We start from the raw sequence: 144,179 nt of genomic DNA, 5'->3' as shown, positions 1-144,179 counted from the left end.
CTTTTATTGTACACACATCAGATATAATTAAATGAAGCAGGCATGCATTAACTCATTTGCAACTGCTGAAATGCCTCCACTGCTAATTTCTCACAATTACCAGTAACCTTCATAAAAGAGGAGCGTGAGCAATGATTTCCTTTCTACTTTGGTTAGCTGAAATGGAATTCAGTTACACATCAGTGGCACCGAAAGTTCATCTGCTCCTCTCTGCACATTTCAGGAGCCACTGAGCTTCACACAGCAGAATATTTCACCCCTGGGTAGACTCAGAGGAGCTGAGAGAGAGAGAGAGAGAGAGAGAGAGAGAGAGAGAGAGAGAGAGAGAGTTCCTGAGCAAATTGAAGATGACCACAGCACTGATCTGGCATCTGTATGCTACCTTGTAAGGGATTCTTGCTCCCCCCTATTCACTATCCTCTTACTACTCCTGTAAAATCAACTCTTCTTTGTGCTTGCAATGATATCATAACCTCTAGAATTTAATTAGGTGTTACTTTGAGTCCGTGAATTACAGTATGTAGAAATGGTTTGGCTTGGCTGGCAATGCCTTCTTCTATCCATTGTTTGCCCCTGCCTTTCTGAGATCAATTTATGTCATACTGAAATGGTAGCTTTCCTTGTTAGGTAAAACAGGAGGTTTCCTGCACCTTCCTGTTATTAAAGTCACTGATCTCATTGTGGGGTCCTTTTACTAAGACGCGCTGAAAAATGGCCTGCGGTAGTGTAGGCGCATGTTTTGGGTGCGCACAGAATCATGTTTTAGTGCACCTGCAAAAAAAATGCCTTTTTTAAATTGTTGCCTAAAATGGATGTGTGGCAAAATGAAAATTGCCACGCGTCCATATTGGGTCTGAGACCTTACCGCCAGCCATTGACATAGCGGTAAAGTCTCACGTGGTAACCGGGCGGTAATGACCTATGCGTGTTAAATGCTGCTTTGTGCGCGTCGGATATGTGCATCCGAAAATAAAAATTTTTTTGGACGTGTATCAGACGCGCCAAAAATGAAATTACCGCATGAGCCACGTGGTATCCGGGCGGTAACTCCATTTTGGCATGCGTTGGGTACGTGCAGACGCTTACGCAGCTTAGTAAAAGGGCCCCTGTATGTGCTGCATGCTGGACAGTGTATGTATCTGCAACTAACTTCCCAGACTCCAGGAGGCAGTGTAGGCAGAGAAGCAGGATAAGAATGAGGATGCTGAAGCGGGGGAAGGGTTAGATCACAGAAAATCTTAGACAGCTTCCACAGTATGGGTGGCAATATGTTAAGAGTTATGTGGTAGGTATAGAGATGTATGGTATCAGAGCTGCCAAGTTACCCATTCCAGGAGGGAGACTGGCCGGTCTTGGATTTCTGCCAACCTCATCCTGGTGCATTATGGTACCTGCAGCACTGATTTCAATGGATAGAATCATGGACTACAAGTCCTACACTGCTTTGGGATGTAAGTTTAAAACCAGGACCGGCCAAAGAGTCTCCCTCCTGGAATGGGTAACTTGGCAGCTCTGTGGTATGTAGGTGGTGTCATGAAACAGTAATAATAAAACCAAACAATATTACACAAAAATTTATAAAAAAACATACACAGATCAATATGGAAAGTGGAGGAGTAGCCTAATGATTAGCATAGTGGAATTAACATCCAGTATGCTAACCACTGTGCTCCTTGTGATCCTGAGCAAATTACTTAACCCTCCATTGCCTCAGGTACAAAATTATGTACTTATTTATTTACTTTAAACACTTCTAACCAGCCTATAAACTAGGCGGTTTCCATAAAAACATACATACCACCTTCATTTAACAAAAATATAACATAAAATGCTGCTGTCATAAGTTTCAAAACTGTACTACATGTAGATATAAAAAAAGGCATGAACAAAAAAACTGTGTTTTTAATTAGATTGTGAGCCCTCCATAGACAGGGAAATACCTAGTGTGCTTGAATATAATTCATCTCGAGCAACAGCTGAGGAATATGTGAACAAAATCCAAATAAATAAGCACTCATCCAGGTAGCAGGTGCTGTTACCCAAAAATGTAGTGCTTACTGTGAGTTAAAAATTAATATGGCACATTCTAGTGTCACTATGGGGCTTATTTTTGAAACAGAAAAAGGTCCAAAAAATGGTATAAGAGGCAGATATATGTTCTTCTCGTAGAAAAACATCTAAAGCATATATTCAAACAAACAAAAAAAAAATGTGTTCAAATCCTCTAGTTGCTTAAAAGAAAATGTTCCCAGAGGGGGAGTTCTGTGGATAGTGTTACATCATGAGCATTTTCTTCCCATAACAGATAGAAAAATGACTTCCTAGGTGCAGGGAAAAAAATGATCCAGAATTTGACCTGATTTAAAAGCACCTAGGGTAAGACCAAACATGTCTTTAGATCCATCTGGGATTTTGCTGAGTTGGAGAGTGGAGAGGTAGGTGGTAGTGGTCGTTTGTGAGAAATAGTGCTGAGTTGCTGAGTGCTTTGTTACCGTTGTATGATTCCCCAGTCTGAACCTTTTGACCCTTACATTTTCTGCCTTGCCTCCTCTATGTTTCACCTTCTCATCTTTGCCCACACCTGCTAGCCCCCCCAGCCACACCCATCCCTTCCTCTGTACCTCACTCCCTTCCCTCCTCCAAATCCTCACTGTCCCCAAATCTCCACATCTCTCATTTCATATCCTACTTGCTTGTCTTGTCTCTCAGTGTTTCTCTGTTTGTGCACTCCCAGTTTGTCACTGTGCAGTATGCTGCTGCTGTTTGTGTGAGGGCTGTGTGCTGTTCCTGGGAGAGTGAGTGTTTTGAGCAGCTGGTGTGTGTCTCATGACTGTATGCTGGTGCGGAGGCTGGTGCCAGATCTCATGAGGTGCAGTAGGTGGAGGAGTGCACAGTGGTGTTTCTGGGGTCAGTGGGTTCCACCTGTGGTGGTGGGACACCTGCATGCCAATCATGGATACGCTGAATGCTTTGGTGGCTCACGCCTTGCTAGAGGTGGATGAGAGTTTGGAGGGGAGGCCCCTCAGGAGATAACCCTATCACAGAGTCTTCAGTCAACACACCCACTTCCTGGAACAGGAATGCCTGACTAGGTTCTGCTTTGATGTCACAGGGCTGCCATATAACACCTCTTTAACCAGCTACAACCCCTCCTCCAGGTAAGGACACACATGAATAATCCTGTGCTAGTCCACCTGAAGGTCACTGCCTCCCTTGCCTTTCTGGTCACCGGTACTTTCCAGTCAGTGCTAGCAGTCAATGCAGGCCTCACCCAACCCATCATCTCCAACTGCCTTGCCCAGTTCCTCAATGCTTTCCTTACCCATTCCTATGCCTATTACCTTCCCCACTACCACCCAGGCATTTCAGAACAACATGGTTCAGTTCTACGCCATATACCGCTACCCCTTGGTCATAGGCATCACTGATTGCACACATGTCATACTCAGACCTCCCCCCCTCCCCGCCCAGAACACAATGGAGACCTATAGAAATAAGTACATAAGTATTGCCATACTGAGACAGACCAAAGGTCCATCAAGCCGAGCATACTGTTTCCAACAGTGGCCAATCCAGGTCACAAGTACCTGGCAAGATTCCAAATTGTAACAAGATTCATGCTACTGATCCAAAGGACAAGAAATGGTTTTTCCATGTCCAAACCTTTTTTAAACCCAGATATACCAAGTGTTGATACCACATTCTCTAGCAACAAATTCAAGAGCTTAACTATTCGTCCATTGAAAAAAATAATTTCCTTTTGTTCGTTTTAAAAGTATCACCATGTAACTTCTTAGAGTGTCACCTAATCGATTTATGTTTACCCAGTCTAAAACTGCTTTGGGAGATTTGTTTCCCATAGACCTGGTGGTTTATTTGGAGGAGTAGCCTAGTGGTTAGTGCAGTAGCCTTTGATCCTGGGGAACTGAGTTCAATTCCCACTGCAGCTCCTTGTGACTCTGGGTAAGTCACTTAACCCTCCATTGTCCCTGGTACAAAATAAGTACCATTTCCCTTTCCCTATTATAAAAAAAAAACTTTGACTCCAATGTTTCCTTTTTCTTTTTGGACTTCCCCTACTTCCTTTCCTTCTATATTTTTTTCATAGGGAACTTTTCCTCCATTTTGGTGTTTGCCCTAATTTATGTGCAACTTTATAGAACTGTCCCCTTAGACTACATAGTTGAAATAATCCTTGTAGTCATCTTTCTCTACTCATGAGTTTTCTGTTTTCTAGAATTGTTTTTTTTTTTTTTTTCAAATTAATCTAATCTCTCTATTTATATTCCACCAACTCCCTATAAAAAGGCCTAAAGTGTACTATAATTTTAAATTGGATCTAATATTTATTCCTAGATTTAGGGAAACATAGGTGTACTGTTTTTCATACAGGTTATAAAACAGGCCTCAGAAGAAAAAACGAATTGTCATACAAATTATCATTACGGATCATTTTGTTTGTAAAAATTGTTGCTGTATGAAGTGTCAGCTTTGTTGTTAAGAAAGATTAATTTGTTATATAAGTTGTAACTATTCCACTGAAATGGTCTGAAAAACCATACTGTTTTTTTTCAATAAAATTTGCTTCATTTTAAACAATGGTATTGTATTCTTAGAAGCAACTTCATCCAACCACAGCTTAAGTAGGTTGCCAAAAGGAGAAACAGACTGGTATCCTCTTGCTAACCCTAAGCCTGGGAGTCACCGATGTGTGGCGGATGCTCCTTCTTGTCCATGGAGAAAAACAGGTTGCTTATCTGTAATGGATATTCTCTGTGGAAGCAGGAAAAATCATCAACACAAACCCTACCTCCTTCCCCTTCCCATCTGAAGCTGCTATTAGCGAGCAGACTGAGGAAACTGTCACAGGAGCACAGTTGCACTTGCGGGAGAACCAATGCACATTCAGTACAAAATTCTAGTTTTTTTCTCACCTCTGGGAAAGCAGGGTTTTTTTTTTAACACCATCAGATGACATCACGAATGTGTGGCTGATTTATCCTGCTATTCATGGAGAACTTCTGTTACAGGAAAGCAGCTTTTTTTTTCCTTCTAGAGGTGCATTCTTTGTTGAATGTATAAATATAAGGCTATTATAGGCAACAAGATATAATACACTTAGAAAATTTTAGGAACTCTGCAAATTTTGTTTATCTTGCTATATATCCCAGATGTTGCAGTTTCAAACTTTTTTTGCTGTCTTTTTATAGTATGTTGTACATATAGCAGTGGTGACCCATCAAATGAGTTAATGTTACATTCACAAAATAGCAATTATATATACCAATTTTGTGTGAATTCAATAAAATTATATGAACATACATAAAGGTTTTTCTCCAGTAAATATGTTCTCTTTCAGAATGTGTGACTTTACCATGGAACAGACTAATTCACTGATCTTAAATAAGAACATTCTTTGATGGTAGTGAGCACCGAGTCAAGCAAGATTGTCTTCAAAATGCTTGTACTATATATTTTTTATTGCCTGCGAGGAGTGAGAACTAAGCGTTCAGAATGAGTCAATGATGAGGCCATGGCCTTGGCCATCTTACCATTCTTCATTTCCAGTGTACAATGGCGAAGGCAAAATTAGTTTGACCTTAAGGAAGAGCCTTAACATCATCTCTGAAACCCATATCCATAAGGAACTATTTCCTCATTTCTCTCTTGTTTTTTTTTAGTCTTTTTCTGTATTTTCAATGCCTACCTATAAAATAATATAACTGAAAGTTAGAATTTATATTTATTTGGTTCAGCTATAATAATAAATGAAGGGGTTAATATTTAAAACAATTTAACCAGGCAGTTGAGCCTCCTGTCTGGTTAAATAGCTTGTGCCTGTCTATCCACTAATATTCAGTAGCAATTATGTAAAGTGGAGGGGCATAATCGAACGTCGCCGGCCAAATAGATCGCCGGTGATCTATGTTGGTGGCGGCGCTACAACTGGCCGGAACCGTATTATCGAAAAAAAATGGCCGGCCATCTTTTTATTTGATAATACGGTTTAGCCCGGCTAAATGCCTTGGATATCGCCGGGTTGGAGATGGCCGGTTTTGTTTTTCAGCGATAATGGGAAAAAATGCCGGCCATCTCCAACCCGGCGACATCCAAGGCATTTGGTCATGGGAGGAGCCAGCATTTGTAGTGCACTGGTCCCCCTCACATGCCAGGACACCAACTGGGCACCCTAGGGGTCAGTGCGGTGGACTTCAGAAAAACCTTCCACTTGCATAGCTTCCTTACTTTGGGAGGTGAGCCCCCCCCCCCCAAACTCATTACCCACAAATGTACAACACTACTGTAGCTCTTAGGGGTGAAGGGGGCAACTACTTGTGGGTACAGTGGGTTTTGGAGGGCTCCCATTACCAGCACATATGTTACAGGTAGGGGGGGTAGGCCTGGGTCCGCCTGCCTTAAGTGCACTGCGGTACCCAGTAAAAGTGCTCCAGGGACCTGCATACATGCAGGCCTCTAGGACTTGTTGCTGCTGTATAACCTTGGCACAGCAGTTCACACCTGAAGACTAATCTCTTTGAAAAAGTCCTTTATTGGAATAAGCACGTTTACTCACAGTTAACTGCAGATCAGAGGTTGTGCCCCACTGGCAAAGAGTCTCCGTGGCACTGAGATTAGCAGTAGGTCAGAGCTGGTAGAATGGTGTACAATGCCCTCTTTCAGCCACATTCAAGGTAAGAACTAAGTTCTCTAACGTGAGTAACACATGAAAGGGATCTAAAACTGCCTTACAAAAATGGCCACTACCTCATGGACTACCGGAAACACAACAGGGCACACTCTGACCCAGTTAGCAGGGGGAAAAAGCACCACGGGAGTAGAGCCCACTACCCTACACCCACCACAATGCATTGCTGATGTGACTCTGCAGTGCACCTAACAGAAAAGGTGTCACACTCACCCGAGAGCCAAATCACAACCAGGGAAAGGCTGTCAGAGGATAGAACACATTCTGCTGTCATGGAGGTGGGTACGGCATTTGAGGCTGGCATACAGGCTGGCAAAAAAGGTTTTTATTTTAATTTTTTTAGTATGGGAGGGGTTTGGTGACCACTGGGGGCGTATGGGGAGGTCATCCCCCATTCCCTCCAGTGGTCATCTGGTGAGTTGGGGCACTTTTTTGAGGCTTGGTCAGGAAAATAAAAGGACCAAGTAAACCCGGCGAAATACTGCTTAACGCCGTTTTTTTTCCATTATCGGCGACACGCCCCTTTGAACTTTCGCCAGTGAGGCGACAGGAAAGCGGCGATGCCGTAAAAAAAAAGCAGCTTACGATTATACCGATTTCGCCGCTTTTCCGAGATCGCCGGCCATCTCCAGATTTGTGTTGGGAAATGGCCGACGATCACTTTTGATTATGAGCTGGATAGTAAATGACGGCAGATAAAGACCTGTACAGTCCATCCAATCTGCCCAACAAGATAAACTCATTTACATGGTATGTGATACTTTATATGTATACCCGAGTTTGATTTGTCCTAGCCTTTCTCAGGGCACAGACCGTAGAAGTCTACCCAGCAGTATTCTTGTATTAAGTTCTGAAGCTAATGTCAAAGCCCCTTAAAATTTACACTCCAGCCCATCCCTTTCTATTCAGTCACAATCAGGGCATAGACCGTAGAAGTCTGCCCAGCTCCCATTTTGTTTCCCAATTATCAGCGTCGCCACCCAATCTCCGCTAAGATTCCGCGGAACAATTCCTTCTAAACAGGATTCCTTTGTGTTTATCCCTTTCATGTTTGAATTCCATTACCGTTTTCATCTCCACCACCTCCCGTGGGAGGGCATTCCACATATCCACCACCCTCTCCGTTAAAAAATACTTCCTGACATTAGTCCTGAATCTGCCCCCCTTCAACCTCAATTCATGTCCTCTAGTTCTACCGCCTTCCCATCTCCGAAAAAGGATCATTTGTGGATTAATACCTTTCAAATATTTGAACGTCTGTATCACGTCACCCATTTCTCCTTTCCTCTAAGGTATACATGTTCAGGTCACTCCTCGTATGGTTTGCAACGCAAATCCCATACCATTTTTGTAGTTTTTCTTTGCACCGCTTCCAGTCTTTTTACATCTTTATCAAGATATGGCCTCCAAAACTGAACACAATACTCCAAGTGGTGCCTCACCAACGACTTGTAGAGGGGCATCAACACCTCCTTTCTTCTGCTGGTTATGCCCCTCTCTACACAGCCTAGCATGTGGCACTGAATAGCCCAATGGTGGCACTGAATAGCATTGCCACCTACCCCTACATTCTCCCGCTCGTGTGTCGCAGTCCATGGGCTGAGCTTGGGTAGAGCTAGTACTTAACCAATTAACGGCAATATTCAATTTGCTCACTGGCTAGGGGGTCTTTTGCTAAGCTGCGGTAGCATTTTTAGCTCTCAGTAGAAATCAGCTGGCAGTAAATGCCAAGAGGCCCATAGGTATATAATTGGCATCTCAGCGTTTACCGCCAGCTGATTTCTACCATGTGCTAAAAACGCTACTACGGCTTAGTAAAAAAAAACCCCTCAGTAAGCAGATTATGGGGTCCTTTTACTAAGGTGTCCTAACAGATTTAGTAGTGCACACTAACAGGCTTATTTTCAAAAGGAGAAGGGCGCCCATCTCCCGAGGGTGTTCAAATTGGTATAATCGAAAGCCGATTTTGGGCGCTTTCAACTGCACTCCGTCGCGGAGACGAACAAAGTTCACGGGGGGTGTCGACACAGTAGTGAAGGCGGGACAGGGGCGGGCATGGGAGTGGTTAACAGATGGGTGGCTTCAGGCCATAATGGAAACAAGAAGGGCGCCTGTAGCGAGAATTTAGGTCGCTTTTTTTGGACCCTTTTTTTTAGGTCCAAGTCCCAAAAAGATGCCCGAAATGCCCAGATGACCACCGGAGAGAATCAGGGATGACCACCCCTGACTCCCCCAGTGGTCACTAACTCCCTCCCACCAAAAAAAAAGTACTTTAAAAAATGTTTTTCCAGCCTTTAAGCTAGCCTCAAATGTCATACCCAGCTCCATGACAGTAGTATGCAGGTCCCTGGAGCAGTTTTTAGTGGGTGCAGTGCACTTCAGGCAGGTGGACCCAGGCCCATCCCCCACTACCTGTTACACTTGTGGTGATGTGAGCCCTCCAACCCCCCCCCAAACCCACTGTACCCATATGTAGGTGCCCCCCTTCACCCATAAGGGCTATGGTAATGGTGTAGAGTTGTGGGTAGTGGGTTTTGGGGGGAGGGATTTGGGGGGGCTCAGCACCCAAGGTAAGGGAGCTATGCACCTGGGAGGTATTTTAATGTTTTTAAAAAACTTTTAAAAGTGCCCCATAGGGTGCCCGGTTGGTGTCCTGGCATGTCAGGGGGACCAGTGCACTACGAATCCTAGCCCCTCCCACGACCAAATGCCTTGGAGTTGTTCGTTTTTGAGATGGCCGCCTTCGGTTTCCATTATCGCTGAAAACCGATGCCGACCATCTCAAACCTGCCCATCTCTGACATTTGGCCGGGCCCAACCGTATTATCGAAAGAAAAGATGGCCGCCCATCTTTTTCGATAATATGGTTGGGACTGCCCCTTCTTGTAGCTGTTCCCGGAGATGGGCGCCCTTAGAGATGGGCGGCCCCTTTCGATTATGTCCCTCTAAATGATAAGATGCCCATAGGAATGTAATACTGGATGCAATGCCCTTCTATTTGAATTATCTTGGTATAGCCCCATTACTACTGCAATGTTGTGTTTTGTCCAGTTGGATTTTGTATTTATCCTGTATATGTTTGATTGTAACCTACCTGTGATTTGGTGGGGTATAAATAACCTATTTGGTGATTTGGTGGGATATAAATTCATCCAATAAATAAATAACAACAGAATGGTTGCACTCAGAAAACAAAAATTGGTAGTTTTTATTTGAACACAAACATCAGGGGTATTAATTTGTATAGGATTGCTAATCTGTTCTTTCTGGGAAGAAATATCCCCTCCCTCCCTCCCTCCCCACCACCACACACACACACGTTGTTTGACTTTGATTTAGTCATGTTCCCATTTCTTGCTTTCACATTTTCCTTTCTCAATCAACTTTATGGAACGACTAGAACCTTTCTGTCTCCTTCCTCCCAAAATCTCTGCCAAGAGCTCTCACACTTCAGCAAGTGTACGTTTGCTCTTCTTGAAAGAGAGATGCCAAAATGAAAAGTCTATACTGCGAAATGCTGAATATTCAGAGAGAAACAATTAAATAGCTATTCCTGAGAAAATATATGAAAGAAGCAGCTAGCATTAGCCTGATATTGCTTGATTTTTTTATGTTCACAACAGGAAATGAAAGATGATTAGATGCCATTGAGCTAGCAGAATTTTATATAGATCTGTACACTGGTATCAGAGCAGCCCTCTACTTTATTTTCAGAAAGGGATACATGGATGAAACTAATCTTTTTTATCAGTAGTTCTTAATCTTTTCTTTGAGCTCTGTTGATTGCACTGCCTTTAGTGCCTTCCCTTTGAAAGCTTTCTCAAGCTCATTACCTTTCTTCTTTACAGAAATACTGTTTTACCTTGATTTTCCTTTTCCTCTTTCTTAGTCAGTTCTAATTGTTCAACTTCATACAATTATTAGGTATGATTGTTTTTGTTATTGTTGTTAATATTTGCTGCTCAGGATAGCAAATGCAATCCCCGATGTGTGTCTTCATGGCCCAAAGTACATGGCTGAAATGTCTTGACAAGGATGACCAGTCCATTGCAATGACTATAGCCATTGTATTTCGAAATGACCCAGTGTCAAGAAAAACAAGGAGTTGTTAAATACTGGGGGATTGTTCCCCCATTGCTAATTGCTGACCTATGTCTAGCTTAATATACTTATGATTCAAAAATAACAACAGGGTTAACTTGTACTATGGCACAAGTGTGTGTATATCTGGAAGAAAAAGCCTCAGGATCACAGACCAAGTTCACCGCAAGTAGGAGGGTCTCGTGACCATGACGTATGACGCTAAGAGCTTTATTAACCGGCCATTTTCCAAGATGGGCGTCTTTTTCGCGACCGCCGGCAAGATTGAGCGGAGGTAGGCACTGTGTGAGAGCGATGAGTTACACTGACTGCATTCACTGATATATAATCTATTTGATTTTCAGAAAACTTGGTCTGTGATCCTGATGCAGAGAGGATTTGAAATGCTGGCCGCCATAGATCACAGCCAACGCTCACACTCAATGTCTACAGCTAGATGCGGAGGTTAAGACCACTGAAGGACATTAAAAGCTAAGTTGAAAAGCTTATTGTTTAATCTGTAACACCTGGAGGTTTTTTCAGCCGATGATGAGGAAGTCCAACTCCGATTAAAGCATAGTTTGCATACAAGAGGAGTTTTCTCAAGGCTTTTTCTTCCAGATGTACACACACTTGTGCCATAGTACATATTAACCCTGTTGTTATTTTTGAATCATTTCAATTTGCACAGTGGTTGAACCCTGATCAGAATTTTGAATCTAGCTTAATATACTTAGCCAAGATAGTGGAATATCCAGTGTACCTGAATGTAACTCACCTTGAGCTACTACTGAAAAAGGTGAGAGCAAAATCAATAAATAATTACTAAGTGGCAAAAAGGTGCCAAACTGACTAGATGACCACTGGTGGGGATAAAGGCATGACCCCCCCCCCCTTAATCCTCCAGTGGTCACTAACTCCCTCCCATCCCACTAAGAGGTGAAAGTGACAGCTGCAGATAAAATGGTCACCTATTAGAGCAGCAAGCAGGTCCCTACATTGGTGGAAAGTGTGAGCACCACAAAATACCTACTGAATCCACATATAGGTGGCACCTGCAGGTATAAGGACAATTGTAGGGGTGTACATCTGGGTACAGTACATTTTTTGCTATTCCTAAAGGCTCGTCATACAATGTAAGAGGGTTATGATGAGATGTATACCTGCCTGTCCCACTGCTTTGCTGGGATGTCAATGTGGCCAGTCTCAGTGGCATAGCTAGGTGGGGTGCCAGGGGAGCGGCTGCTCCCCCAAACGGAGTTCTTCCGGCGCCTATTTGTTTCATCCTATTGCACTGAAAATGTGCGCCGCCACCAGCGGACGTCCACTCTCGCTCCCCCCACGCCGTCAACCTGCCTCATCCTGGCTCCGCTTCTGGCCAGTCTAGTAAGACTTCTAGACCCTAGGCATCCCTACTGCTTGTTTTCAAGCGTTTTTTCCTTAGACATTTTTATTTTGAAAATGGCCCTTTAAAAAAAAGATGCACTAAGCACAAAACCCTCTAAAATAGGGTACGTTTCAAATCAAAAAGATAAGATGTTTTTCTGGTTTCAAAATGACCACTCGGCAATGGATTTTGGAGGTTTTTGCAAAACAAATCGGATTTGGATGTCATATCAAAATGCTCCGCCACATGTATCTACATTTTCAAAAAGCTTTTAGCAGAGTCCTTCATGAGAAACTCCTGGAGGAGTAGCCTAATGGTTAGAGCAGTGGGTTGGAGAACTGGGTTCAATTCTTGCTGCTGCCTGACAGTTGGCTTTGGGTTGAGATCCTGGACAATCAGGTTCAATTTTCTCTGCAGCTCCATGTGACCCTTGGCAAGTCACTTAGCCCTCTATTGCCCCAGGTACAATAAATAACTTAGGGGTCCTTTTACTAAGGTGTGCTGAAAAATGGATGTGTTGGGCGTGTGCAGAATAATTTTTCAGCGCACCTGCAAAAAATGCCTTTTTTAATTTTTACCAAAAATGGACGTGCAGGAAAACGAAAATTGCCACGCGTCCATTTTGGGTCTGAGACCTTACCACCAGCCATTGACCTAGAGGTAAAGTCTCATGCAGTAACTGGGTGGTAATGTGCATCAAATGCCATTTGGCGCGTGTCCGATACGCGCATCTGAAAATAAAAAGTTTTTTCGGACGCACATATTGGACGCATGCCAAAAATGAAATTATCACAAGAGCCACGCGGTAGCCAGGTGGTTACTCCATTTTGGCATGCGTTGGGTGCACGTAGACGCTTACGCAGCTTAGTAAAGGGGACCCTTAGATTGTGAGCTCATTAGGGACAGTGCAGATTACCTGTAATAGAAATTGTAAGCTGCATAGTTGCCTCAGTGATCACTTGCGGTATATCAAGTGATGACAAAAATAAGGAAATTAAAAAGCTATGAGATAGGAGGCAATTTTCAGTTATGGACTGGGAACAGAGAGTAGGGTTGAATAGCCAGTTCTCTAAATGACAGAGTGTGTGTGGAGGAGTGGCCTAGTGGTTAGGGTGGTGGACTTTGGTCCTGAGAAACTGAGTTCGATTCCTGGCACAGGCAGCGCCTTGTGACTCTGGGCAAGTCACTTAACCCTCCATTGTCTGCCGCATTGAGCCTGCCATGAGTGGGAAAGCGTGGGGTACAAATGTAATAAAAATTGCCCAATGGATTTCTACTGGGACTGTGGTTTTTAACATTTATAAATGATCTGGAAAAGGGAAGTGAACAAATTTGCAGATGTCATAAAACTATTCAAAGTTGTTAAATTGTATGTAGACTGAGAGAAATTGCACAACTTTGGGAGGCTGGAAGACTGGACATCCCAATAGCAGATGAAATTTAATGTAGACAATAGAAAGCAGTGTCTATTGGGAAAAAAGATGCCAAATTATAGCTACATGATGGTAGGTTCCACATTAGGAGTCACCACCAAGGAAATCACTCAAATGAGGAAAGGCTAAACAGATTAAGATTCTTTAGCTTGGAGAAGAAAAGGCTGAGTGGAGATAAGAGACAGGTCTATAAAATCCTGAATGGAGTGGAAGGGGTAAATGTGAATCAATTGTTTATCCTTTCAAAAGAACGTGCCATGAAGATACACAGAAGCATATTTAAAACAAATAGCCAGAGCAGTTGGTAAAAGCAGTTAATGTAGCTATTTTTATAAAAGATTTTAGACAAATTGTTGGACGAAAAGTCCCATAAATCATTATTAAGGCATACCTGGTGAAAAACACTGTTTGTCCCTGGGATTAAGTACCATGGAATCTTCCTATTTTTTGGGACTCTACCAGGTTCATAAGTATTGCCACACTGGGACAGAACAAAGGTCCATCAAGCCCAGTATCTTGTTTCCAACAGTGGCTAATCTAGGTCACAAATACCTGGCAAAGATCCCAGAAAAGCTCAATACCATTAGATTGTAAGCTCTTTTGAGCAGGGACTGTCCTTTGTTGTTAAATTGTACAGGGCTGCGTAACCCTAGTAGCGCTCTAGAAATGTTAAGTAGTAGTAGTAGCAGTAGATTTTATGCTGCTTATCCCAGCAAATAAGCAGTGAATTTTCCCAAGACAATTTAATAATGGTCCATGGATTTTTCCTTTAGGAAACCAGACCCTTTTAAAACGCTGCTAAGCTAACCGCCTTTACCATATTCTCTGGCAACGAATTCCAGAGTTTAATTACACGTTGAGTGAAGAAATATTTTCTTGGATTCGTATTAAATGTACTACTTTGTAGCTTCATCGCATCCCCCCCTAGTCATATATATTCATTATGGAAATCCTGAAAAACAGGCTGGGTTGTGAACCTCGATGTCTAGTAGCGCTATAGAAATGATAAGTAGTAGTAGTAGTAGTAGTAGAGGCCTGCAATGGAGGATCTCTGGTATATTGGGTCCACCAGTCAGGAGCAATCACCAGTTCCTCCTGCCCTTTCCAGCAACGTCAGCCAATATTGCACCCCTAGCGGGCCATGGGCGATCAAGGTGTCCTTTGAGGGGTGGATCATCTGATCAGGAGATGGGGATGGGGATCAGGGTAGGAGTCTTGATTGGGAGGGGGTTGTGGTCTGAAGTTGAGGGACTTGATGTGGTGGATGGTGGTATGGTGATTGGGGGTCTTGAATGAGGAGGAGCTCTAACAGCCCCTTTAGGATGCGGCCAGGGAACACCGGGCTATGGTTTGAGGTCTGATGCTCCTGGGCTGCTGGAATAGCACTGCTTGTGAGATGGCTTGTAAGCGCATTATTCATTTAGCATGGGAGTTAATAACCTATGGTGTTGAGGTACCACAGGTTGGGGACTCCCATGGTAAATCAAGGTGTGGTAAAAGCCTGCCCTTGATAACGTCCTCCCTAAATATTGCCACTATCCACTTAAATTCTCAAATCACCCTGGCTCTGCCCATGTTCCATCCTGACACGATCCACATAGTGCAGAAGTGGTCTGTAAGGATATTCAGAGGCACTATGCAAACATCTTAGTCAACAGGATCTATCTGGATAGAAGGTGTTGTTACGGCTTTTGAATATTATAAGTACATAAGTAATGCCACACTGGTAAAAGACCAAGGGTCCATCGAGCCCAGCATCCTGTCCACGACAGCGGCCAATCCAGACCAAGGGCACCTGGCAAGCTTCCCAAACATACAAACATTCTATACGTTATTCCCGGAATTGTGGATTTTTCCCAAGTCCATTTAGTAGCGGTTTATGGACTTGTCCTTTAGGAAACCGTCTAACCCCCTTTTAAACTCTGCCAAGCTAACCGCCTTCACCACGTTCTCTGGCAACGAATTCCAGAGTTTAATTACGCGTTGAGTGAAGAAATATTTTCTCCGATTTGTTTTAAATTTACTACACTGTAGTTTCATCGCATGCCCCCTAGTCCTAGTATTTTTGGAAAGTGTGAACAGACACTTCACATCCACCTGTTCCACTCCACTCATTATTTTAAATACCTATATCATGTCTCCCCTCAGCCGTCTCTTCTCCAAGCTGAAAAGCCCTAGCCTCCTTAGTCTTTCTTCATAGGGAAGTCGTCCCATCCCCGCTATCATTTTAGTCGCCTTTCGCTGCACCTTTTCCAATTCTACTATATCTTTCTTGAGATGCGGCGACCAGAATTGGACACAATACTCAAGGTGCGGTCGCACCATGGAGCGAGATAACGGCATTATAACATCCTCACACCTGTTTTCCATACCTTTCCTAATAATACCCAACATTCTATTAACCTGATATATTTCAGATGTTATGATTAAAGAGGACAATTTTCAAATGACTTAACTTGGTTAAGTAAATAGTAATGTAGGTAAAATCCTTAGTTAAAAGTGCTCTCCTCCTCTGAGGGCTAAATACCCTTGCCCCCTAATCCAATAAACATGGCACACAATTTTGCAATTAACACACAAAATTGCATGCACAAATTACAGAACAGTATCTAACTTAATTAAGTAGAAGCTAATTAACTTTAACGGCCAATAATCACCCTTAAGAGGCACTAATTGGCACTAAATAGAACACATTTGCAGTTACACGCGTAACTGAGTTTAGACGCTATTCTATAAATTTAAGGGTAGATATTCAGCTGGCAGAAGCCTTTTTTTTTCAAAAGTCAACCGTTACTGGCTAAATTAGCCCTAAATATTCAGTGCCAGGCCATGTGTGGGCACTGGTATCGAGTATCCGGTACTAATGATGGGTGTCCTGGCCACTTATCTCATGCGGGCCCCGGCTGAATATTGGCTAGCACCCACATAACTTAAAAATCATCCAGTCCCAGTAGCAACTTCCACCTCATGTGAAACCCCAGCTTCAACACAGACTTCAGCCGGAAACAGTGATGGTAAGACTGCCAGGGGGGACACAGAGATGTCGGGTCACAGGAGCGCAGGTGCTCCCTCGCCTGCATCCTCAACAGGCCCACTCCCTCCGTTTCTAGTTTGGAGTCTTGTGACGAACCAATCGAGGGTTTGCTGTACAGGGGAGGAAGTTTGGGCTGCCGGAAATGTAGTCTTCAAACTCCCTTTCCGCTTCGTATGTGACATCTGGTTAAACTCTCCAGAGAACAGGATAAATAATTAATAATAGGAAAAAGCAGCACTCAGCCTCTCCGCAAACAGGTCACGCCAATAGCGTTCAGTCCGCCATCTTGCCATGCCCGTGATTAATTTTATAGGAGGATGCTTTTGTCCAAGTACCAAACAGGCAATATAGGTTCCCAGAACCAGCACCAATGGCATGTAAATGCCAAAGCATACATTTACACCTGCTTTGAAGTTGGTTTATATGAGTATTTGCACTTAAGTATTTTACAAAATATGTGCATATATTTCAGCTTCCCCTGTTCCACCCAAACTACACCACAAGGAATGCCATTGTGTGGCAGAAGTATAACTACATACCAGCTTGTCAGCACACGTACAGGTATAAACGGCTGCACAATTTTATTACAGGTATTTACCACGCTTAAAACCAGCTTAAAACCCTTTATTAAAAAATTATCTCCATAATACATACGTGTTTTTTAATTATTCTTATCTAAATTCAATTCCCCTTCACTTTTTGGTCCTGTGTAATTTGGGAAAGACTATAATTCTGTAAACAAACATTAATAATTCTGCTTCTAAATGAAAATGGGCAATATTTTCTTCTTTTCCTGAGTCAGCAGACAGTACTATGGTTGCAGTTCTGAAGTTCATACTCTCAATGTGGTTTTGATGATTTGATGTAATTGCACTTCAATTGTCTGAAAACATAACTGTATCACTTAAGCTTTGTTCATACAGTGCAGTCAATAGCAGAATCACATCAAGCAATTATTAGCCTATTATAGTAAGATTCGATCCACTGCCTTCTATGTTGAGTATAATAGGAGGTTGAATGGTTTTCTGTCAGTTATATGTTTCAGTGATTCAAATGCCATTTCAGGTGAGAATCTGAAACTTATCAGAATATTTTCCAACTGTACCTCAATGACTGGAGTTGTTGCTTAGATATACCGCTGCATGCAAAAGGCATAGAACTGTGGAAATATTTCTGAGCTGTTATGAAGTAAAGAAATATGTCTCCTGAATTAAATCTAAACTAGTTTTAATTATTTCATTTATTATGCTTATATGTATATATATGTAACGCCTCTCCGGTAATATGTAAGCCACATTGAGCCTTCAAATAGGTGGGAAAATGTAGGATACAAATGTAACAAATAAATAAATAAATAAATATTGCACATCATTAATAGCTCTATAGCTGAGATGTTAAAAATATTCTTTATAGCCAAATTTTCTATTACTACTTATCATTTCTATAGCGCTACTAGACGTACGCAGCGCTGTACACTTGAACATGAAGAGGCAGTCCCTGCTTGGCAGAGCTTACAATCTAATTGTTAAAAGCAGCATCAAAAGGGTGGGCTTTTAGCTTAGATTTGAAGACGGCCAGAGATGGAGCTTGACGTACCGGCTCAGGAAGTCTATTCCAGGCATATGGTGCAGCAAGATAAAAGGAACGGAGTCTGGAGTTAGCAGTGGAGGAGAAGGGTGCAGATAAGAGAGATTTACCCAGTGAACGGAGTTCCCGGGGAGGAATGTAGGGAGAGATGAGAGTGGAGAGGTACTGAGGAGCTGCAGAGTGAATGCACTTATAGGTTAATAAGAGGAGTTTGAACTGTATGTGGAAACAGATAGGAATCCAGTGAAGTGACTTGAGGAGAGGGCTAATATGAGCTTAATGACTCTGGTGGAATATTAGTCGTGCAGCAGAATTTTGAACAGATTGAAGAGGAGAGAAATGGCTAAGTGGGAGACCTGTGAGAAGCAAGTTGCAATAGTCTAAGCGAGAGGTGATAAGAGTGTGGATGAGGGTTCTGGTAGTGTGCTCAGAAAGGAAAGGGCGACTTTTGGTGATATTATAGAGAAAGAAATGACAGGTTTTAGCAGTCTGCTGAATATGTGCAGAGAAGGTAACCCCAAGGTTATGAGCTGATGAGGGTGTTATCCACAGAAATAGAGAATGGGAGAAGAAGAGAGGTTGGTTTAGGGGGAAAGATAAGAAGCTCAGTTTAGTTTCAGACGGTGCTGAGACATCCAGGTAGTAATGTCAGACAGGCAGGCTGATACTTTGGCCTGGATTTCAGCTGAGATTTGTGGTGTGGAGAGGTAGATCTGATAGTCATCAGCGTAAAGATTATACTGAAAACCATGATGAGATCAGAGTACCAAGGGAAGAAGTATATATAGATGGAGAAAAGAAGAGGTCCCAGGACAGATCCCTGAGGTATACCAACTGATAATGGGATAGAAGTAGCGAAGGATCCACTAGAGTATACACTAAAGGTACGCTGGGAGAGATAAGAAGAAAACCAGGAAAGAACAGAGCCCTGAAATCCAAGTGAGGACAGCGTATCAAGGAGTAGGCTGTGATCAACAGTGTCAAAAGCAGCAGATAGATCGAGAAGGATGAGAATAGAATAGAGACCTTTGGATCTGGCCAGATCATTGGAGACTTTAGCAAGCACTGTTTCAGTTGAATGAAGGGGCGAAAGTCAGATTGAAGTGAATCAAGAATAGCTTGAGATGAAAGAAAGTCAAGGCAATGGCGGTGAACAGCACGATCAAGTATCTTGGATAGGAAAGGGAGGAGGGAGATGGGGCAATAGTTGGAAGGACAGGTAGGGTCCAATGAAGGTTTTTTAAGGCATGGTGTGACTACGGCATGTTTGAAGGCTTCAGGAACAGTCGCAGTGGAAAGTGAAAGATTGAGGATATGACAGATAAAAGGAATGACAGCAGGAGAGGTAGTGTTAAGTAGATGGGTGGGAATAAGATCAGAGGAACAGATAGTTAGTTTCGAGGAGGAAAGAAGATGTGTAGTTTCCTCTTCAAATTTTCTATTCTTTTTTTTTTACTTTTGTTTTTCTGCCTTTATGTTTGAGGCTTTGGCCATTTTGATCCCTGGTTGGCTACTCTGTCTCAGCCAACTACAAAGCTTTGACATCCTCTCTTCTAAATTGCCTTCCAGCTACAGGCTTCTCTTTTTGAGCTGAAGACACAGCGTGCAGGCGTTGGGGCGATGACCCGCTCCAAAACACTGAAGACAAGAAACGTGTCTGTCAGTCAGCGAGATGGTCCGGTTGCACCGCGTGCACTTCTTGAAGCTGCTGGTAGGCTTCGAGGACATGGGAGGAAAAATCGCGCCGGTGAGGTCAAAGTCCGCGCTGATGCCGAAAAGCACCAAAAAAAAGGGACAAAACCCGTACAGGCGGCCAAAATGGTCGCTACCGAAAAAGAAAGGAAACTTACAGGAAAAAAACCTGAAAAACTACTAGAAAACAAACTTTTTCTTTTTTAAAACAAAGAAAAGACGAGCGAACTCGTCGAGAATACCGACAAGCGGCGAAAAAACTCAGCGGGGGCCTCTCTGGGGCGCAGACCGACCGTAAAACTGCCGATTCGAGCCGCAGAAAAAAGAGACTGAGGGGCACGCTCGCGCTGCAGGCGGGAATACGGTCGCGCATGTGGGGAGCGCATCTACATGCGGGGGCTAGCAAAACTTGTTGCTAAGAAGATCTTCCGATCCTGGGGCTGCCATCGGACGTCACCCAATCGTGAGAACAAGCAGCCTGCTTGTCCTCGGAGAAATATTTTTTCACTGAATGAATAGTTATGCTCTGGAACTCTTTGACGGAGGATGTGGACAAATTCCTGGAAGAAAAGTCCATAGTCTGCTACTGAGACAGACATGGGAAGCTTGCCATGGAATTTGTAGTATGGAGTGTTGCCACAATTGGGTATCTGCCAGGTACTTGTGACCTGGCTTGGCCACTGTTTGAAAAACATGATACTGGGCTAGATGGACCATTGGTCTGATCCATTATATGGCCACTCTTATGTTCTTATGTTAAATAGGATAGTCAAGTACTGGACTAGTGCTTAAGCCTCCTGCCACCTTTCCCCACTCATTGCCAAGCTGTGGAAACCTTCATTGAAAACATTCACAGGGACTTTAACAAGGTCCACATTCTGTAGAGTGGTCACTCCTACAATATCAGATAATTGGAATAGCAAGATGGCAGCTTCCACTGAGGCCACAAATTTCCATTGGCCCTGAAGCTTAATACTTAGCACTTGAGGAAACTGCTATTTATACAAGACGCTTTCTTCTCGCAGCTTAGATGTCACAGGCCCAAACTCTCTTCTCTGCCGCAAAATACCTGGTAACACATCCACAAATACTTCTATTAAATTTTTGTCTCATTTAAGTGAACTATGCCTTCTGGTGGCTCACAATAAGGCTTCTTATTCCTGGTAGTGCAAACAAGAAGCCAAGGCATCTTTAGGTCTGTTAGTATCTCTAGGGCCCAGAGCTCTATGAACCGGATTAAATTAATGAGGCGGTAAACTAGTATCAGTTTTCAAAGAGCCTTCCGTTCTCAAGAGGAGCCCAGAGACCTCCTGAATGAACTGGTCACAGGATTTATCATTCACAGCTTCAGGGATTCCCCTAAAACAGTGATTACATCTCCTTACTCTATTTTGTAAATCTTCCATCTTATGTTATATTATCAGGCTTATTTTCGAAAGTGATTGCCGGCCATTTCCCGACATAAATCGGGAGATGGCCGGTGATTTCTTAAAAGTGGTGAAAACAGTATAATCGAAAGCTGCTTTTTTGTCAGCATCGCTGTTTTCCCGTTGCCTCGCCAACGAAAGTTCAAGGGGGCGTGTTGGCGGCTTAGCGAAGGCGGGACATGGGTGGGCATGGGCATGGCTACCAGATGGCCAGCTTTCGCAGATAATGGAACAAAAAAAGCGACGTTAAGCAGTATTTCGCCGGGTTTACTTGGTCCTTTTATTTTCACGACCAAGCCTCAAAAAGGTGCCCCAACTCACCAGATGACCACCGGAAGGAATCGGGGATGAGCTCCCCGTACTCCCCCAGTGGTCACTAACCCCCTCCCACACTAAAAAACACAATTATAAACATATTTTGCCAGCCTCTATGCCAGCCTCAAATGCCGTACCCACCTCCATGACAGCAGAATATGTTCTATCCTCTGACAGCCTTTCCCTGGTTGTGATGTGGCTCTCGAGTGAGTGTGATACCTTTTCTGTAAGGTGCACTGCAGAGTCACATCAGCAATGCATTGTGGTGGGTGTAGGGTAGTGGGCTCTACTCCCATGGTGCTTTTCCCCCTGCTAATTGGGTCAGAGTGTGCCCTGTTTTGTTTCCGGTAGTCCATGAGGTAGTGGCCATTTTTGTAAGCCAGTTTTAGATCCTTTTCATGTGTTACGCACGTTAGAGATCTTAGTTATTACCTTGAATGTTGCTGAAAGAGGGCATTGTACACCATTCTGCTAGCTCTGACCTACTGCTAATCTCAGTACCAGGGAGACTCTTTGCCAGTGGGGCACAACCTCTGATCTGCAGTTAACTGTGAGTAAATGTGCTTATTCCAATAAAGGACGTTTTCAAAGAGATTAGTCTTCAGGTGTCAACTGGTGTGCCAAGGTTATACAGCAGCAACAAGTCCTAGAGGCCTGTGTGTATGCAGGTCCCTGGAGCACCTTTAGTGGGTACCGCGGTGCACTTAAGGCAGGCGGACCCATGCCCACCCCCCCACCTGTAACACTTATGCTGGTAATGGGAGCCCTCCAAAATCCACTGCACCCACATGTAGTTGCCCCCTTCACCCCTAAGAGCTACGGTAGTGTTTTATATTTGTGGGTAGTGGGTTTTGGGGGGGGGGATTGGGGGGCTCAGTACCCAAAGTAAGGGAGCTATGCATGTGGGAGCTTTTTCTGAAGTCCACCGCACTGACCCCTAGGGTGCCTAGTTGGTGTCCTGGCATGTCAGGGGGGCCAGTGAACTACGAATGCTGGCTCCTCCCATTACCAAATGCCTTGCATTTCGCCGGGTTTGAGATGGCCAGCAGTTTTTTCCATTATCGCTGAAAAAGAAAACCAGCGATCTCAACCCCAGCGAACTCTGGCATTTGGCCGGGCTAAACCGTATTATCGGAAAAAAAAGATGGCCGGCCATCTTTTTAGAAAATACGGTTCCGGCCAGCTGTTGCGCCGCCGCCCAAATAGATCGCCGGCGATGTTCGATTATGCCCCTCTATGTTATACTTGCTTCTATTCCACAAAACACCCCAAAGAGTTCTATGTCAAATCATATTTTTACTGCTGTAATTGTCCATTGCTTATGTTTGACTTATTCTTGCTGTACACCACCTTGAGTGAATTCCTTCAAAAAGGCAGTAAATAAATAAACAAACAAACAAATAAATAAATAAAATAAAATATGTGGATTACATTGACAAGAGAAAGGCCAATACACTGCCAGGAATCATAATACACAAAGCTAGTTTACAATTCTTCATTCTAGCCAAAAGGAAAGTCTAATCAGATGACAAAAACTTATTAAATAACCATGTTTTTAAATTCTTATGGAACTTTAGATAGTCTGAAGAAAACTTAATGGAAGTTGGCAGAGAATTCCAAATCAAAGGAACCTGATAGTATAATAAAGAGTTAAACATATTTTTATATTTAATCTTTTTAACTGAAGAAAAGCATAAAAATATCTGATTTGGGGTTTTATTTATAAAATAGTGATGTAAAAGATTAACCCAGTCGCATAAGTAGCAGGTGCCAGACCATACGGTATTTTAAAAATCATTGTGCAGAGCTTAAACTGAGATCAGGCACCTACAGAAAGCCAATTCAGCTTTAACAACAATGGTATCACTGATTCAAACTTACATGATGAAAAGATCAACCTCGCCGCAGAGTTCTCTACTCGTTGAAGTCTCTTGATCAGGATTTTATAACAACCAATATAAACAAGATTGCAATAATCCAGTCTAGATAAAACCAAAGTCTGAACTAGTAGATTAAAATGGTGAGAGTCAAAGTACTTAGCTTTTTCAACATATAAAAAGATTTCTGAAGAATGGTCTTAACATGAGGTAGAAAAAGTAAACTGTCGACCTCAACACCTAGAATTCTAGAAGTAGATTCAAATGTAAATACGTGAGGGGCATAATCGAACGGGGTGCCCAGGTTTTCCTGAGGGCATCCTCGCAGGACGTCCCCGAGAAGGGGCAGAAAAACCCGTATTATCAAAACAAGATGGGCGTCCATCTTTCGTTTCGATAATACGGTTGGGGACGCCCAAATCTCAACATTTAGGTCGACCTTAGAGATGGTCGTCCCCGGTTTTCAGCGATAATGGAAACTGAGGACGCCCATCTCAGAAACGACCAAATCCAAGCCATTTGGTCATGGGAGGAGCCAGCATTTGTAGTGCACTGGTCCCCCTGACATGCCAGGACACCAACTGGGCACCCTAGGGGGCACTGCAGTGGACCAGAAAAAGCTCCCAGGTGCATAGCTCCCTTACCTTGTGTGCTGAGCCCCCCAACCCCCCCCCCCCCACAACTGTACACCACTACTACTTAACATTTCTAGAGCGCTACTAGGGTTACGATGAAGGGGGGCACCTAGATGTGGGTACAGTGGGTTTCTGGTGGGTTTTGGAGGGCTCACATTTACCACCACAAGTGTAACAGGTGTGTGGGGGGGGGGTGGTCCTGGGTCCGCCTACCTGAAGTGCACTGCACCCACTAAAACTGCTCCAGGGACCTGCATACTGCTGTCATGGAGCTGGGTATGACATTTCAGGCTGGCATAGAGGCTGTCAAAAAATATTTGTAAAGTTTTTTTTAGGGTGGGAGGAGGTTAGTGACCACTGGGAATGTAAGGGGAGGTCATCCCCGATTCCCTCCGGTGGTCATCTGGTCAGTTCGGGCAGCTTTTTGAGGCTTGGTCGTAAAAAGAAAAGGATCAAGTAAAGACGCCGAAGTGTTCGTCAGGGACGCCCTTCTTTTTTCCACTATCGGCCAAGGACGCCCATGTGTTAAGCACGCCCCAGTCCCGCCTTCGCTATGCTTCCGACATGCCCCCGTGAACTTTGGTCATCCCCACAATGGAAAGCAATTGAGGACGCCCAAAATCGGCTTTTGATTATGCCGATGTGGGCGACCCTGAGAGGACACCCATCTCCCGATTTGTATCGGAAGATGGGTGCCCTTCTGTTTCAAAAATAAGCCTGATAGTAACATTTTTCCTTGCCATTCTCAGGACACAGACCGTAGAAGTCTGCATCTTAGGGCCCTGTTTACTAAGCCACGCTAGAGACGTGTTAGTGCGTTCAGCATGCACGCTAACTGTGTAGGTGCCCACAATATTCCTATGGGTTCCTAATCAGTTAGTGTGCGCTAATTTTGTACACGTCCTAAAAATGCTAGTGCACCTTAGTAAACAGGGCCCTTAGATTGCCAGTTCTATCTTAATTCTTCCAAGAGAGATTAATGCTAAATTCTCTCTGTCTACACTCCTGTTTCAAACCATTTTTATGATTTCCTAAAATTTTTTTCATCTAATTTTTAGTGGTGCTACATTGTCCAGAATTTCTAAGATGTGGGAATTCCAATTAGAAAACAGATCTAAAGTTCAACACTGATTACCCAATTCATTGACCTTTTCCCAAGATAATGACGAATCAATTTTTCCTCTAGTTTGAACTGAGGCTCTTTTTCCTTTTATTAGCAATGGCATCTTGCCATATAATAGAGAAATCAAATTTTAAAAATGGTCTGAACAGGGCAACTTTAAACAAGCATTAAAATTCAAACTACAGCTCAAGGAATCCAAACAGAACATTGCTAAAATGTCCAATAAATCTCCTTTTTCATGAGAATGTTGAATGTTTGGCCAGAAAACCTAACAAGTCTAAACATTCTTTTACATTGTCATCTAACTGATTTTCCAAGCGTAAATTTAAATCTCTTATTAATAATGTAGCTTAGTGTTGTATAATTGTCTTGGTGACAAATTCCTCTTAAGCCAGATGGTGTCACTGTCCTTTTCCAGCTATAATATCTTCAGCAATATCATCCACTCTGCTTTTGAGCTGTTCCATGATATCCTTTAGCTTTGATTTGAGCTCCCCCAAACCATTCTGGACTTCTCCTCTCATTCTGGGAATCTTTGTTGTTATTTTACCCAAAGAGAGCTGCAGTTCCATTCTTAAGGCTCCTTGGCTCTCACTGCACTCAGAGCGCGAATCTCCATGGCATGTGGACGAGGAATCCTCTGGCTGCTTACTCAGCCTGTCCACCATCTTAGGGTAGGGTTTCACGGCACACTACTCACTAGTGAAACCAACATTTTTAAGATCTGGAATGTGCTTTTATAAAGTAATCATATGTAGCAGTAAGCTACAATCCTTTAGATGTACTAAGCAGGGTTATGAGCTGAAGGTGCTGTTTTTGCCTTATAAATGTGGGTACAGAAGTGTATAAATGCGGGTAGGGAAGCTGAGAATGTTGATCATATCCATAGGAGCCGACTCTGTGGGTGCTGTGGGTGCTTGAGCACCGGCAATATTGAGAAAATTCCATGCATGTGTCCAGGGAGGGGTTATTTCCACTGGGCTTAGCACCCCCAATAATTTTGAAAAGTTGGCTCCTATGATTATACCACCATCTCTGTTGGTGATGCCCTCTCCCACCATATGTTTAAACTATAGAGGCGATTCTATAAAGTGGTGCCAAGATTCCATTATAGAATACTAGCATGTCAGCCTAGCGTGCCATAATTTATAGTTTTCTGAGAGAAATACCTGTGGCTAGCCTATGCTCCACTCACACACAAGCCCCTCTTGCTTAGGTGCTACCTTAAAGAATAACATCTAGTGCATATAGGGATGATCCTGGAAAAAAGTCAGCAACATTTCTGGAAGTGTTGTTAAATTCCCATGAATAACACAGTTTACAAAGTCTATAATGCAAGCTGTATTATATTACCTATTTTGTATCATAATAACTTGCTTTGCATGCATTTCTGTGTGGCACAGTTGTTGTTTTTTTAATGCATGTTTAATCAGATATGTGCATGATATGATGAAAAACACACATTAGGCATAATTAATGATTGTTATAGGGTTCTAGCATGTGCTAATGCTATTTAAATCATATTATTGCTGTAACATGGCATAGGAAATAGACCCTTTAGCATTTGCTCATTTCAAGTTATCATTAAAAAAGTATCTCTTTCAGGCAGTCAGCTTCAGGTATGTTAAAATTACAGTACGATCATCTCATAAGAAAAATATCAGTTACATATTGTAGATTCAAATTATACTGTATTTTAATTCAAAACCATGTAGTACAAAGAACCATGCTTTAGTATTTGTCAAGAAAAGTCATAAAGATAGAGAATTCTTGACTACCTACCTATACTTCTTTAGAATTTTTATAGAAAATATTGATATTTTACATTCTATTCAATCTGGGTTTCAGAAAGGCTTTAGTACAGAGACTGTAGTAGGTTCTCTAATAACTTGCTATAAATCACTATCAAGCTTGGGCCAATGATCAGTACTTATTCATTTCAATCTCTCAAGTGCATTTCATCTTGTGGACCACGAGATTCAATTGCACATTTTAGGAGACTTTGACATCTTGGGATATGTCCTTGAGTGGTTCAGGGTATTTTTTATTTTTAAATCTCATAGATCATATAGAGTAAAGATGAAGGGCAGTGGCGTTCCTAGCTTGGATTGCACCTGGGGCGGATCGTCGATGCGCCACCCCCCCCCCCCCGGGTGCAGCACCCCCCCGCCTGCGAAATTACACCTCCCCCCCCAGCAAAATGACACCCCCCTGGGTGCACGCCGCTGGGGGGGGGGGGGTGCTGCGGCGCACCCCTGTGGGCTCCGACTTCGCTAACTTCCCTCGTTCACTGCAGCTCCCTCTGCTCCAGAACAGGAAGTAACCTGTTCCAGGGCAGAGGGAGCTGCAGCGAACGAGTGAAGTTATCGGAGTCCACAGGAGCGCACCGCGGCACCCCCCCCCCCCAGCGGCGTGCACCCGGGGCGGACCGCCCCCACCTTGGTACGCCACTGATGAAGGGAGTAATATGTACTGCATGGAAAGTCAGACATTATGTCTCTCAGAGATCTCTCCTTTACTGCCCATTCTGTTCAATGCTCTGATTCAGTCTCTTAAAGTTGAACTGGCAAAACTGATGCTAAATGTTATATATATATATGCCGGTGATATTTCAGTTTTATTCCCTCTGTCATCAAGGGATAGTAATTTGATGCTGGATACTATATATCGTGCCTAACATTCCGCACCTAAATCTAAGCATAATCCATAACAATGTACATAACTTAATTGGCTTAACAAGCCAATCAGCATTGTTAAGAGCACTTAGGGTTCCTCACTATACAGGAAGTACCACTGGGCAACCGCAGCAGCCCAGCGGTACTTCCCACCCATAGCGCGTCGTCATTTCCAGTGCTACAAAAATGTGCTTATTTTTGTAGCACCGGAGTGTTCCTGGCGGTAATCGCACTGCCCGGTTACCGCTGGGTTAAAGCGGGAGCCCTTACCACCACCTCAATGGTGGTAAGGGCTCCCCCCCGATATGGCCACTTGCTGCCCAGCCGTTTCCTGTAGGAAAGCAAGACTTTCCTTTTACCAGCTGCTGTAAAAGGGGGCCTTGGCGCGCATGTAAAACACATGCCAATGCCAGTGCCAGCCCCCTTTTACCACAGCTTAGTAAAAGGGGCACTTAACAAGCAATAATGATCACTAATTGGCAATAATTAGAATTTACGCGCATAACTCACTAAGCAGAAGCTGTAATTAACTGCACCTAAATTCTAAAGAGCACAGTTCAAAAGGGGTGTGGCTATGTGCAGGAAAATGAGCATTTTGTGGGCATTCTCAAATTTAGGCGCATTGTTATACAATCAGGCTTATTTTCGAAAGAGAAGGATGCCCATTTTTCGATACAAATCAGAAGATGGGCGTCATTCTCACAGGGTCGCCCAAATCGGCATAATCAAAAGCCGATTTTGGGCGCCCTCAACTGCTTTCCGTCGCGGGGACGACCAAAGTTCACAGGGCGTATTGGAGGTGTAGCGAAGGCGGGACTTGGGCGTGCCTAACACATGGGCGTCCTTGACCCATAATGGAAAAAAAGGGCGTCCCTGATGAGCATTTGGATGACTTTACTTGGTCCTGTTTTTCTTACGACCAAGCCATGAAAAGGTGCCCGAATTGACTAGATGACCACCGGAGGGAATCGGGGATGACCTCCCCTTACTCCCCCAGTGGTCACTAACCCCTTCTCACCCTCAAAAAAATCTTTAAAAATATTTCATGCCAGCCTCTATGCCAGCCTGAAATGTCATACTCAGGTCCATTGCAGCAGTATGCAGGTCCCTGGAGCAGTTTTAGTGGGTGCAGTGCACTTCAGGCAGGCGGACCCAGCGACATCCCCCCTTACCTGTTACACTTGTGGTGGTAAATGTGAGCCCTCCAAAACCCACCAGAAACCCACTGTACCCACATCTAGGTGCCCTCTTCACCCGTAAGGGCTATGGTAGTGGTGTACAGTGGTGGGTAGTGGGTTTTGGGGTTTTTTTTTGGGGGGGGGGGCTCAGCACACAAGGTAAGGGAGCTATGTACCTGGGAACAATTTATGAAGTCCACTGCAGTGCCCCCTAGGGTGCCTGGTTGGTGTCCTGGCATGTCAGGGGACCAGTGCACTATGAATGCTGGCTCCTCCCATGACCAATGGGTTTGCATTTGGTCGTTTCTGAGATGGGCGTCCTTGGTTTCCATTTTCGCCGAAAATCAGAAACGACCAAGTCTAGGGACGACCATCTCTAAGGACGACCTAAATGTCAAGATTTGGGCGTGCCCGACCATATTATCGAAACGAAAGATGGATGTCCATCTTGTTTTGATAATATGGGGTTCCCCGTCCATTCGCCAGAATGTTTTGCGAGGACGTCCTCAGCAAAACTTGGGCATCCCTTTCGATTATGCCCCTCCACATGGCCCAGTCCATATAAATCTGTGTGCAGGGATTTATTCCACATTTTCATTGGTATAAATGGATGTGCATAGTTTTAGGCACTGGGATATCAACTAAGCGTATTCTATATAACCAACCTACATTTTATAGAATATGCTCAGGCAAAAATGATTTCCGTGTGGATTTTCCAGGTGCCATATATAGAATCTCCCTCATGATCTTGTATAGATCTAGTGGGAAACTGGTTTTCATTCCATGATCTGAAACTGAATAAAGAGAAAACTATTTCTATGGATCAGGCCTTCTGATATGATTCAGAGCAATATGTCTCTTATAGTTAATAATAATAATAATAATAATAATAATGTTTAAATCTGTTTCTTGACGTAATAAAGAAAATAGACATTCACAGCATTTCAACAAATAACATTGCTAATATAACAGCCAACTGTCAGCCTTTCTCCCAATGTCAAATCGTTTTCTTCTTTTATCTCCCAACAACCCTCCCCTCCCTCTTTATGGTTAAATCTTTTTATTGACGGTAACATGACTTGTACACAACTTAAACATAATCACTATAACGCCATAACCACACTTCAATTCGTAGCACCTTACTTATTTACCTCCCCCCCCCCATGTCTTCGATAATAATAATAATAATAATTAATAATAATAATAATAATAAAAACTTGATACTTGGCTCTAGTTTTCAGAATACAATTGGAAATGAACTTATTATGGAGCAACAGGTCAACAAGAAAATGCACATTTTTGTCAATGTTGGAAAAGTTAAGAGAGATTGGAAAATATGCTTTGCCTGATAGTTCAGAAATGTTACTTATCGCAGCTGGCCTACTGTAATAAAGTATATGCTGGCTACTCAAAACTACTTATGAAAAGATTATAGACAGTACAGACTACTGCTGTCAGGCTGATGTCTTTCAATTGGTAATCTGACAGAATCTTTCCATTAATTCTTAAACTTCATTGGCGTCCAATAGAGGCCCAAATACAATTTAAAATTAGCATTCTGTTTTTAAAATCTTATACGGTCGTACTCCATTGTAAGTGCTGACTCATCTGGTCAAAATTTTCATTCTTTTCACAATCAGTTTTTCCTTCACTTTCTATCTGTCAGATGCCTCAAATCTCATAAGTAACTGGTCTCATACTTTTCATGTACATCTACTCTGATGTGGAATGCATTATCCACTTCTATAAAGCAAATAAGAGACTACTGATATTTTAGAAAAGCCCTAAAAACATAATTGTTCCAAAAATATGTGCAGCCTTAGCTTTTTTAAAAAGTTGTATCTGTAGTTCATTGGGAATTGGCTTAACTCTATTCTTTTTGTATAGGTAGTTGCAGAATATAAATATCTAATGTAAAAAATACCTGCAATTATAAAATTACCCTCAATGCGCTTAGTTGGCAGTTTTGACAATTGCTTCAAGAATTACTTTATTTGATATAGGTATTTTGGAATTCAGCTTTTTTAAACTTTATTTTTACTGAAATTTTCCAATTTTTAGTTTTCTTACAAACAATTCCCCTGATACAGATTGTTATTGCTATGTGTTACAATATAATTCCCATTTAGTATAGCAGTTGTATACCAATATGAGAACTATTCCATCTTACCCAGAAAAACAGGGAGATACAAAAATCTTAATTTATGCTTTAAAAAAAGGAAAATAAGAAATACATTAACATTATAATAAAAGCAAATTATTTCAATAAAAATAAAAGTAAAAAAAAATATATATGATACAATATGTGAATGAGTCAGGCTCATTAGCACATCATTGCAATGTTGCTGTTAGCCTAAATATTGGGAGATCTTCAGCTTTATTGGGCACTAATAAATCAGTAAACAGGATCTGTCAAAAGTAGTTACAGTGATATATGAGCGACATGTATTTCCTTACTGCAGTAGCTTAAATTATTGCCATAAGCATTTCTCATGCTGTGATCTAGATTTGTTTATTCAATCTTGCTTCCTATCTCTGAATGACTACTATAATCTTCTGATTTATACATAAGTGTTTCATAATTAAATAAAAATTTCCATGAACCTTCAGTTGATAAATTGCAAAATGCAAACAAAATTAGAAAGAAATGTATTTCTTTGTAACTCTTTCCCTATTACCAAAGATCTATTTTCCTCAAGTAAATGCAGTTACAACTATCTAGGAAAAAAAGTTATATTTCAGGCTATTCAGCCAAACTTACTCAGGTAAATATGCAGCTAAATCTGATCACACAAAATTTGTGCAATATTATTCAGGGCTTCCATTCATAGAGCTGCTTCCCCCCCCCCCTTTTATAAAGCCACACTAGCAGCTGCTGTGTGGTAATGCCGAGACAGTCCATTCATTTTGGATGGGCTGTGTCGGCATTACCGCACTGCCAGCCGCTAGTGCAGCTTTATAAAAGAAGGGGGTTACTTAGCTAGATTTAGCCAAGTAGCATTGACTATTAGACTACCTAACTAAATTTCAGGACAGCATATTGGGAATGCCTTGACCCCCCCCCCCCATTCTCATCCAGCTAAGGGGGTTAGTTACAAAGTTGCTCTTTCTTGTTTACCATGGTACTGCTGCCAACACTATGACCAGACATATCACTAGTAACAGGTGTCTTTGTCTTCTGCATTCACTTCAGTAACAGCTTTCTTTTTCACAAATGTTACCACTCTTATGGCAACCAATTTTAGCTTGGGTTCCAGTACAGGTATCCTTATGAATAGGTCTGGCATGACAGGGAGCCTATCTGGAGTAGATACATAAGACATACTAAGGGTAGAACAAATGTTTATTTCTCCAGTTCATATTTATTTATTTTTATTTTATTTGTTACATTTGTATCCCACATTTTCCCACCTATTTGACGGCTCAGTTTGGCTTACATAGTACCGGAGATGTGTTTGTAGACTCCGGTGTAAACAAATACAGAGTGATGTTGAGATAAGATAAAGTTCATGTGGTACAGCCACATAAAGGGAATCGTACAGCGGAAGAATTGTGTTATGTCCATTCCATATTTTAGTTTGTTGTGTTGCGGAGATCAGGCATTTATGTTGGGTTGGTAGGGTATGCCTTTTTAAACAGATAAGTTTTTAGTGCTCTCCGGAAGTGTAGGTGGTCGTACGTAGTTTTCAAGGCTTTTGGTAATGCGTTCCACAATTGTGTGCTTATGTAGGAAAAACTGGATGCGTAAGTTGATTTGTATTTGAGTCCTTTGCAGCTTGGGTAGTGCAGGTTTAGGTACGTTTAGTGTTGATTCGGATGTGTTTCTAGTTGGTAGATCGATCAAGTTTGTCATGTATCCAGGGGCTTCACCGTAGATGATTTTGTGAACCAGTGTGCAGATTTTGAAAGCAATGCGTTCTTTGATTGGGAACAAGTGTAGTTTTTCACGGAGAGGTTTTGTGCTATCAAATCAGGTTTTTCCGAAGATAAGCCTGGCTGCCGTGTTCTGAGTGGTCTGAAGTTTCTTTAAGGTTTCTTTACATCCCGCATAAATTCCATTGCAGTAGTCTACATGGCTTAGTACCATTGATTGTATCAGGTTGCGAAATGTTTACCTCAGGAAGAACTGTTTCACGTGTTTGAGTTTCCACATTGAGTGGAACATTTTCTTTGTTGTGGATGTCACTTGGTTCTCTAGTGTTAAGTTGCAGTCCATTGTAATGCCGAGGAATTTCAGGTTGTCTGAGATAGGGAGGGTGTAATCTGGGGTGCTGATAATTGTGGAGTTGTCCACGCTGTGTTGGGATGAAACGAGACAGTGTGTTTTTTCTTTGTTGAGTTTTAGTTGAAATGCATTTGTCCAAGAGTCCATGATGTTCAAGCTGATCTTGATTTCGTTGGTGATTTCTGTCAGATTGGATTCGTAAGGAATGTATATTGTGACATTGTCTGCATAGATGAAAGGGTTAAGGCCTTGGTTGGCTAGAGTCTTGGCTAGTGGGGTCATCATTAGGTTGAAGAGTGGTGATCCTTGTGGTACTCTGCAGTCTGCTTTCCACAGTGATGATATGTTTCAGTTTGATTTTACTTGTTATGTTCTTGTGGTTAGGAAACCTTTGATCCAGCTAAGTATGTTACCACCAATCCCGAACTTATCTAATAATCTTATTAGTATATTATGGTTTACCATGTCGAACGCACTAGACATGTCGAATTGGAGGAGGATGTTTTTGCCTGTTGCTATTTCCTGCTTGAATTTGGCTAGGAGAGTGAGTAGTACTGTTTCTGTGCTGTGAAGGGGGCGAAAACCTGGCTGAGATTCGTGTAATATTGTGAATTTGTGTATATAATCTGTAAGTTGTTTGGCTACCATACTTTCCATCAGTCTAACTGACAACGGGAAGGATGCTACTGGACAGTAGTTAGTGATTTCATTTGTTTTTTTCATGGTGTCTTTTGGTATCGGGGAGAGTAGAATATTGCCATTTTCCTTTGGGAAGAGACCTTGCTGAAGCATGTAATTTAGGTGGAATGTGAGGTCTGCTATGAAGCGGTCAGGGGCAGATTTCATTAGGTAGTTGGGACAGGTATCTAGTTTGCAGCGAGTGTTGGAGAACCTGCTGATAGCCTGTGCAACTGTATCGACGGTAAGGAGGGTGAAGTTGAACCAGGTTCGGTCAACCGGGTATTCTCCAGCAGTTGGGTTCAGTTCATTAAGGAAGTTTTTGATGTCAGTGTTGTCATGAGGTAGCGTGTTGCGTAGGTTTACAATTTTTTCATTGAAATACTTAGCAAGTTTATCTGCAGATGGAATATTCTGTATTCGATGTAGTGACCAAGTTGGTGTCTAGGAGTTTGTTCACGATTTGGTATAATTTCTTCGTGTCTTTGTAATCTGTCCCTATTTTAGTTTTATAGTATGATCTTTTGGTCTGTCTTATTGCATATTTGTATTTTCTTTGTGATTGTTTCCATGTGTTGAGTGTGTGTTCATCTTTTTTTTTCATGCTCATTCGAGTTTCCTGGATTGTGATTTTAGTTTTTTCAGTTAATCGTTGAACCATGGTATCGAGTTGTGCTTACATGATGGTTTTGTTCGTAAGGGTGCTATTTCATCTAGTATGCATTTGCATCTTTTATCCCATTCCAAGAGATAGTATATGGAGTCTGTTTGTGCTGTCCATTCATTGTTGTATATCAGTTGCCAGAATGTTTTCGTGTCTACATGACCTCTTGTTCTGTAGGATGTGTGTTCTTGGGTTTGGTGTGATCCCTTACTCCGCCAGTGTAGGGATAGGTTTAGTTTGTAGTGATCAGACCAGGGTGTTTCTGTCCATTTAATATCTGTTATTATTAAGTTTTGATTTGTTGAAAGTTTGTGTGAGATGAGATCCAGTGTGTGCCCTTTGACGTGGGTTGCTTGCATTTGAGATCTCATAGGTGGAGGAATTCCTTACATTCTCGTGTGTTGATTGAGTTTGGGTCTTCTAAGTGAAGGTTGATGTCTCCTAGTACTAGTACATTGGAGTCGGCTACACATGTGTTTGAAATGAAGTCCATGAAGTTAGTCTGAACTTCGTTCCAGTTATTTATTTTATTTATTGCATTTGTATCCCACATTTTTCCACCTCTTTGCAGGCTCAATGTGGCTTACAATATATCATGAGTAGTGGAAGTATATAAGAAAATAGACATTTAGTATTGCAAAAAGATCTTGGGTAAACATGATAATGATACAGCATGATGATAGTATATCGTAAGGCAGTTCTGGATAAATGTGTAGGAGTTCACATTTGTTGATCTTTGTGGTATGCCTTGTTAAAGAGATCGGTCTTCAATAGTTTGCGGAAGTTAGTTAGTTCATAGATAATTTTTAAGTTACGTGGCAGCGTGTTCCAGAATTGTGTGCTCAAGTAGGAAAAGGTTGATGCATGCGTTAGTTTATACTTTAGACCTTTGCAGTTGGGGATGTGAAGATTAAGGAATGTGCGGGATGTTTTTTTTAGCGTTCCTGGGTGGTAAGTCTATCAGGTCTGACATGTAGGCTGGAGCATCTCCATGAATGATTTTGTGAACTAGGGTACATATTTTGAACGTGATGCGTTCTTTGAGTGGGAGCCAGTGTAGCTGTTCTCGTAGGGGTTTAGCACTTTCATATTTTGTTTTGCCAAATATGAGTCTGGCTGCAGTGTTCTGGGCTGTCTGAAGTTTCTTGATTATTTGCTCTTTGCAGCCAGCATAGAGTTACCTGGAGGTATGTAAAACAAGACACAATTCAAATGATCACACAGGGTTTTGTTGTGGGTTGATTGAGGCTATTTCAAGCTGAGGTGTCATGGACTCAGTATTGGTTTTGGAGGTAAAGTGGGATCTATAGATTAATGCTATGCCTCCGCCTCTCTTTTCCTTTGTGGTCCAGTGTGTGATTTTGTATCCTGGAGGGCACAGGTCTAGGATTATGGGGTCCTTTTGGTCATGGATCCAGGTTTCGTTGATGAAGAGTAGGTCAAGGTTTTTTGTCATGATCCGTTTTGTTAGTATTGCTGTTTTGTTTACTGCGGATCTGGCGTTGATGTAGCTCACTTGGATTGTTTGGAATGGGTCTTCTGCGTTTGGTGTTGTGTGGACTTTTATTAGTTGTCGTTTCTTTGGTGTGGTGAGTTTATTTGGACCCTTCTTTGCATTCTGTAGTGGTTGTCCGCATGTTGGTGTTCTTCCTTTAAGTTGTTGTCAGTTTGATGATGTGTGGTGTGTCTGATCAGTCTTTGGTGATTGTACAGTATGCGTATAGTGTTATGTTCTGTGAGAGGGGTGGTTAGTGCAAAGTGGATCAATGTTAAAGAGTAAATTATTAGGAGTAGTTTGAAGGTATTCATTTTGGTTTCTATTTACTGTGGGCTATTAAGAAGACCTTGTTCTGATGGCTGGATGCGTGATAAGGCTTTTGTTCTTTGGGGTGGGTCTGGTGTTCTGGAGTTGTGTGTTATTTCAGCTTGTCTTTCAGGCTGTTGAGGTCAGGACTGGATCAGGTTTCAATGATAAGTTAATGAGCAGGGGGGATGGGAGGGAGAAGTGTAGTTCTGAGTCAGGGTCCACTTTAATCTGTCTCTTAGCAGTTAGATGCTTCCCAACCTCCTTGCCAAGGGAATCTTCAAGGCTCCTATTTTTGGTCTTGGCTGGAGGCAGAGGGCAGGGGGCAACTTTGAGGTAATTAGCAGGGAGGTGTCAAACATGCAACACAAAGTACTCAAGTTGGAAGATTCCGTCACACTGATATCCTGCTTCAGAGCTTCTGGTCTATTTTGCAACAGTCACTTTAAGCTAATTTCATTTCTTAGACTTTCTTTAAGCTTACTTAAAATGTTAAAATGTTCAAAGATTTGCTAATGGAAAAGAGTTTCTCGTTCTGGCTTCTCTGACTGTCTTTGATTACTGACAAGTCGACCCAGAGGGGGGTGTTGCTCTTGGTCAGGGAAAGGTACTTGAAGACAATAGGAAGGTGCTTGACTTAATTGCTCTGTGGAATGTGGCCAGCGAGGAATGCTAGCACTTAGACATTGGTTTTAGACTCTACAAAACTGCTTTTTCAAAAACTAGCTAGCACTTAGGCCCAGATGCACAAAACTTTAACGACCCTTTAACGAAGAAAATTTCAAATGTAGCATGCATCAAAGGCCATTTTCCGACGACGCTAGCAGCTAACAAAAATGAAATGCAAACAAGTCACTTCCAATTGAAATGTGAACAATTCGCAATGCACTAACCATACCGACGACTGCAACAAATCATTTACCGTGATATATTTAACGTGAAGTCAGACCTGCCATTAAGGCTGAGCTGTCATACAGACACTGCTCCCCGCTTCTCCCTGCAGCATAAAAATCCAAGCTGGCATGTTTGAAAATAAAAAAAAACCCACACAAACACGTGGCTCAAAACTCAAAACTGTAGCAGCCATGGCCCCCCTCCCTTCCTCTCTATTTCTCCTTCTCCCACAGCTCCGCCTCCTGCCATATTCCGCCCCCATGCCCCACCCCCCTGAGGTTGTCGCTGCCGCTTCCCCCTCCACAGGACCCCCCCTCCGCCTTACCGGGCCCACGCAGCGCCTCTCACCTCTGTGTGAAGGCGCTGCACGGGCAAGAACAGCTGATCGGCGATCAGTGATGCCTCCTCCGACGTCCCTCCGTTCTTCCTGGGCCCGCCCTCCTCTGACGTAAGTTACCTACGTAACTTATTTATTTAATACAGGGGGAAGTGGGGAGCAGCATCGACCTCGGGCGGGGGGGGGGGGGGGGGCAAGGGTAAGGGCGTCCATATAGGATGCTCCTGATGAGAGCCTTTGCCCCCTCCCGATCCTCAGCTTGACGTTTTTTGGCATGCGCAGAGCAGCCATCCTAACGCTTGGCTGCTCTGCGCATGCTTTATGGGCAGATTAACAATGGGGATTACACTTCTTTAATGCATTTGACTTTCGTTTACCGAACCAAACATGTGGGACTTGTTTTTTTACTGCATTCTTCGCTTTTTCAACTTCGGTAAGGACTTTTACGTTTTTGATTTTTTTTACGTATGGTTGATGCATCTGGGCCTTAGAGATTGGTTTTAAACTCCACAAAACTTCTGCTTTTTCAAAAAATAGCTCCCTAATACATGCATTTAAGCAACCCTAAACACTGCATTTCTTTGCTAACAGCTCGCCTGTATGCATAATCTGTTAACATCCAGACTGACCCAAGCAGAGTTACTTGATTCCCTTTCCCTTCTGTTTGACCAACTCACACTGATCTACCTCTTCGCCAGCTTAACTTTCTGGTTTGATCAAATGCAGTGTGGAGGGCTCTTCCAAAGGCATGCTTGTTCTACTGGGGGTAACCCTCTTCTCCCTCTTTATCTATTTATTCTTTGCTTTGGTTTTTTTACTGTCAGACTTCTCAAGACCCATCAGTGCAATGTCTCGGTATCTTGAGGTATTACCTTGTGGCACTAGCAGGCACCCAAAGTTCCCTTGTTCTCCAACGCTTCCTTCACTAAGCAAACGCCTGTGACCTACTCACAGTCAGATGTTCTTGGGGCACAGAGACTCGGGCCGCTCCCTGGGTGGACGTGGGCAGCTCTTACCACGGTGGCTGGCCTGTGTGGCGCGGAACAGCATGGACTGGCCGTGAGCTGCTCAGGTCCCATGCATTACGCCTTGAGAGTCACTGCTGAAGTTTGCTCTTCTCACCTGTCCTGCCCGGCTCCGTACCGCATGCGCGGAGCTCACCGCTCTCTTCCTCACCCTGCCGCCTTGGAAAGGTGGCCGGCCGGCCGGTGCTCCTCTCGGCGATGCTAGAGGTGCGGGTGGGCGCCGAGGCCCAGCAGGGTAGCACAGTGTTCCCGAGACAGGGAGGAAGCTGCAGTCGGTTCTCGGCGGCTCTTGGCGACTCGTCCGGAGAGGATGTCTGCGAGATGGCTCGGTTCAGCAGCGTTTTCCGCGCGACCTTCCAGGTACATCACTACAATAGCCAGCGCTCCTCTCGGCGATGCTAGAGGTGCGAGTGGGCGCCGAGGCCCGGCAGGGTAGCGCTGCGTTCACAAGATATGGAGGGAGCTGCGCTCGGTTCACGGCGGCTCTCGGCAACCCGTCCGGAGAGGATGTCCACGAGATGCTTGGTTCAGCAGCACAGTCACCGGGATCCCCTTCTTTAACAAGTTGATATGAAAGATCTATATCTTTGCCTTATCCCTCTTGTCTGGTTGGGTCACTTTTGTAATTGATAGCTCCTGTCTTCTCTACTATTTTGTAAGGCCCTTGCCACTTGCATAATAGTTTGCTTTCTAAGGAGGGCAGGAGAACTAATATTCTGTCCCCTGGCTGGAAGGTTCTCTGCACTGCATTCTGGTTGTACGCTTGGGCTTGACCCACCTGAGCCTTCTCCAAGCAGAGCTTGGCTGCCTCACCTGCTTTCTTCACCCTACCCTGCATGGTGAGCATGCATTCAGCCAAGTTCCTCCCCAGGCTAGGTTCCTCCTCCCAGGCTTCCCAAACCACATTCAGAATTCCTCTAGGTCTCTGATCATATAACAATTCCAACAAAGAGAGTCCTCTCAAAATCTGAGGCACTTCCAGACAGCAAACAGTTACAGTTATTTGACTTACAGCCCGCTAATACCAAAAAATGAGTTCAATGTGGATTACAACCAAGAAAAACTAGATTACATATCAAAGACAGTTTACATATTACTTAATACTCCTAAGATCACAAAATTATCATAAACTATTAAATACTGACCTAAATTATGATTACGGTAACTCAGATCCTCAAGACAAATTTAGAAAACAGACAAGTTTTTAATCTCCTTTTAAAACTGATAAAACTGGATGTATTCTTTAACATTGATGGAAAAGAATTTGATATGATGATATGAAAATAGGAAAACAAAAAAGTACCAGGAGCCTTCAAAAAAAGGGGAATGAAACCTTTAATCATGTATTGTAAGGAACAGATCTTTGAATGGACCCAACACGGTCCATGTTTCGGCACTAAGCGCCTGCGTCAGGGGTCGCAAAGTTTGACAGAGTAAGTATGGCTATATTGTAAAATTCAGTGCGTTTGTTGAAAGCAGTATGCTGCTTCGCCATGCTGTCCCTTTGCTTAAAATCAAACAGAAACTGACTCTTGAAAGCAAACTCTGCTCTACCTATCTCGTGACTGGACTGAGCTGAAGCCTGGAACGGGTAGGTACAGCAAGACAGTCTATGGCAGCCACCGGTTCTGGCCACCAGAGGGCGAGGGGAGCACAACCCAAGACAGGCAGAAAGCATACTGAAGCACAAAGAGGCTTAACACACACAGGTGCAGTGTAGTGGAGAAATCAGAGCCATGCTGGAAGCAGTCAGCACACAGAGACAGAGACAGAGCTAACTTAGAAAGACCAGACAGAAGCCAGCTTAGAAGCTGACTACCAGAAATAAGGTAAGCCTGAGAGGGGTCACGGCCACAGATGTGACAGCGGAACAGTGATAAAATCCTTAAGGTTCCCCTTGGCCTGAGACTACTGGGAAGACAGGGTCCATTGAGCTGTCCTCAAACTGAGAAGTGGTGAGTAGATAGCAAACCAAAACAAGGAAATATTCCAAACTCTAGATTTATTTGACAACACATGAAGGGTTCAAACAATTGTCCAACTTGGCCAAGTTTCGTCCTACCTAGGGCTGCCTTAGGGGCAATGGTTCTGAGAGATCAAAAACGGTATTAATAAAATCATTGTTAGTAAAATTATAAAAACAAAATCAGAATCTAGACAAAATATTAAAATCAACAATCAAATTAATTATAGGGAGAACTCAGTTAATATACACTAAAAAATCTGAATGTATTAAAACAAATAAGAATATGAACATGTGTTATAAGTAACATACGAGCACTTAAAAACTTTGAAATGTACATACCCAGATCGATGAGTATTCCTACAAGCACCGTTCTGGTGCTATTAAAACAATTTAAGAGCATAAATATGTCACTGTGGAAAAAAACTAGAAAACTAGAAACAAAACAAAACAGCAGGAACAGTCACCACTCTCTCACCCTCCTTTTCAGCTTGTGTTGTGACATCAACCAAGCTTGATTTACAGATACCCTTAAATGTTTGCTTCAAGAAACACAACCAATTTTAGATCATTCTAGAACTTCTTTCTTGCATAAAAAGAGGCTATTAGAGCCAAAAGAACAACTTTCAAAAAAATGGAAGAAGGATCCAAATGTGAAAAAAACCCCAGGAAGCAACATAAGGTCTGGCAATTTTGTTCTTGTATATAATTTATTTATTGAGATTTATTAACTGCCTTTATGAAGAGATTCATCCAAGTTAGATGCAAAGCACCGATAAAGAATGTGAGAATTTAAAAAGAAGCTTGTTGTAGAGGCAAAAACTTTTTCAGGTATATAAGAAGCAGAAAAGCTGTGAGGGAGTCAGTTGGACCATTAGATCACCAAGGAGAAATGGAGTACTTAGGGAGGACAAGGCCATAGAGAGATTGGGGAGGGGGGGGGGAGGGTAGTTATCAATGTGGGCTTCTGTTAAGATTTATTTATTTTGTTGCATTTCCCCACCTATTTGCAGGGTCAATGTGGCTTACATAGTACCATCAAGGCATTTGCCCAGTCTGTTGATAGCAAATACAAGGTTGTATAGTGATCGGTTGAGGTAATTTGTGGAGGGTCGAAGGGGGATTAAGATAGTGTGTTGTCCAGTACGATCATTAGGCATGCTGTGTTTCTGGGTGAGGAGGTTTACGTAGGGTCGTTGGGGTAGGCCTTTTTGAAGAGGTTGGTTTTTAGTGATTTCCTGAAGATGAGTTATTTTACTGTTAACCCGGGTTATTGTCACAGCTCTTGCCATGCTTACCTGCATCCTAGCTCTCCTCTGTATTGGGGCTGGGCACCCCAAGGTCTCCTGCTCCCAGGCCTGCCACAGTTCAAATACCATCTCCCCTTGCTGGCTGATGCTGGTGTCCCTAGGCTCTCATGTGAGCACAGGAAGACCTTTTAGAGAACGCTCTTGATGACATCCGGGGTTCCAAGGACCTTATAGGGAGCTGTGAGACACTTCCTCTTCACTTTCGCAATGAGTCATCTAGAGCTTCTAGCAGCTAGTTGTAGTGCTGTCTTCTTCTCCAGCTTCCAGCCTTAATATGTCTCTAGCTCTGCTCTCTCCAGCTCCCAATTTAAGTTCATCTTCAGTTCCAGCCTTCTCCAGCTTCTTCCATTCCCCAGTATCAGTCCACCATAGCCAAAGCATGACTCGCCTGTTGCCAGTCTGGGCCTGCCTGACCTCTGGGTCAAATAGGTAATGCAAACCTGGCTGCGGGCCTAGGGCTCACTAACCCCGTAGTGTGACAGTTATTAGTAACTACAGAAGGTCTCATTGCATAAAATAGGACCTGTACTAAAATACCATCAGTTAACCATAAAATAATCTGATCTTAACAGTAGCCATAAGTAAATAAGTACATAAGTATTGCCATACTGGGACAGACCAAAGGTCCATCAAGCCTATTTTATATACCTCTATCATGTCTCCCCTTAGCCGTCTCTTCTCCAAGCTGAACAGCCCTAGTCGCTTGCTGAAGAGCCCTAGTCGCTTTAGCCTTTCCTCATAGGGAAGTCGTCCCATCACATTTATCATTTTTGTCGCCCTTCTCTGCACCTTTTCTAATTCCACTATATCTTTTTTGAGATGAGGTGACCAGAATTGAACACAATATTCAAGGTGCGGTTACACTATGGAGCGATACAAGGACATTATAACGTCCTCATTTTTGTTTTCCATTCCTTTCCTAATAATACCTACATTGATAACTTTCCTCCTAAATGTATTCTTTGCTACAGTCTTTACTGAAAAGGATGTAAGAGACCTAGCTGTGCCAGAAATGGTATTTAAGGTGATGATACGGACAAACAAACAAATCATGGCGAACCTAGTCCAAATCAACAAGTTAAAGAGCAGCAAATCACCCAATCCAGATGGTATATACCCCAGTGTATTGAAAGAATAATACATACAATTGCAAATGTACTACTGATAATCTGTAACCTGTGATTAAAATCACCCATGGTACCTGAAGATTGGAAGGTGGCCAACCTAATGGCAATTTTTAAAAATGGTTCTAGGTTGATTTGGGAAACTACAGATGTCAGTGCCAGGCAAAACGGTAGAAATTATTATAAGGCACAAAATTACTGAACACACAGACAAACTTTGTTTAATGGGACAGAGTAAACAAATTCAGCCAAGGGAAGTCTTGCCTCACCAATCTTCTATATTTTTTGAAGATGTGAGTAAACATGAGGTTAAAGGTGAACTGATTGTAGTGTACCTAAATTTTCATAATGCTTTTTACAAAGTTCCTAATTAGAAACTCCTGAGAAAACTGAAAAGCCATGGTATAGGATGCAATCTTCTGTTGTAGTTTGGGAACTGGTTTAAAGATACAAAACAGAGAGTAGGGTTAAATGGCTATTTCTCTAAATTGTGAAAGATGAACAGTGGAATTCCACAAGGATCTGTACTGGGATTGGTGCTTTTTAACATATTTATAAATTATCTGGAAATGGTTTAAAGTTACAAAACTATTTAGAGTTACTAAATCACATGCAAATTGCAAGAAAGTGCAGGGGAACCTTGGGAGGCTGGAAGACTGGGCAAGTGCAAAGTGATGCACATTGGGAAGAATAATTCAAATTAGAGCTACATGATACTAGGTTCTACATTAGGAGTCACCACCAAGGAAAAGGATTTAGGTGTCATCACAGACAATATGTTGAAATCTTTTGCTCAGTATGTGGAGGCAGTGGCCAAAAAAAGCAAACAGAATGTTAGGAATTATTACGAAAGTAATAGAAAATAAAAAAGAGACTAACATGATGTCTATATATTGCTCCATGATGAGACTGCACTTTGAGAAGGGCGACTAAAATGAAGAAATCCTAAACAAGGTACGGTTCTTCAGCATGAAGAAGAGACAGTAGAGGAAAGATACGACAGAGATCTATAAAATTCTATATGGAGTGAAACAGATAAATGTGAATCAATTGTTTACTCTTTTTAGAAAGTACAAAGACTAGGAGACACTCCATAAAGTTGCATCATCATTATGCATGTAAGACAAATAGGGGAAAACATATTTTCATTCAATATATATTTAAGTACTAAAACTCATTGCAGAGCAAGCAGTAAAAGAAGTTAATGTAGCTGGATTTAAAAAACGTTTGGGCACATTCCCAGAGAAGTGTCCACAAACCATTATTAAGGTAGCTGGGGAAAGCACAGCTTATTGTAGGGGTTAAACAATATAGGATCTTGCTACTTTTTGGAACTTCACTAGGTACTTGTGACCTGGACTGGCTTATGTTGGAAACAGGATACTGGGCTAGATGGACTCTTGATCTGACCCACTAGGGCAACTCTAATGTTCTTATGTTTTGTACATCTTCCCCAAACATATAGATTATATATACATGTGTAAATAGAGCGAAGATACTTACCTGTAGTAGGTATTCTCCGAGGACAGCAGGCCTTATATTCTCACAAGTGGGTAAATGCGACCCACTCTGCCCAGTCCAGAGCTTATTCCAAGGTTAAAGGAGCTTTGTGGAGCGAGAGACTTGCTCCACTGAGCATGCGCGAGTGCCTTCCTGCCGCCGTGAGAACATGGGACCTTCAGTCCAGTACTAAAGCACATGAAAAAAGAGAAGACAACTCTAAGGGGAGGTGGGAGGGTTTGTGAGAATGCTGTCCTCTGAGAATACCTGCTACAGGTAAGTATCTTCGCTTTATCAGAGGACAAGCAGGCCTACAATTCTCACAAGTGGGAAATCTCTAGCTACTAGGCTCACTGAAAACAACAACTGTAGGTCAATTGGGCCTTGCAACGGTGAGGACAGAACACAGATCAACCTGAAACTACATACAAACTGTGTGAGAGTGCAGCCTGGAACAGAATAAAATGGGCCTAGGAGAGTACAGTTGGACTCTAGACCCCAAACAAATTCTGCAGTACTGTCTGTCCAAACCGAATGTCGCATCAGATATCCTGCTCAAGGCAGTAGTGAGATGTGAACGTGTGGACTGAGGACAACATTGCAGCCTTGCAAATTTCTTCAATGAAGGCCGACTGCAAGTGGGTTACCGACGCAGCCATGGCTCTGACATTGTGAGCCTTGACATGACCCTCTAGGGTCAGCCCAGCGTGGCAGAAGTGAAAGAAATGCAATCTGTCAGCCAATTAGAGACTGTGTGTTTCCTGATGGTGACCTCCATCCTGTTGGGATCAAAAGAAACAAAAATTTGGGTGGACTGTCTGTGAGGCGTAGTCCACGCCAAGTAAAAGGCCAATACTCACTTGTAGTCCAAGGTGTGCAAGGCGGTCTTACCAGACTGGGCATGAAGTCGGGGAAAGAATGTTGGCAAGACAACTGACTGATTCAGATGGAATTCCAATACCACCTTAGGCAGGAACTTAGGGTGCATGCGGAGGACGACTCTGTGTGATGAAACCTAGTATAAAGTTGAAGCTCATGGTCTCTATGAGCTGAAGTAACAGCCACCAAGAAAATGACCTTCCAGGTCAAGCACTTCAGATGACAGGAATCCAGTGGCTCGAAAGGAGCTTTCATTAGCTGGATAAGAATGACCAAGACACTGGTGGAGGTTTGACAGGGGGCTTTGAGAAAAGCAAACCTCTCATGAAGCAAATGACTAGAGGTTGTCCAGAGATGGGTTTAACCTCTACACATTGATGATAAAAACTAACCACACTGAGATGAACCCTTATGGAGTTGGTCTTAAGGCTAGACTCGGAAAAGTGTAGAAGGTATTCAAACAGTGTCTGTGTAGAGCAGAAAATGGGATCTAGGGCCCTTCTCTCACATCAGATGGCAAACCTCCTCCATTTAAAAGAGTAACACCTCTTTGTGGAATCTTTACTGGAAGCCAGCAAGACCCTGGAGACACCCTCTGGAAGAGATAAGGAAGCAAATTCTAGGCTCTCAACATCCAATATGTTGGGATATGCAGCCATGAGAGGCTGTTGGCTCTGACCGCCAGATAAGTGACGGGAAGGAGCATTCCATGCCAGACAGCCCAAAGCCACATCTGAACGGTCTCCTGACACAGAGGCCGTAATGCGATGCCCCCCTACTTGTTAGTATAATACATCACAACCTGATTGTCTGTTTGAATGAGTACAATTCGTTGAGAGAGCTGATCTCTGAAAGTCTTTGGAGTGTTTCAAATATCCTGAAGGTCCAGGAGATTGATTTGTTTCCTGGGAGGACCAGGCACCTTGAGTGTGAAAGCCCATCTACATGAGCTCCCCACCCCAGATGTGATGCATCCATCATCAGTAATTTGAGGAATTTGGAATGGAAGTCCCAGAGAAAACTCCAGGGAGACCCTTGGATGACATGTTCCAGATCTCCCGTGGCTTGGCATCACTGAGAAGCTAGGGTCCATTGGGCAGTTCTCATGTGAATACGTGTCATGGGCGTCACAAACTGTGGATGCTATATGGCCCAATAACCTCAACATCTGCCCAGTTGGAACCTTCTGAGAGGTTTGAAATCAAGAAGCCAGTGGGACTACAGTGTCTGCTCTCGGCCCCAGGAGGAAGGCTCAAACTTTCTGAGTATTTAGCAGGGCTCCAATGAATTCCAATTGCTGGACAGAGTGCAGATGGGACTTGGTGTGGTTTAAAATGAACCCTAGTAGCTTGAGCACCCGAATAGTCCTCCAAATGGATTCCCAAGCACCGGCATTTGAAGTGCTCTTCACAAGCCAATCGTCCAGATAAGGAAACACATGGACTTCCAGTCTACTACTGCTAGACATTTGGTAAAAACCCTGGGAGCTGACACGAGACCAAAATGCAACACGCGGTACTGGAAGTATCGGGATGTGTGTATAAGCATCCTTCAAGTCCAAAGATCATAGCCAATCATTTTCCTGAATCATGGCAAGAAGGATGCCCAGGGTAACCATGCTGAACTTTTCTTTGACCAGGAATTTGTTCAGGGCCCTTAGGTCTAGGATGGGATGCATCCCCCACCTTCTTTTGCACAAGGAAGTACCTGGAATAGAATCCTTGCCCTTCCTCTCCTAGTGGAATGGGCTTGACCATATGGGCCTTTAGAACAGCTGAGAGTTCCTCGGTAAGTACTTGCTCATGCTGAGACCTGAAGTAATGAACTCTCAGTGGGCAATTTGGTGGTCTTTGTTGCCAATGAAGGGTGTAACTGAGACGGACTACTTGAAGAACCCACCGGTTGGAGATTATAAAGGGTATCCTTTTGTGGAAGAACTTCAGCTTCCCCCGACTGGCAAGTCATCCGGTATGGTCACTACTACTACTACGGCTATGCTCTGCTGCAGCCAGTCAAAAGCTTGCCCCTTGCTTCGACTGAGGAGCTGCTGGGGCCTTAGGCGCATGCTGTTGATGTGAAAGAGTATGCTAGGGTTGATCCTGTTGAGGCGGATGAGCGGAGGCGGAGTATCTACATCTCTGCAAGTAGTAGGAACCCCTCCTTGACTTGCCAAAAAACCTCCTAGAAGAGGAGGCAGATGCAGAAGGCACACAGAGGGAAAGAGAAAGGATGTTATCAATATGTTTCTTGATTTAGTCAGTGATCTTCTCCATCTTCTCTCAAAAACATTATCCCCCCTCGCATGTGGCATCCACCAATCTCTGCTGAATCACAGGTTCCAAGTCAGAGACATGCAGCCATGAGAGTCTGCACATCGCTATATTGTGGGCAGAGATTCTGGAAGCCACATCAAAAATTTCATAGGCACCCCTGGCAAGAACTTACAACACACCTTCTGCTGCTTGGTCAATTGGTAAAGCAATTCAGCCTACTTTGGAGGGAGAGTGTCTGCCAAATCTAGCAGGTTGCACACCGAGTCCCATAAGTACACGCTCATTAAGAGCTGGTAAGATTGAATACGGAAGATGAGCATAGAGGCATGAAACACACAAGGTAAGGGAGCTATGCATCTGGGAGCTTTTTCTGAAGTCCACTGCAGTGCCCCCTAGGGTGCCCGGTTGGTGTCCTGGCATGTCAGGGGGACCAGTGCCCTATGAATGCTGGCTCCTCCCACGACCAAAGGGCTTGGATATGGTCGTTTCTGAGATGGGCGTCCTCGGTTTCCATTATCGCCGAAAATCGGGGATGACCATCTCTAGGGACAACCATCTCTAAGGTCGACCTAAATGTGGAGATTTGGGCGTCCCCGGCTGTATTATCGAAACAAAAGATGGCCTCCCATCTTGTTTCAATAATACGGGTTTTCCCACCCCTTCGCGGGGACGTCCTGCGAGGATGCCCTCAGGAAAACTTGGGCACCCCATTCGATTATGCCCCTCCATGTTACTCATTTCATCTAGGGCTTCACTTCCTTCTCCAAAATGTAGTTGAAAAAATAAGAGGTGTAAATTTAGACTCCTCCGTTTCAGGCACCTAACGTTGCTTAATAATTTGCTGAATTTTAGGCATCTAAAACTGAGATGGTCAAGTCAGGTATTGAACATTCTTTGACTTTATTGTATACAAAAGGCCAACCTACACAGAAACTATAAAATATACTGTCAAGCAAAAGAAACACTTTTATTCAATGAAGCAATAAAACCTTTTTCTGTTTATATACTGGTTTATTTATCCAATTAAAATAGGACTTTCTCCTCATGTGTGCCTTTATACACGTGTAAAAATCCTCCTATAAAACTACACTATGACAAACAGACATGCATTTGTACGTGACATAGCTGGAGGTGTCTTTGGAGGAAGTGTTTGGGTGGAGTATGGGCAAAGTTCTGAAGTATGCTCATAGGCTACAAAATATGCATCTATATGCATAATTCAGCTAGGCACATTTTCATCTGCTTCCAAATGAGTGTAGATCTATGTAGTTGTAATGTAGCCTGATTTTGGGCTGGTATTTTATTAAGACACATAGGTGTCTATGGTGACCTTTTACCAAACAGTGCTAAAAAGTGTCCTGCGATAGCCCCAACGCAGGTCGTTCCTGTGCACTGAGGTCACTTTTAGCGTTAATGGTAAAAGGCAGATATTTCTATTTTTCCCATAATGGCCATGTGCTAATTTCCGCATTAGCATGTAGCCATTAGCACGTGAGCCATTACCGCTACATATTTTGTCCATGGTAAGAGTTCACACATTAATCCTGTGCTAATCAGTTAACATGCGGTAATACCCACATGCTAATTGATTAGCATAGTTGTGCCCACTCTGCACTCCCAAACACGCCCCCAGTGCTAAAATATGCATTTAATTTTTTTAGTATATGGGTAGCACGCGCCAATCCCAAAATTATCTCGGGATACTGAGTGCACCCCACAGTAGTGCTTATTGACCTGTAGTAAGCATATGTTAGTGCAGCTTAGTAAAAGGATTCCTATGTGTCTCTATAAAATACTCCAAAATAACTATCTGCATGGGCTCCATATTTAGGCAACATGTTATAAAATTAGTTTACATTATACAATTTATGGGCTTTTTTACTACGTTGTGGCAAAAGGAGATCTTTTGTTACACTGCGGTAAAAGGGACCCTTTTACTATGCTGCGGTAAAAGGGTCCCTGCGGTGTCCTTGATGCTTGGATTTATCGCACGCTAAGGCCCCTTTTACAACAACAGGGTTTTTGTTTAAAAAAAAAAAAAAAAAGGAAATGGCTGTGTGGTAAAAATATACTTGCCGTGTGGCCACTTCCTGGGAGAGCCCTTACCGCCTCCTCTCACACCAACCCGGCAGTAAAAATATAAAATAATTTCCGGCATACCAGTAATGGCACGCAGTGGAGGCAGCAATACTGTCGGCTCCCGCGGTGAGCCAGTGGTAGTGCCAGATTGGCGCGCGACAAAGCGGAAGTAACTCTACCGCCGCTTTATGAAAGAGATTTAATGACCTTCAGTTAAGCATAGTTTTTCATTCAGAATTTTACTGAGGAAGACAACTTGAGTGAAAGCATTTAAGATTTCTTCACTTCAAAAATTTTTTGACAATGTTACTGTATAATTATTGCTAAAAATAAATCTAGCATCAGTTTTCATCAGTTTGCATTTGTGAATTAAAAAGAACTCCTAGTCTCCATGCATATAAAGAAAACAGTGGAAATTCATCAGACAAGTTAAGAATAATCTGATCTAGTTTCTGCAGAAATGTCTTTATTTCTTCACTGTTAGAGCAGGATGTATTATTTTCCTCTGTTCCATTTTGAAGAATCTGTTCCAGTGCCATGCATAGGGAGAACATATTCTCATAACGTGCAATGTCATATTTGCCCTGATTCTACAATTAAAAAACAGAAACACAAAATAATGATAGCATGAATAGAAACAGTGGACCATTTTAAAAATTAAATTCTTAGCAATTTCTCACATCATACACAAACACATTTTTAATATAGTTTAATTATGTGTGTGTTGTAATTTAATTTATATTTTATACACTGCTAATGCCTTGATGCTTTCAGTGTTTAGACAAGCTATCAAGTTTTTTTTTAATTTATAGTTTATTAGGAATACAAACACCAAGGAATACATAAAATCCCTGTCACAATCAGCTCATGTCATTTGCATCCCTCTCTGCAGCCTATCAGCTCTCGCCTACGGATTATTATGCTTACATGCAGATCAGAGATTTTTAAGTAATGTGTTGTCAAAGAAGGATCCTATTTGTTTATATAATTTTTTATGCAAACGTTTCAAGCCTTATACCCTTCATTGGGTTGATTGGGAGCGGGAGTTCCGTCTCTGATGATGATTGAAAGGTTCTGGAGAAGGCCTTGATCATGTCTTCTTTAGCTGTCTCGCTGAAAGAAAATCTTTAAAGAACTTGGTAGCAAAAGGGAAGCCAGTGTAGGCGAAGGAAAAGAGGGGTTAGATGGTCAAACATCCGGGAAGTTGGCTTAGGTTATACTGCAATAATCCATCTGGGATATCAGGAAACCAGGATAAGATTATGAGACACTGAGAATCAACAAAGCTACGCAGGTAGCACAGTCTACACAGAGGCAGAAAACCAGCTATAACTACTACAGAAATTTGTTTGTTAAAATTTAATTTGGAGTCAAGAATAGCCCCCAGATAACAAAATGATAGAACAGGTGCTGCTGTTAGGTTAAGAAGTTTTAAGGGCATCACGGGCTGAGATAATACCCCAGTTATCCAGCAAGCTACTGTCTTGTTGGAATTTAAAACTAATTTTTGTTCTTTTAACCATATAGCAAATGAGTCATGACAAGATTGCAATGGAACAAGACAATATCAGTAGGGAAGGCTGAAAAAAATCAACAAGATATCATCAGTATGTAGGAATGCCTTGATGTTATGTAATTAAATAAGAGTTTCCAGGAGATTGAGATAGATATTAAAGAGGAGTGGTGAGAGGATAGATCCTTACAGGACACCACAAGTGACAGGGGGGGGGGGGGGGGGGGTTGTTATCCTAGACTGAAAACTGATTTTAAAAAAAGAGCGGTCCCAGAGAAAAGAAGTGAACAGAGAACTAACCCAGAAAGCCCAATCTGGTCTACTAAGTTGAAAGTGGCTGAAAGATCTAAAGAAGAAATAAACAAGGCAATATTACCTTTCTGAGCTTTCTGTGTATGTATTGTTTACCATGGGTGTTATTGCTTTTTTATTAGCCTAAAAGCAACACATAAATATTTTAAATAATACTAATGATAACAATATTTTCTTGTATCCTGTTTATTCCTCTAGTAGTTCTATTGAGAGTATTTTACATGCACCCCTATTTTATTAACGAATTCTCAACTGTTCTTCTAAGTCTGTCTTATTCTAGTCTCATGCCATGACTTCTTGATAACTAAGAGCTTGATATTCAAAGCCATATAACTACATAGGAGTGGTCCCTGCCTTGTTAAATGGCACTCAGCACCCTGACCATCGATATTCAGCAGCACTTAACAGGGCAATGCCACTGAATATTGGCTCTGACCACTGTGGCCTTGTTCAGTTAGTGCTGGGGTGAGCTGTGGGCACAGCATGGGTGGAAATGCTATTTAGAATCAGGAAGCAGGGAAAACATGCAATATGCAGTCTACGCATATATGGCACTTGATTAGAACCTTCTGCTCCCTCTGAGATATGAAAAACTCTTAGTTGGCAATTCTATAAAGTCATACCAACATGTAGCCACCACAAAGGGGCACATGTAGCACCAATTCTATAATGGTTTTAGGGCACGCCTAACCTGTTATAGAATACTAGCACTTACAGTGTCAAATTGATATCTAAGCGTGACTGCTTACCTCATGTCAATGGCAGGTATAAGTTGACATGCTTACGAGTGCCTTGCAGCATGCACAGCTCATAGTATCCTATAAGCTGCGCGCATTGCTAGGCTGAATACACATGATACCCCCATGCTCTGCTCATAGATACGGCCTACTTGCCATTGTGTGCTAGAAAACATGTGCACTATGTTTACAGAGTAGCACCTAGCCCTTATGTGCATATTTGCTAATTAAGGGTGCCCATTTGGTTGCCCAGTCTTGTAAGGTCCTCTTGCAATTTTTCACAATCCTCTTGAGATTTAACAACTTTGAATAACTTTGTGTCATCAGTAATTTTAATTACCTCATTAGTTGTTCCCATCTGTAGAACATTTATCAATCTGTTAAAAAGCAGCGGCTCCCGCACAGACTCCTGGGGAACCCCACTATCTTCCCGTCTCCATTGAGAATACTGACCATTTAACCCTACTCTCTGTTTTTCTCTTTTTAAACCAGTTTTAATCCACAATTTAAAAACACGGTTAATAGAACATAGACATTGTATCCAGACTGGTAAAACTTATGAACCCATGGTATCGCATTGCCTGAAATATCAACATCAATTTTCAGATTTGAAATGTATCATATTGGAGCAAATAAGAATAAGACATCAGACGGATTTTAAGACAAAGAGAACAACGCTGGATATTTGATCTAGGGACTGTCATTCCCAAAGGCTTAAATGTTGCAATTGAGTGGAAAGCGTTTCTTTGATCACTGCTCCGTTTGATTGGATAAGTGCGAGATGACGTCAGACGCTGAGTATATAAACATTCAACGGGTAAAGAGAAGCCGTCCGCCATTTTCTGTTCCAGTGAGATTGGAGACGGAGATATTTTACAGGCTTGGGATTGCGGTTATTTTGAAAGACTCCCCTGAAGCAGCTATATTATTTAGTGAAACAGGGCTTCCCTGTCGGGATCTTTTGAATGTCAAGAGCATATTGGATAAGGCTGGACTTTTCAAGAATTCATACACTGAGATAAGTACTCTTGCCAAGCTTTAATATATATGAAAATTGTGTCTCCTATGCATCTGCTTGTTGGGACTCATGGTTAAATTTGAGAAATTCAGTTAGTGGAGTTTTTTTTGAAGACCTATGACTGATAAGGCCTCCTCATTATACAAAAGGCTTGTCCTTTAAGAACGAGGAGTAGCCGAATGACCTGAGGTCTTTTTTTCTCCACTTTCTTGTGTCGTTTACCAGAGTGTCCCTCAAACACATTACTTCTTATCCCATGACTTTCTAATTTCCTCAGGAGTCTTTCATGAGCTACTTGTCAAATGCCTTTTGAAAATCCAGATACACAACATTGACTGGCTCATCTTGAGCCACATGTTTATTCACCCATTCAAAGAAATGTAGTAGAATGGTGAGGCATGTTGAAGTGAAACAGAGAACCTATAGTTTATGTTACTTGTTTTAGCAAATGAAGTAAAGCTTTTTATTAAGATACCTTAACAAAAGAATAAAAACTTTAAACACAATTTTCCATTTTTCATTAGACTCAGAGCCTAAGCAGACATGCCCAGATGCATAAAACTTACAACAACGTGGATTTTGAACTGGTTTAGTGAGCTAGTTATTTAGCGATTAATGCATAAAGGAGTACAGCGAGGTATATCCCATTCTTGTTAGCATACAATGGGAATCCTATGCAAATGCATGCCAATTAGCTGGTTCGCATTGAAATGGGCGCAATGCATGATACACAGCCGTTTACGGGTGATGATCATAAAGGACCACTCACCTTTAATGCATGAAATTTAAAGGGTGGTCTGGAGCTCTCGGTAGCTTCGGGAAGCTGTCAAATAACATGGCACATCCATGATATGCATGTATTGCGCTATCAACAATGTGTGTAATTTGGACATGTTTGTCTTGTCAAAGAAGCGATGGCTGCACAGGGAGGTTCTCCCGCAAGCGTAAGCCAAACTTTTCAGATATGGACATGCTGTGGCTGGCCCAGCTCATCTACATGAATGAAAAGAGGCTCTTTCCAAGGCAAAGGAGAAATATTGAGAAGATGGATGAGGACTGGAAGGTCACGGAGTGCCTGTTTAACAGATGTTCTTCCTAACCACGATCCGTAAGACAGTATTTTACACCTTTATTTGGACTGCACCTCCCCTTCTAGCTCCATTGTCCATACAGTAGCCTGCTGTCAACATAACACAGTACGTTCATTATGCATATGTTGTCTGGGCATCTTATTTCTGCGTGTGTGTGTGGTTAAAAAAAACTGCATGTTGTTGCCTATGTCGGAAATGGAATTTGAAGTTCCCCCCCCCCCCCCCACCACCACCAAGGCACAAGCCTATTTTTATTGCCATGGGTGGGTGTCTTCCGCCGTTTATGGGGCTGCTGCACCTCAACCCCCTCATCACCTTTGTCCTTACAGAATTTAACCTGGGAACAACAATGACAACTGTGGGCCTTTTGTTTTCAGGTGGAAGAACTGAAGGAGCCGAGGGCATGTCTTGACAACAGCCCAGGTATTTACTGGTTAGCCCATCATAAGTAAACCCATGGCCATCTATGCATGATCAGGGGTTGTGACAGTTTCACTCGTCTTTCATCAGAAGTGTCTTCATCGGAGGATAAGGAGGAGGAAGAGGATGAGGAGGAGGGTGTTGCCCCTCTTCCCTCTCCTGGTCCTGCCCCCGGTCCCCATCTCTGTCCTTACTTCCTCCTCTGTCCCGGACCTTCTTCCCACCCCCTCCCCCAAGAGCCCCAGGACAAGCCCTCACCCCCTTGTGCTCCTACCAGCTCCCTAGCCTGGCCTCCCACACCCAACTCCCCCCTCCTTAAACTTCCACTCCTCCAGAGACAATCCCCTCCTACTTCCCCCGGACTACCTCCCTTTCTGCCATCCCTCTGGGCTCCTCCTCTTCCACCAGTGCTCCCCTTCAGCCTGTCCCCTCCCCTCCACTGGGCCCCCTTTCCCCCCACGCAACCACCCATTACCCTGTGCTCCTATGGCTTACCAGGGCCCATCCTCAAGTGGAACATTGACCTCCATCCTGTTTTGCTTTGTTGACATACTCATGCATGGTGAGTTTCAGAGGTATTGCCTACACTGGTGTGTGCATGTCAGATGCTGACAGGTCAGATACAGTCTGACAGGCCTTCTTCTTATTTGCAGATCCCGAGCATACAGGTGGCATGGATAGTGGTGATGTTGTGAACCTCACTGAAGAGGGGTACAGCACCACCCTCCCCCCCCCCCAAAAAAATGTTGACAACTGTACCACCCCCATTCTGTCCTCCATACCCTTATTGACTGCTGTACCTCCGCCACCCTTGTTGAACAATCCACCTCTCCTATTCCTTCCATCCCCACCCTCGACTGCTCTACCTCCTCCATACCTGCTCCCCCCTCCATACCTTAGCAGAGAAAAGTTCATGGAGACGGTAGCTGCTGTGCATGAGAGGGAAAACACTTGTGCACCTTTCCCAGGTGTTTGTGTATCTCTCCTCCCATGTAGGTCCGGCTTATCCTCTCTCCTCCCCAGGGCTCCTGTCCTCCTCCCTCCCCTGCCCCCATTGTGAACCCCAACCTTCACTCCCATCTCATTCCCTCAAAAAACTTCCCCCTTGTATAAATTCCCACAAAACATATTTGTAAATATTCAATAAAGAGAAGTTTATAATCGTTCAAAATATGTGCTCTTTTTTGTGACCATATAGGACAGGGTAGGCAGGTAAGCCATGGCTGAAGTAATAGGAGTTGGGTACTCCTGTGCCTAAAGTAATGTGTGTTTGTGTGTGTGTGGGTATGTTATTTTCTAAAATACTATAAGAATTCTACACTGTTTTTTATGCACAGCACAAAGCGTGCCTCTATTAAAAAAAAAACAAAAAACACAAAAAAACCCAATGATGTTATGCCGTTATGAAAACATCACAAGGACTTATGTTACATATGACATACACAATACATAGTAACATACTAAATGATGGCAGATAAAGACCTGTACGGTCCATCCAGTCTGCCCAACAAGATAAACTCATTTACATGGTATGTGATACTTTATATGTATACCCGACTTTGATTTGTCCTTGCCTTTCTCAGGGCACAGACCATAGAAGTCTACCCAGCACTGTTCTTGTACTAAGTTCTGAAGCTAACATCGAAGCACCTTAAAATTTACACTCCAGCCCATCCCTATCTATTCAGTCACAATCAGGGCATAGACCGTAGAAGTCTGCCCAGCTCCCATTTTGTTTCCCAATTACCAGCATCGCCACCCAAACTCCGCTAAGATTCCGCGGAACCATTCCTTCTAAACAGGATTCCTTTGTGTTTATCCCACACATGTTAGAATTCCATTACCGTTTTCATCTCCACCACCTCCCGCGGGAGGGCATTCCACATATCCACCACCCTCTCCGTGAAAGGTTACAGCAGGTGAGCCTGCCAAAAAATCCTGGGAAGGTTTCATTGTCTTACAAACTGGGAAGGTTTCATTGTCTTACAAACCAGCACATGCATTGTATGCGTTTGTCTCACACATGTTATTTGTTTTCATGTCTCGCTGCAACTGGAGAAATAGATGGTGGATTCTACTTGGGACATCTGGACTTTGAATATGAGCTGAGGTGAGCTGACAACCCAGGGGAGCCAAGGCGACCAATGATCTCGCCTTCTGCCCGTCCCCACGTGTTCCGTCCTTTGGTGGACTTGGAAGACATGTCAGACAGGAAAGTTGTGGATGATTACCGCCTGACCTGAACAGCTATATATGAGCTCTATGAGTAGATCCGAGCTGATATAGACCCAGCCATGGCGAGACCCCATACAGTACCTGGCCTGGTGAAGTTGCTGATTGTCCCGCAGTTCCTTGCTACAGGGACATTCCAGCACGTTTAAGGGAGTAACAGCGGCGTGGACCAGCCTACAGTATCAAGACATCTTATCTCCCTCCACTCCCATATTCTCTTTCTCCTCCTCTCTTGCTTACCCCCCCCCCCCAACCCCATTCCTTCTCCCCTTTTTCTTATTTCCATTGATGTGCTATGCCCTTATATTTTTATTTGGTACTGTTGACCTCCTTGGCCAATCCCTATGCTGTATATCAAGCGTGCAAAGTACCACAAGTGCACAGTCTAACCCATGACTTTACATTTAATCTGTGTTGAGGTTATGGTTGGGCTACAGAGAATATAGGGTTTAGAAAGAAAAAAAAGAAAGAAAGAAAGACAAAAATAGACCATATTTGAACTTTGTCTGCATCAAAAGTGTCCTAGGCGCCTCTGGCCAAGAACTTACAACACGCCTTCTGCTGCTTGACCAGCATGCAGATTCGGCCTGATCCGGTGGGAGAGAATCCGCCAAATTAGACATACTATGCACCACAGACCACAAGTACAGGCTTGTATAGAGCTGGTATAATTGAATATGAGAGATGAGCATGAAGACCTGATGCATCTTTTGCTCAAAAGAATCCAACGTTCTAGTTTCTCTGCCAGGGGGCACAAAATCATAGTCCCTAGAGTGTGGATTCCACCACTAAGGAATGATGAGGCAACCGGGGCCTATCAAACCCAAGGGAAGACTGAATCCAGTATATAGTATCAGTTTTTTTAGGGAGGGCAGGGACCCGACAGAGGGGACTCCCAGATCTTCACTTGAATGTCACATAAGATATCACGAAGTGGGACCATCACAGCTTCTTTAGAATAGGACTCGTAGTCCAGGACCTTGAATATCTTAGCCTTGGGCTCGTTCTCCACTCCCAAAGGAATTGGAATGGTAGCAGCTATTTCCTTGATAAAAGAGGGGAAGGAAATAATTTCAGCTGGAGACTCTCTTTTCCTGTAGAGGGAAGAAATCAGATGGTATGCAATAGGACTCTTCCTCCGAGAAGTACCGTGGGTCCTCATCTTATGGGAATAAGTGCTCCTCATCGGTGTCAGTCACTTAAGCTAAACAGATGTTAACACAAGACATTCAAATCGGCTTAAAAAATAAATGAAACCTAGCCTCGCAGCACCGATAAATGACTGTACTGCAGTCCAGGCCAAATTACGCAGCTATCAAGAGCTGGCAAGATCCCCAAAAAAGTACAAAACATTTTATGATGCTTATCCCAGAAATAAGCAGTGGAACAACCTGATTTCTTATGTTCTTGTTAAATATCTTTCTATGCTGCAGTGCATGGTACAATTAATAAGTATATGCCAGTAACACTGTTTGACATTGAATACTGTCTGTTCTCTGGTGAATTCTAGGGTATTGGGGGGGGGGGGGGGGGGGGTGCAGAGAAAGCAACTGTCTCTTTTGATGCCACCCATCTACACTTTCCCAGAAATCTGATTTTACATACTCAAGAGCTCAGCCTCACAAAACAAACTCCAGATACCTAAAGGTGTACCAACCCTGCCCCCTTCAGGGCATGAGCAGTCACAGGGCAGATAGGGTGAACCACAAGGTTATACACAAATGCAACTGGAAAGGTGAAAAGGGAAGGTAAAAATACATGTGCAATGAGTCAAGAAAAAATTATTATATAAAGCTTAAGAAAACAGGAAATAAAGAACAGACATAGGAGGATATTAGAAATGGAACAAGACAATTTGATAGAGATCAAGCACAAGATGTGAAAAGCATATTCATAAAGGTTTTTTTCAGTACTATCAGACTAAAAATCAGTGAAGGAGGAAATTAGAACATTATAGAATGGAAAATAAAATCACAGAAGGTAGTAAAACGGTTAAAGTATTAAATTAGTATTTCACTGATGTATTATATTATTGACATATATGTCATAGCCAGTATTTCAGTTAACCTCTCAAGACACAAAATGCATGTTTTGACAACTTCATTTGAGTAAAGGACAATATTCATATTGAAGTTATAAGGAATAGAGCACCAAAGGCAAAAAACAAAATAGAAAAAAAACCTGTTTTAGAGACTCACATTAAATTCTTGGGCTCAATTTCTGTCTCGCAGGTCAGCAGGGGATCATGGCAATGTATTCAGAGCTCTGAAAGGGATTCACTGTCTGACTTACAGATATTCCAAGATCTGAAGGGAATCTTGGTTTATGCCACTTAGCTAGATGTTCGTTGCTGCAATAGCCGAGCTAAATGGTGGAGAATAAATTTAAGTGACTATAAACGGAGGCTCATGTTATAATAATTTTGTTTTGCAGCCAATCTGGACTCATTTGCATGCAGGGCTGGGGCAAGAGTGTTAGATACATCAGACAAACCGTCAATCTAACTCTCTCCTCCCCTACCCTGGCTTCCACATCTACCTACCTGTGGAACCTCTAACATAGCATCACCCTGTGCCCAACACTCCCCTCTCTCTATTCCCCTCTAACAGTAGGCCATCAGGTACAGTTATTTTGATTGCACCTGTGCTCTTCTAGAGCCAATCAAAAGCTCATCCCTGGCTTTTACTGGAGAACCGGCTAGGACTTAGGAGCTCTTTGCTGCATCAGACAGGTCTGGGCCAACCAGGAAGCGCGAGAGGTAGAAGGGCCCTTGCCCAGCACATTGCTTACCCAGCAGATGCCTGATCCTCCCAGGGGAGCCAATGAGGCCAGCAGCACCACCCTCAATACCAGCCACAAGTGGCAACAGTGCCCACACCACCCAGCCTAGTTTCACAGCAACTTCCTCAGCTACGGCCAAGCAACCAGCATGAAATGTGGCACACATGGGACTTACAGGACCCCAGGCCGGTGGGTCTAGTTTGCAGCCAGGACTCTCTGAGGCAGCACACACTGCCATGATGGGTGCAGGGCCTAGCAGCAACTCAAACACATAGCCAACCAGGTGGCCCGGTTTCCATGGGGCAGCAGAAGTAGTTGCTTCTGAGGGCAGTGGTTGCCCCACAAGCGAGACTCAGACACTGTGCTTGCTCATGCAAGGCCTGGACCATCCCTAACAGCTAGAGGGAGGGGTGGTAGAGGTGGTTCCCAGAGGGGTCAGGGGAGGGGTACAGTAAGGTAGGGCTGTGAGGCAAATACATACCATGTTGTGGTGGTGTGTGCAGGGGGGGACAGGGGAAGGAGTGTAGGGTGGTAGTGGTTGGGATATACTATGATATGGTGAGCATAAATAAATACTGCACTGGCCTTTACTGGAAATTGGTCTGTATGAGTCTTTGTCTGGCACAGACCCCCAGCTGATGTGGTTCCTGGTTAGCTCTGTGGGTAGGGGGAGGGAAGGTGGGGACATTATCCTCTTGCTGTCTGGTGCTACTGCTGTATGTCCTCTGGCAGAGGCTGTCTTCATTGTAGTGCGAAGTTGTGCAGCAAGCAGCAGGCCATGAATATCTTGGCAACCTTTTCTGGGCAGTAGAGGCGCTCCCTTCCGGAATGGTCCAGACATCTTAATCCATGTTTCAGCTGGTCATAGATGCGCTCAATGATAGTGCATGTGTCCTTGTGGCTCTTGTTATATTCTTCCTCTTCCTCACTTTGGGAGTGGACAATGGGAGTCATTAGCCAAGTTTGCTAGGGGTAGCCTCTGTTACTTGTGGGTGAAGCAGGATTCACAGACATGGGTGTATATTTGTATGTGGACCATGTGAAGTGTGGGTCATGGGTGTGGGTTCTGGGGACATCTTGAGGGAGGGTGGTGATGTAAGGGGGGAGTGGGTATGTGGATTAGGAATCCCAGTACTGTTTACAAAGAAGCCAGCCACCGGTGATCTCCCCTCAAACCTGTGGTAGATTCCTGAATGCTGCAGGATATATGCATCGTGGATGACCCCCGGGTATCAAACACATATCTACAATCTTCCCCTGGGCATCATAAAAGACCTATATGTTCATGGAGTGATATGATTTTCTGTTCCTATAGGTCGCCTCATGTGCCCGGGGGGCCTGAATGTCACGTGTGTGCAGTCGATGATGGTAATGACTGACGGAAAGTGGTCTATGGAGTAGAACTGATCCATGTTGTTCTGAAGGGTCTAGGTGGTAGTGAGGAAGGTAATATAGTCTGAGATGTGGATAAGGAAGGCATTGAGAAACTGGGCAAGACAATTGGAGATGGCAGGCTGGATAAGGCCTGTATTGACTGCTAGCACTGATTGAAAAGTTGCAAGAAAGGTGAGGGAGGCCATGATTTTAAAGTGGATTGATACTGGATTATTCTTGTGTGCCCTGGCCTTGAAGAGGCATTGCAAATGGTCACAGAGGTGTTGTATGGCAGCCCTATCAAAGAGGTATAGGGCATTGCTGATCAGTGAAGTCCATGAAGCAGGTCCTGGGTCTAAATACTCTGGGGTTGGGGTATCTTCTCCTGGGCTTCCCCTCCAAACTCTCATCCACTTCCAGCAAAGTGTCAGCCACAACAGCATTCATCTCATCCATGACAGATGTGCAGGTGGCCCACCAACACAGGTGAAAACCCACTAAGCCCATTAATACTACTGTACACTCCTTCACCTACTGCACCCAGTGAGACCCAGCAACCAGCACTCATTCTCCCAGCACCATCAAACAGTCCTCACACAAACAGCAGCTACACAAAGCACAGTGACAAATTGGGAGTGAACAAACAGAGGAACAATAAGAGACAGAAGACAATCAGGTAGAGGGTTTGAATGGGAGGTGTGGGTGTTTTGGGGCAGTGAGGGTTTGATGGGGGAAGGGGGCCAGATAGAGAGTAAGAGATGGGTGTGGCTGGGAAGTTGGCAGGCATCGACAAGGACTTGAGGAGTAGAGACACAGAAGATGCAAGGCAGGAATTTGAGGGTCAAAAGGTTCATACAGGGGCAAACAAAAAACGGTAACAGACCACTCAGCAACTCTCCACTCTTTTTCACAAACCAACAATTCCACCTCTGTACTCTCCAAGTCAGCAAAATCACAAAGGGGTCCAAAGTCAAGTTTGGTATTCAGCTAGTTGCTTTTAAAGCTGATCTAATTCACAACGTTTTTCTTTCTGGCAGAAGGAAATCATTTTGCTATTTGTTACTGTACTGTTCTAGGCAAAGTATACTGTTGAAGGCAAAGTATAGTGTAGCTTAAACAGTCAGTATAAATCATCCCCAAGCAGAATCTTCACCAGTAGACTCTCAATTCTTAAGCAAATCTTCTTTATTGTAGTACTCAGAATAAACAAAGAAATTCCAACTTACAGTTCAGTTGCTTGTAAAAGAATTGTGACCTTCTGCCCATAGAGTCTGTATCTAGCCACCTCAGAGGCAAGGAGATGGCCAGAACCTCAGCCTAGCTGAGAGGAAAAGCTGTAACACTCAAGGAAAATAAGGGGGAGAACTCAGAGAAAATAAATGGAGAATACTTTGAGAAAAGTCTTGGGAAATGCATTAAGGAGAAAACTTGAGGAATGATGAATGGGGAAATGGTGAAAAATCTTGATGGAATTGCAGTAGATTAAGGAGAGCTCAGCCCCTAGAACAGCTGCTGAGCATAAAGGCATGCTGGGATAAGACTGGGCTCTTTCACAACCCACAGAGGCAGCAACTGCGTTCTATCACAACCCACAGAGGCAAAGAGGTAGGGCTAGCCCTAGCTGATCCAAAAGCCAAAAGGGAAAGCTCACCAGGAGTGAATCATAGGAACTGAAAACTATAGGAAAAGCAGTCCTAATACACAGTGCTCTTTCATAGCCCACAGGCAGCAGTGGGGCTCTCTCACAGCCCACAGAGGCAGCAACTGCGTTCTATCACAACCCACAGAGGCAAAGAGGTAGGGCTAGCCCTAGCTGATCCAAAAGCCAAAAGGGAAAGCTCACCAGGAGTGAATCATAGGAACTGAAAACTATAGGAAAAGCAGTCCTAATACACAGTGCTATTACATAAAAAATGCAACTAAATACAAATAATACTCATTAAATATACATCAACAATATACCCTGCCTCCATGAATACGGGGGCAAACACTCCCCAATTGGTATCAGTAGATACCACTATTTTCCTTCTATAAACATTATAAGCACTCCAAAGTCCAATTATTTCTGGATCTTAAACTTGGCAACTTCTTGCTAGTCTCCAGTTCACTGTTGCTCTAGCGACTTCTCTCCTGCAGTCTTGCAGGAGCTGAAATGAGAGACAGACAACAAAACAACAAACAACACAATAGAGAAAAGTCTTTGAGTATCTGGAGTGGACAATGGTCCACAGAGACCTCATTTCTTTGTGGTTTGGATCACTAGCTCAGTGATGGCATGGCACTGCTGAAGAAGTTCCTTGTCTTCCAGGGAAGTCTTGTGTCGAAATAACCAAGTGGTGCCAAGTTGTCACTGATGATCTACAGTTCTGTATCTCTGATGGTACTTTGATGATAGTTTTCCGGTGTTTTATCAGCTGGTTGATGAAGTGAAGATGCAATCTCTTTGTGAGAGGTAGTGCTGAGTGCTTCAGGGATGTAAGTGCATGGAATATGCAGTTGTTATTTAGAGAATCTTTTCATTTCTCCATATTCTTGTCAAATTTCTAGTGGTAATGGAACATTCCACTCATCAGTACTTTGGGAAAGCTCTCTCAGTACAGAACTTCCTTGAATGGTGACTAGAGCCACAGGCCCCAGAGGATCATACAGACTATTTATGGTAGACAAGACTACTACTACTACTACTTAGCATTTCTATAGCGCTGCCAGGGTTAAACATGGGGAAGGACAGTCCCTGCTCAAGAGAGCTTACAATCTAAAGGTAACAAACTATGTAGTAAGTGTAGGTATCATGAATGGGGAAGGTGGTTAGGCGCCAAAAGCAAGGGAGAAGAGATGGGCTTTGAGTAAGGACTTGAAAATGGTCAGGGAGGGCGCATGGCGTATGGGCTCAGGAAGTCTGTTCCAGGCATAAGGTGATGCGAGGCAGAAGGGGCGGAGTCTGGAGTTAGCGGTGGTGGAGAAGGGTACAGATAGGAGTGATTTGTTCTGAGAGCGGAGGTTACGGGTGGGAACATACGGGGAGAGGAGGGTAGAGAGGTAATGGGGGGCTGCAGATTGAGTGCACTTGAAGGTCAATAGGAGAAGCTTGAACTGTATACGGTAGCGGATCAGGAGCCAGTGAAGCGACTTGAGGAGAGGGGTGATATGAGAGTATTGGTTCACGCGGTAGATAAGACGTGCGGCGGAAATTTGGACAGATTGAAGGGGAGATAGGTGGCTAAGCGGGAGGCCAGCGAGGAGAAGGTTGCAATAGTCAAGACGAGAGGTAATGAGCGAGTGGACGAGGGTTCGGGTGGTCTGTTCAGAGAGGAATGGGCGAATTTTGCTAATATTATAGAGGAAGAAGCGACAGGTCTTAGCTGTCTGCTGGATATGGGCAGAGAAGGAGAGGGAGGAGTCAAAAATGACTCCGAGATTGCAGGCTGAAGAGACGGGGAGGATGAGGGCGTTGTCAACAGAGACGAAAAGTGGGGGAAGAGGAGAAGAGGGTTTGGGTGGAAAGACAAGGAGCTCAGTCTTTGCCATGTTCAGTTTCAGATGCCGGTTGGACATCCAGGCAGCGATGTCTGAAAAGCAGGCCGAAACTTTGGCCTGGGTTTCGACTGTGATGTCGGGAGTGGAGAGATAAAGCTGGGTGTCATCTGCATAGCGATGGTACTGGAAACCATGTGATGAGATCAGCGAGCCCAGGGAAGAGGTGTATATCGAGAAAAGAAGTGGTCCAAGGACAGATCCTTGAGGAACCCCAACAGAGAGCGGGACAGGGGTGGAAGAAGAGCCATTAGAAAATACTCTGAAGGTGCGTTGGGAAAGATACGAAGAGAACCAGGACAGGACGGAGCCCTGGAACCCGAATGAGGACAGTGTGTCGAGAAGTAAATTATGATTGACGGTGTCAAAGGCGGCGGATAGGTCGAGGAGGATGAGGATGGAATAGTGACCTTTGGATTTGGCAAGGAACAGGTCATTGCAGACTTTAGAGAGTGCTGTTTCTGTCGAGTGTAGTGGGCGAAAGCCCGATTGAAGCGGATCGAGGATGGCCTGAGAGGAGAGGAAATCAAGGCAGCGGCTGTGGACAGCGCGTTCAAGTAATTTGGAGAGGAAGGGTAGAAGAGAGATGGGGCGGTAGTTAGAGGGACAGGTGGGGTCAAGTGATGGTTTTTTGAGAAGTGGTGTGACTACAGCATGCTTGAAGGTGTCAGGGACCGTAGCAGTGGAGAAAGAGAGATTGAGGATGTGACAGATTGAGGGGTTAACTGTAGGAGAGATGTTGGTAAGCAGATTGGTGGGAATGGGATCAGAGGAACAGGTGGTGCACTTAGAGGAAGAAAGAAGGCGAGCAGTTTCCTCTTCGGTGATCTCAGGGAAGGAGGAGAAGGAGGCCAGGTTAGGTTGGTTGAGGGAGTGGGTTAAGAAGTCACAGGGAGGAGAAGGCCTGGAAGTGAATTCAAGGTTTATCTTCTGCACTTTGTCGCGGAAGTAGTCGGCAAGTGTTTGAGGAGAGAGTGAGGGGGGGTGGGAGCGGAGGGCACTTTAAGTAGGGAGTTGAGTGTGACGAAGCGGCGACGAGGGTTGGAGCCAAGAGAATTGGTTAATTGAGAATAATATTCCTGTTTGGCAAGGAATAGGGAGGACTGGAAGGAGGATAGCATGAATTTGTAATGGGTGAAGTCTGACAGGGTGCGAGGTTTCCTCCAGAGTCGTTCAGCAGATCGGGTGCAGGAGCGAAGGTAACGGATGCAAGGGGTTAACCAGGGCTGAGGATTAATGCGCTTAGTGGGGCGAGAGACAGATGGTGCTAGGGTATCCAGAGCAGTGGAGAGAATTTCATTGTAGGTAGAGACAGCCGTGTCGACAGATTCAGAAGACGAGATGGAAGGAAGAGATTGGAGATGTGAGAGGATAGGGTAGGGGGGGTTGAGAGCTTGGAGATTCCTGAAGGCAGTGGTTAAAGTTGGGCGAGGTTGAGGGGGTGGGTGATGAAGTGTGAGGGTGATAAGGTGATGATCTGAGATAGGAAGGACTGAGGTGCAGAGATTGGAAGGTGAGCAGGAAGAGAAGAGAACGAGGTTGAGACAATGGCCATTATGGTGAGTAGGGGTGGTAGAGCATAGTTGGAGGTTAAAGGAGGATGTCAGAGTGAGGAATTTAGAAGCGTAGGAGTTGGAAGGGTTGTCAACGTGAATGTTAAAATCACCAAGAATGAGGGTTGGAGATGAGGGATCAAGAAAGACGGTGAGCCAAGCGTCGAAGTCAGTAAGGAATGAAGAGAGGGGCTTATCCGGTAGATGACTGCAACTCTGAGTGGTGTCGGGTAGAATAGACGGATGGCATGAGTTTCGAAGGATGAGAAGCAGTGAGACTGTGGCAGGAGGAGGGGTTGGAAACTACAAGAGGGTGAGAGAAGAAACCCAACGCCTCCACCGCGTGCATCTGTGTGGGGAGTGTGGGAGAAAAGATATCCTCCATGGCATAGGGCTGCGATTGAGGCAGTGTCGTTAGGGGTTCTCCAAGTTTCAGTTAAAGCGAGCAGTTGAAGGGAACGGGAGATGAATAAATCGTGGGTGAAGGAGAGTTTGTTGCATACTGAGTGGGCATTCCATAGGGCACATGAGAAGGGGAGGGAAGCGGGGGGGGGGGAGAAGGGGAATAGAGATGAGATTGGAGGCATTCTGGGATCTGCGTGTACATGGCTTTTTTCGGGTGGAGACTTGAAAGGTGAAAATGTCTCTCTTTAGATCCCAATGTAATCCGAGGCTTCTCTGAAGTGGAGGGGAATCTCTATATGGTCAGTCATTTTGTTCTTCATTTTGCCCTGCATCGATGCCAGGCGAAAGTTAATAACCATAGGTTTGCAATGTCATTTTTCAGTTCTTTTAGTGCTCTGGGATGTACACCATCTGGTGTAGGAGATTTGCTACTCCTGAAGCTCAAATACCGTCACCCAGTTAAAAATACAATCACTCAAAGTACATTAACCCGGTATAATAGGAACTGTACTTCCTCTCTCTTTAATGATGCATGGATTTCAACAACCTATATACATCAGCAGAAACATTGAGATCTATACTTAACCCCATGACCACCAATTAAAAAAACCCCCACCAACTGTGGCATTTAAAACATTCATGTATATTCAACACTGATATGTGCATTGTCATTGGTGCTGAACATACATATAGCCACCAAGTCATATGGATAGTGGGAATATTCAGCTACTATACTTTTTTTTTGTTCTTTCCTGTGTAGCTATATTTCATTGGTGGTAACCTTTCTTGTTTCTATATCCAGATGTGTTGTCTTGGGATAAAATTGTTATAATTATAAATATATAATTAAAAAAATTCAGCTACTATACCTATAACTAAGTAGTTAAAGTCAGGGTGGCATTTTTTTCTATGCTAACTTAAACTGTTTAGCTTTATGGATTACGCTGAATACTGTTTCTATGCATATACCTAGATGGAATGCCTTTGCTTCACCCCATAAAGAGAAACCAATCCCACAAAAAATAGGATTAGTAGTATAATACTCAAAAGGAAAATAATATTTTTAAAATATTTATAAGAAATTTTTTCATAAATTTTTTTTATATATAACAAGAGGGAATTCATTCAAAGATGTTGTCGATAGCATCTGAACGTCACCAATTGCAAAGCAATATTATTTGTAAATAGTTTCAGAACAGCACTGCAAAGTTCAAACAGTGGCAGAGTTGAAACACTTAGCAGCAATACTCCACAGCCCATTCTCTAATGCAGGGTTGACAAACTCAAGCCTCAAGGGCCACAATCCAGTCAGGTTGTCAGGATTTCCACAATGAATATGCATGAGCATGACATCTATTTCCATGCACTGCCTCCATTATATGCAAACAGATCTCATACATACTTATTGTGGAAATCATGAAAACCCAACCTGGCAAGGGCTGAGGTTGGACACCCCTGCTCTAATGGATATTGACTACACTCTGTTACAGCAAGAATTGTCTTTTGTGTCAACATATAAATACGATCCATTTGAAAAAGGACATGGTTCTACACAGGTGACTGATAAATAAATTGAGTGCCCTCAGTACGGGTCTTAGAGTAACTGATTGGGTTAAAATTTAGTTGAATAGAAGGAGACAGAGGGTAGTGGTAAATGGAGCTTGCTCTGAAGAAAGGGATGTTATCAGTGGAGTATTTCAGGGATCAGACCTCAGTCTGGCTCTTTTTAATGTCTTTTTGAGCAATATTTTATTTATTTGTATCCCACATTTTCCCACCTATTTGCAGGCTCAATGTGGCTTACATAGTACCGTAAAGGCTTTCGCCTAGTCCGGTAGAGAAGCAAATACAAGGTGGTAGTGTGGTTGAATAACGGCATTTGCCAAGTCCAGTAAAGAGACAAATATAAGGTGATATTGTGGTCGAATAAAGGTACATGTGTATCAGGTACAATGGGGTCTGATGAGAGGAAAGGTTATATAGTGTTCATTACGAGCTTTGGTTTTGCTGTGTTGCCGAGTGTAGGTATCTATGTTGGGTCGGTGGGGTATGCTTTTTGAATAGGTAGGTTTTCAGTGATTTCCTGAAGTTTAAGTGGTCATAGGTTGTTTTCACAGCTTTTGGCAGTGCGTTCCATAATTGTGTGCTTATATAGGAGAAGCTGGATACGTAGGTTGCTTTGTATTTGAGTCCTTTGCAGTTTGGGTAGTGGAGGTTTAGGTATGTTTGAGATGAACTAGATATGTTTCTGATTGGTAGGTCAATGAGGTTTGTCATATATCCTGGGACTTGGCCGTAGAAAATTTTGTGGACCAGGGTGCAGATTTTGAAGGTGATGCGTTCTTTGATTGGAAGCCAGAGCTGTTTTGCCCGGAGGGGTTTGGAACTTTCGAATTGTGATTTAACAAATATCAATCTGGCTACTGTGTTTTGAACGGTCTGAAGTTTCTTTGTCAGTTGTTCTTTGCATCCTGCATAAATTCCACTGCAATAGTCTGTATGGCTTAGTAACATTGATTGTACAAGGTTGCAAAATATTTCCCTTGGGAAGAAAGGTTTTACGCGTTTAAGTTTCCACATTGAGTGGAACATTTTCTTTGTTGTGGAGTTCACTTGGCTCTCGAATGTGAGGTTGCGGTCGATTGTAACGCCGAGTATTTTCAGACTGCCTGAGATAGGGAGGGTGTGGTCTGGGGTGATTAAGGTTGTGGGTTTGTATCTGTTGTGTTGAGATGAGAGGATAAGGCAGTGTGCTTTTTCAGTGTTCAGTTTCAGTTGAAAAGAATTTGCCCATGAGTCCATGGTGTTCAGACAGAGTTTGATTTCATTGTTGATTTCTGTTAGATCATGTCTGAGGGGAATGTATATTGTGACATCGTTTGCGTAGATGGATGGGTTGAGGCCTTGCTTTGATAAGGACTTGGCCAGTAGGATCATCATTATGTTGAAAAGTGTTGGTGATAGTGGTGATCCTTGAGGTAGTCCACAGTCTGCTTTCCAAGGGGGAGATATATTTAAGTTTGATTTCACTTGGTATGTTCTGGTGGTTAGAAAGCCCTTGATCCAGCTAAGTACATTTCCACCAATCCCTAAGTAGTCTTATTAGTATGTTGTCGTTTACCATGTCGAAAGCGCTCGACATATCGAATTGGAGGAGAAGTATGTTCTTGCTTATAGCTATTTCCTGCATGAATTTGGCCAGGAGAATGATTAGCACAGTTTCGGTACTATGGAGGGGCTGTCTGGTATGGTTAGTCTCTTTGCGGATGATACCAAAACTCAGCAACAGGGTAGACACCCCTGAAGGTGTGAATGGCATGAGGAAAAACTAGCAAAGCTAGAAGAATGGTCCAATATTTGGCAACTAAGATTTAATGCTAAAAAACGCTGGGTCACGCACTTGGGTCACAAGAATCCAGGGAACGGTACAATATAGGGGGTGAAGTGCTTCTATATACGAAGGAAGAGAGGGACTTCTGGGTGATTGTGTCTGATGACCTTAAAGCTTGAAGGATGCTTGGGTGCTTAAAGAGAGGTATGACCAGCAGGAAAAAAGAGGTGATAGTGCCCTTATATAAGTCTCTGGTGAGGCCTCATTTAGAGTACTGTGTGCAGTTCTGGAGACCACACCTACAGAAAGATTTAAACAGGATGGAGTTGGTCCAGAGGGTGGCTACAAAACTGGTAAGCGGTCTTGAACACAAAAAATATAGGGACAGTCTTATGAACCTCAACATGTATATGCTAGAAGAGAGGAGATATGACAGAGAAGTTTAAATATCTCAAGGGCATTAATGTACAGGAAGTGAGCCTTTTTACAACTGAAGGAAACCTTTGGAACGAGGGGGCATACGATGAAGTTAAGAGGGAACAGACTTGGGAAGAATCTAAGAAAGTATTATTTCACAAAAAGGGTAGTAGAAACGTGGAATGGCCTTCCGGTGGAGGTTGTGGAGTTGAGGACTATGTTAGAATTTAAGAAAGCATAGGATAAGCACGTGGGATCCCTTAGGAAAAGGAAGAGTTAGGGGTTACAGAGGATGGGCAGACTGGATGGGCCATTTGGCCTTTATCTGTCATCATGTTTCTATGTTCCATTTTAAATTTAATAGTCTTTTTTCAAGAATGAAGACCATAAACACAGCCTGGATATTAAACACCTTGACTATAGATCAACATGGAATGGACCAGGTCCTATAGATTTTGCAATTGCCATTTGTGAATAACTAATTCTATGGGATTTAACTCGGTTTAAATCAATTAAGAAATTTACCTTTGCTAATTTATCAACAAAACAGTGCATTTATCCATCCATACAGATTTATATGTATACCTCATAGCTCAGCGGCTTATTGAATACTGACCTGACTGTACAAAAAAAGGTACATCAAAAGCAATTACAAAAGGAGATATAATCATACCACGTTCCTACTTTCCTTTCAATGGATAGTTTTTCTAATTTTCAAATTACAGGAGAATATTGGGAACATATAGAGAAACCAGAAGCCAAAATTAAATTTTGTTAGACTCATAACAAACTGGTCTAATTTGTAGTTTCAAATGTGTGACAAAACTGTCCTAATATGCACCCTAAATTCTGTTCATATATTTGTGCGAAAGAGTAGATTTTACTAAAGAATGCTTCAACACATAGGTCATTTTTTTCTATTTCTTAATATCTTGACATCAAAAAAAGACTCAATAGTATGTTTTTAAAGGGTCATTCTGAGTTCCACGCTTCAGGATAGTAACATTGTCAATATTTTTATTACCTGGCATGTATGTAACAACTCATCAGCAAAATGGTTTATTTCATGGAAAAGTAGATCTATCATGTGTTTTCTTAACAAGCTACATCTTCCCAACAGGAAAAGACAATTAATGATGTTATGTTGGACCTGAAACTGATTAGAAAAAAAAAAATAAATGTCTAGTCATTTGTTTTTATTAGAACATATTACTTATTAAGAATGATCAGATAAATTCTCTCTCTTATGACCCCATAAAAGTTGGTGGCATCACATAAATTTGTATTTATTATGGCATAATGGTTCTCTTAAATAAACATATATTTTGCCAGGGGAGCATTAGGGCAAATTTGTTACACTAAGCTTTTAAAGTTTGCGATAGGGTCAGGTCTAGGACCAGCCTGAGCTGGAAGGCCGACTGGCACAGCAATCCACTCATTGAACACTTTCCTCTCTCTCTCTCTCTCTCAACAATGTAGTCTAGGTCAGATTGTAAGTTCTGAACTAAAACTTTTATTGGAGCTTGGATTCTTTAGGCAAAGCTTGGGATGCTATGCAATGTTCAGTAACTATCTACAATAGAAAATAAATTCAACACTTACAGTATGTAGTTAATTTCAGTATAGGGCTTCTCTGGGATAGAGGCTCCTGATGATTTTTTCTTAGCTATTTACCATCTGAGCCCTGCTCCTCGGATGGTCAGTTTGCGGGAAGTCTTTTATATTATGCTAGAGCTCAATGAACCTTTATGCACAGTCATTTTTATGTGGGATCTTTCCCAGACAAGACACTTGTTGCAGATCTTTGTCCTTAGAGATATTGTTGGGACCCTCCTCAGCCCTCTTTGGCTCCTCCAGTCAGACATCCTAACTGCTCCTCTCTCGCTTGCCCTGCAAAGTCAGTAATGGTGGTCTGGTTCACATTCCAGTTTCCACCATGAATCAGCACAACAGCTTAAGTGTGGCTCTACAATCCTCTTCTTTCCTGTGCACTGGTTGGGCTAGCCAGTCACTAGCTCCCCTTGCATAAATTGTGCGGTGGCCAGGGAGCAAGAACCAAAGACAAAAACCTCTCCCTGGGCTTAGAATTTATATTACCTCAGGTTTCCCTCCAAAGGGGTAACTTCTTCTGCCATTGCCATTCAAGGCAGAGGAGCCATCCCTTTTTCTAGAAGGGTCTGGGTAAAAAGGGTCAAGCTTCATTAGCATGGTAGGGCCTTTAGACATCTTTGCACTCCTAAGCAGAGAAGAACCCTAGGGCCACTAGACATGTATCATATTTGAATGCTTATTCCATTGCAATGGTAGAACAGACTGGTATTGGACAGGTAACTGTAAGCCTTATGTCTCATCCCAGGGGACTTGAAAATTATGCTAATAAACTTATAAACAACAATCTTTGTTTTCAAAGCCAATGGGGGCTGTTCCAATATAACATGCTTCCCTTCAGACACCCTGGCATCCTCACTTATTTTCAATGCCTAACAAACTCTTGAAGCCTCATAGTCATCCAGAGCCAGGACAACCAAATTACTTACCTGTAGTAGGTATTTCTCCATGGACAGCAGGATACAGGTCCTCACAGATGGCTGACAAGATCTGACTGAGCTAGCATAGAGAATCTTCCCCAGCTTAGATGACTCTGGAAGCTTTTAAGAAGCATGCACATTCCTGCTCGTTGCTGTCACATGACATGTTTTTCAGTCTCTCATAAACTGTCACGATTGTGACTGTATTCCATGTCTGCACTCACCTTGCCCCCGGATGCCAGGCCCTGTGGTTGCTATGGACTGTTTTTTCCTGGTTCTCAGATATCTTCCAGGTTCCATTCCGGTCCTGATGTTCCAGCACTCCAGACTGGCCCCAAGGTTTCTGCTGCCAAGCCTCACCTGTGGCCTCATATATTTATATTTATTGCATTTGTATCTCACATTCCCCTACCTATTTGCAGGCTCAATGTGGCTTACATAGATGTATTGACATTGTCATATCAGGATATCAGATACAGTCATGTGTAGTGATCAAGGAAGGGAAGAGGGAAGAAGGAAGGGAGAGATTAGGATAGTTATGGAAGGTGGGCTTTCATAATTGAGTGGGTTGGTGAGGTGACGTGGCGAGGTTATAGGTTCTCATTATAGGCCTTGTTGAAGAGGAATGTTTTCAGAGATTTTAGAAAGATAGTTGTTTCGTTGATTGCTTTCAAGTCTGTGGGTAATGCATTCCATAACTGCGTGCTCATGTACGAGAAGGTAGTGGCATGCATCAGTTTGTACTTCAGTCGTTTGCAGTTAGGGTAGTGCAGGTTGAGAAATTTGCGAGATGATCTTGTGGCGTTTCTGGGAGGTAGATCCACGAGGTTTAGCATGTACAGTGGTGGAAATAAGTATTTGATCCCTTGCTGATTTTGTAAGTGTGCCCACTGACAAAGACATGAGCAGCCCATAATTGAAGGGTAGGTTATTGGTAACAGTGAGAGATAGCACATCACAAATTAAATCCGGAAAATCACATTGTGGAAAGTATATGAATTTATTTGCATTCTGCAGAGGGAAATAAGTATTTGATCCCCCACCAACCAGTAAGAGATCTGGCCCCTACAGACCAGGTAGATGCTCCAAATCAACTCGTTACCTGCATGACAGACAGCTGTCGGCAATGGTCACCTGTATGAAAGACACCTGTCCACAGACTCAGTGAATCAGTCAGACTCTAACCTCTACAAAATGGCCAAGAGCAAGGAGCTGTCTAAGGATGTCAGGGACAAGATCATACACCTGCACAAAGCTGGAATGGGCTACAAAACCATCAGTAAGACGCTGGGCGAGAAGGAGACAACTGTTGGTGCCATAGTAAGAAAATGGAAGAAGTACAAAATGACTGTCAATCGACAAAGATCTGGAGCTCCACGCAAAATCTCACCTCGTGGGGTATCCTTGATCATGAGGAAGGTTAGAAATCAGCCTACAACTGCAAGGGGGGAACTTGTCAATGATCTCAAGGCAGCTGGGACCACTGTCACCACGAAAACCATTGGTAACACATTACGACATAACGGATTGCAATCCTGCAGTGCCCGCAAGGTCCCCCTGCTCCGGAAGGCACATGTGACGGCCCGTCTGAAGTTTGCCAGTGAACACCTGGATGATGCCGAGAGTGATTGGGAGAAGGTGCTGTGGTCAGATGAGACAAAAATTGAGCTCTTTGGCATGAACTCAACTCGCCGTGTTTGGAGGAAGAGAAATGCTGCCTATGACCCAAAGAACACCGTCCCCACTGTCAAGCATGGAGGTGGAAATGTTATGTTTTGGGGGTGTTTCTCTGCTAAGGGCACAGGACTACTTCACCGCATCAATGGGAGAATGGATGGGGCCATGTACCGTACAATTCTGAGTGACAACCTCCTTCCCTCCGCCAGGGCCTTAAAAATGGGTCGTGGCTGGGTCTTCCAGCACGACAATGACCCAAAACATACAGCCAAGGCAACAAAGGAGTGGCTCAGGAAGAAGCACATTAGGGTCATGGAGTGGCCTAGCCAGTCACCAGACCTTAATCCCATTGAAAACTTATGGAGGGAGCTGAAGCTGCGAGTTGCCAAGCGACAGCCCAGAACTCTTAATGATTTAGAGATGATCTGCAAAGAGGAGTGGACCAAAATTCCTCCTGACATGTGTGCAAACCTCATCATCAACTACAGAAGACGTCTGACCGCTGTGCTTGCCAACAAGGGTTTTGCCACCAAGTATTAGGTTTTGTTTGCCAGAGGGATTAAATACTTATTTCCCTCTGCAGAATGCAAATAAATTCATATACTTTCCACAATGTGATTTCCGGATTTAATTTGTGATGTGCTATCTCTCACTGTTACCAATAACCTACCCTTCAATTATGGGCTGCTCATGTCTTTGTCAGTGGGCACACTTACAAAATCAGCAAGGGATCAAATACTTATTTCCACCACTGTAGATTGGAGCATCTGCATGAATGATTTTGTGTACAATGGTGCAGATCTTGAACGCAATGCGTTCCTTAAGTGGGAGCCAGTGAAGTTTCTCTCTTAGTGGTTTTGCACTTTCATATTTAGTTTTTCCAAATATGAGTCTGGCAGCCGTATTCTGGGCAGTTTGGAGTTTTTTGATTGTCTTTGCACCCGGCGTACAGTGCATTGCAGTAGTCCAGATGACTTATTACCATTGACTGTACCAGGGTACGGAAGATGTATCTCGGGATGAAAGGTTTTACTCTTTTAAGTTTCCACATGGTGTAGAAAATCTTTTTCATTGTGTTTTTCACGTGGGTGTCAAGGGTGAGGTTTCGATCAAAGGTGACTCCAAGAATTTTCAAGTTTTGTGAGACCGGGAGGGAACAGTATGGTGTGATTATGGTGTTGAAGTTTTTTGTGTTATGTTGTGAGGTGAGTACAAGACATTGTGTTTTTTCTGCATTAAGTTTTAGTTGGAATACATCTGCCCAGGTGTGCATTGTTTGGAGGCTTTGGTTTATTTCGTTGGTGATTTCATTTAGATCATGTTTGAACGGAATGTAGATTGTGACGTCATCTGCATATATTTAGGGGTTGAGGTTTTGATTGGCTAGAAGTTTGGCTAAATGTATCATCTTTAGGTTGAATAAGGTTGGTGAGAGGGGGGATCCTTGGGGGACTCCACATTCAGGTGTCCATGGGGGTGATCTGTCCGCGTTCGTTGTTACTTGGTATGATCTTGAGGTTAGAAATCCTTTGAACCATTTGATAACTGTGCCCCCTACTCCGAAGTATTCTAGTATATGTAATAGTATTTCATGATTAACCATGTCAAAGGCACTGGACATGTCGAATTGTAGAAGGAGTATGTTGTTGCCAGTTGCGATTGCTTGTTTGAATGAGTTCATTGCGGACACTAGAACAGTCTCGGTGCTGTGATTTGACCGAAATCCTGATTGAGATTTGTGCAGAATTGAGTATTTAGGTATTCAGTGAGTTGTTTCGTCACTATGCCTTCCATGAGTTTGGTTATGAGTGGAATAGATGCTACTGGGCGATAGTTGGTTAGGTCCATTGTGCTTTTCTTAGCATCTTTCAGTAATTGCCTTTATTAAGCTCCTGGGAATTGTAAGACTTGCCTTTGCAACAGAGGTCTTCAGATGTGCTTTCGTCTGGGAGTGTTTGTTGCTGCAGTAGCTCTGCTAGTTCTTTTCTTGTGTGTCTTTAGCTTTAGTTCCTTACTGTTTGTATCTGCCTTGTTGGTCTTCAGCCCTAGCTTCCTTACTGTTGTATCTGCCCTGTGTGTCTTTAGCTTTAGTTCCTTACTGTTTGAATCTGCCTTGTTTGTATTCAGTCCTAGTTTCTTTACTGTTGTATCTGTCCTGTGTGTCTTTAGCTTTAGTTCCTTACTGTTTGAATCTGCCTTGTTTGTATTCAGTCCTAGTTTCTTTACTGTTGTATCTGCCCTGTGTGTCTTTAGCTTTAGTTCCCTGCCTGCTTGTACCACCCTGTTTGTCCTTAACTTCTGCCCTACCCTGCTTGTGTCTGCCTTGTCTGAAAATCCCAAATCCTGTTCAGCCAAATCACGTCCGTTTCAGCTTTTGGTTCCAGTCCAGTCAAGCCAAGCTTGTTCCAGTATCCCAGGGGTAGGCAATTCCGGTCCTCGAGAGCCGCAGGCAGGTCAGGTTTTCAGTATCTCCACAATGAATATGCAGGAGATAGATTTGCAAGCATTGCCTCCATGGTATGCAAATCTATCTCCTGCATATTCATTGTGGATATCCTGAAAACCTGACCTGCCTGCGGCTCTCAAGGACCGGAGTTGCTTACCCCTGCAGTATCCGGCTCTAGTCCAGCTAAGCCAAGTCCGTTCCAGCTTTTGGTTCCTGTCCAGTCAAGCCAAGCTTGTTCCAGTCCAGCCAAGCCAAGTCCGTTCCAGCTTTTGGTTCCAGTCAAACCAAGCTTGTTCCAGCATCTGGTTCCAGTCCAGCCAAGCCAGGTTCCAGTTAAGCTAAGCTTGTTCCAGTATCTGGTTCCAGTCCAGCCAAGCCAAGTCTGTTCCAGCAGTTTGGGTGGTTTTCCTGCTGTTGCCGGTCTCTGGCAGCAGCCCAAAGGCTCACTACTCCGGATCACCCTCAGTGGCATGACATAACCTTAATAAAGATGACAACACCTTATAGAGATGATTGAGTATGTAAGTACTTGCATCATGCTGTCCATGGAGAACACCTGCTACAGGTAACTTGTTCTTTTCTGAAAACAAGCAAGATAACAAGTTCTCATAGATGGGATTCCCTAGCTAGAGGTTGCCTTTAACAGAATATAGCAAAAAAAAAAAAAAAAACACAAGGATTTTATTCAGCACACAGATATCAAATACACTTCTAGTAGCAAACAAGCCTTCTTGGTTTTATACAGTTTTTACATTTCTTCTTTGAAGGCAGCCTGAAAAAGAAAAATGGGCATAGGAGGGATGGACTCTAATCCCTAAATAGATTCTGCAAGACCAACTGGACAAACCTATCACACTTGGAAGTCCCTTTCTAAACAACAGTGAGATGTTAATGTACTGTGTCACAGCCTTACAAATCTCCTCAATGTAGGCCAGTCATAAGAAGGCTATCAAAACCACCATGCATCAGACATTATGGGACAGATTCAGTAAATGGCTCTCAAAATTAGTCAGTGTTAAGATCTGTGCTAAGCACCAAGTCTATAAAGTTTGCTTAGCGCTAAGCAATCTAAGAGTGCTTAGTATGGATTCCATCCCAACTTTGGGAGCAAGTACTTACACCTGCTGAAACCTAGTGTAAATCCTCTCACCCGACTGGTGGCAGTTGAGCACATAAATCCAAGTATTCTATAAAATTGCGCCTAATTTCTGGGAATGCCCCTTCTATGGTCACACACCTTTTTGAGTTCCACGCTATGAAATTTAAGCATACATGTTATCGAATAGGGCATAACTCCCATTTTGTCCAATACGTGAAAAGAACAATTATTAATACTCAACTGGCAGAAAGTAGCTTAGGTGCACATCTAGGATCCACATCCAAATTTGGCCAACCTATATAGAATCTGGGGGTATGAACCTTGAATGATCTTCAAAGGTCAGGGCTGCCTAAGTATAAATGAAGGAGATGCAGTCTGCTAGCTAATTAGGAGTTTGCACAATAATGCCAGCTGCAGGTTTATTGGGGTCAAAAACAAACAAAAAGCTGAGTGATTTTCTATGAGCATTAGTCTGTCATTAAAATCATCAAGGTAGCCAATGTAACGTAGATTTATTTTAAAAGGTTCCAGGGGTGATCCGGGAAGTTAAAGACCGGTGTCAATGCAAGGCATAAAAGTGGAAACTATTATAAAGAATAAAATTATGGAACACATAGATAAACATGGCTTAATGGGACAGAGTCAGCATGGATTCAGCTAAAGGAAGTCTTGCCTAACCAATTTGCATCATTTCCTTGAAGGCATGAATAAACATGTTGATAAAGATGAGCCAGTTGAAGTACTGTATCTAGATTTTCAGAAAGCTTTTGACAAAGTTCCTCATGAGTGACTCCTGAGAGAATTAAAGGGTCATGGGATAGGAGGCAATGTTCTGTTGTGGATTAGGAATTGGTTGTTGAAGAGAAAACAGAGGGTAGGGTTAAATGGACATTTTTCTCAATGGAGGAGAGTGAATAATAGAGTGCAGTAGAGATAAGTACTGGACTGGTACTATTTAACATATTTATAAATGATCTGGAAATCAGAACAAGTGAGGTGATTAAATTTGCAGATGACACAAAACTCTGCAAAGTTGTTAAAACATATGCGGACTGTGAAAAATTAGAGGGAGGCCTTAGGAAACTGGAAGACTGGGCATTCAAATGGCAGATGAAATTTAATGTGGACAAATGCAAAGTGATGCACATTATGAACAATAATCCGAATCAGAGTTACCTGATGCTAGGGTCCACCTTGAGAGTCAGCATCCAAGAAAAAGATCTAGTGTCATTGTAAACAATAGGCTGAAATCTTTTGTTCAGTGTGCTTCGGAAGCCAACAAATCAAACAGAATGCTAGGAATGATTAGAAAAGGGATGGCAAATAAGACCAAGAATGCTATAATGCTTTTATATTGCTCCATGGTGTGACCTCAATTCTAGTGAACGGATCTCAAAAAAAGATATAGCAGAATTAGAAAAGGCTCAAAGAAGAACAACCAAAATGATAAAGGCTGAAGAGGTTAGGGCTCTTCAGTTTGGAAAAGGGATAGTTGAGGGAGATACAATTAGGTATACAAAATCCTGAGCAGTGTAGAATGAGTAGAAGTGAATCAGTTTTTTACTCTTGCAAAAATTACAAAGACTAGGGGGCATTCAATGAAGTTACATGGAAATAATTTCCATATAAATAGGAGGAAATATTCTTTCCCTCAACGAATAGAAAAGCTCTGAAACTCGCTGCCAGAGGATGTGGTAACACTGGTTAGCGTATTTGGGTTTAAAAAAGAGTTGGACAAATTCCTAGAGGAATAATCCATAGTCTGCTATTAAGATAGACACGGAGAAGCCACTGCTTGCCCTGAGATTGGTAGCGTGGAATGTTGCCTGGTAATTGTGACCTGGATTGGCCACTGTTGGAAACAGGATTCTGGGCTTGATGGACCTTTGATCTCTCCCAGTATGGCAGTCTGCAGATCGCCTCCCTTCGGGCGTTCCCTCCCTGTGTCCCGCCCTTGCGCAAGTTACGTCAGATGAGGGCAGGACACAGGGAGGGAAGGCCCGAGGGGAAGCGATCTGCAGACTGCTGCTGCTGCGCTTCTTTCACACGGAGCGAGGTTGAGGTGAGATGCTATGATTTGAATTCAGAGGGGCCCAGCCCAGTGGTGGATGGAGGGGAGTGGATGGAGGGGACTGCGGTGCTGGGCCCCCCTTGGAGGCCCGGGCCATTTTGTCCCTCCCCCCCCCCCCCCCCCCCTTGGCGGCCCTGCTCTCAACCCTCTTACATTTCCTGCTGCCTTTTCTTCTTTTTCTGAAATCACTGAAGAGAATATTGCACATTTTTTTTCCTCCTTGAAACTAACTACCTGTCGCTCTGATCCTATTCCCACCCATCTACTTAGCATTATCTCTCCTACCGTCTTCCCTATTATCTGTCATATCCTCCAATCTTCCACTTTTCACTGTGACTGTTCCTCATGCCTTCAAACATGCTGTACTCACACCACTCCTCAAAAAACCTTCATTGGACTCTATCTGTCCTTCCAACTATCAGCCCATCTCCATCCTCCCTTTCCTATCCAAGATACTTGAACGTGCTGTTCACCGCTGTTGCCTTGACTTTCTTTCATCTCAAGCTATTTTTGAACCACTTCAATCTGGCTTTCACCCTCTTCATCCAACTGAAACAGCCCTTGCTAAAGTCTACAATGACCTGTTCCTGGCCAGATCCAAAGGTCTCTATTCTATCCTCATCCTTCTCAACCTATCTACTATTACTACTACTACTACTACTGATGCTTTTGACAGCCTACTCCTTGATACGATGTCCTCACTTGGATTTCAGGGCTCTGTACTTTCCTGGTTTTCTTCTTATCTCTCCCATCATACTTTTAGTGTATACTCTGGTATTCTCCTTCTCTTCTATCCCACTATCAGTTGGTGTACCTCAGGGATCTGTCCTGGAACCTTTTCTTTTCTCCATCTATACTTCTTCCCTTGGTACTCTGAGTTCATCCCATGGTTTTCAGTATCATCTTTATGCTGATGACTCCCAGATCTACCTCTCCACACCAGAAATTTCAGCAGGAATCCAGGCCAAAGTATCAGCCTGTCTGTCTGACTTTGCTGCCTAGATGTCACACCGCCATCTGAAAATAAACATGACCAAGACTGAGCTTCTTATCTTTCCTCCTAAACCAACCTCTCCACTAACCCCATTCTCTACCTCTGTGGATAACATTCTCATTCTCCCTGTCTCATCAGCTCGTAACTTCGGGGTCATTTTCGACTCCTCTCTCTCCTTTTCTTCACATATCATCGCTGCTATTCACAGCACTCCATTTTGACATTTACTGCTCTGTTTAGCACTTTAGGCCCTTTGGTTACAGTTAGTGGAATTTTTCACTGTGTCCTACAGTCTTTTTAAAGACTTGCGCCTGGTTATACATTTAATATAGAACCATAACAACAAACAGACTCCTGACGCAGGCACTATTGCTGAAACATGGTGCCGTGTCGAGTCTACTTCAATAAGGGACCCTTCTTTTAACATCAAATTCCTGTCTCCAATGGTTTTTGGAAGAGTCCTCTTGGTCTTGCTAGTCCTTCACTTCTACATTGTGCTCCTCATAGTAGACCTTGTTTCTCCACCAGGGTGGTTGATTTTTGTCTATAATATCACCAAAATTCATCCTTTCCTTTCTGAGCGCACTACCAGAACCCTTACCCACACTCTTATCACCTCTTGCTTAGACTATTGCAACTTGCTTCCCACAGGTCTCCTACTAAACCATTTTTCTTCCCTTCAATCTGATCAAAATTCTGCTGAACGACTTATATTCCGCTAGTGTTGCTATGCTCATATTAGCCCTCTCCTCAAGTCACTTCATTGGCTCCCTGTTTCCACATACAGTTCAAACTCCTCTTATTGACTTACAAGTGCATTCACTCTGCAGCCCCTCGGTACCTCTCCACTCTTATCTCTCCCTACACTCCTCCCCGGGAACTCTGTTCACTGGGTAAATCTCTCTTATCTGCACCCTTCTCCTCCCCTGCAAACTCCAGACTCCATTCTTTTTATCTTGCTGCACCATATGCCTGGAATAGACTTCTTGACCCTGTACGTCAAGCTCCATCTCTGGCTGCCTTCAAATCTAGGCTAATAGCCCACTTTTTTGATGCTGCTTTTAACTCCTAACCCTTACTCACTTGTTCAGTACTCATGTTTTATCATTCCCACCTTAGTAATTCCCTTATTTGTCCTGTCTGGCCGTATTAGATTGTAAGCTCTATTGAGCAGGGGACTGTCTCTTCATGTTCAGTGTACAGCGCTGCGTATGTCTAGTAGCGCTATAGAAATTAGTAGTAGTAGTAACATTCTACTTTTAAGGGCATTTTAACTAAAACAGTTAAAAGATTTCCAAAATAAAATTGTCTTCAGCTGTCGTCAAAAAGACATATAGGGCCTGGCATTTAAAAAGCTTTAACTGGGCAGAAAAAACCTGATATGCAGTACCTAGTATGCAGTAGTACTTAGTAGGTAAATGGATGAAAATTATGGCTAACCAGCTAAGTAGCTGCATAAAAGTCTCCTTTTACAAATCTGTGCTAGTGATTCTGATGAAGCAAATGCGACAAAGCTCATTCAATTTCTATGGGCTTTACCACATTTGCTGCGTTAGAATCACTAGTGTGGCTTTGTAAAAAAAAAAAAAAAAAAAAGCCCATAATTAGGACAGTAAAAAGGCTGTCCTAATTTTATGTGCTAAAGGTAACCGGGCACCGGTCTGAATATTGGCCAGTGTCTGGTCAACATCTGGGTGACCGCTGATACCCAGGTATTCAGTGCAGGAACTGTGCATGCCTCCAGCACTGAATATCTGGGATCAGGTCTGCCCGTAGCTCCAACGCCACATATTGCCATGAGCAGAATATCTGGCAGATAGTTCCTACACAATCTTAAGTTGAGCAGAAAAGAATTCCAGAGTTTAGCTTTCTGGAAAGGAAGAGATTGCTCACATGCGGCCCCTTTTACAAAGCAGCAGTAAGCCCAATGCAGACTTACCGCTTGCTAAAAATGTTACCACATCAATGGGTGACTGTAAGAGCCCCCCCCCCCAAAAAAAAAAAAATGCGTGGCAAGTGCCTTACTTGCCGCACAGCCATTTCCTGCAGAAAAGAAAGACCTACCTTTTACCTGGCTGCGGTAAAAGGGGGCCTCCGCACGCATCAAACACACACACACCAATGCTAGCGCAAGCCCCCTTTTGCCATAGCTTGGTAAAAGGGGCCCTCAATTTTTTAATACCTAATCCCCTAAAATATCAGGGAAGTGACATTTAGAGAGATTACAAGAAGCTCTACCCTGGTCACCTAACATTGGAGAAAGCAATTGGAACATGTAAAATGATGCCCAAGAATGGAAAAGTGTAAAAATCAGAATACATAATTTGAAAAGTCCACATTTTCACACTGGAAGCCAATGTATTTCTAAAAGAAGGGAAAGATCCTATCATATTTCTTAGACGAGTAAAATAAACATGCTGCTGTATTTTGTAACATTTGTTCCAATAATCTGAGTTAAGAGGAATGACTGCACCATTAATCAAAACAGCTCAAACCTTTCCTAATTCCGCTATATCTATTTTTAAGATACGGTGACCAGAATTGCACACATTACTCAAGGTAAGGTCACACTATGGTGCCATACAAAAGCATTATAGCATTCTTTATCTTATTTTCTTCCCTTTCCTAATAATACCTAGCTTTCTGTTTGCTTTTTTTTTTTTTTGGCCGCCGCCACACAATAGGTAAAACATTTCAGCACAGCGACACCTAGATCTTTTTTTAGGGTGCGGACTCCTAAGGTGGAACCCAGCATCAGGTAACTTATGATTCCCAATGTGCATCACCTTTGCATTTGCCCACATTAAATTTCATCTGCCACTTGGATGCCCAGTCTTCCAATTTCCTAAGTTCTTTCTGCAAATTTGACGAGTGAGGTGATTAAATTTGCAGATAAATTTGTGTCATCTGCAAATTTATTCACCTCACTCATCATTCCCATTTCTAGATCATTTATAAATATGTTAAAATAACACCGGTCCCATTCCAGATTAGTGGTGTCCCATTCAGCCAAAAGGTTTTTGTTTCAATTTCATTCACTTGTATGAATTGATTTTTTGATTCAATTAAATTCAATTCAGTTTTTTAAGGCTACTATCAATAAAGAGAAAACCAAATTAATTTCTCTACCTTTGTTGTCTGGTCTTTTAATTTTTGTAATTGTGTCTCTACTTTCCACTTTCCTATGTCTTATCCTAACTCTTTTGCCAGGGTCATCTGGTCCATTAGACATTTCTTTTCTGTCCATGTCCATCACTCAACTCCCCTCTGTGTCCCTGCCCCTTTCTTCCTGCAATGTTGAATAACTCACTTCTGTATCTTTATTCTTGCCCGATCCAGTAAAACCCATCTGTGTCCATATCTCCCTCCCCTTGTCCAGCATTGCATCTATATGTCCCTATCCTTCCTCATGTTCAGCTTCTCCCCTTATTTCTCCTTCCCCCTCTCCCCTCTTGTTTTTCCTCCCCCAGGACCACAATTTCACCCTTGAACAATTGCAAAATTTTATTTCACATTTGTTTCTCACTGAACCCTGACTGCTGCAAGTGAGCTACAACATTGTGAAACTAAATTCAATCCAAAACCTGTATCATTGCATACTATAAACATAGAAAGCATCAAAATCGTACATCAGAAAATAGATGTCAGTATGAGCATGCAACACACTAAATATAATATTCATAAAATTATCTATAATATTGAAGATAGACAAATACCATGGTTGGACAGACTGGATAAGCCATATGGTCCTTATCTGCTGTCATTTTCTATGTTTCTATTGAAGAACAAATTACAATGAGTCCAGAGTAATTGCTATCTGAATGATTATCTGACATACTTGCACAGTGCCTATAGTGTACCCTGTAATGTAATCTCTACCTTTTGGCAGGTCCACATTCATCTTACCCATGATGCAATAAGAGTATTTACTATATTCTCTGGCAGTGAATAGGAGCAACCAACACTGTACCTGCGGGCCTCACAGCCTTCTCTCTGGCATATTTCCGCCTCTGAAGAAACAGGAATTCACATCACTGGCAAGGCTGTGCACACACAGGGGAGGACTGAACTATCCAATTACAAACCCCCCCCCAAATTGTCTTGAATCAATTTGCCACAAATGAATTGGTGAATGGATTTGAATCACAATTTGGACAGCGCTAGTGCAGATCCTTGGGGTACTCCACTATTCACTAAGAGAATTGGCCAGATAACCCTACCCTCTACTCGATCCATTAACCAGTACCTAATCCACATGAGAACATTGCCTCCTATCCCATGACTTCTTAATTTTCTTGGGAGTTTCTCATGAGGGACTGTGAAAAGTTCTCTGAAAACCTAGATACACCACATCAACTGCCTCACTTTTATTGACATGTTTATTCACCCCTTCAAAGAAATGAAGCAAATTGGTGAGGCAAGATTTCCCTTGCCTGAATTCATGTTGAGTCTGTCTCATTAAAACATATTTGTCTAGGTGTTCAGTAATTTTATTCTTTATAAGAGTTTCCATTATTTTGCCTAGCACTGTCATCAGGTTTACTAGTCTATAAAGTGAAGATACATACCTGTAGCAGGTATTCTCCGAGGACAGCAAGCTGATTGTTCTCACGATTGGGTCGTCGTCCACAACGGCCCAGGAAACCGGCAAATTTGCATAGCAAAACCAAAGAACTCTCCAGAACACTCCGTTGCTCAGGCAGAACACACCGCGCATGCGCAAACGGTTTCCCGAGACATGAACGTGCCCTCTTCAGTTTAATAAAAAACAAAACAGAAAACTGGAACAACTCCAAAGGGGAGGAGGGTGAGTTTGTGAGAACAATCAGCCTGCTGTCCTTGGAGAATACCTGCTACAGGTATGCATCTTCACTTTCTCAGGCAGGCTGCTTGTTCTCATGATTGGGGTATCCCTAGCACCCAGGCTCACTCAAAACAATGAACATTGGTCAACTGGGCCTCGCAACGGCGAGGACATAACAGAGATTGACCTGAAAAGAAACACAACTAAGTGAGAGTGCAGCCTGGAACAGAACAAAAATGGGCCTAGGGGGGTGGAGTTGGATTCTAAACCCCGAACAGTTTCTGCTGCACCAACTGCCCAAACTGACTATCGCATTGGGTATCCTGCTGAAGGCAGTAGTGAGATGTGAATGTGTGGACTGATGACCACGTTGCAGCCTTGCAAATCTCTTCAATAGAAGCTGACTAACCAGCTTATTTTCGAAAGTGATAGCCGGCCATCTTCCAACACAAATCGGGAGATGGCCGGCCATTTCATAAAACTGGCCAAATCGGTATAATCGAAAGCCGATTTTCGGACACACTCGCCGGCATTCCGTCATGGAGGCGGCTAAACTTCAAAGGGGCGTGTCGGCAGGGTAGTGAGGGCGGGATGTGGGCGTGCTTACGAGATGGCCGGCTTCAGCTGATAATGGAAAAAAGAAAACCGGCGATAACGAGCATTTGGCCGGTTTTACTTGGTCTATTTATTTTCACGACCAAGTCTCAAAAAGATGCCCAAACTGACCAGATGACCACCGGAAGGAATCGGGGATGACCTCCCCATACTCCTCCAGTGGTCACCAACCCCCTTCCACCAAAAAAAAAAAAACTTTAAAACATTTCCATCCTAGGAGGGGAAGCCAGTTGGCCAGCTCGTAAAAAAAAAAAAAAAAAAAAAAGGATCTTGCTGATCAGTTATGTTATGACTTACTTGTTCTGGAGTGCTGTATTTTGTGATACTGTTTTGAGAAATGTTCAAGAAAGACTTCATACAAATTAAAAAAGTACCTGCCGTTCATTTTCCCTTGATGGCCGTCCCTGACGTGCACTTCCCTTAATAGCCGTCTTTCTCTCCGAAAGTGCACTTCTCTTAATGGCCGGCTTTCTCCCCAAACAGGGAAATCAAAACAGTTTTTGCTCACAGTTTTTTTTAGTAGTAACAGTGGGATTTGAACCAGCCACCTCTGCATTACAAGACCAGTGATGTAACCACTTGGCCACAGCTTCACTTACTTGGCTGTCCCTCCCTTTTGATTATACCCCTTCAGGTCTCTCTCAGCCAATCACAGTAAGTGGAGCTGTGGCCAAGTGGTTACATCACTGGTCTTGTAACGCAGAGGTGGCTGGTTCAAATCCCACTGTTACTACAAAAAAAGCAGTGTGCAAAAACTTTTGATTTCCCTGTTCAGGGAAAAAGACAGCCATTAAGAGAAGTGCACTTTCGGAGAGAAAGACGGCCATTCAAGAGAAAGACGGCTATTAAGGGAAGTGCACGTCAGGGATGGCCATCAAGGGAAAATGCAGGGCAGGGACTTTTTTCATTTGTATGAAGTCTTTCTTGAACATTTCTCAAAACAGTATCACAAAATACAGCACTCCTGAACAAGTAAATCATAACATAACTGATCAGCAAGATCTAAACATCCAGAAGTACCAGTGCACTAAGAATGCTGGCCCCTCCCACTGCCAAATGCCTTGGATTTGGCCGGGTTTGAGATGGCCGGTTCCAGTTTTCATTATCGCTGAAAAACAAAGTCGGCCATCTCAAACCCGGCGATCTGTGGCATTTGGCCAGCCCCAACCGTATTATCGAAACAAAAGTTGTCTGGCCATCTTTTTCGATAATACGGTTCCGGCCAGCTGTTGCGGCGCCGCCAAAATAGATCGCCTGCAATCGATTTCGCCGGCGTCGTTTGATTATGCCCCTCCACATGAGCCACTGACGCAGCCATGGCTCTGACATTGTGAACCGTGACATGGCCCTCTAGAGTCAACCCAGCTTTGGCATAAGTGAAGAAAATGCAATCTGCTGGCCAATTGGAGATTGTGCGTTTTCCGATGGTGACTCCCTTTCTGTTGGGATCGAAAGAAACAAACAATTGGATGGACTGTCTGTAGGGCTTTGTCCGCTCCATGTAAAAGGCCAATGCTCTCTTACAGTCCAAAGTGTGCAACTTGTCCTCACCAGAGAGGGTATGTGGTCGGGGAAAAAATGTTGGCAAGACAATTGACTGGTTCAGATGGAACTCCGACACCACCTTCGGCAAGAACTTAGGGTGAGTGCGGAGGACTACTCTGTTATGATGAAACTTGATATAAGGTGCATGCACTACCAGGGCTTGGAGCTCACTGACTCTACGAACTGAAGTAACAGCCACCAAGAAAATGACCTTCCAGGTCAAGTACTTCAGATGGCAGGAATTCAGTGGCTCAAAAGGAGCTTTCATCAGCTGGGTGAGAATGACGTTGAGATCCCATGACACTGGTGGAGGTTTGACAGGGGGCCTTGACAAAAGCAAACCTCTCATGAAACGAACAACTAAAAGCTGTCCAGAGATAGGCTTACCGTCTTACACGTTGATGATAAGCACTAATTGCACTAAGGTGAACTCTTACGGAGTTGGTCTTAAGACCAGACTCTGATAAGTGTAGAAGGTATTCAAGCAGGGTCCATGTAGGACAAGAAAAAGGATCTAGGGCCTTGCTGTCACACCAGACGGCAAACCTCCTCCATTTGAAAGAGCAACACTTTCTTGTGGAATTTTTCCTGGAAGCAAGGAAGACTCGGGAGACACCCTCTGAAAGACCCAAGGAGGCACCTTCTAAGCTCTCAACATCCAGGCCGTGAGAGCCAGAGACTGGAGGTTGGGAAGAAAAAGAGGAAACCAGATCTGACGAGGCCAGAAGGGAGCAAACCAGGATCATTGTTCCACGGTCTTGCTTGAGTTTCAACAAAGTCTTCCCTACTAGAGGTATGGGAGGATACGCATACAGAATGCCTGTCCCCCAATGCAGGAGAAAGGCATCTGATGCTAGTCTGTCGTGGGCCTGAAGTCTGGAACCGAATTGAGGGACTTTGTGATTGATCTGAGTGGCAAAACGATCCACTGAAGGAGTGTCCCACGCTCGGAAGATCTTGTGGACAACAGCCATGTTGAACGACCACTCGTGAGGTTGCATGATCCTGCTCAATCTGTCAGCCAGACTGTTGTTTATGCCTGCCAGATATGTGGCCTGGAGAAAAATGCCGTGACAACATGCCCAAAGCCACATCTGGACGGCTTCCTGACACAGAGGGCGAGATCCAGTGCCCCCCCCCCCCCCCCAGCTTGTTGGTGTAATACATAGCAACCTGATTGTCTGTCTGAATCAGAATAATTTGGTTGGACAGCTGATCTCTGAAAGCCTTGAGAGCGTTCCAGATCGCTCGTAGTTCCAGGAGGTTGATCTGAAGACTCTTTTCCTGAAAAGACCAAGCTCCTTGAGTGTGAAGTCCATCTACATGAGCTCCCCACCCTAGGAGGGATGCATCCGTTGTCAGCACATTTTGAGGTTGAGGAATTTGGAATGGACGTCCCAGGGTCAAATTGGATCGAATGGTCCATCACTGAAGGTAACTGCAAAAGTCGGTGGAGAGATGAATCACACCCTCTAGATCTCCTGTGGGCTGGCACCACTGGGAAGCTAGGGTCCATTGAGCTGATCTCATATGTAGGCGTGCCATGGGAGTTACATGAACTGTGGAGGCCATGAGGCATATTTTCAAAGCACTTTGGGAGGCTAAGTTCCATAGATTTCTATGGAACATTGGGAGGCTAAGTGCTTTGAAAATGAGCTTGCAAGTGTCCTAAGAGTCTCAACATCTGCCGAGTTGTGATCTGTTGAGACGCTCAAGCCATAGACACGAGGGCCAGGAGATTGTCTGCCCTTGCCTGGGGAAGATAAGCTCAAGACGTCCATGCGTCCAACAGAGCTCCAATGAACTCCAATTTTTGAACTGGGATGAGACTTGGGATAATTGATCACGAACCCCAGTAGCTCTAGTAATCGAATAGTCATCCGCATAGACTGTAGAGCGCCTGCCTCCGGGGTGCTCTTCACCAGCCAATCGTCGAGATAAGGGAACACATGCACTCCCAGTCTGCGTAGCGATGCTGCAACCACAGCCAGGCACTTTGTAAAAACCCTGGGTGCAGAAAGTGCCGAGTTCCCAACCGAAATCGAAGCTACTTCCTGTGAGCTAGCCCTACTTCCCCCTGTGGAACGGGTTTGACCGCGCTGGCCTTTAGAAGAGCAGCGAGTTCCTCTGCAAGTACCTGCTTGTGCTGAGAACTGAAGGACTGAGCTCCCGGTGGACAATTTGGAGGCATGGATTCCATTGAGGTGGCAGTAAGGGCTGCCACAGTAACCTAGCGATAACCGTGCAGTGTGGCACTGCCCGATTATGTTTGTAGTGCCGGAAGTGGTATGCACTGGGGGTGGGAACTACCGCCGGGCTGATGCTGTAGCCCGGTGGTAGTTCCAGATTAGCGTGCAGTAAGCCCACGTTGGGCTTACCACCACTTTGTAAAAGACCTCCTTTGATTGTGAGGGACAAAGTACCTATATGTAATATGTAAACTGCTTTGGGTATATCATACAAAGGCAGTATACCAAGAATCTAATGAAGAAACCTCCACTACGTTGTAAAATTGTGGTGCCTGATTTCTAATCCTGCATCAGGATGCACAACTAGGATTCAGTTTGCCAATAACAAAGCACTATTTCCTCTAACATCTAACTTGAGTAAGGAGCTGGGAAGCATTTGTAGAATTACTGTGTTGTGTGTAGGTTGCTATTTTAAATATATAGGTAATCTTAGAAAGCTGCTATTTACAACTGATGATCCATACCAAGTCTAGATATTAATGAGGCATAATTAAATGTGCAGAGGAAGTAGTTTGGACAGGCAAAAAATACCAACATGTATTACCCATTTTACAAGTGGAATACATATCACCAACACCCCCCCCCCCTCAAAGATAAAACAAAAGACCCTAGACAGCATTTACACCTGCCTCAAGAAATGTTGGAAGGGCATGTGTAAAGACTAAAGCCAGATTTGCAATCCAACTCCCCACTCGATAAAAGTAATGTCCCCCCCAAACTTTGATTCCCCCTAAGGCATAAAGTACCCCCCAATGGCCCTGGACTCTTCCCTCCTCCCCTATTTCTTCTATCCTGGCTCTTACTTGTGTCCCATAGTCTTTGGTGTTAAGTGAGAGCAGGACTGATGTCCACTCACTTCTGCTCCTTTGTGCCCTATGTTCAAAATGGCACCCATGACCCCTAGCAGTAGAATCATCAAATTACTGCTTTATGTTGGGGGGGGGGGGGGGGAATAGGAAACCAGAGAGGTTCTTATTGCTGGGAGGCTGGGGTGATGCCAACCTTCTTAATTCACTGCTCCAGCCATGTATGGGAAGACATGAATGTGCATGTATTTTACAAGAGGCTCTGTGTTTGACAAAGTCTTTGTAAAATACAGAAGGAACTGAACACAGCCCAACTTGCATATCTCAATTCCCATTTCCATATCCTTTCTAAAACAGGACTCTGGTTTTAAGGGTCTCTTTTGTGAAACTGCGATAGTGAGTCCTACACGGCAAATGCAAGGCAACTCATTCAAAATGAATGGGCTGCAGTGCATTAGCCACACCAGGAATCAGTAGCACGGTTTAGTAAAAGAGGCCCTAAAAATGTGTTTATTCTACATTAGGTAACCACTATTTGAGACGCTGTTTGATGGACCCTTCTCTTCCCTGCATTTTTGGTAAGTCACATTTCGGTACGGCCCCCCCCCCCCCCCCCCCCCCAATTTCTTGCCAGTATAAGGTCATTTGAAAAAGAAGCATGGCACAACTTTCATACACACAAAGAAGCTGTGTGTAAACCGGTGTACTTTTTTTCTTTTGTGCTCCCATCTTCCCTGCCTTGTTTCTCCCCTTCTCCTATTTGCGACAATGAAGAACGACAGCTCCAGACCTGCCGTTAAAATTTCCACTATAAAGATGGGGACTGCTTTTGTGCAAGGTGTCAGAAATGGCTGTGCATCACCTTGCTTGCACATTATAATATTAATTAGCTCATTATAATAGCTTTGCATTCCGTTTTTGTTAGCTGCTACCATGACAGGAAAATGGCTCGGAGAACCCTTTTATAAATGTTTCATTTTACTACTTGCTTGCTAAACCGGCTAGAACTAGTTTAAAAACCACATTGCTGGCTCATTAGGTTTAGTGCATCTGGCCCTTAGATCCTTAAGAAATAATAGAGCGAAAACCTCTTGCCATCTTAGGGATCAGGAAGTACCTGAAGTACAAGCTTTAGTTCCTTTCCTGAGATGAAGAATGAAGTCCTTAAAAGAGGTTTAATTTCAGCATATTATCAATCATGAAAGTTTTATTTCATGTCCGTTCTGCAGAGTGGAAAAACAAACTGAAGTGCTGAGGAGCAGACTGCTGCATGTGGGAAGAGTCATGCATACTCAAAACGTTTACACTTAGTTCTATGCTATGGGACAGATGTTCCATCTCAACAACATACATGACATCATCTGCTTGTGTGCCTGATCAATTCTGCTTATCAATGGAAAACAGTTTTGTCAATGCATATGAAAATAGAAAGAAATTTTGCTTACCCTGTTGATGTCACGGTTGACTAAAATACATTGTATTACATCTGTTTCGAACTCTCTCAATTTGTTGAAGTGGGTTTTGAGAAGATAGTCACAGAGAGATGAATTAGTTAGTACATCAGTCAGAACACAAACTGCTTCCTTTTGTAAAGCTGAACCTAGAAAGTTTGGATTCTTACAAAATATAATCAAACAATCCAGCAATCCAAAAACAGAATCTGATATTATAGAAAAGTCACTTCCATATAATGAAAAATTTGTTAAAACACTTCCTGTTTTTGTCAACATTCTCAGTCTAAGAAGATGTTGTAAAAATTGTGTGCTAGCTGAAATAATTGTTTCCTTGTAATCGTAATTGGTTTCCGAAGTAGGTGGTACACTAAATGAGAACTTAAAAGATGGCAAGTTTCTGTGACACTGACTAGAATGTTCAAAGCGATGCACCATTTCAGCAGAATCAAATCCTTCTTCATCAGGTATATCACAACCAGAATCATCTTCAGGCTGACTTGAATACTTTAGAGAGTTTCCATGATCCAGACACTGTGATGTAGAAGTGGAAGTGATAGATGGGTTTTCTGAAATAAAAGAATACAAATGGTATACTTAGAAAAAAAAACATAACAAATTGACTTACATTAATTCTACCAGAGTGAGAATAATTTGATATATATATGCTGTATCAGAGTAGCTCAAACCTGTAACAGTCATAAATTGGCCTGTTAGTTGCAAATTGCAGGCAAGGCTCTCTTGGTGATAGCAACAACGAAAATTCTTCCTGATTAGTAGATTGCTACAAATGGGTGAAACTACAACTTTGTAAAACTTGTTACAGGAAGCAAGAAGAGGAAGAAAAACTAATGAGATGGTGGTCAGAGAAAACCTGCTGTTAAGTCTCAAATGTGCATTTCTGTGGCTAGCAATGCAATTGAGGGCCTTATGATTTCTTACTTGGATCCATTATCTTAGATTAAGGCTCTTGAGTCTCACCCCTGTCCCCTCCACACCCAGAGTCAATGTCTTTGCATGCATGAAATGATCCTGAGCTAGCAGGAGGTTGACCTATGCAGTATGTGCTAGTTTCTCTCTGCACACGTTAGAAGTTCAGCGCACATCATTACGGAATATGCTTAGCGAGTTGTGTGCCTAAATTCTCAGTGTTAATTAGTGCTTAGTATTGCTTGTTAAGTGCTGTTATCAGCGCTCATTAGCTTGCTAAGTTACGTGCATTGTATTGAATGGCACGGATTTCTAGGCGTGCTGTATAGAATCTGGGGGTTAATGCCATGGGGTACTTTGTTTCTACTAGTCAGAATCAAAAATAGGAAGGAAAAAAGGAAGACAAAATGCCCCAGAAAACTCAATGGGCTCAATACATCCAAGTCTAGGCCAGGTTCAATTTTCAGTCAACAGTGGAAAGAACCTTCCTTTGTATATTATTTCACTATTTATAGCATCAAACAAACTTCTCATTTAGTGGATAATTTTAAAATTCAAACCAAAACACTTAAGTTTGTCACTGGTCTTGCTTTCTGCTCTAAGGATGGCCAGTATTTCTCAGTATTAACCTTAATCCCCATTGCTTCAGGGATTTTGTTAGATTGTCCTTTTAGTGTACTATGACCTGCTGTAAGTGATAAAATTGGAAAAGTTTAACGTAATGGGAACGAAGTTCAAAGTTTTAAAATCTGCATAATAGTGATTCTGCTCAGCTGCCTCTTAAGTACCCAGAAATTACTTTGAAACAGGTTTTATGGGAGAAATGGAAAGGACCCGAGCACAATGGGATTATATTGTCCATCGAAGACCATATAAAAGAATTTGGGGGGGGGGGGAGGGAAGAGAAAGGGAAGAGTGAGGAACTACAGAGTGTTAAATGAACAAAGGGGGAGGTGGGGTGAAGACAGGGTAAAGAGTCTAACAGAGATAGCATAAATATATAAGGAAGTTTATCACACTAAGAACCAGAAGAAATGAAACATTCATATTGACAAAAGCAAAGGAGGCGAAGCGTCAAAATGGAGTAATAGAGAATCAGGAAGGGGGAGCAGGTCCCATGGGATGACAAAAAACAGGAACTGAAGACTCACTGACAAAAATGTTGTGGACCGTTGACTTTTGAACAATTTAAAAATCATTAGATAAACATGGACAGTTATGGGAAGATGGAAAGAAGGGGGCCACAGGAAAGCATAAAATAAATACTGTTAATAAACTGCATAACATTTGCAAAGAAACACCTAGAGAAAACTGCACACATGTGTTTGGAGTCTCTGTGACCTGATGACTCCAAAGTGGAACCTTTTGGTCCTAATGCTGTGTGATATGTGATACAAACAGGTTCATCTTCCTTGCAGCACCATCCCTACAGTAAATAATGATGGTGGCAGCATTATGTTGGGTGAATGCTTGTAGCATGACAGGGAAACCTCTGAACTTAAGAGAATAGGTATTGCCATATTGGGATAGACTGAAGGTCAATGATGCCCATAATCCTGTTTCAACAGTGGCCAATCCAGGTCATAAAGTACCTGGCAAGAAGTACCTGGCAAGATCCCAAGAGTAAAACAGATTTTATGTTGCTTATCCCAAAAATAAGCACAGGATTTTCCCAAATCCTTGCAATATAAACAATTTTGTACTTTGTAGCTGCTTCTCTAAGTTTATATTTTGACCAGTCTCCTCATTTTATCATAATCTCCTTTCTGAAAGATAAATGCTAAAGTATTAGATTTCCTGTGTATTTTCTCCAGTTATTATATCAAATCTGATCATATTATGATCACTGGTGTCAAGTGACCTCAGCACCACAACCTCTTGCACCAGATCATGTGGTCTACTAAGGTCTAGATCTAGAGTTGTTCCCCCTCTTGTTGGCTCCTGAACCAGCAGCTCCATTAAACAGTCCTTGATGCCATCTAGGCACATTACTTCCTAGTATGCTCCGGATGTTATATTTATCCAGATAATATTAGGGGGGTAATTGAAATTACCCATTATTAGTGTGTTCCCCAGTTTGTTAACCTCCCTAATTCTGCTCAAATTTCTACATCTGCCTGTTCATTCTGGCCAGGAGGACGGTAGTATAGTCCTATCATTACCCCTTTCTCCTTTACACATGGAATTTCTATCCATAAAGATTCCAAGGTGTGTTCTGTATCCTGCATAACTATTAGTCTATTATCCTTGCTGTGAGAGGATATTGCATCCCCTGGTAGGCAGGTCCTGGCTACAAGATCATGTCCAAGGTGATGCTTTCCCTTCAGGTGAACTTTCTCCACCATGACAGCACAAAAGCTGGGACAACTATTATGGAAGATGAAGGAAAGATGGATAGTGTAAAGCACAGGCAGATCCACAGGAGAGCAATCCTAAGCAGAAAGCAACATCAAAGATAGAGAACTAAGGGGCCCTTTTACAAAGGCACACTAAAAAAATGGCTTGCGGTACTGTAGACATGTGTTTTGGGCGCACGCAGAATCATTTTGCAGCACACCTGTAAAAATGCCCTTCTACATTTTTTTTCAAAAATGGACATGCGGCAAAATGAAAATTGCTGCACATCCAGTTTGGGTCTGAGACCTTATCGCCAGCCATTGACCTAGCAGTAAAGTCTCACATGGTAACCGGGCGGTAATGACCTACGCATGTCAAATGCCACTTGGCACGCACCCAATACGCGCATCTGAAAATAAAAATAATTTTTCGGACATGCACCAAAAATGAAATTACCTCAAGAGCCACATGGTAGCCGGGCGGTAACTCCATTTTGGCACGCACAGACGCTTACACAGCTTAGTAAAATGCCCCCTAAGAGAATGTCCTTGAACAGCTCAAAGCCCAAACCTGAATCCCATATAAAATCCTCACAAGACTTTAAGATTGCAGTCCACAGATTATTCCCAGCTTGCTCTATTCTGCTAAGAATGCGCAAAAACTGCATCATCCCACTGTGCACGGTGACAGACACTTATCCTAAACAACTCAAAGCAGTGACTGCTGCAAAAAAAAAAAAAAAAAGTTTCCACTATGTATTAATCAAGGAGTCTGAAAACGTATGCAATCCAGACTTTTTAAATGTCTTATTCTTAACCACGTTTGAATACTCCTGTAACTGTTCTTTCACATTGAAAGTGAACATTGAAAAAGTCCTACTATAATGCATTTTAAAGTGTATTTTTCTGACAGCAGAATGTGAAAAATGTAGAAGAGATGTGAATTGTTTAGCAGAGCATTTCCAAACATTTTAGAAATTCAGAGGTTTTGACCATCTTAAGCTGGAGGGATTTGCATATTCATACACTTCACAGTAGTACTGCTTTCGCATTATAGAAAGCTTAAAATGTAGTTCTAAAATGCTAAATTGCTATGACTGTTGACAACTTTAAAAATGGAAACTTGTTCATCGCTTAAATTCAAATTACAATTGTTTGAAAAAAAAAAAAACATGAAAATGTCTATTGACCCAGTAAGTGCTGTATCAAATCTTATAAACTTCAGAAGGAAGCTCTCTGACATAATGAAGTATTTGTAAAAAAAAAACAATTGAGAGACTGAGATCATGCTCCATGTACCCTGGCTTAGGGGTGAGGTTCATTATCATCATGGTAGGTACAAAACTTCCCAGTATGCTATTGACAAAGCAGATCAAACTTATGAAACACAATTAAGATCAACATATTAGGCGTATTTTCAAAGCACTTAGCCTTACAAAGTTCCATAGGTTACTATGGAACTTTGTAAGGCTAAGTGCTTTGAAAATGAGTCTGATAGTATCAAAGGGTTTTCCAGCTGTTAATAAGATCCGTTTTAAAAATTATCATGATAGTTCTTGTAATTATTTTGCTATTAAATTATAGAATTCTATACCAAATTCAGAGTATAGGTACATATTTACATTTTCAAAAGGCTTTGGTAAATATTTCTGATTAATATGATCTTGTGATTGTACTTGATCACTGTGTTGCCCACTTAGATTTTATATGGATATACGTGGGTTATAAATATCGGGAATAAAATGGAATTGAACAAAAGGGAGTACAGCATAAAATTCAGCAGTAGATCCTGGTTGGCTACTACTATTACTACTATTTAACATTTCTAAAGCGCTACCAGGGTTGCGCAGCGCTGTACAATTAACAAAGGACAGTCCCTGCTCAAAGGAGCTTACAATCTAAAGGACAAAAAGTGCAGTCAATCAAGATTGAGGCAGTCTAGATTTCCTGGATAGAGGTACAATGGTTAGGTGCCGAAAGCGACATTGAAGAGGTGGGCTTTGAGTAAGGATTTGAAGATGGGTAGGGAGGGGGCTTGGCGTATGGGCTCAGGGAGTTTATTCCAAGCATAGGGTGAGGCGAGGCAGAAAGGGCGGAGTCTGGAGTTGGCGGTGGTGGAGAAGGGTACTGAGAGGAGGGATTTGTCCTGTGAGCGGAGGTTACGGGTAGGAGCGTAAGGGGAGATGAGGGTAGAGAGGTAGTGAGGGGCTGCAGATTGAGTGCATTTGTAGGTTAGTAGGAGAAGCTTGAACTGTATGCGGTACCTGATCGGAAGCCAGTAAAGTGACTTGATGCTACTATGCATCTCTGAAGGGGAGAGACTAAAGTGTTCTCCTTAGGTCTTGCTGAATGCTTCCATATGGGTCATTTATCTTTGGCTAGTTTACGCTTAACCAGCTATCTCCGAATATCAATTTAGAAAGTTAAGATTAAACTGGCCAAACTCAATGCTGATCACTAGAAATGGCGTGGCACTGAATATCTGGGCTGACCAAGCTTCCTTCCGTGGTCTGAATATTGGCCCCATACAGACTTAGATAAAACCAAACTAAAGCCTGTGCCAAAATTATGTGATGTCATGACCTTAATTGTATTGGTCCTATGATGAATACCAGTGCCAGATTGGGCATAGACCCATCCAACAAGCAATTGATCTAGGGAAACTCACATGGTCCAGACAGAACTCTGAACATTGGAGCTGTACACTCTCCTCCTTCAGGGACACAGGTGCCACATATTTACACCGATGAAGCATCATGTCCTGGCAGCATCGACACTTGCACTCAACTGGAGTAGACTGCATAAGAACTCAAAGACAATATAACCCAGTATCCTGTAACTAACCGTGGACAATCCAGGTCATAAATATCCGGCAGAATTCCAAAAAGTAGCAAGTTTTCATGTTACTTAACCCCAGTGAGGTGTGCATGCTTGCGCACGTTTTGCAGCCTGCACCATCTCAGAGGATGCATCTGTTAGTAGACTTTTATTTATTCATATATAATAGTATCAATTACAAGTACACACTTCAACTCCGTGATTAAATTGTTTTTTCGAAACTCTCAAAAACCTTTCTGTGGTCAGAAGGTGTGGACCTAACCTGATACGACTAAGTCCACTCAAGATAGGCAAAAGTACTTTTTGAACTTGAGAGAAGACACACACAGTTTGGGAACCTTGCTTTTGTTGCTTACTCATGAAAATGTATCGTGAAGTACTTGGGGGTTTATATATACATTTCTTTTTTGAGTTGCAACAACTGAAGGCCTTCATTAAATTAAAGATCTTCAGAGAGACTTCATTTTGTATAGGCTATGAGAAGTATTTGGAGCCTGGTTCACTTAGGGCCTTTGCCTTATTTTCTTCTTTTTTCCCCCATTGATTTATAGTGCCCTCCTCCTTTTCATATTTGTGATCTAAGAAAGAATTTTTGTTACCTCTTATTTTACTTATTGTATTTGTTTCTAAGACCTCACTTTATAAACCATACCATGTGTCAAACAGTAATCCAAATGGATATAGCTCTCCGTATCTCACCATCTCTTTTCACAAATACTGTGTAACATCTGTTTTTAATCTACCCCTCTCTAGACCCCCGTGGGATCCCTCCACACGGGGGTGTACAGAGGGTTTGTTCATCTACGATCTTGTGGACCGCCTCCATGAATTCCAGCGACACCCCTTCCCATGGGTATCGCTGCTGGGGAGGCATCAGAAGGCGCAGTTCAAGTCTAATTCCCATGACCACAGCTTTCTGTCTATTTGGATCTAAATGAATCTTTGGCCATTTATGTTCCCACATAAATTCTATGAAAAGTCTATAAAACTGTTTCAGTGAGAAATCTTACTTGTGTGTGTGTGTGTGTGTTAGTTTGCAAAACAGATAGAAGATAGAGAATAAATTGAAGCAAGGACAGAAACAGTGTAGTTAAAGAAATAGTCTTTTTATTCTTACCAAATCAGACTTTAATCAGGTACATTCAGCAGACAGATTCTGGGTTCAACTGGCCAGAGCCCTGCCCTCTAGGATGCGTTGGGGAAAATCGTTCCAACGAGGGCTTGCATGCACCCTGCTTTTATACAATTTGGTCCCCATACAAGTCTATGGAGAGGGATTTTTTTTCTCTAATGTTGCTTAATCAGTGAGTCATACTCTACCACCGGTCAGGTGCCCTTTCCGTTTTAGTATTGCAAGTTATTGTGCAATTTCCCTTTTTGTCAACATCTCCCTAGATACGGACATCCAAACATCCAAACATGGACAAATCTGTCTCATATCATCTTGTGATCTGGGTGCCATCTTATAAAGACAGACTCCGTGCTATGAACCAAACTTCTTATTATTTCTGTCTTTAATTTCTGCATCATGTGTGTTACACTCAATTTGGAAGTTGCACCAGGTTTCATTAGGACTCACCAAGCAGTCCTGCTCTTGCAGGCTCTCTGCTATAAGGCCATCAGCTTGTTATCAGGCCTAGTCAGTGCTTTTCAGCTGTCCAAAGCTATGTAGCTTGGCCCACCACTATTCCAGTGGATAGGTCTTAAGCTAGAACACATATTAACTTGCAGGAAAAGCAAGTCCTTGCTCAGCCAGTCATAGATTTTTAAACCTAGCTGGTATTTTTACAGCCTGAGTCCTAAAATCTGGCCTTCCACCCTTCCGGTGGGCATCCAGTGAGGGCCTCTTGCTGTACTATAATTATACACATCTTTCATTTATTTTCTTCGTTGTAAGGTTAAAGCAGAGATAGCAAGATACACCAATAGAGATTGATGACAACATTTGATTTGTCCCAGCTTCTGAACCTTCTGGATAATGATATCTTTAAGAGTGAAAGTATGTGGACAGGCTACTATGTCCCATGGAAGTTATTCCATTAAGGGTTCAGTGCACAATGAGCATGTTCTATTTTAATTCAATGATCCACTTGTTGTTCATTTGGGCCATGTGCTAATATATTTATTTTTATTTTTCTTACATTTGTACCCCGCGCTTTCCCACTCATAGCAGGTTCAATGCGGCTTACATATTATATACAGATACTTATTTGTACCTGGGGCAATGGAGGGTTAAGTGACTTGCCCAGAGTCACAAGGAGCTGCCTGTACCTGTAGTGGGAATCAAACCCAGTTCCCCAGGACCAAAGTCCACCACTCTAACCACTAGGCCACTCCTCCACTCCACAGATCTCCAGTTTTCACTTCTGGGATGCCTCTGATACATAGATTATTGTGGCAGAATCTATTTGTGAAATCCTCTAACCTTTCCAAAAGGTTTCTAGTTTGTCTCTCCTAATGGTCATTTTGGTGAACCAATGCACCAATATCTGTCTGCTGTTCATCTAAATGGTGTTGGGCCTCCACCACGTGATGTACCATGTTGATCAAGCCTGCACGCATCTCTTTAAACAGATCTTTAAGTTCCTGAACTCTCGCATTCACTCCTTGTTTGATATCTGCTTTCATGTCAGACAGCATGCTTGCAAGTCCAATTTAGTAGGCAATGATGATCCTATTTCAGACTAATCTTGCTGCAGTTCCCCTCTCAAATCCAGGCTTTCTGCTATTTCTAGCAATTCTTGTACCACCATCTTACCTCCATGTGGTACATCCCCTCACAAATCAATGCTGGAATGTAAGTTTTAGTATCAAGATTTTTCTTCCTAGGCATTGGGGATTCACAGGGCAAGTTATCCACTACAATTATCAAATATTTTAGAGAGGTATATGGCTGTTACACAGGAGGAAGAGACTCGATTAAAGGCAATCCCTCGGGAGCTCTGTTAAGCAGTCATATACTGCTGATGTCACCCCAAAATCTCACGTATTTGTTTTACATGCACTACTATGTAACTTCAGGGAATGTCCTCTAGTCTTTATAGTTTTTAAAAGTGTTCAATCAATTCCTATTTACCCATTCCAGCCCATTCAGGATTTTATACATCTCTATTATATCTCCCTTCATCTGTCTCTTCTCAAAGGTACAGTACCCTCATCTTTTTAGCCATTCCTCCCATGAAATGTGTTCCACCACCCTAACCACTTTGGTTGCCCTTCTTTGTACCTTTACCAGTTACAGTTCCAAAGTTATACTATGTAACTTCATTCCATGAAGTAACCAGAACTGCACAAAATAGGCGTCAGAGGGGAAGGTAACAGCAGGGACTTTGTCAGCCCATAGACTCAAAGGCTTCTCTACTCTTATGTTACGGCTGATGCCAGGCCTGCTCCTTTTTCGTTGTGTTCCAGCACATCAGGACTCAGAGACACAGCAATGGCAGGTGGCAGCTGTAGAAGGTAGGAAGGGATCTGTATTGGGACTTAACATATTTATAATTGATAAGGAAATCGGAATGAGTGAGGCGATCAAATTTGCAGATGACATAAAATTATTCAAGGTTGTTAAAAACATGGGCAGACTGTGAAATATTGCAGGAAGACATTAGGGAATTGGAAGACTGAGCATCCAAATGGCAGATGAAATTTAATGTGGACAAATGCAAGGTGATGCACATTGGAAAGAATAATCCAAATCATAGCTACCTGATGCTAGGATCCACCTTGGGGTTCAGCATTCAAGAAAAAGATCTAGGTGTTATTGTAGATACTATGCTGAAATCTTCTGCTCAGTGTGCATCACTTGGCCAAAAAAGAAAACAGGATGTTAGGAATTATTAGGAAAGGGATAGTGAATAAGATTGAAAATATTATAAAAACTTTGTATTGAGATCGAAGTCAGGGGCGTAACCAAGATGGCGGCGTGACTGGACGGATTGTGAGACGCTCCTACTAGGCTCTGAGAATAACTTTTTTCCGGTAATTATGCCTCATACTAAGCGAAAGGGGTAATTGAGGACAGTGCCCCCTCCTACCTCAACTTCTTCTCCAATTCAGCCAAGCCTGGAGCGTTTCTTCGCTGGTACCTCCCAGGAATTGAGGGGAGCGAGTCTCATAGTAGAGGCGTCTGGTGAAGCGGAGCCCCCACGGGGAGATGAAACATCCCTCTCCCCTCCGTCATCATCGTTGGTTCCTCCGTGTCCAGTGTCGGCAGCCGCCCTAGAGGGAACTCAGAACGACACCAGAAGTGTGACGGAGGAGATACCTAATGGGGGACTAGAGTTGCTGCAAAAGTCGCTGAGAACCGAGGCCCAGGGATTTCCTGTGACCTCAGGGAAAACATCAGAGGTAAATCTTGAGACGATTTGGCTGATGTTAATTAAAATGGACTCAACCGTGCAGAAATCTTCAGGTGAAGTAAATGCTCTTTATGTTAAATTTGAAGATTTAAAAAACACAGTCGATTTAGTTAAACAAGTACTGGCCATGCGAGTTACAAATCAAGAAAAAGACATTGAACAATTTCAAGAGTTTAAAGCTGTTGTTGCTAAAGATAATATGGATATTCGTAGAAAAATTGAGCAGATAGAAAATTTTAATAGACGATTGAATCTGCGTCTTCTGAACTTCCCTAAACTCCCAGGGACTAGTACACTTGAATTATTTAAAAGATACTAAACAGAAAATTTTAAAATACCACTTGAAGCTATTCCTCCAATAAATAAGACTTCCTATGTACCTATTAGCCCCAAAGGGGAAGAAGGAGAAATAAGAAACACAGAAAATGTAAATTTTGATGTTAATAACATATCTGCTACATTAGAACAGTCTCTAGATAATGTAACAGAGCGGGCAACACTCTTAGTCTCCTTTGTTTTTGAATAAGACCTTAATTCTGTTTTGAGACTTTACTTCAAAAATGCAAATTCTCACTTTGGAGGTGAGAAAATATGGATATACCCTGATGTGACAAAGATGGATCAACAGAAAAGAAAAGCCTTTTTGGCTATGAAAACAAGAACGATGGAAGTGGGAAGAACTTTCTTTCTCGCTTTCCCTGTAAATGTATTGTAAGGTTAGGTCAGACGAAATATGTTTTCTATCTTCCTGATCAGCTGAAATCTTTTCTGAACTTGAAACAACTGAAATAATAACAGTTAAAGGGGGGACACACAGCCTTGTTTTATTATAACTGTTATTCCTTGTAATCTTCTCTAATTCATTATCGCCCCCAAGAGATTGTGGTCTGAGAAAGCAGAACAATATGTTATAAAGTGAAAAGTAATATTCTTTCAGTGCAATTTTCTGATGAGAATATTTCTCTTAACTTTTTCTAATTTTCCTTTCTTTCTGTTATGTACTTGGCTGTATTGCACATGACAAGTGTACTTTTGTTAAAAGTTTAAAATTAATAAACAAATTAATACTAAAAGACTTTGTATTGTGCCATGGTGCAACTACACCTTGGGTATTGTGTTCAGTTTTGGTCGCCGTATCTCAAAAAAGATACAGCGGAATTAGAAAAGGTTCAAAGAAGAGCTATCAAAATGATAAATTATAGCTACGTAATGCAAGGTTCCACGTTAGGAGTTACTGACCAAGAAAGGGATCTAGGCATCGTCATTGATGATACATTGAAACCTTCTGCTCAGTGTGCTGAGGCGGCTAAGAAACCAAATAGAATGTTAGGTATTATTAGGAAAGGAATGGAAAACAAAAATGAGGATGCTATAATGCCTTTGTATAGGTCCATGGTGCGACCGCACCTCAAATACTGTGTTCAATTCTAGTCACCGCATCTCAAAAAAGATATAGTGGCATTAGAAAAGGTATAGAGAAGGGCGATGAAAATGATATAGGGGATGGGACAACTTCCCTATGAGGAAAGGCTGAAGTGGCTAGGGCTCTTCAGCTTGGAGACAAGACGGCTGAGGGGAGATTTGATAGAGGACTATAAAATAATGAGTGGAGTGGAACAGGTAGACGTGAATCATTTTATTCTTTCCAGAAATACTAGAGGACTGCATGCGATGAAGCTACAAAGTAGTAAATTTAAAACGAATCGGAAAAATGTTGTCTTCGCTCAACATGTAATTAAACTTTGGAATTCGTTGCCAGATAATGTGGTAAAGGCGGTTAGCTTAGTCGGGTTTAAAAAAGGTTTGGACAGCTTCCTAAAGGAAAAGTCCATAGACCATTATTAAAATGACTTGGGGAAAATTCACTGCTTATTTCTAGGATAATCAGCATAAAATGTATTGAACTTTTTTGGGACATTGCCAGGTATTTGTGACCTAGATTGGCCACTGTTGGAAACAGGATGCTGGGCTTGATGGACCTTTGGTCTGTCCCAGTGTGGCAATTCTTATGTACTTATGTAAAGGGGATGGAACTCCTCTCGTATGAGGAAAGGCTAAAGAGGTTAGGGCTCTTCAGCTTGGAAAAGAGATGGATGAGGCGAGACATGATTGAGGTCTACAAAATTCTGAGTGGTGTAGAATGAGTAGAAGTAAATCATTTTTTTTACTTGTTCCAAAAGTACAAAGACTAGGGGACACGCGAGGAAGTTACATGGAAATACTTTTAAAACAAATAGGAGGAAATATTTTTTCACTCAATGAATAGTTAAGCTCTGGAACTCTTTGCTGGATGTTGTGGTAACAGCGGTTAGCATATCTGGGTTTAAAAAAGGTTTGGGTTTGGACAAATTCCTGGAGGAAAAGTTCATAGTCTGCTATTGACACAGACTTGGGGAAGCAACTGCTTTCCCGGGTTTGGAAGCATGGAATGTTGCTGCTAATTGGGTTTCTGCCAGGTACTTGTGACCTGGCTTGGCCATTGTTTGAAAAACAGGATACTGGACTAGATGGACCATTGGTCTGACCCAGTATGGCTACTCTTATGTTCTTATGAAGGGGGATCAGCCCTGTGATACTATGGCTCTCCTCTTATGGACAGTTAGCCTCATTCATGCAGAGGCCCTTACATTGTGCCTGCAAAACCTAGGCACCAGGTCCTGATCTATGATATTCTGTCTGGCAAATTAAGAGCAACCAAGGTTACCCCTTAACATCCAGACTATCAGGGCAAAGAGACTTGACATTGAGGAACAATACTGTTCCCAAGTCTGCATGATCAGAGTTGATGAATATTCCAGTTAGATAGAATTCTAAGGTTAACAACAGAATAAGAGGAAATCAGACATATCTTGAAGAGTCTTTGTTGTGAATGGCCCACCTTTTCAATGTCACCTTCGGCACCTAACCGCCATACCTTTATCCAGGAAATCTAGACTGCCTCAACTTGACATTTCGTCCTTTAGATTGTAAGCTCCTTTGAACAGGGACTGTCCTTCCTTGTTAGACTGTACAGCACTGCGTAACCCTGGTAGCGCTCTAGAAATGTTAAGTAGTAGTAGTAGTATGGAAGGACATGCATACAGAAGTCTTTTCCCATAGTGTGAGAGGAAAGCATCAGATGCTGGCCTGCATGTTCTGGAACAGAACCAAAGTACTTTTCTGTTGTGAGGAGCCGAGGAGAGATTCACTTTAGGCATGCCTCATTTACAAAATAATTTTTGTGATTCCTGAGTCTCCAAATGAAGACTGATGACCCATATGACAGTGCAAAGCAGGAACTTGAATCCATGCATGGTAGGGACTCTCAAAGGCTTCCAAAACTGTTCTAGCTGGACAGCCCTTTTTCCCAAGCAAACTCTGCGAGGGCTTACTATCCTGCTTACCACTGCAGAAATAAAAAAAAAAGAAAGGAAAAAAAAATCAACTGTAGAGCATAAGGCGACTAAGCATGAAAACGAAAAAGCTGATGACAAAGTTCTGGAGAGAGCAAGACTACATCTGTACAGAAGAAAAAGATTGAGAAGGGTTGTGAGCTGGCAATATTTCGTCTCAGTGCCGTCAAATGATTTAACCATATTTGCATGGCTGATTCATCTTGTTTGTTGATGAAGGTGTTGAAATTTTATTCTTACTTGACCAGGCAGAGTTCAAGGAAAGGCAATTATCCAGTAAGAACAAAAATGTCATCTTCCTTCTCATCCTGCTAGGCCAGTCCAGATGAGCAGGATATACCAAAGCCTCAGGACCCCGCTGGAGGAAGACAAGGGCATGAAGAAATATCCTATTAATATCCAGCTTGTGAAAACCACCCAGAATCCTCAAATTCTGATGCTGCAGAAAAGCAGGCAAACAAACTAGTTGGTTGACATGAAAGGAGGACAGAACCTTACATAAGAAGGCTGAAACTGTCCACAGAGATATGGAACCCAGTTTTAAGACCAACATGAATCTCTGGATGACAAAGCCTAAAAGTGCACAGCTGAACATATTGCCACAAACAAAACTGTCTTAAAGAACTTTTAAGATGTATGCTTTAAGGCCCAAATGGAGCCCTCAAACAGAATATTCAAGATTAATCAGAGATCCCACTGAGAAAATCATCAAAGAGGGGGGAGGGGTGATGATTATAACCAACCTCTCAAAAAATGGGGAAATATGTCTGGATGAGATGTGAGAGAACAACCCTTAATACATCTTTTGAAACAGGCTAAGATGGCCACCTGTACTTCAAGTGAACTCAACACTAATCCACGTCCCAGTCCCTCTGCAAGAAAGATAAGATGTTGGAAAATCTTGTGGTTGGTTCATGAACCTTCCACTTGGTGGGTAGAAATCAAACAGATGCCAAACTCTACAGAAGAGGAAGATCTACACAACTTAAGCATTGCCAGCAAATAACCATGGTTCCTTAGATAGACCTTTTCAAGGGTCAAGCTGTAAACCTAAAGAGACCTAGGTTATCCAATCAGTTCTGGGCCCTGGCAAAGAAGACCTCAATACTGGAGTAGAGGGAAGAAAAACCAGCACAAGATCGGCATACTATAGCATGTAAAGCCAGTCTGGTGATACCAATATTACTAACCCTGGCTAGCTTGCTATTCTATACATGGCTTATAGGCCAAGGAGGAAAGTCACATAGAAGACCACCTCAAGACTATGGCTGTATCATTGCATCAGTGCTGAAGGAACCAGACTCCTCCTTCAACAGAAGACCCTCAATGCCTTGAAAGTCTGTCACATTGCCAACAGGTCAAACCCCAGGAGACACAATGATCCACCAGCAACTGAGAGACTCAGATACTAAGCTCTAAGATTCAACACATTCCAACTGAGGAAATCTATTTCCACCCATGTTGGGCTCAGGCCCACCCAAAATTAGCCATCTATTTACGCTACTGGTTTTCACATGCTTATTTTCACATTTCTTTTTGGATTAAATGAGCAGCTTTGCATGATTTTGCATCGCATAAACTTTTGTATGTGTACTTTACATGCAAGTTATTACTAAGAAATGACTTCACAAAAATGCATTTTTCACAGAACAGTGCGAAACACTTGCATTTTGATGTTTTGTGCATGTCCAAGTATTTATTTTCCACATGAAGTATGAGTTGTTTTGCCATTTAGTACATATGGCCTTAAACTAAGCCTTCTTGAATAGGGAAATATGTATAGTACCTATGTTGTCTTGAACATGGATTTGAAAAAGTGAGAAATTTAAAATCCAAATCCAAACCCAATTAATCAACTCCAGACTTGGTCTTTAAAATCAACCATATATACATGCTCAAGAAGTACATGATTCTCAAAGATGCCATGCAAACTTAGCTTATACTACATCGTAAACAACTGTGAATCTATTTTTATGACTATTTTTTCCATATAATGATGTAATTCTTTTCTCATTTTAAGATTGATTATAAACTGCTCAGATGTCACTGTCGATGGGTGTTATATCAAGTCAGAAATAAACTTGGAAACTTAAGCCCCTTTCTTCCACTTCTCTTCATAAGAAGGAGAAAGTACGTTTTTTTTAATTGTACGAAGAGACTATTTAGTATTGCTAATTTTGAATTCCCAGTCTTATTGTACCTGTTTCCTAATGCTTTACAGTTTTAAAGGATTTGGGACATGATATATCAGTTATTCTAAACAGTGATAAAGGGTGAAAAAGACAAGCAATGATGTTTAAGAAGGTGGCATCAAGCAAAAATAACAAACATGACATATGAACATAACCTATTATTGGAAATCAGAGTACTCTGACAAGGTCACCTCATGTTAATTGTAACACATATACACTTACCATTTATAGGACATATCTTGCTCATAAGAAGTTCCTGCCGCAACCGGAGAACTTCACCTTTTAATCTTTCTGTTTCTGCTCTCAAGCTCAATTCCCGACCACATATAACTTTGGACAGATATTCTGCATACTCTTTGCTACTTTTTCCCGCTGGTGTACTGCGTATAATTGCTATAGCCAAGGCCAGCTTTGACATCTTGAAATACCACGCTTGAACTTCCCTCCAGTCTTTAATTCCTACAAAACAATTAAGATATCCAAATAAATGAAGAGAAAGCCCTTACCTTCACTCTTTTATGAAATATGCCATACTAGCTTAGATCATGTTATATTTTACTTCATTGCAGATAAATGCCAGAAACAAGATGAGGTCCATCATACAGGGCCAAATATATGATTTGGCAATCAATGGGCCCTTAATTAAGAAATGTTCTCTGAGAAGTTTTGGCCTTCCTCTCGTTCCAAGACAGGGGAACAGAGGAGCCATGGGAGAGGGAGGGGACACTTTTGAAAATTCACCGCTATAAAGCCAGACATCCTGTGGCATTCCTATCTCCTTCTCTCCTCACCCCTTGCCAACAACATCTGTATCCTTTCTCTCCGTCCACCGAGGACACCCCACTCGAGCACAGATAGCAAATGGCAGCATAAAGGATGAGCTCCACAAACACTTTAATATTCATAATCTGCCAAATCAGGTGTGTTGTACTACATTAATTTTAATTGATACCTTACTCTAAAGATGTCTCCGCAAAAACAAACTCAATTAGATGCAGCATACTCAGCTGATGCCATGACTAAACATTGGAAATCAAACCCAGCAAAAGCATGGTGAATGAGGGTGTATGGCCAACATGGATATTGCAGCACAATTGAAACGCATCACGGATTTGCTTACCGAGAATAATTCTGTGGTGAAATCAATCCAGCAGGACATCTTCCAATTGAAGGAGAGATTTAATCATTTTGAGGGCTGCTTAGAGGAAGTGGAAGCAAGGATTAGTAGTCTCAAGGATAGCCGCATGCTGTGCTGTAGCACAAACAAAATGGCGCTAGAACTTAAAGTGGTGTTGGAGGATGCAGGCAATAGAAACCGCTGCATCAACATTCGAATTCTGGGCATCCTCAAAGGAAGCAAAGGTATGGACGTTGTTAAATGAACAGATAATTCCCTCATGCCTACAAATTGAATTTAACAGGCCATGTGAGCTAGAGAGTCCATCGGGTGCTTGCTCATATATAAGCAGAAAAAGAATGTTAAAGGAATACAGAATCCTATTAAGAGGGAGAAGTTATTGTTATATTTAAACACCTTAATCTATCCATAGTGTTCGTGCAAGAATTTCATCTTTCGGCCCCAAAAGTTGTTAAATTAAAACAAATTGGGTGAAGGGGTAATACTGATAGTTTCAATCAGACTGTTTCTCCAAAAGCTAAGCAGAAAAGCCAGGTTTTCAGTTCAGTTTTAAAGTCCTTGAAAGAGGAATTGTTCTGGAGAGAGAGGGGTAGATTATTCCAAGTGTGAGGACAGGGAAGTAGAATGCGCTGCGACGTGTTGATTCCAAGTGCGTACGATTTGATAAAGCGTCACCTGAAACCTATCAAATCTGCATTACAGAGGTTAGTGATGACCTTAACATGGGTCGATCAGGGCTTTTTTTGAGGGGGTACTAAAATTGACCCTTGAACTCCAAGTTTTAATGGAAGAGCTCAGGCTCTACACACCAATTCTGCCTTGTTATAGGTTCTGTGACTGGTTTTAGGGGGCCTGGCTATTGTGGGGTGGATCCTTCAGTGATCATCCCACCCGTGAAGGGTGGCCTAGCATTTGAGTACAGGCACCTTTTTTGCTAGAAAAAACATACTGGTCGATATTAACCATTTTATGCCATATCACCCTAGGATGTTTGCTGCCATCCCGAGGGAGGAAAAGAATGATGAAAACTCTGTTTCTGATGAGTAAACTGTATGTGTTTATATTTTACAGGTACTTACTCGAAGGAACACTGATCGAATTTGACAAATCATCTCAAGTTTCCTGAGCTAAGATTAGCTGTCTTTTAATTTTAGGGTAGATGACCGTGTCCCTGACACAGTGTCTGCCGAGCTTCCAATTTTGTCTATATAGGTCCTCGGAAAGGAGTGAAGAACCACAAAGGGGGGAGGGATCTAGTCTACTAACTCACCACTGGGCATGTGACTAATCAACTAACCTCTGGGTAATGTATACCTTCTAGGACAGTGTGTCTGCTTTTCCCTTGCTGGATGTCTTTGAGACTTTTGCACTGTCCCGCCAGTTGCTAAGCCATTATGCAGCAACATTTTGGGGAACCTTTCTTTTAACTTAGTGCTTGAATCATGGGTCCCTGACACAACCACTTTTTTACTATTTTAAGGTTTTGTTTTCCCTGTGTATGTGTTTACTTCTTCTGTGTTGCTATAGCAAAGAATAAACCATGATTCAATACTTTTGCTTTTGCCTATGGCCATAAGGTCTTTTGCCTTGTACATTGATTTTTGGTTTTACAATCTTGCTAGCAAATAAATCATGACTTACTTTCATACCTTAAGGTTGGAAAGCAATAACATGAACATGCTTATCTTTTAAAACAATTATGGTGCACCTTTTGAAATTCAAATTCACAATTCAATTTCAAAATCAACATGTATGCGTTCTAAAACAAATCTATTACAACTATGCATGTGCACATGCATACCCTCCCAAACTGAGGAAGGCATTAGGTGTATAAGTTTCCTTTCTACCTAAATATATATTTATTTTAATTTATTAATTTATTATACATGCTTGATATACTGCATGAGGCCTAGCCAAAGCTTCAATGTGGTTTACAAAAACGAAACAAAAAATAGGGCATAGAAGAAAAACAGAAATGAAAAAAGAAGAAAAAGGGAAAAGGAATTTGGTGGGGGGACACCGTGGAGTGAGAATGGGGAGGGAAGAAGACAAACAAAAAAAAGAGAGGGAGGAAATCAGAGAAATCGGGCAAAAGGGAAGAGTTATGAAGGATGGTCAAATGCAGTTCTGAAAAGGTGAGTTTTTAGTGCCAGTTTGAAAGATGCAATGGTGGGCCAATCCTGAATCTGACGTGGGAGATCATTCCAGAGTTTAGGACCTAAATAGCTAAAAGTAGAATCTTGAGTACTGGTGAGACGGATAAAGAGGGAGGTGCTAAGGAAAGAAGATTATTATTAGCTGATCTGGGACTATAAAAAGGAGAGAAGGGAATAAGATACCTGTTCCTATAGAGAGGGGCAGAAGAGGACCTAGATTTATATACCAACAGTAGAATCTTGAATTTTATTCGGGAGGAAATAGGAAGCCACTGTTCAGAAATCAGAAGAGGAGTGACGTGATCAAAAACGTTATGTATTATGAGGAAGGAAAGGTGAGTAGTGGAGTGCCTCAGGGATCGGTGCTGGGGTCGATTCTGTTCAATATATTTGTGAGTGACATTGCCGAAGGGTTAGAAGGTAAATTTTGCCTATTTGCGGATGCTACTAAGATCTGTAACAGAGTGGACACCCGGGAGGGAGTGGAAAACATGAAAAAGGATCTGAGGAAGCTAGAAGAATGGTCTAAGGTTTGGCAATTAAAATTCAATGCCAAGAAATGCAAAGTGATGCACTTAGGGATTAGAAATCCACGGGAGAAGTATGTGTTAGGCGGGGAGAGTCTGATAGGTACAGGCGGAGAGAGGGATCTTGGGGTGATAGTATCTGAGGATTTGAAGGCGACGAAACAGTGTGACAAGGCGGTGGCCGTAGCTAGAAGGTTGTTAGGCTGTATAGAGAGAGGTGTGACCAGCAGAAGAAAGGGGGTGTTGATGCCCCTGTATAAGTCGTTGGTGAGGCCCCACCTGGAGTATTGTGTTCAGTTTTGGAGGCCGTATCTTGTTAAGGATGTAAAAAGAATTGAAGCGGTGCAAAGAAAAGCTACGAGAATGGTATGGGATTTGCGTTACAAGACATATGAGGAGAGACTTGCTGAACTAAACATGTATACTCTGGAAGAAAGGAGAAACAGGGGTGATATGATACAGACGTTCAAATATTTGAAAGGTATTAATCCACAAACGAACCTTTTCCGGAGGTGCGAAGGCGGTAGAACGAGAGGACATGAAATGAGATTGAAGGGGGGCAGACTCAAGAAAAATGTCAGGAAGTATTTTTTCACGGAGAGAGTAGTGGATGCTTGGAATGCCCTCCCACGGGAGGTGGTGGAAATGAAAACTAACGGAATTCAAACATGCGTGGGATAAGCATAAAGGAATCCTGTGCCGAAGGAATGGATCCTCAGGAGCTTAGTCAAGATCGGGAGGCGGGGCTGGTGGTTGGGAGGCGGGGATAGTGCTGGGCAGACTTATACGGTCTGTGCCAGAGCCGGTGGTGGGCAGCGGGACTGGTGGTTGGGAGGCAGGGATAGTGCTGGGCAGACTTATACGCAGGGTTGCCAGGTGGAAAATTTTTTTCCCACCCAAACAAGCCCAAAACCTGCCCAAAGTCAAACCCCGCCCCTGACATCCCCACCCCTGCCGTCATCAACCCCGCCCCCATCGTCATCAACCCCGCCGTCATCGGCCCCGCCTCTTCCATCACCGCCCCCGCCTCCCTGTCATCTGCCCCGCCCAGAATGTCACTAATCCCGCCCAAAACGTCACTAGCCCCCCCCCCGCAAAACAAACCCGCCGAAAGACCCCAAAATAAGCCCAAAAAACCGCAACCCGCCGCGGGCAAAAATTACCCGCGGCGGGTCGCGGAAAACCGCCCACCTGGCAACACTGCTTATACGGTCTGTGCCAGAGCCGGTGGTTGGGAGGCGGGGATAGTGCTGGGCAGACTTATACGGTCTGTGCCCTGAAGAGCACAGGTACAAATCAAAGTAGGGTATACACAAAAAGCGGCAGGTATGGGTTGTCTTGTTGGGCAGACTGGATGGACCGTGCAGGTCTTTTTCTGCCGTCATCTACTATGTTACTATGAAGTAATTTAACTGTTGTTGATTGTATGAGTTGTAAGCATTTTATACTCTGTAAAGGTAAGCCTGCAAAAAGGGAGTTCCATAGTCCAAACAAGAAATAACCAGGGGGTTACAATTTTGGTTTCAGAAACAGTTGATTCCATTTGATGGTAATGTTTCTGCTTCTGCCATTTGTTCACCTGTCAGATACTTTGAAACTTGATAAGAGATAGCTAGTATTTTGAAAGAAGCTATAGTACAGCCACCATTTGTGGTATACGTGAAAGCACACACTAGTGAGTGCACTCTAATACATAATTTGAACAGAAAAGTGGATGAGAAGGTCAGAGCTATTGTGGAGGTGGCAGCGATTACCAGATCAGGGTTAGATACCGAGGAAGCAGAAACAGAAGTGATTTTAGAACAGTCAGAAGTGAAATAGGTTCTTGAAGAACAGCTTGAAAAAACAAAGAATGTAGAAACAGATTTGGCATTGCAATGGGAATTGATTAAGCAGGCCCATTTGTTTGAACATCCAGGAATAAAGGGTCCTTTGTATCAAGTGAGACAAGCAGCACATTGGCCTGGCATGCGCCAACAAGTGAAGGAATATGTGCGGCAGTGTCTACCATGCTTAATAATGCCTCACACAGTTCTCCCATCTTTTTACAACAACATAGAGTAGGTCCTTGGCACATGTTATAGATAGATTTCATAGAGGGCCTACTAGTTTCCAAGGAAGGATTTAAATATTTACTTATTATTGTGGATAGTTTTTCAGGATGGATAGAAGCAATTAAATGCAAGAATCATACAGCAATGACAGCTGCACAGATTTTATTTAAGCAGGTGAGTTGTAGATTTGGTACTCCAGATTGATTCAGATAGAGGGCTAGCATTTGTTTCTGATGTGTTTCAATCTATGCTTCAAGCATTGAGAATAACAGTGCTACTCCACACCCCTTACCATGTGGAAGCCTCAGGAATAGTGGAAAGATATAATCATGTTTTGAAAGTGGATTTGAATGTTAGTTTCACATTCAGGAAAGGATTGGCCTAAGCAGTTGCCTATAATACTGGCAACCATACAATCTTTACCTCAGGGAGCAAGAGGGGGTGTTTCACTTTATCAGTGTTTAATAGGAACTGACATGCCATTGTGTGTGAATTCTACATATTTTCTGGAGTTTGATGCTGAGGAAAATTCTCATGATTCAATTTTGCAGTATGTGAAACAGTTATGCTGGAATAAGGAAACCCTGCACAGCAGAGTGAAAGCATGCTTAAAAGATGCATCAGATGCTCAAGAAGTACTGCAGAATCCCTATGAAGAGGGGGATCTGGTAATGTGGAGCATGGGGCCCTAAGAGGCACACTTTGCAAAATGCTTGCAGAGGTCCATATCTTCTTGTACATATTATTGGATCTAACGTAGCTGGTCTTGTTTCTGCAGATTCAACTGATAAAACTGTGTAATACATTCATGTGTCACAGTTGAAGGTGAAGGAAGATGAGTAAGATGTGCTGTGGCTGTTATGTGTTGACCTTTCTGATGGGGCTGCTGATCGCTTGGATGTTCATCTGCCCATTTGGATGTCTAGATGTGTCCACATCTGCTGCAGATTTGTCATCATTTGTTCCTGCTACTTTTGATTTTCCGAAAGAAGAAATAAGATGCATTTGAAGAGCTTTACAAGATTTTAGCAATAAAATAGAAACACTGCCAACCTAGACTGCTTTATTAAATGTTATCTTGCCAACAGCAGATATCTTGTTCCAGTAGTATACAGATGTCTCTTGGACAGTGACTTTGAGAAAGGAAGACACAAGAAGTATGGAAGTGCCTTGCAGAGAGAGCTGATGCCTGGAGTAAGAAATGTTACTGTGACTTGGACATGTATGTTAGAAATGAAACCACTGCCTAGATACTTTATGTGCATATGAAGCGTGAGTTTGAAGAAAGCTTTTATATTCACACTTGTACACTAGATTTAGTCTGGATTACATTAGATCATACATATGTTACCGCTAAAAGGTTACTCAACACCTTGGTTAGGCCAAACCAGAGTGAGGCTACATTTAAGTCATTAATGAAAAGAGAAATACCTGGTTTGTGTCATTGGAGGCTAGAAGCTAGAAGAGACAAGTGAGTCAGCACAATGGGAAGATTATTATCCACATCCATGCATTGCCCCTGAATCATATAGTTCCTAGATCTGTGATTCAGGTAGTAAAGAAGCAGATGGTTTCCAACACAGCTGTTCATTAGAATCAACATAACATTTGCAAACTTTTTAAATGCAGTTTTGAGCTCTTTTCTACATAAGTCGGCATAAGAATTCACAGAAATATACCGTTTCTTCCTCTCTTTCACCCCAACTAAATTTATCCAATTCATGTCAACCTGTGTGGGATTGTGTGTTAATTCAAATTCACTGTCTTTTTTGTTTCGGTCCCCCCATTGTAGCACCAGTCAGAACAGTACTGACTAGCTAGCCTTTTGACTTGTGAGAGGAGCACTTGGTGCCGTCAAGGGTTGGAATGAAGTTTGCCCCGGGGCTGACCTTCCAATGACATAGAGGCATATTTTCAAAGCACTTTGGGAGGCTAAGTTCCATAGGTTTCTATGGAACTTTGGGAGGCTAAGTGCTTTGAAAATATGCCTCATAGTAAGCTGTTGGATTATATCTTCCAACTTTCTAACTTTAGTTCCTTCCTCAGACTGGAACTTAAGACATTATTCTATACCTTTTCTGGTGGTCTCTTGCCATCGGCACAAAACCTGACAGTCATGGCTTTCCTGATCCCTTGCATAGCACTCCAACTGTAACTGAGTTGCTAAATTACCCTCAGCAATCTGATGCCATCGAGGGATGGGAATGAGTGCTTCCTTGCCATGGCCCTTTGTCATTACACCTTTACCCATGGCTTCACCTATTATCCTGTAACAATTCCTTATCATTAAGTTCTTTTGAACAACAGGAACCTGTAGGGCTGAACTACAATATCTCACCTCAGTAGTGGGCAGGCAATTAGGGATGCACACTTAGTATAAAAGATGTAAAAACATTTTAAAAAGTTAGCACTCTGGTATTTACATTAGGTGTAATGAGAAGTCCCTTTAAGTGTGAGCCCAAGTCCTACAGCCTGTAAGTATACTGAAAGACTGACACAAGGCTCAGATATTATAAAAATAGAAAATTAATTTATTATTGGTAGCAAAGAGGTAAACTCAGAAATAATGCACAGATGTTAGACTAAAACTGATGGTAGAGCAGTGAATAATTGTATACCTATCTGGATAAGGTATAGAGCATGCACACTAAAACCCTACGCCCCAAATAGAGGACAACTAACTTCCCAGAACTATGAAAAAGACAGCTTACAACCTGAATGATGGAGAAGGATTCTCTATCTCTCATTGGCACTGGAGGTGAAGAATGTCATGGAACTGTCAGATGAGTCTCTGGATACTGATAGGATGCGCAGACAGGAGCAAGCAGGCCAGCAGGTGCTGTTTCTTGATGATGGCAGGCTGGAGACAGGCCATCGTTTAACAAGTTCAGGATGTCATGCTGGTATGGCAGACTTGGATATGGATGTTATCTGTTCCCCTTTCAGTATTCCTTTGGATAACTGCTCCAGATAATTTCATGTTTCACAAAAACAGGAAGTTGCATCAGAATGCAAGTCCCAACAGAGCAGGCTTGTAGGGATCGCCAGCAGCAGCTCCATAAAGAGAGCTATATTGCGGTGGGAGGGAGGGGGACACAAAGTGCTGGACCCCCCGAGAGGGTGGGTGGGCCGCTAAGGGGACTGGGGTTGAAAAGAAAGGAGAAAGGTACTAGACCTGTGGGGATGGGGAGAGGAGGGTACTGAACCAAAGGGATGAGGGAGTGAAATACTGAACACACAGTGGAGGGAGAGAGAACACTGGTGTGGGGGAGGAAGAGAGGGGAGAAGCTGGACACAGGGAGGTATATAGAAAGAGGAGAGATGATGGGCATGGAGGAGACGTGTAGGGAAAAACAATGGGGAGATGCTGCATGTGGATGCTATATGGACACAGAGGGACGATGCTAGACATGGGGGAGGGGAATAGGAACATAGAAGGGAGATGCTTGACTTGTGGGGGGGGGGCATAGGGACACAGAGGAATGATGCTGGACACAGGGGGAGGGGATATGGACAGACTGATGAATGTGGGGAGAGGAGAGCTCACAGAGGAGAGATGCTGGACAGGGAAGTATAGGGGACACAGAGAAGGGAGATGCTGAACAGGGGGAAAGATAGGTACACAAAGATGGAAGATGGATAGTGAGCAAGGAAGAAGAAGCAATGTCAAATAGGCAGAAGGCCCTGGCAAGTGAGTTAAGAGAAGACAGAGATAAACAGAAACCAGGGCCGGGGAACAACATGATTTGAAAAATAAAATGACCAGACAACAAAAGATAGAAAATAAAATTTGTTTATTTTACTTTCTGATAGACTGTCAGATTTGAAAAGTATACCCTGCCAGAGCACACATTCAAAATGGCACTGATCCCACCAAACGTGGAGCCGCCAGAGCAGCCAAAGCCACCGACATTTCTTTTGCTGCCTCAGAGTCTACTGCCACAGAGTCCCCACTAGAGGTGCCTGCAATCTGGGCCTCCCCCTCACTCAGGAACCGACAAGGCAATATCCCAATGAGCAGCACACAACACACACTGCCCTGCAGAATCCAGACTGCGCATCTGACACAGCACAGCGCTAAAACCGTCGAGATGCCATGGCACTGAAAACTCGAGCGGGACCGCATTATAACCAAGTGGCCGAAGGCAAACCCTATTCGTCCCAGGAACCCAGGAGAACACCAGCAGCAATGCAAGGGAGCAACTTTTTTTTTTTTCTTAAACAGGCTGCAGGCAGTCCCCTAGGCTCAATCCATCCTCCTTTTTCTGGAGCCATATGGTAACCCTATCCTCAAGCCCACAAGGCTGCCAGTCTGCCCCAAGGCAGTGAAGGCAAACAAAGGCACCAATTAAGCACAGCTCCCCCTCCCCCTGAGAGAAGGGTGACAGACCACTTGCAAGGGAAAGATATACCACACATGTAACATTCCCGTGTAACACTGAAAGTGTGGCTTCTTATGTGCCTTTGTTGCTTTAATGACTCACACTGCAATCATTACAATAGGGCCCTTTCTACTTCCCTCTTTGTTTCTGTGAGGATTGATAAATAAATGAACACTATCAGTGTTCCTAACTTCGTAACAGGTAGACCCTTTGCAAAAAGATTCTCCATGAAGATAACTTTCTCTTAACAAATAATTTTAAAATAGAAATACACAAGCATGACTACCTTGTTTTCTGATAGGTATTCCATTTTTTGTAAAGGCCAAGCTGTGCTGAAAACTAAAGTTAAAACTCTAAACTGAAGCAAACCATTTCTTTCCAATCTCTGTGTATAATAATTTCTCTACAAAAAAAAAATACTTTTTTTTTTGATAACCAGAATGTCTTCTTATTGGTGTTCTTCCTGCAAACCAAAAAAATCTGGTAACCTTAACTTCATGCTGCAGCTTGTGGGGCACCTGGACTCGGGCTGCACACTTTTGGTATGCCAGATATCCCCCTTCCTCCCCTCCCACTGGACCCATGTTTCCACCCTGCCCTGCCACAGAATCTGAGGTGCCAAGTCACACTAGTGCACACAATCCTATGGTCATGCACTTCCAGTCACAACATGGAGGGGAACTTGGACTCAGGCAGCACATTCTGTGTGAAATTTCATGCACCAGAAATTCTGAGTGGATGCTGTCTAAAAGCTACTGTGTCCATATGGAATCATCCTCTTTCAAAGCAGACTACTGACTGATTTAGCATGACTTTTTCTGAAACTGCCAGTATGGAGGTCAAACAGCTGCTAAAGAAGGGATAAACCATTTCTGATACAACAAAAAAAAAAAAAAGATGCTGTGAAAAAGTTTCCCCTCTGTTTTCCTTCATATTTGGCCACCCTTTGATGGGCTTTTCCATAGAAGCAGAGTAGTTGGCAGTCTTATTAACAATGAGATGCTAATGTGCCTGTTTTGCTTCACCAATTGCTTGCTTGATTCTCTGTGTTTGCTCTTCACAGGTCAGAGCACCCTACCCCCAAGGAAGGACAGCCCATTACTCAACAAGCATTATTTACCAGCTCTTACTGCAAGACAGCAATAGAAATATTCATTGATCCTGCCTTATCCATAGGGCTTGCAGTTTCTTATTTTTTTGGTGCTGTGGAAAAAATCACCAAAATGTTTGTCCCTTTTAAGGCATTTACGAAACAAATGACATGCTCAGCCTGAGTGATAATACTTACTTGGATCCTACTAAAATAATTTTCTGTTTGACGTTAACCTTCAGACTTTGCAAACATCTGAACTTGTGAAAATGTCTAAGCCACCCACTAAAAAGCATTAACGTTTGTGAAGAAAGCCCCCAGTTCAATGAAGAATGGGTGCTTCAATATTTTATGGATACTGTTAATGGTAAAGCAGTGTGCTTGATTTGTCTCAAATCGATTAGAGCCATGAAAAGGAGTTCACCAACAGGCAACACTATGAAAAAAAAAAAAGCCTGCCGTCATTTTCAACAAATTGAAAGGTGACCTCAGAAAAAAGAAAACTGAATATTTAAAGAGAAGCCTCTCCACACAACAAAGTGCTCCACACATGCCAGCTGCAAGTTGTCAAGGCCGATCATAGATGGCAATTTTGTCAGTGAATGTATCCAAGGCATCTGCACAGAAGTTTGTCCAGATAATACGAATCTTTATTTTAAAAAAGGCCTCATTATCAAGGATGGCAATTTGATGCAGAGACAAGGACCTAGCAAAAGACATTTCTGAATAACTGCATGAAAAGAATGATTACCTACAAATATTTTTTCTATTGCCCTGAATTGAGGCACTGATATTTCAGACACTGCACAGCTTATATATGTTCAATCTTATATATTTGAAGCCAACACCCATAGAAGGTGATCTCTCCACAGGAGAAACGAAAGCCAAAGTGGTGTTTTCATAAACAAGGTCTTTATTTCAAATCAATAAAAGCAAACCCTAGGCTTTTATTGATTTGAAATAAAGTCCTTGTTTAATAAAACACCACTTGTGAGAGGACTCTTTTGGATCCACTGTCTGTGTGTTTTGGCAATCTTATATATTTACCAGACCGAAATTGTGTTTCATCTTCAAGAACTTACTTACTACATTATCCAAACTCTACAAAGTTAGGGGGTATTCAGCTGGCAGCACTCAACACTTTGCTGACTGCTGCCTGGAAAACTCCACGTCCAGAGTCAAATACACCATAGCTGGTTAAGGGGTCCTTTTACCAAGCTGCGGTAAAAGGTTCCCTGCGGTGGCATCAGCGAGTGGGTTTGCTGCACCCTGAGGCCTCCTTTTATTGCAATAGGTAAAAGAATTTTTTTTTAAATGGAAATGGCTGTGCGGTAAGTCAAGCATTTGCCACACATTCATTTTGTGGGGGAGCCCAGGAGGCGGTAAGGGTTCCCATGCTAACCTGGCGCTGAAAAAAAAAATAATTTTTTTTGAGAACCGGAAATGTTGCATGGCATACACTGGAAATACCTGCGGTAGCCCGGTACAACCAATTTGCTGCACGCCATTGCCACAGTAGCCCTACCGCAGCTTTGTAAAAGGGCCCCTAAGTGCGATATTCAGAACTTAGCTGGATAGGGGGCACCGCATAAAAGTCGGTCCTATTTATGCAGTGACCTTGGCCAGTTAAGTGCTCAAAACTTTCAGCAGTTGGTAACGGAACCCACACGGGATAGGCCATACTGGACTTAGTGTTTACAAATGGGGAGAGTGTTTCCGAGTTTGAAGAGGGTGATCAGGCCCCCCTGCAGACTATCAGTTGGCGCCCCCCCCCCCCCTCCATCTAGCAGAGCAGGAACAGAAGGGAGCAGGCAAGTAAGCCGGACCTCAGGAAAAAATAGCACTGTATGTATCCCTCATTGATAAGTCTCTGACTCTAAAGTTTAGCATTTTCATTAAAGCAAAATGTATTTTCATAACACTTCAAAGTTTTCCAACTCAAAATAGGAATGCTAATTCAAAATGTGAGCAAAGTCCTCTTAGTTTCCAAAGATTCTTTTTCTAATCTCCTTTGCACCAAAGGATATAATTCAGATCAAACATTTATCTCTGATCAACTATCTCAGGTCAAATATTTATTTCAGATCAAATATTAAGTTTTCCTTGCTTATAGTCACATCTACCTAGCCTTTATATAGCTTATAGGATTTAAACACTCTTAAACTGAAATTCACCCTTTTCTATTCTTCATAAACTTCAAGTAATCCTGAAATATTCAGATCCTTTTCTCACTAGAGAAACTTCAATCTCCACCAACCTCTTTTCATTCATATTTTCTCATTTACCACATAATCAGGCACTCTTTTATAATTTCAGTCAACACACACAGGAACTCACAGCTGCATGTCTCTCTTGGCCAAACCGACGGTAAGTTGCTGTCTCACTCTGTTCCCTTCCCGGCAGATTTCTAACAGAAGCTGATCATCCAATCAGAGAGCTCTATTTGAATGCAGATTCACATACAGACACTCATGGGAATTTTTAGTGAAAAACACTAGATAAACCCTTCGTTTTTGGATCAAACTCCACACTTTTGATCAGAGCCATGACCTAACATTAAGGCTGTAAACATTCCATCATCTTTTATCCATAAATATGCAAATGAGAACCTCCCAAAAACGGACTAATTTGCATATGATTTAAACAAATCTGAGCATATGACAACCAAGTACAGACTCCCAGCACCTGAATTCTGCAATTAGATTTAATGCAAATACTTTTAAAACTTATTTTTAACACTTTTAAAATTTCAGGTTCTCTTTAATTTGAATTCTGTTCAAGCTCTGAAGCTCACCCTGAGTGAGGAGTTATCCCCAAACCAAAGCATATATAGCAATCTGGTTGCATTCTTTCAAATAACTTGGAAGAGCCTGCCTGCCTCAGTGAATACTGCTGTTCTGGTTTGTCATGAATCGCAACTTCAGGTAAAAGATTTTGCAAGTGAGTGGAGGGAAGGGCAGCGGCGCCCCTCGAAGGCAGGCGCCCCCCCTGCCTTGCTTACCCCGCTTACTGCATTGGCACGGCCCTGAGGGTGATCATCTGGTATTCAGGGATTACTGGATGGTGTGGTTCAATATTAAGAAGGCATGAAGAGGGTTCATTCAAAAGTGAAGTCTCTGGACTGATGCAGAATAAAGCTAACCTGCTTACGTTATTGAAATTGGTTTCACAGAGCTGTGCTGGGAATTAGATTTTTCAGAGGTTTAGGAGACTCTCCGGGTATTCAAGACATTCATTCAATCTTACCTTTGGTCTCACAGGGTACATCTGTTTTTCTCTTATCTAAAGCTATTCACATGCCCATATTTACACTGCCTGGATCCCGCCACCACAGACTTGTTTTTTTTTAACTTCTCCAAAGATTTCACTTCTCCGGTCTAATAACAGATAACTTTCTTTTCTTTATGTGTGCATTGTCTCCTATTGGTTACTCTAGCTAATGCCCTCTACATGGACAAAAGGTATAATTGAACTAGGTATGGATGCTTTTGTTAGAGAGATCTCCACACAAGATAGAGAGGGTTCTGCAACTCCCTATTTACGTGTCCTTTCAGCATCCACCTTGCCTTGAGACTTGCTACCTTAACACAGATTTGGCAAGAATTCCTGTGTAAGCTGTAACTTATTGGTGTACCATTCAGAGATCTGCAGAGTGCCTGCACACCAATAAAAAGTATATCACTTATAATTTTGGGTGTTGTTCTGTGTATGTGCTTTGTGTGGTTTGTTCATGTACATCACAGAAAAATAACCCACTTATGAGATGGAGGAATACCTGAAGGAGGAGTTAGCTGGTTGGGAACATCTGGGAGAAATAGAAAAGCAAATGGGCAAAACTGAAGGGAAATGAGCTACAAACCTTTTGGTAAGGAAAGTAAAACAAAAAGGAAGAGGAAATGGAGGCCACTTTGGTCCTCAAAATTGGTACCTGAAAAGGTAAGGAAAGCGATATTACTCACCGTTAGCAGATGTTCACTGAGGACAGCGGGACAATTACATCTAGGTAACATCATCTGATGGAGCCCAGAACAGACACTACCAAGCATTCCATTTCTAGAAGCTTTTGGTAGCTCCAGCCGCAAATGCACATGTGCATTCCCATCCACCTCATTCATGCGGACCAGCAATTGACTTAAAAGCTTAGAGAATGCAACGCCTAAGGGAGGTTGGGGGGTATGTCCTGCTGACCTTGGAGAACACCTTCCACAGGTTAGTAACTGCTTTCTCCAAGGACAAGTGGGACATGAATACCATATCTGGGCATCCCTAGCTACTAGGCTCACTGAAAATAAACACAATTCAATAGGGACTTGCAATAGGAAAGGCCACCTAAAAACCAATTAACCAAATTATATGTACAAGGGGAGGTGCAACTTGGAACAGAAGAAAAACGGGCCAAGGAGGGTGGAGTTGGATTCTAGACCTCAAAACAAATTCTGCAGAACTGTCTGACCAAACAGGCAGTCTCTTCAGAAATCCTGCTCAAGACAGTAGTGCGATGTGAATGTGTGGACTGACGACCACATTATATCTCTGCAAATCTCAAGAGAGGCTGACTTCAAGAGGGCTATCAACATAGCCATGCTCTGACATGACCCTCCAGAGTCAGATGAGCATGGGCATAATTGAAAGAGATACAGGCTGCCAGCCAATTGGATAAAGTGTGTTTATGAATGTAAACAGACTTATCTTTTAGAAAGCTATCCAAACCTTTTTAAACCCCGCTAACTGCTTTTACTACATTCTCCGGCAACGAATTCCAGACTTTAATTACTGATTGAAGACATTTTCTCTGATTTGTTTAAAATTTACTATTTTGTAGCTTCATCGCGTGCTCTCTAGTACTAGTATTTTTGGAAAGAGTAAACAAGCGATTCACATCTATCCGTTCCACTCCACTCATTATTTTATAGACCTCTATCACATCTCCCCTCAGTCGTCTTTTCTCTAAGCTGAAGAGCCCTAGCTGCTAAAGCCTTTTCCTCACAGGGAAGGCGTCCCATCCCCTTTATCATTTTCGTCTTCCTTCTCTGTACCTTTTTTTTAATTCCACTATATCTTTTTTGAGATGCGGTGACAAGAATTGCACACAATATTCGAGGTGAGGTTGCACCATGGAGTGATACAAAGGCATTATAACATTCTCATTTTTGTTTTCCAATCCTTTCCTAATAATACCCAACATTCTATTTGCATTTTTTAGCTGTCGTCGCACACTGACAATAGGGTTTCAACATATCATCAACTATGACATCTAGATCCCTTTCCTGGTCAGTGACTCCTCATGTGGAAACTTGCAACATGTAACTTTAGTTCTGGTTCCTCTTTCCCACATGCATCACTTTGCACTTGCTCACATTAAACGACAAATGCCATTTGGATGCCCAGTCTACTAAGATCCTCTTGTAATTTTTCACAATCCTCTTGCTATTTAATAACTTGTGTCTTCACCTCAGTGGTGTAGAACGAGTAGAAGTAAATCAATTTTTTACTCATTTCAAAAGTACAAAGACTAGGGGATACTCAAGGAAGTTACATAGAAATACTTTTAAAACAAATAAGAGGAAATATTTTTTCACTCAATGAACAGTTAAGCTCTGGAATGCTTTGCAAAAGGATGTGGTAACAGTGGTTAGCATATTTGGGTTTAAAAAAGGTTTGAATAGGTTCCTGGAGGAAAAGTCATAGTCTGCTACTGAGACAGACATGGGGAAGCAACTGCTTGCCGTAGGATTTATAGCATGGAGAGTTGCCACGATTTAAGTTTCTACCAGGTACTTGTAACCTGCCTTGGCCACTGTTGGAAGCAGGATATTGGGCTAGATGGACCATTGGTCTGATCCAGTATGGCTACTCTTATGTTCTTGTAACTCCTATCTCTAGATCATTTATAAATATGTAAAAAAGCAGCGGTCCCAGCACTGATCCCTGGGGAACCCCACTATCTACCCTTCTCCATTGAGAATACTGACCATTTAACCCTACTCTCTGTTTTTTATCTTTTAACCAGTTTTTAATGCACAATAGAACACTACCTCCTATCCCATGATTCTCCAATTTCCTCTGGAGTCTTTCATGAGGTACTTTCCCAAATGCCTTTTGAAAATCCAGATACACAACATTGACTAACTCACCTTTATCCACATATCACGAAGACAGAACGTGACCCCATTGTTCAATGACGAACTAAAAAAAAACTCAAAACACAAACCAGGAAACTCGAATGAGCATGGAAAAAGTTAAAAGATGAGCACACACTTAATGCATGGAAACAAACACAAAGAAAATACAAATATGCTATAAGACAAACCAAAAGATCTTACTACAAAACTAAAATAGGACCAGACTACAAAGACATGAAGAAACTATTTCAACTCGTAAACAAGCTCCTAGATACCACTCCTATCACTACAACCAACACTGACATCCCATCTGCAGTGCCAACCACTTCAAGGAAAAAAATAATAAAGCTACGCAATACACTTCCTCAACACAACACTGACCTCGAACACTTCTTCAATCTACTTGGCTTAAAATATGAAGAATACCCCTCAGACCGCATCTGGTCAAAATTTGCTCTTCTCTCCGTCAAATCAGTTATCTAAGCAATCCATAGATTCTCCAGTACCCACTGTAAACTGGACAACTGCCCCAGTTACTTACCTAAATCTGCACCCAATCGCTTCATTGAAGACCTTACATCCTACCTAAACTGCATGCTCCAACAAGGTCTCTTCCCCAAGGAACATGGCAATATCCTACTCACCCCACTACCGAAAGACACTAAGAAAAAAACGAACGGCCTTATCAATTACAGCTCCGTGCAAACAAACCCATTAGTAGTCAAATTGATGGAGAGTATGGTGACAAAACAGCTTATGGAATACATGGACAAGTTCTCATTCTTACATGAATCACAATCAGGATCCCATCCCTCTCATTGCACTGAAACTGTACTAGTCACCCTCCTGGCCAAATTCAAGCATGAAATTGCCACAGGTAAAAGCATACTCCTTCTCCAATTCAACATGTCAAGTGCATTCGACATGGTAAACCACAACATACTTCTACGCCTCCTAGACCATTTCAAGATTGGAGGAAATATACTTAATTGGATCAAGGGTTTCCTAATAACCAGAACATACCAAGTTAAATCAAAAACAAACATATCACCACCGTGGAAAACAGATTGTGGAGTACCTCAAGGATCACCACTCTCACCAATACTCTTCAATATAATGATGACCCCCCTGGCCAAATCCTTAGCCAACCAAAACCTTCACCCGTTCATTTATGCAGATGACGTCACAATTTACATCCCTTTCAAACACGATCTAACAGAAATCACCGATGAAATCAAACGCGGTTTGGAAATCATGGACTTATGGGCAAATTCATTTCAACTGAAATTGAACACTGAAAAAACACAGTGCCTCATCCTCTCATCCCAACACAATAATTATAAACCCACAACCTTAAACATTCCAGATCACACCCTCCCTCTCTCAGATAGCCTCAAAATACTAGGCGTTACAATTGATTGCAATCTTACACTTGAGAGCCAAGTAAACTCCACTATAAAGAAAAATGTTTCATTCAATGTGGAAACTTAAACGTATAAAACCTTTCTTCCCGAGAGAAATATTCCACAACCCGATACAATCAATGGTAATGAGCCACTCAGATTACTAGAATGGAATATATGCGGGATGTAAAGAACAACTCACAAAGAAACTCCAGACAGCCCAAAACACAGCAGCCAGGCTGATATTTGGTAAAACACGTTTCGAAAGTGCCAAACCCCTCCGAGAAAAACTGCACTGGCTTCTAACCAAGGAACGTATCACCTTCAAAACCTGCACCTTGGTCCACAAGATTATCTACGGTGAAGTCCGAGGATATATGATCGACCTGATCGATCTCCCAACCAGAAACAGAACCAGAGCATCACGTACCTACTTGAATCTCTACTACCCAAGCTGGAAAGGACTCAGATACAAATTAACCTATGCATCCAACTTCTCCTACATAGGCACACAATTGTGGAATGCACTGCCAAAGACTGTGAAAACAATCTACGACCATCTAAACTTTAGGAGATCATTAAAGACCTACTTATTCAGAAAAGCATTCCCCACCGACATAACTGCAACACAGTAAAACCATAGATTGTATTGGACACTATATATTCCTTCCTATCTTCGATCCCTATGTACTTGAATATACTAACCTTACCCGACCCTAATATCAAATTGTATTTGTTTCCATACCAGACTTGGCAATCGCCTTTACGATATTATGCAAGCCACATTGAGCCTGCAAATAGGTGGGAAAATGTGGGATACAAATGTAACAAATAAATAAATAAAATATTTGTTCACCCTTTCAAAGAAATGTAATAGATTGGTGAGGCAAGATTTCCCTTCACTAAATCCATGTTGGCTTTGTCTCATTAATCCATGCTTTTGAATATGCTCTGTAATTTTGTTCTTTATAATAGTCTACCATTCTGCCTGGCACCGACCTGAGGTTCACCGGTCTATAATTTCCCAGATCTCCTCTGGAACCTTTTTAAAAAATCTGTACCATGCTTGATTTTAATGATAAATTACATATTACTAACAATAGTCCTGGAAGTTCATTTTTCAATTCTATCAATACTCTGGGATGAATATCATGCAGTCCAGGCAAATTGCTACTCTTCAATTTGTCCAAATTGCGCCATTACAGCTTCCAGTTTTATAGAGATTTCATTCAGTTTTTTGACTTGTCAGCTTTGAACACCATTCCTGGCACCGGTATCTCTCTCAAATCTTCCTCGGTGAAAACCAAAGCAAATAATTAATTTAACCTCTCCGTTATAGCTTTGTATTCCCTGAGTGCCCCTTTTATTCCTCGATCATCTAGCAGTCCAACTGATTCTTTTGCAGGATTCTTGCTTTTAATATACCTAAAAATATTTTTACTATATGTTTTTGTCTCCAATGCAAGCTTTTTTTCAAAGTCTCTCTTTGCCTTCCTTATCACAGCTTTACATTTGACTTGCCATTCCTTATGCTGTTTCTTATTATTTTCAGTCAGATCCTTCTTCCATTTTCTGAAGGATTTTCTTACAGCTCTAATAGTTTCTTTAACCTCACTTTTTAACCATGCCGGCTGTTGTTTGGTCTTCCTTTCTTCTTTTTTAATAGATGGAATATATTTGACCTAGATATTTTTGAACAGTATCCACGCGTGATGTAAATTTTTGACCTTGGTTCAATAACTTCTATGAATGGGATGAAAACACATTAGGATATAATTTAGAAAGAACAGCGATGGTCGAAAAGGTAGAGGAGTAGCTATGTGAGAAACAATATCAAAGTGGCTGAAATGCAGGGGGTCTGGGGAAAGGACGAAGTGATATGGATCAGCTTGAAGAGAGAAGACAGAACCTCCAACACAACTGAAGCACCTTGACAAAAGAACTGGTTGTAAATATCCAAAAAATGGAAAAGAAAGGGGATATGGAAGGTGACAAAAATGGTATGGGGTTTGCGCCAAAAAGACGTATGAGAAGAGACTGGAAGACTTGAATAGATATACCCTAAAAAAGTTCCCAAACCTGGTCTTGGAATCACCCCAGCAGTGCACTGCCTCCACTGCATGCAAATATCTCTCATGAATATTCACTGTGGATATCCTGAAAATCTGACTGGCTACGGTGCCTCCAGGACCAAGTTTTAGGAACCACTGGCCTAGAGGAAAGAAAGGACAGGGGAGACATACAAAACCTAAACCTAAATGGCTGCATGTGTGGGTGTGTCGATTAGATGGGGACTCTGGCTGTGATGAACTAGGGCCGGTACCAGGCAGACTTGTACGGTCTGTATTCTGTATATGGCAATCCAGTTTAGTAAGGGCTTTGACAACAACTTCAGTGGCTGGAACCTGAGGACAAGCTAGGCAGACTTTTACAGTCTGTGTCCCACATATGACAAGCCAGATAGGCTAGAGTGGGCTTCAACAACAAATTCAATAGTTGGAACATAAAGACAGGGCTGGGTGGACTTCTACTGTCTAAGTTCCAGAACTGACAAAGAAAGACCATGATTAAGTATTTTACATCACATTCACTGTTGATTTAATCATGAATTGATAATGAGTGCAACAGTGAAGCAGACTTGCTGGACTGTTCATGTCTTTACCTAATGTCACTTACTATGTTTTGGTGATGTGCTCAGAAAGGAAGGGATGGGGATTTTGGTGCCAACCACCCTCTCCCAGTAGTCACAGTCTCTCCTGCGATGGAGAGATCCTTTAGGCTTCAGTTGCTGGGGTGGAAGGGCAATGGATAGAAACTAATGCAATTGTTATAGGCAAGTGTTGTAGGGCAATGGGAAGATATGGTTGCTGGGGCAGGTGGGGGGAGCAGCCTCGGCAACTTCAGCCACTTCCCATCACTACCCACCTGACCCCAGAAGCCTCAACTGTAACCTCTTTGGCAAAAGAGTGAGGCTTCAGGCTATGGTTACTAGAACAACAGGAAGAGAGGATAAAGCTGCAGCCGCTGGAGGTAAGTGGCACTGCAGTCATCCACCTGCCCTCAGAAGCTGCAGGTTTAGCTTCTCTCCACTGTCCACCTACCCTCAGAAGCTGCAGTTTTAGCTCTCACCATTGTTCACCTATCCACTCCCAGCAGCTACAGCCTAAAGCCTCTCTTCATAACCTACCACCCCTGTAGTGGAAACCTCTCAGAACCTCCACGCATAAGCTTTTCTGAATCCTTTTTTTCTGTTACTCCCACCTACTCAAGCCCCCAGCCAAAAAACAAAAACAGACTTCTGAAATTTGTAAATTGATCCTACCCTACCAACAGGGCTGCAGTGCCAGGCCCCTTCTACTACTTCTCCTAATCTCCATTCTCCTCCTTATGAAAAAGTGGCGTAGTCAAGGATAGGCCCAGTAGCAGCACATCTATGATGTGGCTGGCAGGAATTACCAAGCCCCACCATCTGAAAACTCCCAACAACTGTCCCTCCCACATACCTTGTAAATAGCAGATCTTCGCCTGCAGCAAGCAGCAACTGATACATATTGCTTGCACCGGCCCCATAGCTTTCCCTCTGACGTATTCCTGCCTATGTGGAAACAGGAAGTTGCATCAGTGGGAAGGCTGTGGGGTCAACATGAGCAGTGTGTATTAGTTGCACGGTTGCCAGATGGGCGGTTTTCCGCAACCCGCCGCGGGAAACTTTTGGCCACGGCGGGTTGCGGGTTTTTGGGCTCGTTTTGTTTTTTCTGTGCGGGTTTTAGGGCGGTTTTTCGGCCGGCGGGGGTGGGGCTAATGGTGACAGAGGCGGGGTTTGTGACGTTTTGGGCGGGGTTTGCTGATGTATTGGGTGGGGCGATGACGGTGGGGGCGGGGGGTGATAACGGAAGGGGTGGGGTTGATGACGGCAGGGGCGGGGTTGATGACAGCGGGGGCGGGGTGTGTGCGGTTTTTGGGCGGTTTTGTGTGGGAATTTTTTTTTTTTTATTTGACAACCCTGATTAGTTGCTGCCAGTGGAAACCTGCTATTTAAAAGGTATGCGGGAGAGACCATATGGCATGCAGGCGAGAAAAGGAGAGACCAGAGAACCAGGGCGGGTTTCTTCTGCCCACCCATCTTGGGCCCAGGCCCACCCAAAATTCGGTGTCTGGCTACGCCCCTGTTACAAAGTCTCCAGTTTTCTCTGTCCTGTCTCCACCATAGTGGACACTCCTAGCTTTCTTTTTCTCTCCTTCCTCATCTCTCAACAAGATCACCCACCCCAAAGTTTTCTCTCAATCCCTCTCAAACCCATCCTCCAAGAACAAACATCCCCACTGCTTGCTCTTAAAAACCCTCCTCTCTCCCCTCTCTGCACAAATGCACTGTCTCTCTGAACCCCACCTCTCCAGCCCATACCCCCATAAATCCTTTCTACCAGCTCAACACACAAACCACCACAGCTCACTTAACCTCCTCAACAGTCACCGCAGTGCTGGGTGCTTGAACTCATCCAATATAAAGCAAACTCAAGAGGAGTAATTTCCAATGGGTTTCTTCACCCCCCCCCCGAGACATCTCTACAGTTCTTTATCTCTCTCTCCCCTCTCCAGTCCAGCACCAAAACATACCCACGTCTCACCCGTAACACGACCGACTGGCCTCCCTACTGTACCTGTGGTGCGCACATCTTCCGCGGCACTCCCCGGATTACTTTCCATGTCCTCCCTTTCTAATACTTCAGAAGGCGAGGAAGAACACTCGGAGCACACAGCTGCTCGTCAAAGTCGCATAATTAGCTCGGCCTGCGGAATTGGATCCGCGGGGCTCTACGGTGTCCCACGCGGTTCAAATTCTGCCGTCAGAGAAAGGTGCTAGGGGAGAAGAGGAACTTGGAGCCTTACTCGAAGCCGTTATCGTCATCATCTGCTTCTGTCGGAAAAAGAAAGGAGATGAAGGAAGGTAAGCATGGGGTTGCCGTGGGAAAGGGCAATGAGTATGGGGAGCGGGGGTTAGAGACGGCTGTGTGACGGCGATGGGGGGAGGAAGGGCAACAGAGCAATGCTGTACGCTTGCACATCCTTGATGTTGCTACCTATATGCTCTCTATCTGACACCTTTATACATGATGAGTTGCAAGAAATAATTGAAACCATCGCCGATACCTAACTTGCACAAACGGGACATCAAAATAGATGATCAAGCATATTGAACACCACCGATACATATAGTACGATCAGTAGTGTAGCGCAAATAGGAGCCAACTTTTCAAAATGATTGAGGGCAGGGTTGCCAGGTGGAAAATTTTTTTCCAGCCTAAAGGAGCCCAAAATCCAGCCCAAAACCCGCCCAAACTCAAACCCCGCCCCTGACACCCCCGCCCCCGCGTCATCACCCCCGCCTCCCCCGTCATCGGCCCCGCCTCCCCCGTCATCGGCCCCGCCTCCCCCGTCACTAACCCCGCCTCCCCCGTCACTAACCCCGCCTCCCACGTCACTAACCCCGCCCAGAAACGTCATTAACCCCGCCCACCGCGGCCGAAAAAAGCCGGCGAAAAAAACCGCAAAAGCCGGCGAAAAAAACCGCCCCGAAGCCAAAAAGGAGCCCAAAAAACCGCAACCCGCCGCGGGCAAAAATTTCCCGCGGCGGGTCGCGGAAAACCGCCCAATTGGGCGGTAAAACCGCCCACCTGGCAACACTGATTGGGGGTGATTTTGTTTTTTTTTTACAGGTGGTGCATACCCCCCTCCCTCGTCCTCCCTCCCTCCCTTTGAGTTCCAGGCCCCCTCCCTCCCCCTCTCTCTCCTTTCCCTCCCCTACCCACCCAGTTCCAGGGTTGTCGTCCCTTCCTTCCTTCCTTCGTCCCTCCCTTCGAGTTCCAGGCCCCCTCCCTCCAAATTTTAAAAGGCATCTATCATACCTCATTGGGGTTAGGGCGGCAGCAGTGGTAAAAAGCATGCAGGCTCGGTGCTTAGTTCCGTTTTCCCTTCTCTCCCAGCTCTGGTCCTGCCCTCGTTTCCTGTTTCCGCAAGGATGGGACGAGCTGAGAGAATAGGGAAAACGGAACTAAGCGCCGAGCTGAGCCTGCATGCTTTTTACCCCTGCTACCACCCTAACCCCGACAAGGTACAACAGATGACTTTTAAAATTCGGAGGGAGGAGGCCTGGAACTCGAAGGGAGGAGGGAACAAACTTCCGGTGGGTGAAATATTGAGGGTGCTCGAGCACCCACAGCACCCACGGAGTCAGTGCCTATGGTATCCAAGCATCTCTGAAGAGTCAAGCATTGACTCATTGCTGTATTCTTTCCTGAAGTCTCCCCATGCACCCAAGCTAGAAGGTGCCTAGGGGGAGAAATGGCCAGTAGGAAAAAAGGAGGTGGTGATGCCTCTGTACAAGACTCTGGTGAGACCTCGTTTAGCGCTATATAAATGCTAAATAGTAGTAGTAGTAGTGTACAATTCTTTTTGACCGTACCTTCAAAAAGATATAAACAGGATGGAGTCTGTCTAGAGAGCAGCTACTAAAATGGTCAGTGGTCTACATCATAAAACATATGGGGCCAGACTTATGTATCCTTTGGAAGAAAGGCGGAAGAGGGGAGATATGATGGGTATTTAAAATGTTTCTATGCGGCACAAATGCACTGGAAGGGAGTCTCACTTGAAAGGAATCCCTGGAACAAGGGGGCATAGGATGACGGTGAAAGGGGATAGACTCAGAAGTAACCTGAGGAAATAGTACTTCACAGAAAGGGTGGAGAATTTGTGGAACAGCCTCCTAGTGGAAGTGGTGGAGTCGAAAACAATATCTGAACTCAAGAGAACCTGGGATAAGTACTTAGGATCTCTAAGGGAGTGATAGGGAGAGTAGATGGCATAGATGGGCAGACAGAATAGGCCATATACAGTGGGGGAAATAAGTATTTGATCCCTTGCTGATTTTGTAAGTTTGCCCACTGACAAAGACATGAGCAGCCCATAATTGAAGGGTAGGTTATTGGTAACAGTGAGAGATAGCACATCACAAATTAAATCCGGAAAATCACATTGTGGAAAGTATATGAATTTATTTGCATTCTGCAGAGGGAAATAAGTATTTGATCCCCCACCAACCAGTAAGAGATCTGGCCCCTACAGACCAGATAGATGCTCCAAATCAACTCGTTACCTGCATGACAGACAGCTGTCGGCAATGGTCACCTGTATGAAAGACACCTGTCCACAGACTCAGTGAATCAGTCAGACTCTAACCTCTACAAAATGGCCAAGAGCAAGGAGCTGTCTAAGGATGTCAGGGACAAGATCATACACCTGCACAAGGCTGGAATGGGCTACAAAACCATCAGTAAGACGCTGGGCGAGAAGGAGACAACTGTTGGTGCCATAGTAAGAAAATGGAAGAAGTACAAAATGACTGTCAATCGACAAAGATCTGGGGCTCCACGCAAAATCTCACCTCGTGGGGTATCCTTGATCATGAGGAAGGTTAGAAATCAGCCTACAACTACAAGGGGGGAACTTGTCAATGATCTCAAGGCAGCTGGGACCACTGTCACCACGAAAACCATTGGTAACACATTACGACATAACGGATTGCAATCCTGCAGTGCCCGCAAGGTCCCCCTGCTCCGGAAGGCACATGTGACGGCCGTCTGAAGTTTGCCAGTGAACACCTGGATGATGCCGAGAGTGATTGGGAGAAGGTGCTGTGGTCAGATGAGACAAAAATTGAGCTCTTTGGCATGAACTCAACTCGCCGTGTTTGGAGGAAGAGAAATGCTGCCTATGACCCAAAGAACACCATCCCCACTGTCAAGCATGGAGGTGGAAATGTTATGTTTTGGGGGTGTTTCTCTGCTAAGGGCACAGGACTACTTCACCGCATCAATGGGAGAATGGATGGGGCCATGTACCGTACAATTCTGAGTGACAACCTCCTTCCCTCCGCCAGGGCCTTAAAAATGGGTCGTGGCTGGGTCTTCCAGCACGACAATGACCCAAAACATACAGCCAAGGCAACAAAGGAGTGGCTCAGGAAGAAGCACATTAGGGTCATGGAGTGGCCTAGCCAGTCACCAGACCTTAATCCCATTGAAAACTTATGGAGGGAGCTGAAGCTGCGAGTTGCCAAGCGACAGCCCAGAACTCTTAATGATTTAGAGATGATCTGCAAAGAGGAGTGGACCAAAATTCCTCCTGACATGTGTGCAAACCTCATCATCAACTACAGAAGACGTCTGACCGCTGTGCTTGCCAACAAGGGTTTTGCCACCAAGTATTAGGTCTTGTTTGCCAGAGGGATTAAATACTTATTTCCCTCTGCAGAATGCAAATAAATTCATATACTTTCCACAATGTGATTTTCCGGATTTAATTTGTGATGTGCTATCTCTCACTGTTACCAATAACCTACCCTTCAATTATGGGCTGCTCATGTCTTTGTCAGTGGGCAAACTTACAAAATCAGCAAGGGATCAAATACTTATTTCCCCCACTGTAGTTTTAATTTGCCTACATTTTTCAATGTTTCTATGGAAATGTTCAAGGAGAGCATGTGTGTCAAAAAAGTTCATCCAGTTGAAGTAACATACACTTCTCAATGAGGCAGATTAGAGATGAGATGATAACTAGCCTGGACATTATGATCTAAAGATGGCTTCTTTAAGATTGGCCGCAGTGTGGCTTACTTGAGTCCTGATGGCCTCATGCCTACATTTAAAGAGACGTTAACAATTGTAGTGATAATAAAACCAATAGTGTCTGGCATTGCATATATAACCCAAGTCTTTCCACACCACTAGCTCAGTTCCAACCTCCAGACCCAGGTCACAGGGCTAAACCACTTTCTCTCTATTCACCACACTCTTACTCACTCCACACTCTCCGTTCAGCATAGTCCTTCCAGTTCGAGCTTGGGTATGGGTCAAGGTCCGGAATAGAGATCCAGGGATTGGGAAAATTTAAGTGACGGCCTTTCAATGTTACGTTACCAGTCCAGGTAGCAAACGTCCTCACTCCTGCTTCCAAGAACCAGACGGTACTCCAAGAATGTTTATTTAATGCAAACTCAACATTACTGAGCTTTCTGCAACCAGCAGGTAAATCAATATCTTTATAACTACATATTTACAGTGGAACTCTTTCTGTCCATTCATGCCTGTGTGAATTTGAATCTCAACCCACATTTTTACCAACTTGATCATAGTGATTTTAGTATTTACACATTTATAGATACTGCTGTCCTTTACCCATCCCAGAGGCTGGCAGTAATCCAAGACTGCTCCTGTACGTCTCTGATTTCAATCTGCTTCCCTCAGGCTCAGACTCTTTAGGCTATCCTCCTTTCAGCGATGAACTTCTGGAGCTGCACTCTGGCCTTGTCCTACTGTAGTCCTATCTGCATACAATGTGTACAGCGCTGCGTATGTCTAGTAGAGCTATAGAAATGATTAGTAGTAGTAGTAGTAGTAGTAGTAGTCCTACTCTTGGGCTGGGTTCCCCTTACCCACCCAGAGTTTCACAAACTGACTCGGTTGCCACATGTTTGGGCTACGGCTACTCCTCAATTCAGCCTGAGTTTATTTTGTCACTTAGGGGTCCCCCTCTTCACCAAGGGTCCCAATGAGGGTTCAGATAACCAAAGACCCCTTCTCCCCCCAGGAGCCTTTATTACTTCCAGTTCAAACTCCCTGTCAATCAAATAGCAAACCCACTTTCTGCTGTTTATTTCAACATGTCACCCAGACACATCCCATTATGTCCACCCCCCCCCCCCCCCACCAGTGTCTCGAAAGAAAGCTATGTTCACTCAGTAATCCCCATATAATGGAGGATTACACATAGATCAAAGCAAGACAAGGGTCAAATTTGTATCCTTTGTCTTTCATCTATGCAAACACTGAGGCCACTTCGGTGATGGAAGAGATTTCAGATTTATCACAAGTTGCTAACATTGCACTCCTGATTTTTTTTTAGCTTAGTTACCTCAGGAAGATCATTAATTTTATTAACAAAGGTGGTGGCCAATTCTGCTGAGAGAACCTCTCTGTTTTTTTTCCCCAAGAAGATTCACTCAGCAAACCCTTAAACAAACAGAAAAACTCTCTAGGACAGTTGAAAGCTAGTTCTAGAACTTGTTTCCTGTAACTAACAGAGCATAATTACGTTCTGGGTTTATTTGTTTTTTTTTAACTGTACTTGCCTTTTGGCATATAGAACCTTAGAAGTAAACCATATAGAAGGAGCAAAATCATCTAATTTCCTTTGCTGTGAAGGTTTCTACATATTTTTCATAGCAATGGAATTAGAGTGGTACAGAAATCAAGTAAAGAAATCTTTGGTTGAGACCTTTTTCTTATTTGGCAAACAGTCGCTACCAGGATAGGGTAGTCTGACCAGGGACCAGAATGTTTCTTTAAACTGGTTATACCTTTTCCCTGTCCAGCTTGAGGAAACAACTTGTTAAATCAACAAAACTAATAGCTCAAGAGTCCCCAAACATTTCAAAAGAAAGGTCATAGAGAACATTCAAATCACTAAGGGGACAGGATTTGAGTTGTCTTCTTCCTTTGGCACTGTGAATAGATCATCATGGATTTCTGGGTCATCGACATAGTAAAAACAGGTAACCAGATCAGCCCCTGCAGTGGTTTTGCTACCCCAGCTCCACACTTGTCTGCTTCAGAAAGAAGTCATCCATTTCTTTCAATCCACTGCAATCGAGCCAGATAGGGAGGTACCAATTGGCTTGTTATTCAATTAAATTGCATACCCTTGCAAAAACAGGAAGTTGCACAGAAAAGGTAAGATGGAACAGAGGGAAAGGCTCAATGCAGGCCACAAGCAGCGTATGAGTATCGTTGCCGGAGCTAAGACTTGATTTTTAACAGGTACACTGGAGGGGAGAAGGAACTGAGAGAGTTTTACAGAACTGCAGGTAGGAAGAGTTGCTGGACTGTGCATTGGTGGCAGTAGGGAAATGTCGTGCAGCACTCAAATATTGAGCCTGCAAAAAGGTGGGAAAATGTGGGATACAAATGCAGCAAATAAATAAATATTAGTCGCAAAATTATTGCGTTAATCACAATTAATGTGCAGCCCTGCTTTTAAGTAAGTTTCCCATCTGGTGCTTGGTTACAATCCCAAACGCATTTCCTGATACTATTTTGTGCCAATTATACCATCTCTTTTGTCTGATAGTCCAAACTTCCTTCATCAGAGTACATCTCAGTACTCTTTTGGCCTATCAATTTCCAGTTGATAGGCTTCTAGGTTCCCAAAGTTCTGTCATTTCTCGGTTTATGATAGGGCTTCTTTGTCAAACCACCATTTCAGAAGCCTCCTATGCCGTGGGACTTCAGCTTCATTCTAACATCACTTATGAAGCCACCATTTGAGCCAGTGAAGCCTGCTTCACTGGAAGGTATTCTTCCTAATAGTTACTGTGATTTCAGGCCTTTGTTACCTATGACTTGTAGACTCAGTTTCATCAGAACAATGTGGTTCTTGAAACTCATCCCAAATTTTACCCAAAATGGTAACATCTTTCCAAGTAAATGAGGAAATAGTGCTTCCTACATTTTGTCCAAAGCCTCATAAGAACCCACCCGAGAGAGCCCTCCACACTTTGGACTGTAAACAAGCTCTCACTTACATCATCAAAAGAACTGAATGTATCAGAAAACCTATGCATCTCTTTGTCTTCTTTAACCACAACAGAATTGACATTCCAGTTGGTAATTGTACTTTTAGCAAATTGACTAGTATCCTACAATCCAGTTCTATTCTGAACAAATTGGTACTCCTCAAAAACATTAAAGTAAATCTCACTAGATCAGAGCCGCTGCAGCTACTGTGGCCCTCCTGAAGTTTGCTGCACTGTATATGATCTGTAAATCTAGTCCTTACATTGTACTTTTACAGTGCGCTCCTGTTTGGACAGTTCCACAATGAGAGATCTAATTTGGTTGAGTTGTGCTGGCCATTTTGTGTGTGTGATGTTGCAATGCTCACATTGTTTTTATGCGTGGGCTATTCCTGAAAAATGGACAAGACATAGAGAGATGAGTAGCCCTGAGCTTGGGAGTAACCCACTTGACATGCTTGATGTATTCCTGCTGTCTACAGATTGACAACACCCTTAGTGTCTGAGTGATTTTTCGTGGCAGCCACACATTTTTTTTTCCACAACTTACCTTCACCTGGAGCAGCCCTGAGGTGGAGGGGGGGAGCTCCTCTGCAGTCTCCAGCTCCACTTCAGGCTCCCTGCCACTACTACTGCTACTTCCTCTCTAGTAGAGCAGCAGCAGCAGTGGACAAAACAAGCTGCAGCCATTCGGGACCGGACTCTCCATACATACGCTGCCAGCTGTGCCCTGGAATAGGAAGTGATGTTCAAGGGAGCAGCCGCGTGTATGAAAGTGTGGCCCTGTGTGGCTGCTTCTTGTTTTACCGCCGCCGCTGCTAAGCTCATCTAGAGAATTGGCAGGGATAGGTATGTGGAGGAGGGGGGAGCAAAGAGGAGGCAGACGCTGGATTGAGAGAGCAGTAGTGGTTCGGGTGGCAGCAGGCAGGAGGTCAGCATGACATCCCTGAGAGTTTGCTGTGGCGCACAGTTTGGAACTGCTGTGACATAAGCAACAATGCCTTTCCTTCCATAGGTTTTTGGTACTGTAGAATTGGTTGCTATTGGGTTGCGACTTACTTAGCAATTTCGTGTGTACTTTATTGGTTATGCTACAACAAATGATTAGAAAATGTGTGATTAGACTGCATTCTGAACTTAGATTACAGAAAAAAACACAGTTGTAATGCAGTGGCAGTATCTAATTGTAGTATTTTTAAAACCATTGCATTCTGAGTAGCTTAATTCAGAGTTTAAATCATCTCAGTATCCAGTTTTCTCAGAATGTCACACTTTTTATATATTTTTATGAATTTATGCCTTTTGATTGACTTGAGTCACATATTTGTTCACATTTTGCTGTGCCTAATTGAGGGCTTCTTTTACGAAACCGCGCTAGCATTTCCTGCGTGGCAGATGAGAGGAAGCCTATATGAACTGAATGGGCTTCCTCTAATTTTCCGCTTCAGGAATCAATAGTGCGGCTTTGTAAAACAAGTCCTGATCCAGGTGCTTTCTGTATTATCTGAACTGTATTTTTATGAACTAGTTATTTTCTGATTTTTATGTTTTTTTTCAATAATTCATTTTATAACATATTTCAAGATTATGTACTTGAATAAGAAAAGTATTTATTATTTCCAAAACATTATAAAATACAAAAAAATAATAATTGAATAAAGAAAAATAACATGAAATATAATACTCAAGTCCACAAGAGAGAAGATCCAAGAAACAAATCTCAAGAGGTATATAGAGGAAACTATTATTTAAACAATACAATTAATACCTAGGAAAAAAAACAGAAAGTCATCTTATTTTACTCCTGTTGTACTTTTAGAAGCTATGAAAGATGTTAATTGTGAGGGATCTGAAAAAAACATATTTTACCAAATTATGTCGAATAACACATTTATAGGGAAATCTCAAATATGATTTTTATGTTTTTTTTAATAAGTTAATAGGGGCTAGTAAATTAGCAGTTTGTCTGCTTCCCAGATTTCTGTTTGCCTATTTTTTTCCCTTGATGATTTCAGAATGTAAAGGATGTTGAAAGAGAGAATTAAAGAGATTGTTGAAGAAGGCAAGGCGTAAAAGTTTAAGGTCAAGAAGAGATGTGAAGAAAGAGAATGAAAGTCTACTTTAATGTAAAATGGTGAAAGTAAGAAATTACTATATTACTATATAAATTAGTATGTTAGTATATTAATACAAAATTAATATAAAAATGTAACATGGAGTAAAGGGGGAATGAGGGAGGGAAAAAAATAAATACTTACCTTGGGGGGGGGGGGGGGGGGACAGTGCCGTTGTTTTGGGCTTCCGATTAAGTTTGGGGCCGGGTGCAGGGTTGTGGTGCTAAAGGAGCGCTGCGGGGGGGCGAGCCAGCATTGATGTTTTTTTTGTTGTTGTTTTGGGCCCATTTTTGTGAGCGGGTCAAGAGAGGTTAGCAAGGTTGCACAGGGACGCTCCTGCGTTCCGGTGTGAGAAGCGCCGGGTCCTCGCGTCTTCTGTGATCGCGCGAGGACGCTGAGGGCGGAAGAGTTGCCGGTTTCGGGGGAAAAGAAGATGGCCGGCGAGAGGAAGACGTCGGCGCAGGCACGCGTGCATGAGGCGGCCTCATGCACAAATCGGTAACGCGCGTTTGTCCGACTAGGCCGAAGCCGGGGCCTAAATTTTGGGCTGGCTTCGGAGGTTTTTTGTTTTTGCCTCCGATTTTGGCTGAGGACGTCCGGGACCGGATCCAACGGGAGTGGTCGTGTGTGAGGAAAATCAGGAAAGCAAGTAAGGGGTTTTGGACCCAAAATTTAAATTAGTTTATTTTTAATTTGTATTAATGCGGTTTTTGATTTTTAGAAATTAAACGGTTAATGATTTTTAAATTCTGTTTTTGGATTTGGGGTCTGGGAATTTTTTTGGGATTTTTGTGGTATGTTAATTTTTGAATTTGAATATTTTAAGGGGGTCATTTGGGAGGGGTCTGGTTTTAAGGGGTTAAGAAAGGGTTAACTGGTTAAATTCGACGGGGTAGGTTCAGAGGGGAATATTAAAATTTTTGAAATAGGTTTTAAATTTTTGGGGAATTTTTTTCAGGGATTTTTAGAAGACTGTTGCGTGGTGGGGGTTAAATGTTGGGATATTTAAATTTTAAAAACACAGATTAATAGAGGATGGGAGGTTTAATTGGCATGGGAAATTTGGGGTAATTTGATGAAAATTTATAGGTGTTTTATATTAATTGAAGAATTTCCCATTGATTTCTATGGGGATTTTTCAATTAAAATGGGGATTGAGCAGTGCTGCTCAACATTCCGCTTGTCAGCAGGGAGAGTCGGAATGTTGAGCAGGACTAGGGATTGGCTGTCTGGGGGCGGAATCCCAAGCCAAGCAGCCGTCTCCTAGGAAACGGTCAGTGGGACAGTTGGGAGAGCGCTGGTGACTGTGGGGGTGGAAGGAAGTGTGTTTGGTGGTGTGGCTAATGTGATGAGTTTGGAGTGATCTTGAGAAGGTTGGAAGTGGTAGTTGGCTGAGTTTGGTGATAGGAGGGCATTGTGTGAGGTTGAATGCTGGGGAGAGGTGAGTTGGAAGTATTTTGTAATTTTTTCTGGTGGAAGGTGTAAGGAGGTGTATATATGTTTGTGCTCATTAGTTTAGGGAAAAATAAGTAAGGTTAGGGGGTTTAGCGAGGGTATAGTTATTTTAATTTTCTTAGTTAAGTGTTGCCCAGTGTTTTAAACAGTATATATTTAAGTCATACACAGGCTCATTTTCAAAGCACTTAGCCTCCCAAAGTTCCATAGAAACCTATGGAACTTAGCCTCCCAAAGTGCTTTGAAAATATGCCTCTTAGTGTGGGAAAGGGGTTTGTTAGGAAGATAGGGTTTTCCTTCCATTTATTTTTATTAAGAGCGAGGTGTAGGGTGACGGTGACAAAGAATTCTGGAAAATACCTGGGCCCCTACGCAAGAAAGACCGCGGAGGGTACTGCATCAGAATAAACCGCAGCTAAGTGACAACACAATGACAGGACAGAGAAACAATTCCTACTTATCTGAGTTGGGTCACTGGGGTTGTCTTACGAGGTCCTGTGAGAAAAGGGAAAAGAAAAAGGACACAAAGTATCAATTCTTTAAAGTTGAGATACAATGGAGAGTTAAGAAAGAAATTAGTCAAAAAGAAAAATTTACACCTAATACTTATCTGATAAGAATCTTGGTATCGATACCAGAGGGGAAATTCTAAAAAGAAGAAAAAAGTTATACAATTGTAAAATACATTTGGTTTTGCACTAGAATATAAATGTTGATATATTATTGTAATTGAGGAAATTGGGGTATTGGAAAAGAAAACATACTGTTGTAATCAAATGCTATAAGTTTAGTGGTTAAAGTCTGATAATAATTTATCCTTACAGTATTTGAATTGAATTAAAATATTGTTGTTTTTGGTTAATCACTTTTCCCGTTTGGTTATTTCAAAAGCAGGACAAATCCAAATTTAGCTTATTTTTCCCCTCATTTTCTTTGAGATTATGAGGCGTGGTTAGTGAACTGTCGGCCTCTCCGTCCTTGGTGAGGTGATTCTGGGTACTAATAGTAATTTTAAGTACTCAGGGACACTTTACACTGAGGAACGAGGGGGGTATAACGACAAAAATGTAGATGAAAAATGATAAGTAGACAGATGACTCACTTACTGACCAAATGAACAGGGCACCAAAGTGGTTAAATATAACCCCCCCCC

At 42.8% G+C, this 144,179-nt stretch overlaps 1 protein-coding gene across 3 annotated transcripts; it reads right to left on the bottom strand.

The window, feature by feature from the left end:
• Positions 1-49,914: 49,914 nt before the first annotated feature.
• Positions 49,915-132,815, bottom strand: MEI4 (meiotic double-stranded break formation protein 4). 3 transcript variants are annotated; one of them, XM_030195626.1, is made up of 6 exons: positions 132,487-132,815; positions 109,176-109,412; positions 92,902-93,476; positions 71,647-71,778; positions 51,794-51,852; positions 50,290-50,494 (listed from the first exon to the last, which is right to left on the bottom strand). In XM_030195626.1, the coding sequence occupies exons 1-6, from the start codon at positions 132,530-132,532 to the stop codon at positions 50,371-50,373; spliced, it is 1,173 nt and encodes a 390-aa protein (XP_030051486.1). In that variant the 5' UTR covers positions 132,533-132,815; the 3' UTR covers positions 50,290-50,370. The 3 variants fall into 3 exon arrangements, with proteins under 3 accessions (XP_030051485.1, XP_030051487.1, XP_030051486.1); XM_030195625.1 differs by lacking the exon at positions 51,794-51,852 and having other exon boundaries at positions 49,915-50,494; XM_030195627.1 differs by lacking the exons at positions 51,794-51,852; positions 71,647-71,778 and having other exon boundaries at positions 49,916-50,494; positions 132,487-132,814.
• Between the last annotated feature and the right edge of the window lie 11,364 nt (positions 132,816-144,179).

This window comes from Microcaecilia unicolor, chromosome 3 (assembly GCF_901765095.1).
Source record: "Microcaecilia unicolor chromosome 3, aMicUni1.1, whole genome shotgun sequence".
Classification (NCBI taxonomy): domain Eukaryota; kingdom Metazoa; phylum Chordata; class Amphibia; order Gymnophiona; family Siphonopidae; genus Microcaecilia; species Microcaecilia unicolor.
This window is presented reverse-complemented; position numbering and strand designations above follow the sequence as displayed.

What these genes read in the sequence shown, in the direction of transcription:
- MEI4 (XM_030195625.1), bottom strand. Translation starts at nt 132,532, where the DNA reads ATGGAAAGTAATCCGGGGAGTGCCGCGGAAGATGTGCGCACCACAG. An exon ending in GGAAGATGTGCGCACCACAG is followed by an intron (nt 109,413 to 132,486) that starts GTACAGTAGGGA and finishes ATTGTTTTGTAG; the next exon opens with GAATTAAAGACTGGAGGGAA. An exon ending in TCAACCGTGACATCAACAGG is followed by an intron (nt 71,779 to 92,901) that starts GTAAGCAAAATT and finishes TTTTCTAATCAG; the next exon opens with TTTCAGGTCCAACATAACAT.